The sequence below is a fragment of the Arvicola amphibius genome, chromosome 1 (genome assembly GCF_903992535.2).
Source record: "Arvicola amphibius chromosome 1, mArvAmp1.2, whole genome shotgun sequence".
In the NCBI taxonomy this organism is placed as follows: Eukaryota; Metazoa; Chordata; class Mammalia; order Rodentia; family Cricetidae; genus Arvicola; species Arvicola amphibius.
In genome coordinates this window covers 99552114-99682862 of record NC_052047.1, presented here as the reverse complement: position 1 = coordinate 99682862, position 130749 = coordinate 99552114, and the positions used below count along the sequence as shown (strand labels likewise).

Here is a 130749-nt window from a genome sequence, read left to right as displayed (position 1 = left end):
CCTCCATGGCAACATGACTCCTGGCCCTTCTGTTGGTTTCTGAGCCTCCCTCCTCTGGTTTCTCTTCCAGTTTACTCCTCCTTCCTCCCTCCCTCCCTCAGGCAGGAATGTCTCAGTAGGGACAACATAGCCACACACACAGATTAATCACCCCCATCCCATCATAGACTTAGGGCCAAGTCTGTTCCCTCCTCTCTCTCCCCACAAGCAGGTGAGAGGACAGCTGTGGCCACACCTGACACTTGTGCCTCGGGAGGTGGAGCGCTGGGCTGTGCACATGGGACCAGTGTGGGACTGGCCAGGTCCATATGCACCCTGCAGACAGCCGGGTCACAGATTTTATTTTTCATAGTCCTCAGATGGAATCCAGGGATTCTGAATATTGGACCACTACTCCATCTTTGGCCACGCCCCCAGCCCCTCGCTGGGGATTCTAGGTGGGGCTCCACCCTGACCACGCCTCAAGCCCCTCATTTCCGCTGGCCTATCCACCCCTAGCTCTTCAATTGAAATATTCAGTAGAAATCACAGTGGGATCAGCCATAAACCCTAATGTATTTGCACACAATGCTGTCACCAAGTTTTTTCTGGGGGTGACTTTGTCTTGTGTAACCCAAGCTCTCCCAAGGCTCTGCTAGGGATGTGTGGCCTCTATGCCTCCAGCACAATTTCCAGAAAATGGAACATCTTAGAGCAGTCAATAGTTGGCCCCATCTTGGTGCATTCAAATGGAGGGGGTAGAAAGAAACTTGAGATATTGGGCTCAGTGCACTTAGTTCAAGATCATCTTCTGCTACATTGGGAATTTGAGACTCGCCTGGGCTACATGAGACTTTTTCAGACGTATTGGGCTGGGTGTAGTATCACAAGTCTTTAATCCCAGAACTCAGGAGGCATAGGCAAGAGGACCTCTTTGAGTCTGAGCCAGCCTCATCTACATAGCAATTCCAGTCCAGCCAGGGCTAACTATTTGGTGAGTTCCAGGCTAGCCTGATGTGCATATTAAGATCTAAAAAAAAGTAATAAAAATAAATTTCAGTAAATCATTGTAGAAGTAAGATCAAGAAGACTGCTGTTAGCCGGGCGGTGGTGGCGCACGCCTTTAATCCCAGCACTCGGGAGGCAGAGGCAGGCGGATCTCTGAGTTCGAGGCCAGCCTGGTCTACAAGAGCTAGTTCCAGGACAGGCTCTAGAAACTACAGGGAAACCCTGTCTCGAAAAACCAAAAAAAAAAAAAAAAAAAGACTGCTGTTTGCCAGGGGTAATAGGAGCTGGTGTCCAAAGGTCCCAGGACAGAGGTGCAAAGCCCTGGGGCAGGGTGGGGGAGGGAGGACGGGGCCTGGCAAGTTTGAGGAGCAGTGAAAATGAAAAGCCCTTGTCCCTGGAGCAGAGGGAGCAAAGTGGGGGGGCAGGAGGACCTACGGTGATTTGAGATCTTGGGGAGGACTTTAGCTTTTGCTCTGGGTTCTTCCAGGGTAGTCATTGATTAACCTCCCCCAGCCCCAGGTGACTGTTCTCTTGGGCTGCAGCAGCTGGTTTGAAAATGTGATCTGACTACAGATATGGCCTGGGTGGGTAGGGGCCAGTAGAGGTGTGGGGGGAATCCAGCTTGTTCAGAGTTGGGGATGGGGGGCTGCAAAAGGGAACTGGCAATTGCTCCTCCCCTCTGAGGTGGGCCCCACCCACCCAGGTCAGCTAATGATAAGGCAGTGGAAAGGAGGAGCCCTCCTGTCAAGGCCAGAAGCTCCATGGCTCCTCAACCTGGCTGGTTACTTCAAACCACAGAGGAGCCAGGTATGGATCAGGGGACACCAGGATCAGCCTCAGCTGCATAGACTTAGGGTCTAGCCTAGGCTAGGTGAGACCTTACTGACTCTTACTGAACTAGGGAGCCATGGGTCTGGCTAAGCCGGCCATCAGCCCCAGGGTCCTCTGCACAGCTTTTACAGCTCCTGGGGTTCAAACGCAGGTTCTCACGCTTGCCAGGCAATCTATCTACCATCTGAGCCACAATGGCAGGCCCTCTGTCTACTTTTATTATTTATTTGTTTGTTTGTTTATTTATTTATTTATTTTTCAAGATGTGGTTTCTCTATAGCTTTAGAGCCTGTCCTAGAACTCACTCTGTAGACCAGGCTGACCTCCAACTCACAGAGATCCGCCTGCCTCTGCCTTCCCAGAGCTGGGATTAAAGGCATGCACCACTGCTGCCTGACTGTCTACTCTTTATTTTGAGACGGTCTCCTTAAGCTTCCTAGGTGACCCTGATGATCCCCTGCCTCCCCGCTGGGATCACAGGCCTGGGTCAGCAAAGGCATCTTCCTGCGGTCTTCATTTTTGTTTACTGATGACTCTCAGTGTTTTCAAATTAAAACGTCCCCCTTTATTGATTACCACAAGGAGCCAAATTTGAGGTGAACGGCGTTTTGGGGGATAGTTCCCTGTCTGTCATCGGAAGCATCGGTCTGGGCGATACTGCAGTACCCAGGGGAGCAACCGGGCCTCACTCTCCTGGTAGGCGCCAGCAATACCAGCCACCTATGCCTTTGCACTACTCCTGAGTTACCCGTGGTGTCATGTGTACCGGGCTCAGCGCCAGGACCCGACCAGAGATGACCCTGCCCTGGACTCTAGTGTCACATTGGGCAGCTGTTATAGGTGGGTGTGAGGTCCCCAAGGCCTGCTGGAACTGGCCCCTGCAGACCATCTTCCCGCCTGGGAATTCATGGTCCCGCCACCAGGGGGAGCTAGGATCCAACAGATCCCTGTAGACCTCAGCTGCTTGCTGTGTGGGATTTGGGAGAGGTTCTAGGTGCTCTCTGCACCCCGGTGCCATAAAAAAGACTATCACATAGCCATTAAACAAAGTGACCCATTGCTTTTTCCCACAACAGCACTGCGCCTCCCCAGGACTTGTCGGGTCTCCCGTATACAGTCAGTGCTCATCGGAGAGCCAGGTGTCCACAGAGAGCTAATAGATGGGAAAACTGAGGACTTGGGATAGAGGACAGAGGTGCTCTTGCGGAGGAGCAAGGGTAAAGCTGACAGTCTGCTGACCTCTGGATCCCAGCCAGACCTGGATGGTCACCGAAGACAGGTTAGACCATATGACAGAGACAGGACCCAGAGGGGACAGCCTAAAGGGACACCCCACTAGGTTTGTTGAGCGACTGTAGGGTAGACACTCATGATGTACAGAAGGCTGGAGAGGGACGGGATTGGAGATTCATCAATTCTCTTGTGTGCTCCCAGTCTCTCACACGTCCTGTGCTGGTCTCATAGTGGGTCCAGTGCACTGGTAGGGAGTGCCAGGAAAAGATGGGAATGGGTGTGTCTGAGCACAGTGATGGCCACTTTACTGGGGTGTCCCCGAGCCTGTACAGCTGGTAAGTGACAGGGAAGGGATTTGTTTTTTTTTTCCTAAGTTCTTGTAAAAGTTAAATAGTAATTTTAGAAGGAATGGACCAAACTCGTTTGATGGAAGTAGCCAGGATCTTGGAGGTCCTTAAAGTTCTTAGATATGACGCAGGCAGGCCTTTAATCCTAGCACTGGGGAGGCAGAGGCAGGTGGACCTCTGTGAGTTCGAGGCCGGCCTGGTCTATGCAGCCAAGGTTATATACACAGTGAGAACCTGTCTCGAAATAATCCTGTCGGGAGATTTTCCTGAGTCACTGAGTCGCAGGGACACCTGGTGAGGCTCCGACCTCGGGGGGGTTTATACTGGACAGCGCCGGGCAGCCAGGCGAACTCGGCTCTCCTCTGCAGGACTCCAGAGCCGAGCATAGCCAGAGTGGGGCAGCAGTAGCCGGTCCTGTGTGCCATCAGGGCTGACCAGTCGCCTGGCAGCCAACAGGTACTCTCGATGGGGAGCCAGTGATGGGCAAGGACAGTGGCCTGGCGCCCACACATACTCTCGAGTGCGCAGCGGCGAGCGGTTTTTGTAGATGAGCAGAATACGCACCTCATAGCGGGTCTCTTGGGCCTGGCGGTGGCGGCCCAGCACGCGGGCCTGGAATACTGCACGAAGGTGACACCGAGGGTCAGGTGGACCCTCAAGGCTTTTGGGTCAGCTGAGTTCAATGGAGAGGGTTAGGGCAACTATCTGGGAGGAGTTAAGGGTCATTGGGGTCAGTAGAAGGAGCCAAAGGTCAGGGGTCTCACCAAAGTCGCTGCCGCAGTAGTGGAGAAGCCGGTGTGCTCGACCCCGGCTGTTAGGGCAAGGCCCGCAGGGGTCTACGGTGGAGGGGAGAGGGAGGGTGTTGTGCGTGACACAGGCCTGATTTGATTCCTGCCTGACCCCGCCCCCGCTGTCCCCACCTCACCTGGTGCCAGGGATGCAACGCGGGCAGGGGTGGCCTCGGGGACCACAGGAATCTCGGCAGGTTGAGGCTCCACCTCCCGGAGCTGAGGCTGTCGCAGGGGCCAGCCCAGGGCCTGCGCCTGAGCCTGGAAGGGACCATAGCGCTCCCGGGGCAGCCAGAACTCGAAGTGCACTCCGGGGTTGGGCTCCCGCAGCAGCACCTGGAGCGGGAGGGCGCGCGGGAGCTGGGGGCCCGCTCTCCCCTCGGACCCCTGCGTCCCCAGTTAACCTACCCCAGTGTCCTGCCTCCAACCGTCCACTCCCGCCCACCTGCAACAACAGCTCCTGGGAGGTGGGTCCGGACGCCTGCAGGGTCTCTTCGGTGCCCACGCCGCGGGTGTAGACCACGCGGGTACCCGCGGCCTCGTAGGTGCCGGGTGGGCTGAGCACCCCGTCGCCGTTGATCACGTAGCGGCCATCTCGAGCAACTAACGCTGCAAGGAACCAGTCAGCCTGGGCTCGCGTAAACTGCCTGTCTCCACACCCCAGCCTCAGTTTCCCCTGATGCCCCACCGTACCCAGGTAGTTGTGGCTGCTCTGGGCTACGCGGATGTGCCTGGCGCCCTCGGGTATCAGAGTCACGTTCCAGTAGCCGGCGAAGGCACCTGAGACAGGCGGGAGGTTGGGGGTGTAGCGCGGCAGGATTTTCTGGGATGCTCGGGTGTGCTCAGGGGTGCACAGTAGCGGGATGCACTAGGACGCACTGAGGTGGGTGGGTATACAGGGGAGGGATGCTTTGGGGTGCGCAGGGAGGGATGAGCTGGGCAGCGCAGGGGAAGGATGCGCTGGGGCTTGCATTGGAGAGGTGCACTTCGGGTGACAGAGTCATGTGAGCAGGCATGGATAGTTGCAGCTTAAATGAGAAGCTACAGAGAAGAGGCAGGGAAGGGGTTAAAAGGGCATTTTTTTTCGAGAGGGTGGGGCGCTTTGACAGGAGCCAATCAGGAGAAGGGCTCGAGGAGCGGGGCCTCCGAATGTCCAATCAACGAGAGTCTTGGCGCCTGGGAGCCCGCCTTGTTAAAGGGTCACCCTTCTCAACGCATGCGCTGAGGCGGGACGGGGCAGTCACCCGCGTCGCGAAACACGCGCTGCACGAAGAGGCACGAGTCGTTGGCGCCACCGCAAAGGCCGCAGCGGTCCTCGACGGCGCCGGAGCCCAGTAGCCCGTCACAGCCGGCGCTCTGCGGGGGGGCGAGAGGGCACTGGGTCAGGATGGGCGGGGCTGCGGGAGGGGCGTGGTCAGACGGAGCGGGCGTCGCGAGTGGGCGGGGCTAAGGGCGAAGCAGAGAGGGGCTGGAGAAAGTGCCTGCAGGGGCAGGGACCTAGGGTGAGCTGAGCGAAATGGGTGGGGTCAGGTGGTGGGTGGGGTCGGTGGTGGGCGGAGCCTGAATATCAAGGCGGGATCTGAAAGAAGGACCTAGGCAGAGTCCCGTTAGGAGTGGGTGTGATGGGCTAGGAGCAAAGCCTGTGGGAGGAGCTACGAGCGTGTAACTCGCAGAGTGGGTGGAGCCTCGAGCCAGATGGGCGGGGCTTTGAAGGAGCCTGAGGCTTGGCCCCCTCGCCCCCCCCCACCTGAGCGATGGGAGGAGTATAGTTTGTAGGGGCGGGAACCGATGTAATTGGCTGGAGGCCGTCTGGGCGGGGTCACATATAAAGGCGGAGTCTGCAGGTAAATAGACGTGGTGGGGCGGGGCCAATGGGTCCTCACCAGACAAAGGCCCGCTATGCAGAGGCCCTCGGCCCCCGGGGTGCAAGGGGTGCCATCCAGCACGCGGCCGAAGCTATGATAGAAGGCATGGCCCTCAGCCAGGCAGTTGAGGTCACACAGGTTGGGTGCTGAGGGCGGGAGGGATGAGTGAGCCCAGGGCCTCCAAGTCATCGCCAGTCCCTACCCGCAGTTCATTGCAGCTCCCCAGCCCTCACCTCCAGCTTCCTTCCTCCAGGTTCTGTGCCTTTCATGGCCAACCTCCATCCCCTCCTCTCCAGGCCGTGTACTTTCTTTCTGCCTTTTTTTGGGGGGGAGGCTGGGGGACAGGGTCTTTTTTTTTTTTTTTTTTTGGTTTTTCGAGACAGAGTTTCCCTGTAGTTTCTAGAGCCTGTCCTGGAACTAGCTCTTGTAGACCAGGCTGGCCTCGAACTCAGAGATCCGCCTGCCTCTGCCTCCCGAGTGCTGGGATTAAAGGCGAGCACCACCACCGCCCGGCTTCAGGGTCTCTTTACATAACCCTGGCTGTACTAGAACTCGCTCTGTCGGCCAGGCCGAACTGAGAGATCCACCTGCCTCTGCCTCCCTTGTCCTGGGATTAAGGGCGTGCAGGACCACCTCTCGGCCCATAAATTTCCCTACACCCCTTTGTTCCGTTTCTCCATACTCCAACCCTTTTCCCTCCTGACCCTTCTTCTCTTTCAGGCCCAATAAAACTGCCTTTAGTAGCCCTGGAGCCTGGCTGTACTACCGGCCTGCAGTGTACCTCAGTTTCCCCTCTCAGTCAGATAAACCCCACAGGCTGGCTGGTGGCAGGCCAACCTAGTTGACACCTTGGGCGCGGGATAGGGCCCCAAGGGTTGATGAAAGGTTCTCCGTTTTAGGCTGGTCCTATATCTCTCCACCACTCCGGTGGCTAAAGCTGCCTGTCTCCCTTCAATCTGGAGGCGTGCTGCCCCGGGCACCCAGTTATATAAGCTGCTATTTTCAGCTCCGTGCTACAACATTTCCTGTTAGTGGGATCAGTCTGAAAACTGTTGGCCTCTGGATAAAACTCTAAACCAATCCATAGCCTGGAGTTTGATCCTGTGTAAAAGGGACCATTTTTTTCCTCCACCAGCTCCTACATATGCTTCAAAACCCCATTCTAGTGCCTGCCTCTCTGGGTATTTCTTAACTCCTTTCAAAGTTCTCTGTTTCTTTTCGACCCCAGGAAGTCAGATTACTCACCCCCGTGGAAGGGCACCCACTGGTAGGTCTTCTGGGTGCCCAGGACGGGATGGCCATTGTAGAGAGCACATTGCAGATCTCTGAAGGGTTTGGCCCCTGGCGGGCAGTCCTGAGAGAGGATCCAGACGGGTAGATAAGACCCAAGCGACACCAAGCAGGGTTATTTGGGGTGGGTGTAACAAAGCAAGAGAGATTCAGGGCGGACTCTGGGGTTTACCGGCAGCTGGCACACCCGGTATTCATGGCTGTCACCCCAGCAAGGTTCCTCCCCAGGAAGTCTGCAAGAAAAGCGTGTTCTGAGTGGAGCAGGACTCCCCCATCCTCTCGGGGACCCCTTCCCATCGCCTGCCCCCACCAGCCCCACCCGCATTCCAGCTGGCTTCGTGGGATTAAAGGGCACACAACGTGTGTGGGCAGGCAGAGGGCGCGGCCCGGCGGGCGGCGGCGGAGGGAGGGGCTCCCGACTTACCGGACACAACGGCGGCTGCGCACCGAGATGCCCTGGCCACAAGAGCTGGAACACCTGCTCCAAGACCCCCAGGGCGTCCATTCCCCGGGACCCTACTTGAGGGCAGAGAGGAGGGTCAGCCAGGAGGAGAGCTGGGGGTCCCCCATCCACATTCCTGTGTGCTTCCAGGGCTCCTTCACGCCTTACCTGAGCAGTACCCCTCAAATCACAGCTCAGGAGGGTCCACAGCAGGAGCAGAAGATTCCAGAAGAGGCGGGGTCTGAGGGAGCACAGAAGTCCCAAGAGGCGGTGATCAGCAGGACCAGGGTGGATTGCCATCTCAGCCCTGGCTGGCTGTGTGATCCCCGATGGCAGCTAAACCTCTCTGTGCCCTCTTGTCTCTAAAAAGAAATGAGGTAACAACAGTCCCGCCCCCATTTCCAGAAAGCCTTGAGGGGATTATTGGCTCTGGTCAGGCTCTCAGTGGGAACTAGGAAATTTTATGTGTTGTTACTTGTTTTAAAATCAATCTTGTTTTTAGATGGATGTGACGGCACACCCCTTTAATCCCAGCACTCAGAAGGCCAAGGCAGGCGGATCTCTGTGGTTCAAGGCCAGCCTGGGCTACAGAGCAAGTTCCAGAAGAGCCAGGGCTACACAGAGAAACTGTGTCCTTAAAAAACTAAATAACACCCAGCACTCGGGAGGCAGAGGCAGGCGGATCTCTGTGAGTTCGAGACCAGCCTGGTCTACAAGAGCTAGTTCCAGGACAGGCTCCAAAGCCGCAGAGAAACTCTGTCTCGAAAAACCAAAAAAAAAAAAAAAAAAAAACAACTAAATAACAGAATTTATTTTTACTTCTAGTGTGGTGGCCAGAGATGGCAGAAGCATCGACCCCCTTCAGGTCTTGAGGAGCCTGACAACGCAGGCTAAGGTCCTTAACCCTGAACATCTTTCCAACTCTTTGTTTGAGACAGGGCCTCACTGTGTAGTCCAGGCTAGTCTGGAACTCACTCTGTAGCCGTTAATCCCAGCACTTGGGAGGCAGAAGCAGGCGGATCTCTGTGAGTTCTAGGCCAGCCTGGTCTACAAGAGCGAGTTCCAGGACAATTAGGGCTGTTACACAGAGAAACCCTGTCTCGAAAAACCAAAATAAATAAGTAAATAAAAATAAAAAATAAATAAATGGCGTGCCCCACAACTCTTGGCTGGCGTGTTTTGTTCCAGTGCACACAGCTTGTCCCAGTGCCAACGATGCGAGGAATCTTTTAAGGACAGTGTTTAGGTGTGCGAGTTTCATCTAACTTCCTGGGTGGCTGGAAGCCAACCATTCCCTATCCTCAGGCCTCAGTTTCCCTGTCTGTGCAGTGTCCTAGAGTCTCTGAGACCCTGTAGAGGGGCTCCTTCCTCCCAGCTCTGCCCCTGGGGACCTCTCTGCTCCGGGACACCCACAGCCTAAGGAGACCCCCCTGTGGCGGGCAGAGGAAAGCTGACCTGGCCTCCTTCCAGCATCTTGGTTTCATCTGCCAGGAGTGTGGGCTGCGATGCCCAGAGGGTCTGCAGAGAAGGGGGGCGGGGTAGGGCTGAGTAGAGGCCTCAGTTTCCCCATCTACAGGGACTGGATGAAGTCATTGTCGGCCCACGCCCTCCTCGTGATCCGGGCTTGGCAGGACTAGCCAGGAGGGACGGGAACCAAGGCCCCGTGAGTCCCTTCTGGGGTCCGGGCCAGGCGCTCTGAAGGGCACACGGGATCTCAAAGTTCTCAGCCCCCACGGACCATGTACCTGATCAAGGGGAAGGCGGGGGTCCCCCATCCCGGCTGGAGCCAGGTTCTCCCCGTTTTTCAGCCAGTCTGACGCTGTCATTGCACCCTTTCGGGAGCCTTGGGGACCGAGTGGCTGCTGTAGAAGTTGAAAACCCTGGGGAGTTGCTTCAATACGGCCGCCGGGAGCCCTCCCTCTGCGGCCCTCTGGGTTGGGCTGGCCCGGGAAGGGAGAGGCTGGGGAGGGGATTTGGTCATCCCACAACCTCCTCTTGGGGGGCCGCATATCCACGTCAGTTATGCCCTTCCCGGAACAGTACACCCCTCTCCTGCACTGACGGAGGAGTCACCGGGCAAGCCAGTCCTCAGTCTCAGTTCCACCCCAGAGGAAGTGCTACCCCCAAACTTACCGCCATCCTAGGGATCACAGCTTTCGCCCCAAGTAGGGAAAGGAGCCAATTGCATTGTCGCCACACCAGCCGGGGTATTGGCAGGATGAGAAGAGGAATTTACCAGCTGCTCAGAGCCCAAGGCAAGGCGTCCAGGCTTCCCTGGGACGCCCCAGGGACTGGCGGAAGCAGCGGGGCCCCCGAGGTGCGGGACTGGGAACTCAATCGTCCCTCCCACCAGGCCTCCCAGGCGCGCCCGGGCTAGGGTCACCGAGGGCGCAGGCCTGGGGCGCCCTCGTGCGGTAGGAGCCGGCGTTCGTGTTGGTCCAGGAGCTGCGGCAGGGGACTGACCGACAGAGCCAGGCAGCGTCGTGGCCCAACGTTGGTCCTTGTATCCTGGGTGCCAATGACCTTGGGAAGTCCAGCTGCGGGGCGGTGCGCGGGGGTTACCGGGTTGCTATTCCGGGCGCCGCACTCAGGGCCGGGGAATGTGCGAGGAGCTGGGGCTTTGAGTGGGATAGTATGTACCAGGGCGACCTCCCATCCTGAGTACCCGGTCCTGGTTCGCATCACCCCGCAACCGGAATCATCAACCCCGTCTCCATCACACGCTCAATCCAGGCTCCTCGACTCGTCCCAACCATCTATCCCAGGGACCCCCAACTCGGTCCCCATCACCCGTAATTAGGCCTCCCCACTTTGGTCCCCGTTACCCCCAATTAGACCCCCCGCCCTGGTCTCCATCTCCCCTTTATAACCAGACTCCGCACCCGGGTCCCCAGCATCCCCTCAAGAGGCCCCGCATGCTCGTTGGGGGTGGAGGGACCCTCCCTGTTGCTCATTCCCGTGCGCTGCCGTCACCAATGCTCCACCCTGTCCCGCCCTCCAGGCCCGCCGCCAATGCTGCTTCCCTCGCCTGGTTCTGGCCTCTAGTCCTCCGCCTCAGTTTCCCCAGCCAGCTTCTTTTAGATCCTCCAAGGCTTCCACCAACCCCAGCTCCTCTGTGGCGGCCACTGGCAGCCGGGTGGAAGTCTGCAACACTCCGATGGTCGGTGCTGTGTGGGCTGCGCTGCTCCTGGACGCTGAACTTGCCTCCTCTAGGAAGCCCGCCTGGCTGACCAGGGTCCGGAGCACTTTCCCCTCAGGGTGCAGTGCCTGCTGTATGCACTCCCTAAAACGCAGACTACCTGCAGTATTTGCTCCATGCAGGACACAGAGCCTGCTGTATACACCTGCTTCAGGGCCCAGCAAGGGCCAGCATTGGAAATGCCTCAGAGTATAACCACTTAGTGTCATTTTGCAACCCACTGTGTACACAAAGCTGTGAGCTAAGCATCCAGTCCCAGAGAGAAGAGAAGGCCACCGGGCCATCACTCCAATATCTGACGCCCATTGCCCAGATGAAAAGAGTTAAGGCTTGGCATGGAGTGTCGGGAACAGGGGCTAGAGAGAGGGGTGGCCCAGCTCGGGTCAGCACAAGAATAAGGGACAGTCCTGAATTCCTGATGTGAGAGGAAGGGGCCTCAGTGAAGCAAAGATGAGGATGGCCCGCCTTTGTCGCAGCCGACGCTGATTTACAGAGGACATACGCAATAGGAACTATACTCTCCAGGGAGTGCACAGAGCCGGCCCTGAAGGGGAGATGCACATCAGGCACCATGGCCCATGATACATGAAGACAGAAAGCACTACAGAAAGCATGTCTCGCAGAACATGCGTACAGCAGGTACTGTGCCTGGCATGGCACACACATACAACAGGCATATCCTCTCGCAGGGATAGTATACAGCAAGCACTCTGCCCTGAAGAGTGGCTCTTTCCCCAGAGTCCCTACAGCAGTCGCTAAACGCGGTAAAGCAGGCGCGCAGCAAAAGCGCCGCAAAAACCGAGCCCCGCAAGGCCATGGAGCGGGCACCGGTCCTACCAGAGCCTATGCAGAAAGTGCTGAGCTCTGCAGTGTGTGCACGGAGCAGGCTCTGTGCGGCGCCTCGTGCAGTCCCGGATCCGCCCGGTAGAGGGCGCATCAGGGAGCCAGCGCTCCGTTAGTTTTGCTGCTGGGGACAGCTAGCTCCACAGGCCCCACCCAGCTGGGTCCCCCTCCTCGGAGCTCCTAGGACCCATTTCTGAGGCCCTGCCAGGACGGGGTGTGGACAGGGGACATGATTTAGTGCGGCTCTTGGCTATTCGTATGTTCAGGGCCCTAGGCTTACAAACCGAATGGCATTAGCTTCCTTTATGCACTTTAACATTTATCAAGAGGGTACAAGTGAGTGTGGCTGCACAGGAGGGTCAGGAGTTTAAGGTCATCCTCAGCTATATAAGATGTTTGAACTAACCTGGGCTACATGAAACTCGGTCTCAGCACAAGACAGGGTTCTGGGGTCGGGGCTTATCTAAGCGCTTGCAGAACCTGGAAGGGGGGGATGTCATCCCCAACACAACAGCAGGAACAGTTACACATACACATGCCTAACATCCAAGAACTGCAGAGGGTGAAGACAGGAGGATCAGGGGCTCAAACTCATCGAGTCCCAGCCAGCATAGGCTCCAGAGAGAGACTGCCTCAAAAATCAGGAAGACGGAACCTCATGGCGCGCTGCGGGACCAGAACTCTCCTGAGGCCCCCCTCCCCCAGGACTGATTCCTTACCACCTGGTAACCAGAATGCTCCCTTCTGCCTCCTGAGACACTGGGGTTCCATCACCCGGATCCAGACTAGGGCTCTCTGGGGCTCCCAGTTGCGCCATGCACATGATGGAGCAGAATTAAGAACCACACTGTCTAGGCCATCCTGAGCAAGTGTGGGATGGGAGAGCTCTGGGCTCCTGTCTTCTTTCTTGGGTGCTCACTGATGGAGGAAATGTTTTTGTTTCTTTTGACTTTTCCTAGTGGCTGCCACTGTGCTCTCCCGCCTGGTACCTGCTTTATTGTCAGTCCAAGAACTGCAGGAAGCAGGCAGGCAGAGCCAGGGTCTCAGAAACTGGATCCAGCAGGATCTGAGGTGGGATGTCTAAATTGCTTTCTGTGTTGGCAACATTGTTTTGTGTTCCCTTGTGTGTGTACATTTGTGTGGAGGCTGGACGTGGACTTCAGGCGTCTTCCTCAACTGCTCTTCCCCATGTCTTTCAGACAGGGTATCTCCTTGGAACTCCCTGATTCACCAAGGCTGGCTGGCCAGCAAGCCCGCTCCTCCCCGTCTCCACCTCCCCAGCGCTGGGGTTACAGCTGTGTATCTCATGCAGTGTTTTGAGATAGGGTCTCAAGTTGTCCCGGTTGGGCTTGGACTCTTTCTGTAGTGAAGGATGACCCTGACCCTAAACTAGGAATCTTCATGCTTCCACTTCTACGGACTTGTGCTTCCAAACCCGGCTCACTCCTTCCCCATCATCCCCCTACCCTCGTCTATACTGAAACTCAGCTCTTTCCCTGCCATTAGCAAAAAGACCTGCACAGACAAAAACAGATCGCTCCTGCAGAAACCTGGCTAGTTCCGATATCAGCGAGGGGATCAATGTCCCTGCTTAGAGGTCGATGCCACGTCTGGCAGGAGGAAGGATGTGGGGAGGGGCCGGTGCCGCAAGAGTCCCACTTGCTGGTCAGTGGCACCAAGGGTGCAGTTCCTCTGAGGACACCAACCCTGCCAGCAGGAACATGGATGACTCAGGCCTAGGGGAGCAGCTCAATGACAAATCAGACCTTGAAGCTGCTGGGAGAACCACTCCGGGGCAGTCAGTGAGACCTCAGGGCTGGGCAGTGGTGACTCTGCTCCCTAATCCTAGTGCTTGGAGGGCAGAGGCAGGCAGATCTCTGTGAGTTCCAGGACAGCCAAGGCTGCTACACAGGGAGCTCCTGAAGAGAGAGAGAGAGAGAGAGAGAGAGAGAGAGAGAGAGAGAACAGGTGGGAGAGATGACTCTCAGAGTTTCCTGCTTCTGCAAAGGACTCAAGTTTAGTTCCCAGTACCCATGTTGGGCAGCTGGGCAGCTCTGGGGGAATCCAGGGGAGCGAGTGACCACAAGCTTGTGCAACCCATACCCAGACATATGCAGAACTAAAATAAAATAAAAACTCAATAACTATAAAATTAAAAACAAAGTCTGATTAGACATTTCAGGAATAGAGAATTGAGTTTTTTTTTCAAATTTTGCTTTATTTTTCTTTTATTTTTTCATTTTTTTTTACATGCATTGGTCTTTTGCCTGCATTTATGTCTAAGTGAGGTGTGTCAGATCCTGGATCTGGACTAGCAAACAGAGCTTCCATGGGGGTGCTGGGAACTGAATCTAGGTCCTCTGAAAGAGCAGCCAGTGCTCTTAGCCACTGAGCCATCTCTCCAGCCCGGGGAATTTTGTTCTTGATCCTCCAGCTGTGGCATGTGCCGGAGAGCCTCACTCCCATTTGTGGCTATATGATACTTCAGTGTGGGCGAGGCACAGTGTGTGTCCAGCATCCACCTGTAGCTTCTGAGTTGTCCTGGAAAAACATGAATGCTCTGTGGAAATGCAAGGGTGTGTGCAAAGTCCCAGGGAAGGACAGGCTGGGTGTGTGTATGTGTGTGCAAAGTCCCAGGGAAGGACAGGCTGGGTGTGTGTGCAAAGTCCCAAGGAAGGACAGGCTGGTTGTGTGTGCAAAGGCCCGGGGTAGGACAGGCTGGGTGTGTGTGTGTGTGTGTGCAAAGTCCCAGGGAAGGACAGGCTGGGTGTGTGTGTGTGTGTGCAAAGTCCCAGGGAAGGACAGGCTGGGTGTGTGTATGTGTGTGCAAAGTCCCAGGGAAGGACAGGCTGTGTGTGTGTGTGTGTGTGTGTGCAAAGTCCCAGGGAAAGACAGGCTGGGTGTGTGTGCAAAGGCCCAGGGAAGGACAGGCTGGGTGTGTGTGCAAAGGCCCGGGGTAGGACAGGCTGGGTGTGTGTGCAAAGTCCCAGGGAAGGACAGCTGTGAGTGTGTGCAAAGTCCCAGGGAAGGACAGGCTGGGTGTGTGTGTGTGTGTGTGCAAAGTCCCAGGGAAGGACAGGCTGTGTGTGTGTGTGTGTGTGTGTGCAAAGTCCCAGGGAAGGACAGGCTGGGTGTGTGTGTGTGTGCAAAGTCCCAGGGTAGGACTGGCTGGGTGTGTGTGTGCAAAGTCCCAGGGAAGGACAGGCTGGGTGTGTGTGTGTACAAAGTCCCAGGGAAGGACAGGCTGGGTGTGTGTGTGTGCAAAGTCCCAGGGTAGGACAGGCTGGGTGTGTGTGCAAAGGCCCAGGGGTAGGAGAGGTAGTTGTAGGAGGACACAGAAGGCTGACTCTGTCCAACCCTGAGGGTGCCACAGTGTAGAGGCCTTCCTGGTGGTTCTGAACTGGACAGGAAACAGCTGACATCTAGGGCAGAGCCGCTGGCTGGAGGGGATGGGTTCAGAGGTAGGCTATCCTTCTGGTCCTTTCTTGACGTGAAATTTTCCGCAATTTTCAGTCCCCAGTTGGATTCCAAACTCAGTGGCCCTGAGGGTTGAGTGGCTCTGCCCAGAGCCTTGCTTCAGGCTCTGCATATGAGGGGCTCAGAGTGACATATGGGAGGGACATGAGTGGCTCATGCCAGCCTGTCCCCACCGCCACTGCTAAAGTCACCTTCCTGGGCAGTCAGCGCATTGGGTGTCCCTCTAACACATGCTCACGCCGGGTCACTTTGCCCAGATCCTGGGGTTTTTTGAGTGCTCAGGATAGTTGCTTCCCTCCTGCCTCCTTGTGCTTGGGACTCCAAGTCTCTGGGGACTTTTCGTGAGTGACTGAGAGCTCACGGGTGCAGCCACGTGGAACCCAGATAGGAACAGCGCACCGTTCCTCAGTCATGCGGTTGGGAGGCCTGGGCCACCTCAGGGGCCCACACACAAGCCCTCAGAGTCTCTGGAGAGATGCAGTGGCAGGCAGGGCAGCAGTCACCCGCTCCACCTGCAGCAGGCGGTTTGAGCAAAGCTTCCCAAAGTTTCTCCAGAGAGATCTGCTGAGTCTGAAGGGTTGTCTCAGGTCAGCAAAAGCACAGAGACAGGAAGGAACCAGGACCGGGCCTGGGGCGCTGCAAGCTCAGGGCAGTCAGGCCTAAGATGTGGGCTGTGGGGGCTCGGTGACAATGTCTAATGTAAAGGCGGCCAGTTTTTACTAGGTGTGATAGTGTGTGTCTGTCATCTAGAACTCAGGAGGGCTGGGAGTTCAAGGCCACCCTGGACTACACGGGCATTTCTCTTCTTAGTGCATGGCTCATTCACGGGTCTGTGCAACTCTCCCTGCCATTCATATCCAGAACATTCTTGTTGCCATGCAATAGGAACTCTCCAGCACCCACAAACCCACTTCCTGTCCTGGGCACTTCCTGCCCTGGGCACTTCTTGTCCGTCTCTGGGCACTTCCTGTCCTGGAGTGCCATATTGCATCTGGGTCTACCAACCCCTAAGAGCCCTCCGTGCTGTGGGTGTCAGCTCAGTGCTGTTCGTGGCTGCATGGTATTCCTGCGTGGGAATGGGCCTCACCATGTGTCCGTCAATCATTCGTGGACACTGCTGTGTCCTTCTGGCTGCTGTGACATATATGTGTCTCTGTCCATCTTTTTTTTTCCTTTGTGTTTTTTGTTATTACTGGTTTTTAATTTTTGCTTTGTTTTGAGACAGGGTTTCTCTGTGTAGCACTGGCTGTCCTGGAACTCACTCTGTAGACCAGGCTGGCCTTAAACTCAGAGATCCACCTGCCTCTGCCTTCTGAGTGCAGGGATAAAAGGCGTGCCATGCGCCGCCACCACCACCACCCAGCTTCTTTGAGTTTTTGAGTTAGGGTCTTAGTTAGCACAGGTTACTTCTTGAACTCACTCTGTAATCAAAGGTAGCTTGGAATTCACAATCCTCCTGCCTCAACCCTGAGCAGCCGGAACCACAACCCTCATAGTCTTGTAATGAGCATGAAGCTCACACCCGTGTCAAAGTTCACATCTTTTGTGCACCACCGCACAGTGATCCCGGGGTATAATTTCACTTAGACATTTTCACCACCCCCAAAGGAGACCCCAAACTCATCCTACAATTCCTCCATCTCCTAACGTTGTCAGAGACTTTTCAGGAGAACCAAGAGTGTCTTGGACCAGGCGGAGTTGGGGTATCCCTCCTCAGCAGGGCACAGGCTGGCAGGAGGCCACCCACCTCCCAGGTGCAGACTCAGCTAGAGACACCCGGGAGCAGCCAGGGGAGCGGGAAGAGAGCCATCAGCAGATCTGCACGCTCCAGGGACGCTCCAGGGCTCCAGGCCAGGAACTCGGTTCCTTCTACCCCAGGAAGTTTCTGTTATTCTGTGGACTCAGCCATCCACCCAAGCGCTTGTCTCTGCTCCCTGGGGCTGGAAACCGGGAGACAAAAATACAGCTGCCAGATATGGGGTCCGCCCCACCTGAAAGCCACGCTGGGAGACCCTGAGCTTGCAGGAGCCTCCTTGTCTGCCACTTGAGGCATGAATAGCACACAACTTAGGAACCAGATCCCAGCAAGGGAAAAAAAAAACAGGTAACTCTTGTCTTGCACCCCAAACTGCGTTTTAAATTTTGTCATTTTTACTGTCTGTCTGAGTGTGGACATGAGCAGGCTCAGCACGTGTGTGGGGGTCCCAGGAATAGAACTCTGGTTAGCAGTCTTCAGAGGCAAGTGTTTTCACTTGCTGAGCCATCACAAACCTCTGCCCCCAACCCTTTTTTCTTTCTCCATGTGCTTGAACCTTGAACCAACTCCTTATAGCTTTTAAACGTGGTATCATTTTACAGGGGCTAGGCTGAGCTACCTGGGGCACAAAGTAGGTACCCCACCAACCGCAAGATACTCAGCAAATACAGTAGGTGTTCAGCCCACGATGGACTGAGCCGACCTGGGAAGAGGGTGGGCTAGAGAGAGGGAACTGGGTGCCTGGCCACCCCCTCCCCACCCCCACCCGCACCAGCTTCCTGTTGTCTGGGCTTCTGGGCTGGGACCCTCACCCCAGCTGCAAAGGAGACACCAGTAACCTGTATGAGCCACTTTCCACAAGATACAAGGAGCGACTCCTGGATGCTCCCAGGGTGACATTTAGATGTGAGCACTCGAGGGGTGTTTCTTGTCCCCCTCAGTAGCACAAGCCAGGGAGCCAGGCTAGATTCTAAATCCTGGCTCTGGAAAATTCCATAACCTGAATCCAGCCGCTGGGAGTCAAGCTAATCCCTCCCCATTTATTGTGTTATGTAACGTTCGGGGATTAATACTAGAGGCAGATTGCAGGGCTCACAGCCTGCCCTGTGCCTGCCTGGCTTTGGGACTGAGGGGACTCCCAACCAGCAGAAGGTAGCGGGGCCCAGGGACCCACATTCTTGTGGTGCAGAAATGGCTGCTTGCAGCACGAAGGGGGTGTTGGAGGGGAGGGTTGGCTCCGGTGAGGGGTTGCCTGAGGTTTTGAAGAGTCCCCAGGCTAGCTTGCTATCTCCTCTATCAGCCCCATCTAAGCCTCCACCTCCATCTTAAAGGTCAATTCTTACTCGGCTATCGAAGCCAGTGCCCACCTTCGGCCCCTCATCCTGGTTGCCAGTCTTCCGTGGCACCCCACCCCACGGTGCTCCACTAGTGACCGTAGCCTTCCAGTCCTTTGTCTTTGGTCCCTATGTCACCAAACCTCTCTAGGTTGCCCTCCCTCTGAATCCGGCTGTGGCTTCCCAGGGCCCAAGTTGATGAAGTCCCACAGGTCGCTCTCTCCTGTAGGGAGGACCCAGCCAGATGCACTTGGTCCACTAGCCTCAGGTCTTCCATACACCCCAGACAGACTCCTGGGGCGGGCTTCTCTGCAAATAAACCAGCCGAGTCCAGTGGGCCTCAGTTTTCCTGATGGGTGAATCTAGTGCGGTCAACAGGTTCTAGGAGGCACAAGGATGGGAGCGCGGTAGAACTGAGCCTGGCTCCGGATTTGCTTCAGAGCACCTGCTGGTGCTGGCAGGATCCCATGGGCGTCCGCGCCCCGCCCCGCCCCGCCCCGCCCCGCCCCCACTCTCCAATAAGACCCGCTTGGGCGGCTCCCGGGCCCAGAGCAGCAGTTTTGCCAGCGGCAGTGGGTTGCGCAGTCCCCGCGCCCGCTGTGCACCCAGGCCACCCCAGCAAATGGAGCCCCGGTCACAGCGGCGGCGGCGGAGCCGCCAGCTGGTGGCCGCCTTCCTGCGCGACCCGGGCTCGGGGCGCGTGTACCGGCGCGGGAAACTGATTGGCAAGGTGGGGGTTCCCGCGCACGCTCGCACACACCCGAGTTCAAAACGCGGGAAGGGGGAGAGCTGGAAGGGTCGAGGGCTGGGCAGGAACGCACGCGCGATGATTGGCGCCTCCAGTTCCCTGAGTTTGGGGTCCGGGCAGCAGGGCGGATGGCGAGGTGGGAACCGCACTTGGCGCGCTGTATGCGGGCTTGTGCGGGGCGGGTTGCGTCGCCCGCATTAACCGGGCACAGAGTGTCCCATGGGTGCACAACTGGTGCTCCACACGCAATGACGAGGCTATCACTTCCCCCGCGGTGGGTGCTGAGCAGCGCGTGGGATCCGTGCCCTGCACCTACTTGCCTACCTGGCTGCGACTGGGGATTGCTCCCTTGGTGGCCGAGGGCGCTGGAGGGTGTTGAGCTCTGAGTCTGGGTGTTGTGCCCTGTGTCCAGGGGTTGTTTATCAGGGTGTGCCTGGGGGTTGTGTTGTGTGTCTGCATGCTGTGTTTGAAGGCCTTCATGCGTTAAAGGATGCAGTGTGTGTCTGGGTGAAGCTGTGTGTTGCATGTGGTGTGTCTGGGTGTTGTTTGTATATCTGTTACGTGTTGTGATGAGTTTGTTTCTGAACCTTGTGTATGTGGGTATTTAGAGTCTGGTTGTTGTGTGTGCAGATAGTCTGAGTGTGTGTTGTGTGTGCATGTGTCTGGGTGTTGTCAGTCTGGGTGCTGTGCGTGTAGTTGTGTGTGGATGTGCTGTGGGGGTGTCTGACTGGGTGTGTGTAGGCGGTTTGTATATGGGTGCTGTGTGTGGATGATCCAAGTGGGGTATGCTGTTTGTAGGTGTGTGTGGAAGTTCTGTTTGTGGATGTTTGTCAAGGTGGTAGGAGGGCACTGTGTGTGTGGATGCTGTGTGTGTGTGTGGGGGGGGGTACTGTGTGTGTGTGTGTGGATGCTGTGTGTGTGTGGATGCTGTGTGTGTGTGGGGGGGTACTGTGTGTGTGTGTGTGGATGCTGTGTGTGTGTGGATGCTGTGTGTGTGTGGATGCTGTGTGGTGTGTGGATGCTGTGTGTGTGTGTGTGGATGCTGTGTGTGTGTGTGTGTGTGGATGCTGTGTGTGTGTGGATGCTGTGTGTGTGTGTGGATGCTGTGTGTGTGTGGATGCTGTGTGTGTGTGTGGATGCTGTGTGTGTGTGTGGATGCTGTGTGTGTGTGGATGCTGTGTGGTGTGTGTGGATGCTGTGTGTGTGTGTGTGGATGCTGTGTGTGTGTGGATGCTGTGTGTGTGTGGATGCTGTGTGTGTGTGGATGCTGTGTGTGTGGATGCTGTGTGTGTGTGTGTGGATGCTGTGTGTGTGTGTGTGTGTGGATGCTGTGTGTGTGTGGATGCTGTGTGTGTGTGTGGATGCTGTGTGTGTGTGTGGATGCTGTGTGTGTGTGGATGCTGTGTGTGTGTGTGGATGCTGTGTGTGTGTGTGGATGCTGTGTGTGTGTGTGGATGCTGTGTGTGTGGATGCTGTGTGTGTGTGTGGATGCTGTGTGTGTGTGGATGCTGTGTGTGTGTGGATGCTGTGTGTGTGTGGATGCTGTGTGTGTGTGTGGATGCTGTGTGTGTGTGGTGTGTGTGGATGCTGTGTGTGTGTGTGGATGCTGTGTGTGTGTGGATGCTGTGTGTGTGTGTGGATGCTGTGTGTGTGTGTGGATGCTGTGTGTGTGTGGATGCTGTGTGTGTGTGGATGCTGTGTGTGTGTGGATGCTGTGTGTGTGTGTGTGGATGCTGTGTGTGTGTGTGTGTGTGGATGCTGTGTGTGTGTGGATGCTGTGTGTGTGTGTGTGTGGATGCTGTGTGTGTGTGTGGATGCTGTGTGTGTGTGGATGCTGTGTGTGTGTGGATGCTGTGTGTGTGTGTGGATGCTGTGTGTGTGTGTGGTGTGTGGATGCTGTGTGTGTGTGTGGATGCTGTGTGTGTGTGGATGCTGTGTGTGTGTGTGGATGCTGTGTGTGTGTGGATGCTGTGTGTGTGTGGATGCTGTGTGTGTGTGGATGCTGTGTGTGTGTGTGGATGCTGTGTGTGTGTGTGTGTGGATGCTGTGTGTGTGTGGATGCTGTGTGTGTGTGTGGATGCTGTGTGTGTGTGGATGCTGTGTGTGTGTGCTGTGTTTTCTGGGTGTCGTGGGTCCATCACTGTCCTGTGCAGCAGAGCTCATAGGCCTCCTGCTTTGACAAAGTCCGTGGGTCTCATGTCTTTGGCAGGGACTGTAGTGTGGGGTGTCCGGGTGTGACAGCTGCGGAGCCTTGGCTGAGTCTGTAACAGGACTGTGTCTCTTTTATCTCTGGGTGTGGCCCACTGTCTGCATCTTGTCTCCTGTCCTCTGCAGGGAGCCTTCAGTCGTTGCTACAAGCTCACAGACATGTCCACCAGCACGGTGTTCGCCCTTAAGGTGGTGCCAAGGGGCGGGGCGGGGCGGCTGCGCCTGCGCGGGAAGGTGAGCCAACCATCACACACACACACACACACACCTGCCCAAAACCTGCCCCAGGGCTGCCCTGCTTCCCTCCTTGCGAAGGAGTCAGGCCTGGGGCCTGCCGCCTGCACCGCACTCAGGGACCTTCATGGGGACACAGGTGGAGCGTGAGATCGCCCTGCACAGCCGTCTGCGCCATCGCAACATCGTGGCCTTCCACGGACACTTCGCAGACCGCGACCACGTGTACATGGTGTTGGAGTACTGCAGCCGCCAGGTAGCTGTGGGCTTGGTGGGTGGGGCGGGTCTTCGTGTGTTGACTCTGGGTTCGCTAAACCGGGCAGTGTTGAGCTGTGTTGAGATCCCCGTTGCTTGAGGGGGTGACTGAAGTGAGGCCTGGGTCAGGCCACTGAGAGCCAGACAGGCCTGTCGTCTGTCCTGTCTGTGTCTCTAGGTCCCCGTAACTACCGGTGTCTCCCTGTTCCCATGCCATATCCATTTCCTGCCCTCTGTGCAGTCACTAGCGTTCCCTGTCCCCACCTGGGCCCACAGCCTCAGCTGTGCTCGCCCTGGCCTAGCGGGGTCCCTGGGCCCTGGCGGGAGCACAGTCCACAGCCCGTCTACTGAGTGCCCGTCTGCCCGCCCGCAGTCCCTGGCTCACGTGCTGAAGGCGCGGAGGACGCTGACGGAGTCTGAGGTGCGCTATTACCTTCTGGGACTGGTCAGCGGCCTGCGCTACCTTCACCAGCATCGCATCGTGCACAGGGACCTGAAGCCCAGTGAGCACGAGCAAGGGACTTTTGGGGTGTTGCAAGGGTGGTGAAGGGCTGGGGGGCTACAGTGCTCCCATGCCACGCTCCCCCCACCCACAGGTAACTTTTTCCTTAACAAGAACATGGAGGTGAAGATCGGAGACCTAGGGCTGGCTGCCCGGGTGGGGCCCACCGGTCACTGCCACAGGTAAAGGTGGGAGGTCTTGGGGGTCCTGAGTGAGGCCAGAAGGTCCTGGTCTTCCTGAACCTCCCATGGTTCCCCTCCCAGGGTGCTCTGCGGAACCCCAAACTTCCAGGCTCCTGAGGTGGTGTCCCGCAATGGACACTCCTGCAAGTCTGATATCTGGGCTCTGGGCTGCGTCATGTAAGAGGGAGCCTGACCGGGTCTGGGGGAGGTGGTGGGGGCCGGGGAGACCCGGTGTGGGCAAGGAGAGCGAGCACGGGGGTGGGTGTTTATGCACACAACAAAAGATCACGTGTTAGCTGGAGCAGGCACTCCCTCTGTAGACCAGACTGGCTCTGAGCTCACAGAGATCCCCCTGCCTCTGCTTTCCCAGGGCTGAGAGTAAAGATGCATGCCTCTTCGCCCAGTGAGCGCCTGGCCCTGAATGTCCAGGCTTGGATTTCTTGTCCCATCCTGGGTGCCAATTAAATTCAAGTGTGGCTGCATCATGAAAGCCCTGGATGCCATCCCCAGACCACGCAAGCCAGGCATGGCAGTGCACACTTGTCATTGTCAGCCCTGGGGAGGTGACGCAGGTGGGGGGCAGCCAGGTGGAGTGTGTCTTGGGCAGGGATGGAGCGGGGCAGCGGAGTCAGGGGTGAGCTGGGCGTGGCCAGGTGTGTAGACAAAGGTGTGAACTCACTTTGGCCCCGCCCACCCTGGGGCAGGTACACCGTGCTGACGGGCACGCCCCCCTTCGCTGCGGCGCCCCTGTCGGAGATGTACTGCCATATCCGGGAAGGCCACTACCCCGAGCCCGCTCACTTGTCTCCCAGCGCCCGCAGCCTCATCGCGCGGCTCCTGGCACCGGACCCTGCTGAGCGGCCCAGTCTGGACCTCTTACTCCAGGACGATTTCTTTACTCAGGTGAGAGGGTGTCCCCCGGGGGAGCCCCTGGGGACCAGAGACCGTCTAGATCCAGGGCTGACCCCAGCTCACTAACTCCCAAGGGCTTCACTCCAGAGCGGCTGCCTCCACATTGCTGCCACAGCCCTCCCGGCTTTGCCTTCCCACCGCCGCTGGGCAGATTGTTCCGCAAAGTGGGCCAGCTCCTGCTGACCCAGTGCCGGTCACCTTGTGAGTAGCTGTCCTCTAGCCTGTCGCAGCCTCTCACCTGCCTCAGGCCTTGTATCACACTCTCTCCCTTCCACGGGCTTGACCAAGGTGGGAGAGGATGGCAGGAACGGTTGTCATCATTGTTCTCCAAACCTGTGCTTCCCTCAGGTCCCTTTACCTCAAAAGAGCCTTCAGGCCCTGCAGAAGAAGGGACGGAACCTGACCACGCCGAGTCCAGCAATGAGGTGAGCAGTTCAGTGAGGGCTACGGGGAAGAACTCCTTGAATTTCCTGAAGCCCTGGACTGAAGCAACTTGCATCCTTCCACCTAGAGACCCCAGACCTTGAACCCTGCTAGCTCTGAGTCATACCTCAGCCCCTCACTGGGGATTCTAGGCTGGGCTCCACCCTGACCCCGCCCCAAGTCCCTCACTGGGGATTCTAGACAAGACAGCTACAGCTCCAGTCCCAGCTGTCCCTCACCTTTTGGAGACCACGGGACCCTGCTCGCTTCAGTTTTCACTGCATTTGTTGAGTGCTTGCTACATGACTTTGTGCAGCAGGCAAGTTTTGTCTGAAGAGGAAACCTGTTCTCTGTGTAAAGTGGGGTGCTGGGCTCTGGGGGCTCCCTCAGGAATGGGTGGTACATTAACCTCTGCTCTCTCCAAACACTTCTGTCTCAGGACAGGGCTCCTCTCTGTGCTGAGAGTCCGGTCCTCCTCACACTCGGGACCCTGCAGACCAACCTAGCAGGTGAGCAGCAGAGAGCCTCGCCTGGGGCAGATGCCGAGGACTGGACTCGGAATAGGGACTTCCTGTGTCCTGACGAGGGCCACAGCCGCGGCTGGCCTCAGTGTGTCCACCTGTCAAACGTAACAAACGCCTGGGATAATCAGGGATTGATTTAACACCTTTCGGGAGGGCGGGTGTGGGACGCGGCTGATGGGAGGGGGAGGAGAACCCCTCTTTGGTGGATGTCCAGTGCTGTCTGGGCACCTATGTGTCTCTGCCTTAACAGACTCAAAGGGGAGCTTGGCTCTTCAGGTGGAGGCGGCAACCAGGAAAATAAACCTATGCTTGGATGCAGGACCTGTGGGTAGGACAGCCAGAAGAGAGTGGAGGCTGAGGGGGCAGAGAAGGGCCGAGACCAGGCCCTCTGCATCCTCACCCCAACTCAGCTCCCTCCTCAGCCACAGCCACAACCCCACCCCAACACAGCCCAGCAAAACCCCACCCAAGCCCTCCCTCCCCAGCCCAGCCCCTCCTCATCCTACCCCTCCCCTCCCCAGCCCCTCCTCATCCTACCCCTCCTCATCCTACCCCTCCCAGCCCAGACCCTCCTCATCCTACCCCTCCCCTCCCCAGCCCCTCCTCATGCTACCCCTCCCAGCCCAGCCCCTCCTCATCCTACCCCTCCCCTCCTCAGCCCCTCCTCATGCTACCCCTCCCCAGCCCAGCACCTCCTCATGCTACCCCTCCCCAGCCCAGCACCTCCTCATGCTACCCCTCCCCAGCCCAGCACCTCCTCATGCTACCCCTCCCCTCCCCAGCCCAGCACCTCCTCAGCCCAGCCCCTCCTCATGCTACCCCTCCCCTCCCCAGCCCAGCACCTCCCCAGCCCAGCCCCTCCTCATCCTACCCCTCCCCAGCCCAGCCCCTCCTCATCCTACCCCTCCCAGCCCAGACCCTCCTCATCCTACCCCTCCCCTCCCCAGCCCCTCCTCATGCTACCCCTCCCAGCCCAGCCCCTCCTCATCCTACCCCTCCCCTCCTCAGCCCAGCCCCTCCTCATGCTACCCCTCCCCAGCCCAGCACCTCCTCATGCTACCCCTCCCCAGCCCAGCACCTCCTCATGCTACCCCTCCCCTCCCCAGCCCAGCACCTCCTCAGCCCAGCCCCTCCTCATGCTACCCCTCCCCTCCCCAGCCCAGCACCTCCCCAGCCCAGCCCCTCCTCATCCTACCCCTCCCCAGCCCAGCCCCTCCTCATCCTACCCCTCCCAGACCAGAACCTGACCCTGGCTCTTTTTTCTCCCCTTCTGCTCAGCTGCCCAGGAACCCCCAGGGGAGCAGCGGCCTGTCCTCTGGGCTCCCAAGTGGGTGGATTATTCCCTCAAGTACGGCTTTGGCTACCAACTGTCCGACGGGGGCAGTGGCGTGCTGTTTCGGGATGGCTCCCACATGGCCCTGCGCCCCCAAGGAGGGTAATTGCTGGGACTCCTATCCCCAGGGACCCAGTTCTACCCCACCTCTCTTGATTCTCTCATCGCCTGTTTATGGGGTGTCTGCCAGGAGGAGAGCTCAGTAACACAAATGACAGAGTTGGTTTCCTGTTCTTTACCACATGACGAAAACCAGTTGAGGTGAGAGAGGGGACCGTTAGGTCACTGGGGAAGCCATGTTCCTGGAGGTCGGATGGTGGCTCAGGAGACAGGAGCGCTCACCTGGAACAGGCCCAGGGTGTGAACAGGCAGTGGCCCACGCCTGTCACCCCATCGAGGTAGGGGCAGGAGGATCAGGAGTTCAATGCCACCCTCAGCTACAAAGCAAGTTCAAGGCCAGCCTGGGGTATGTGAGGCAGGGAAACACAACGTCTCCAAACACAAAGGAGCTGACGTCAGACCGCGTCAGGCTGAGTTCAGCAATGTGGAACCGACTCACACTGTGTGTGACAAGAACACGATAGTGTGCCTGCCTGACCTTGCGTGCACGAAGAAGCCCGCACCCACATTCCTCAATGGCTCCTCCTATTCCTGACATAGGGGTCCTCATTTCCACTAGGCTGGCTGGCCAGTGAGTCCCAGGGATCCTCCTGCCTCTGCTGGGGTTACAGACCTGTGCCACCACACCTGGCTTTTACCTGGGTGCTGGGATCCCAATTCAGGTTCTCATGCTGAGCTATCTTCCTGGCCCTATGACTCATTTCTATTTTTCTTTTCATTGGGGATGGAACTGGGAACTTTGGGGGTGTCCAATGCCCACCTTCCAAGCACTGGTATTTTACCATAGTGTTCTTGGTGTGAGAGAGGCGGCTGGGCCGGCCAGGGGGGTAGTGGCTATTTCTATGGAGACAGACAAGGAACCTGAACCTGATGTAGTTGGCCTATGAGAGGTGCCTCTGGGGTGGTCAGTGCCCTGACTGACCACCGGCCAGAGTTCTATGCAGCACAGTGATTCTTGGGTAGCAATGAGGTACAGCTACGAGGGAGGACCCCCCCCAAGCATGGGTCATCCAGAACAGAGTCTCATTCAGGTCCCTGGTCCCCAGCCATGTCTCCTACCAACCTGATCAAGGGACTCTGTGGACCTTTGCCCTGAGGGACGTTCCCAGCCCGCTGCGTGCCAAGCTGGCTGTCCTGCGGCTCTTTGTCTGCTATATGCAGAGGCGTCTGAGGAAGGTGAGGGCCTGGAGTGTGGGGAGGAGCAGGCGAGGGAGGTGTCCATCCAGAAGATCCTGACCAGCATGTCCCCACAGGAGGGGACTGTGTCCATGGCTGTGGCACCCGCTTCTCCTGACTTCTCTCTGCTGAATTACATTGCCGATTCCCAGGCACTGGTCATGTTGTTTAGCAATGGGACCGTGCAGGTAAGTGACCAGGACACCGGGCTTTGACAGCATTCAGGACACCTCTGGAAGAATATGGAATCCAGAGGTCACATCCTGTGTCCAGAGGTCACGTCCTGAGTCCAGAGGTCATGTCCTGTGTCCTCAGCCCAGTCAGAGCCAGAGAGCAGCCCCCTGCCCTAGGGAATCCTGGGTCTCTGGGCACAGTGAAGAGAGGGGGCAGAGAACCCCAGAGGATGTGGGGTGGAGCCGAGTGACCTGAAGAGTCACTGCTGAGGCTCTGCCGGAACCTGCAGTGGCTCCGGGCATAGGGAAATGTGAGTGACCATGAAGACAGGAGATGTTTGTGACTTGAGAGGTCATCATCATCCTTGGCTACATAGAAACTCTGAAACCAGCCTTTTACCGGGTCAAAGGAAAACAAAAGGAAAGAAAGAAACTAAAGGATGGGCAGGCGAGATGGCTCATTGCTAAAGGCGCTCGCCTCCAAGCCTGATGACCCGAGTTCAAACCCCAGGACCCACATGGCAGACAGAGCCGACTGCAGCATGTTGTTCTCTGATGGCTCCGTGTGTGCTGTGACAAACGCATGCACAAATACACACAAATAGTAAATTAAAACATAAGGAGAGAGAATGAAGGGAACGTGTGTGGTGCCGCGTTGAGGGGGTGGGGGTGGGGAACCCACACTTGAGAACATTTCTGTTGATTTCACGGAACCCTTGGCCGCCAATCTTGACTCTCACAGGTGCAGATCCTATACCAGTGTTTGTGCCCATCCCCAGGGTCAGAACCGGGGCCAGCATGGTCGACTCTGGTCACCTTGATCTCAATGTCACTCTCTCCCAGGTCAGCCTCAGGACATCCCAAACCCAGCTGGTACTGAGTGAGGAAGGTGAAGGCTTTCTGCTTACCCTCTGGGAGCTGGGAAGGCCCGGTACGGGCAGCTCCTTCTCATTGGACGTCCTACGGAGTCATGGCTGCACTCCCACCATCCACCAGCACCTGTGCCATGCACTGCGCCTGCTCCACAGTGTCTAATGAGTCTGACTGAACCTCTGCATGTTGGTGCTGGAGACCTGGGCTCTATCTGCTTCTGTCTGTTTCTGCTCCACAGCTGGCGTCCATGGAGGATGGACACTTTGGGGTCTTTGATTTATGGTATGAGCTGGGTGGTGGTGGCGCATGCCTTTAATCCCAGCACTCGGGAGGCAGAGGCAGGAGAATCTCTGTGAGTTCGAGGCCAGCCTGGTCTACAAGAGCTAGTTCCAGGACAGGCTCCAAAGCCACAGAGAAACCCTGTCTTCAAAACCAAAAATAAAATAAAATAAGATTTATGGTATGACTATTTAAGATAGAATTTTGTTGGGCTCTGTTGGATTTTCATTAAAAAATAAAAATAACAACATTAAAAAAACATGTCCCTGTAAGTTGGCGTCTATCTCTTTTTGATTATTTTAGATTTATTTATGTTCTGTGCATGAATGTTCTTGCATGCAACTCTGGGCATCACATGAGTGTCTAGTGTCTGTAGAGACCAGGAGAGGGTGTTAGGACCCCACACCACACCTCTGGAACTGGAATTACAGATGGCTGTGAGTCACCATGTGGGTGCTGAGAATCAAATCTGGCTCCTCTGCCAGAGCAAGAAGTGCCCTCAACTACTGAGCCGTCTCTCCAGCTTTTCGCTGCTGTTGTTTATAAATCTGAGTGATCTGCAGCCCAGGCTGGCCTGGAACTTGTTGTGGAATATTTGCTTAATGATGCAGAGATGTTTTGTCTTTAACTATGCAAAGATACGTTGCATTTGTTTAATTATGTAAAGATGTGTTGCTGTTTTACCTTGTCTGCCTAAGGCCCCTGATTGGTCTAATAAAAAGCTGAACAGCCAATAGCAAGGGAGGAGGTACAGGCAGGACTTCCATGCAGGCAGAGTAGGGGGAGGAGGAGGAACTTGGGCTCAGGAAGAAAAAAAGAGACACCAGGGGCCAGTCAGACAGACAGACTGGGTGTAAGCAGGAAAGTGGGACACAGAATGAAGAAAAGGATAAAGCCCTGAGGCAAACGTAGACGAAGAGAAACAGGTTAGATTGAGTTAAAAGAACTGACAGGCTAGCCGGGCGGTGGTGGCGCACGCCTTTAATCCCAGCACTCGGGAGGCAGAGGCAGGCGGCCTTGTCAAGCAAAGGCAGTGGGTGCTCTGGATATGAAGGTCATGTGACCACATGCCTTCCTTGGCATAGATTGGAGGGGGAAAGGGATCTGCATGGAGCAGGGTGGGGGCCCTGGGGGTGGGAGAGAGAGGAGGAGAGAGAAAGGAGGTGTGGAAGAGGAGCAGTAAAAGCAGAAGGAAAGTGGAGCTCAGGGAGGTGTTTCGCTGTTGAGCTACAGTTTGCCCTTTGGTTGACGATTCTTCTCTGTGTAGACACTGTTGCCAGCTTCCTCCTCCTCTACCCCAGCACCCATAGTCCCCACCAACTCTGGAGGCTCCTCTCCCATCATTTCCCATCATGGGGTCCCACACTGTGCAGGCTACTGCGTCTGGTCCTCTCACTAAGCACAGTGTCCGGGAGGTCCCTCCATGCAGTGCTCAGAGCCTCAGTCCTGCGCAGGACCACGTGGTCCTCGGCATGTGGATATGATGGGATAATCCACTGTTGGAAAGGTCTGGAAACAAAGGCAAGGATTCTCTCGCTGTACGCCTCTCTCTCTCTCTCTCTCTCTCTCTCTCTCTCTGTCCCTGCCTGTCTTACTTAAGGTTCCTATTGCTGTGAAGAAACGCAATGGCCATGGCAACACTTATAAAGGAAAACCTTTAATTGGGATGTCTTGCTTACAGTTTCAGAGGTTCGGTTCATCATCATCGTGGCGGGACATGGCGGTGTGCAGGCAGATGTGGTGCTGGTGACATCTTGATCAGAAAGCAACGGAAGTAGACTGTTTCACTGGATTGTCTTGATCATATATGAGACCTCAAAGCTCGCCTCCACAGTGACACACTTCCTCCAAAAAGACCCTACCTCCTAATAGTGCCACTCAGTTTGGTACCCCTTTTCTTTTGATCCACCACAGTCACCCCATCTGTTAATCCAGCACTTCCTGTTATGCCCAGATCTACAGAGCTTCCCGCAAACCAACAAGGAGACCAAGTCCCGTATGTAAAAGCAAAGAGCCTCGACTCTACTCAAGTTCAAACTCTCTGTGTCCGACACATGGGCGTGATCTGAGGATCCCAAGCTCAGTTAGGGTGAGGGGTTTCTAAGGTTTAGGACCCCTGATTGGCTGACATTTGTCTGGGGTGCCCTACTGAAAAGGGGATGGCTGTGTGCTGGGCTAAGGGACATGAGGGACATCAGGCGATCCTATCTGCAGTGGTTGGAACGTTAGTTTCCTTTGGATGTTCTGTTCCTGGGTGGTCTCCGTTGAGCCTGTCATGATCCCCGGGCTGGAGGGACAGCTCAGAGGCCCCGGCTGCTCTTGTGGAGGATGTGGATTCAATTCCCAGCACCTAGCACCCACGTGGTGGCTCACAACCACCTAATAAGTCCAGTTCTAGAGATCTGATTTCACCTTCCAGCCTCCACTGCACTGGCACACGTAACTGTTACACAGACTTACACGCAGGCGATACACTTATGCCCATAAAATAAGAATGAACACAGGCAGTGGTGGCACATGCTTTTCATCCCAGCACTCAGGAGGCTGAGGCAGGGGGATCTCTGTGAGTTCAAGCCAACCTGGTCTACAGAGGGAGTTCTAGGACAGCAGGGCTACACAGAGAAACCCTGTCTAGAAAAGTCTAAAACCAAAAAACAACAAGATCTCTCGCCTCGCCCCGTGAAGGCCCTGGGTTCCTTCGCCAGCTGGGGCCATATCTCTGCCATGCCTGCCGACTCGGTGCCCTAGAGGTGGGGGAGGGAGGATCAGGAGTCCAAGGCCAGCTTCAGGTGCCATAGTGATTTCTAGGACAGTCTATCTCAGGAGAGTGGGGAGAGCGAGGGAGAGAGGAAGCCGGGTCTAGAATGTGCTGAAATCCCAACAGCTCAGTGCCTAGGAGAATAAAAACCATGCCTTCTATTTTTGTGTGCCCACCACCAAGGCCCCGGTGTAGAGCTCATTGGCCAGGCCTAGATCACATGACCTTACCCTCCACACCCTCCTGAAGTGAACTAGGTGGTAAACTGAGAGTGGAATTGATGTCATACCCTCCCTATTGTCCCTCCCTCCCTCACTCCGTCCATCCTCCCTCACTCTCTCCTTCCCTCCCAATCTCTCTCCCTCCCTCTCTCTCTCTCTCTCTCTCTCTCTCTCTCTCTCTCTCTCTCTCTCTCTCTCTCTCTCTCTGTCTCTCTCTCGTCCTGGAACTCACTCTGTAGACCAGGCTGGCTTGAACTCGCAGAGATCCTCCTGGCTCTGTGTTCCGCATGCTGGGATTAAAAAGGTGCACCACCATGCCCGCAAAAATCCGTTTCTTTTTATTCTTATGTTTGTTTATGTGTCAGCGTGTACGCTATCAGCGTGCAGTACCTGCAAAGGCCAGGAAGGGGCTCTGCTGCCCTGGAGCTGGATTTACAGGAGTTGTGAGCCACTAGGTGGGTCCTGGCTAGGGAGCCCAGGTCCCCAAAACTAGCAGACCTGCAGCCCCAGCCCTCCACCCAGCTACGCCTGTGGTCCCACCCCTCCACCTCAGCCACACCTGTAGCCCCACCCCTTTACCCCAGCCACGCCTACGGCCTCTACCTCTTTGAAGATCTCACCTAGTACCACGGTCCCGGCTGTAAACTCAGAGCACTGTTCCCGAGGGCTGGGCTGAGCAAGGAGCCGTCATATCTGACTTTGTGGCTGTAAGTCAAGTCACCCTAAGGTGACTTGGAGACTTTTGTGTCTACCCAGAATGCTCGTCTCAGGGTAAGAACAGGACAGAACAGGGTGAGCATCCCCGAAGGACTGTCTTGCTAAATGACCTACCTACCGTGCATATTCCATCTGCCCGTGGGCGTCCGCTTGGTAGCGATCTGTGAGAATCTCCTACGCCCCGAGCCCACAATGCTGGTTTAGTAAAAATAAACTACAGAATACATCAATTCCTAACCTCCCAGGACGATTTGTTTCTAGGCAGAAAGAACTTCAACAAATGGACTCTTGCCCACTCTGCCGCCCACTGAAACTCTGGAATTGTCTTTGGAGGGGTTAGCGGGGAGATCAAGAAACAAAATTATTGACCCAGGTGCGCTGACGCTTGCCTGTCGTCCCAGCTTCGGTGAGGTCTGATGGGAAGATCAGAAGTTCAAGGTCATACCCAACCACGTACTGAGTTCCAGGCTGGTCTGGGCTACATAAGACCCTGTCTCAAAAACACAAACAAACAAACAAAAACAATAAAAAAACAACCCTAGGCTTGCAAGATGGTTCAGTGAGTAAGGGGAGACTGAAGCCCTGAGTTTGACAGGCGTGATAGAAAATGCCCACGAATTGTCTTCTGCCGCCACACTCACAAGCAATAATAAATGATGAGCAAGCGAGAATGAGAGCGGCAGAAGAAAAGAGAAAGCGGCGCTGTTAAACTGCACCTGGTAACGAATGCTCGGAATGACAACTCCTAGGAACCCGAGGCAGGAGAATTGCTATGAGTGCTCGTGTTATAGTTTTGGTCCCTGTCCCTTTAAGAGACAAGCCACGCCCACTCCCTCCCCCATCCGCAGAGACAGGCTGATCTTCAGCTTCCTCTGCCTCTCTCCCCACTTCTCTGCTTCCCCTTGTCTCTCTCTCTCCCTTTCTCTCCCTCTCTCCCTTCCCCCTTCATAACTCCCCTGTATAGATATTCAACCTCACCATGTGTCTCCCTGCCTGGGACCAGCCACTGCTCTGGGACTGGCAGCCATCTCTGCCTGGGACTGGCTGCCCTGCCCTCTGTCTGCCGCCACATGGCCTGCTAGCACCATTTGAGACTTCATAGCATTTGCTGCCGCCTGGGACTCCGTAGCATTTTTTTTATAGAAACACAACAGCTCGACCAGCCTAGGAGACAAAATGTGACTCTGTCTCAAAAACAAACAAAAAAGGCCTTCTTTAGTCCAGCAGTAGGGAGGCAGAGGCAGGGGGATCTCTGCGACTTTGAGGCCAGCCTGGTCTACACAGCTAGAGAGTTCTAGGCCAGCCGGGGCTACACAGAGAAACCCTGTCTCAAAAACAAACGAGCTGGGCGGTGGTGGCGCACGCCTTTAATCCCAGCACTTGCGAGGCAGAGGCAGGCGGATCTCTGTGAGTTCGAGACCAGCCTGGTCCACAAGAGCTGGTTCCAGGACAGGCTCCAAAGTTACAGAGTAAACCCTGTCTTGAAAAACAAACAAACCAAAAACTTGAAAAGCAAATAAAACCTTCATTAAATCTCACCTAACATTGCTTAGATTTGTGTGTTTGAAGAAAATCCTGAGTCTACTTAACATAAGGAACCAGAAGGTTGTTTCCAACACGCAGGTCTCCCTTCTTCTAATCTGGAAGCAACAGGTGACCCTGGACCACCTCATTGGTGCTTTCAAACACGTGACACCTCCAATCAGGAGCAAGGAAGGGGCCTGCAGCTGCAGGTGGAAGCTGCCATGGCAACTGAGTGCCAGTGGCTGTGTGAAATCCCTAAACGCTGGGATTCCTCATTATGTAAACTGTAGGGAAAATGGGGGTGAATTTGGGACGCTTGGCACAGACTAGTCATCCTACTACTAGAAAAGCAGAGACAGGAGGCCAGCCTGGATAGCCTAGACTCCTCTGGGAAAGCAAAGAAATCTGTGGTCAGGGTGGAGCCCCGCCTAGAATCCCCCAGTGAGGGGCTGGGGGCGTGGTCAGGGTGGAGCCCCGCCTAGAATCCCCCAGTGAGGGGACTGGGGGCGTGGTCAGGGTGGAGCCCCGCCTAGAATCCCCCAGTGAGGGGCTGGGGGCGTGGTCAGGGTGGAGCCCCGCCTAGAATCCCCAGTGAGGGGCTGGGGGCGTGGTCAGGGTGGAGCCCCCTAGAATCCCCAGTGAGGGCTGGGGTGGGGCCCACGCTGTGTTTTTGCTGGCTGAGCTCCAGCATTCTGGGTTGTCTTCCTGTAGGTAATCTATACGGGTCTGTCTCCTCTCCCCTTCGTATCACGGAGTCTCAATGAGGACATAAATCTATCTTAGTCTGCTTAGAATAAACCAGAATTGAATTTTCTATGTAGCAGGGTGGAACCTGGCATAGGTGTGGAAGGACACAGGGGTAGGGTACTAAGGGACATTTTGACTCAAACTGGTTTCACCTGGTGTTTCGCTGCTCCAATCACCCGCCACTGCGGTGCTTGCGAAATGACTGCCACAAGTTTAGGACCAGTCAGGGGATCGATCACAGGTCTGTACCCCGAGACGCTGCCTCAGTGAGTCAGTCAGACCAAGGTGTGGGGGCGCACACCTGCCACACCAGTGCTCAGGCCGCTGAGGCAGGAGGATCACTAGGTACAGGCTTGGGCTACCTACCAAGGCTCTGTCAGAAAGTAAAAAGAGGCAAGGGAGCTGAGGGTGGAGCTGAGTCCGGAGAGCGATCGCCTAAGGTGCGCTGGGCCTTGGGTCCCTTCGCCAGCACTGCACAGACCGCATGCCATAGCTTAAGCTGCCATCCCCACACTCAAAGTGGAGGCCGAAGAATCAGGAGCACAGGGTCATTCTGGCGTAGGTTGTGAGTTCAAGGCCAGCCTGGGCTTCAAAAGGTGCCTCCTTTGTTCAGGAGCCCAGGGTTTCTCCTGGTGAATCCTCCCCACCTGAGGGGCCGAGACAGCTGGAATCCAGGGCAGCCCGTGTAGCTTGTTCTCCACGCGAGCGTGTGCATAGCAACACACGCGGAGACCACTCAGGAGGCGTGAAAAGCAATGGCTGTTCTGCAAGACCTGGGTTCCATTCCCGGCGCCCACACGGAGGCTCACAACAATCCCTCTGGTCTCCACAAGCACCCGGCATGCATGTGGGCAAGGCGCCCATACACATAAAATAAGTAAATCTTCAAAAGAAGAAACATCCGGGCGGTGGTGGCGCACTCCTCCAATCCCAGCACTGGGAAACAGAGGCAGGTGGATCTCTCTGAGTTCAAGGCCAGCCTGGTCTACTGATGAATTCCGTGACAGCCGGGGCTACACAGGGAGACCTTGTCTCGAGGAAAAAAAAAAAGGAAAAAAGGAAAAAAAAGAAAAAAAAGAAAGAAAAAGAAAAAAGATAAAAGAAAAGAAAAAAGAAACAAGAAATAAAGGGGCAAACAGCCCCTGGAAGCCCAGTGGCCCAGGTAGAGGGGTTCTCCACACCTAAGAACGCTTTGGGGACATCAACTCTGTCACAGCTCAGGGACACGGCTTAGCCCTGTGTAGGCCCGGGATGCCCCAAGGGAACAACCCAGACTAGTGTCCCTTAGGTCAGGGGCAGGAGACTCTGTATTATTAATTATTAAAAGCAAAATAATCCCGGGCCAGCAGGAAGCCTCAGAGGGTGACAAGAGCTCCCGCCAAGGTTGAGTATGTGAAGTCACTCTCCCTGCCACACGGTAGGAGGCGAGGCGAGACTTGACGCCTATGAGTTGCCCTCTGACCTCCAGCACCATGGCATAGGCGCCCCTCCCCCATAGCACACAATAAAGTAAACAGGATTGGAAGAGAATGTTTTTCCCTGACCATGTTAGACCCCAAAGCCAGCAAGCTGTTTCCTGGGTGGCCCCAGCCTTTCCCTTGTCACCTCACTCAGTATGGGGTTTCCATATAGACAGCACCCACAGACCATGGGGTGCAGAGGCATCACTTGGGGGGGTCACGGTGGTGCCCCCAGGAGATCCTGTGTAGCCGAGGGATCACCTGGCATAGAGTGGAGGCCCAGGGTTCCTCCTGCTCAGCACCCGATAGGTCCCAGGGTAACCTGAAAGGAGACCTTGCCCAACCCAGTTAGCTCAAAAATCAAATCCATGAGTCAAGAACATCCCTTCCGTGTAAATGATGGACTGGGACTGTGGGGACAGACCTGCACATGGATGAAGTGCCCGGGGGGCATGGTGAGATGGCTCAGATGACCCAGGTTCAAGTCCCAGCACCCACACAGCTAGCTCACAGCTGTAAATCCAGTTCCTGATGGAGGAGCTGATGCCTCCTTCTGGCCTCTGCCGGTACTGCAGGCAGGTAGCACACGGAAGCACGCACTACATGTGTGGAAAGCACTCATACATGTAAAGTCAAAGTAAACTTATAACACTGTAAATGGCCAAGCAAGCTGATTCTTTGCTATGGGAGATTTAAAAACTGACAGTTTTGCTGGGTGTGACACACACCTTTAATCCCAGCACTCAGGAGGCAGATTTCTGTCAGCCTGGTCTACAACCTAAGTTCCAGGACATCTAGGGATACACAGAGAAACCCTGTCTCGAAAAACACACACACACACACACACACACACACACACACACACACACACACACATATACACACACACACAGTTTTTTTTTTAAAGATTTATTTATTATGTATACAACATTCTGTCTGTGTGTATGCCTGCAGGCAGAAGAGGGCACCAGACACCATTATAGATGGTTGTGAGCCACCATGTGGTTGCTGGGAATCGAACTCAGGACCTCTGGAAGAGCAGCCAGTGCTCTTAACCTCTGAGCCACCTCTCCAGCCCACACACACAGTTTTAAAGACATCTGGTGGCTGTGGGGGACAGAGGTGGATTAGATGCCTCTGTTTTCCCTCTGTAAATTGAGGTTGATGATTTCCAGAATCCCTCTGATAAGGAAGGACATCCTATGTCCCCACACACAGTTGGGGTGGGACCAAGGCTTGCTTTGTGCATGCTAGGCAAGTGCCCTCCCGCTGAGCTTCAGCCCTGGCCCTTTGACAATTAAAAAATATTCATTAATGCCAGGCGGTAGTGGTGCATGCCTTTAATCCCAGCACTCGGGAGGCAGAGGCAGGCGGATCTTCTGTGAGTTCGAGACCAGCCTGGTCTACAAGAGCTAGCTCCAGGACAGGCTCTAAAGCTGCAGAGAAACCCTGTCTCGAAAAACCAAAAAAAAAAAAAAATATATTCATTAAGGGGCTGGAGCGATGGCTCAGAGGTTAAGAGCACTGGCTGCTCTTTCAGAGGTCCTGAGTTCAATTCCCAGCACCCACATGCTGGCTCACACCCATCTGAAATGAGATATGGTGCCCTCTTCTGGCGTGTAGGCATATGTGCAGAGGAACACTGAATACATAATAAATAAATAAATAAATAAATAAATAAAAATATTTTTTAAAAATTCATTAATTTTACTGCTGTTTTCAGGATGGTGCCCCGGGGTGCACGGAGGGGAAGGGCAACTTTATCCCATCATGTCGGACGGTTCTGAGAACCTGCCAGCTGCCCCCAGATCCATCAAGATCTTTTTTACGTGTTTGTTTTTTAGATCACGTAGCAGAAGCTAGTCTGGAATTGCCAGAGATCCTCCTGCCTCAGCTTCCCGAGGGCCAGAATAAGAGTGGTACCCCATCACATCACCATTATCCTCCACCTGTAATCCAGCACACAAAACCACAGGCGTTCCTACTGAAAACTACAACTGAAATCGGACATAGCGGCACACACCTTTTGTTTTGTTTTGTTTTGTTTCTTGAGACAGGATTTCTCTGTGTAGCCCTGACTGTCCTGGAACTCTCAGTGTAGACCAGGCTGGCCTCAAACTCACAGAGATCCGACTGCCTCTGCCTCCAGAGTGCTGGGATTAAAGGTGTGTGCCACCAGTGCCGGGTGGGGCACATATTTTTAATCCCACCACTCAGAGGCAGAGGCAGGTGGATGGATGCCTCTGAGTTCAAGGACAGCCTGTTCTACACTGAGAGTTCCAGGACAACCAGACCTACATAGTGAGATGCTGCCTAAAGAAAAAACTTATTAAAGTTTCTTTTCTTTTGTTTTGGTTTTTTGTTTGTTTGTTTTTTGTTTATTGCTTTTTGAGACAGGGTTTTCCTAGCTGCCCTGGAGCTAGCTCTTGTAGAATAAGCTGGCCTTGAGCTCGCAGGGATTCACCTGCCTCTGCCTCCCGAGTGCTGGGATTAAAGGTGTGCGCCACTACCGCCTGCCTGGCCTTAATTAAAGTTTTAAAATCCCATTCAGGTTACTACTGTCAGAGTCTGAAGCAAGAGAACCCCTGAGGACCTGGCTGCTTGGTGGGACCAGCGCGGCGACGCCGCCACCTCGCGGCAGGTTCTGGAAGTGCAATCAGTGTTTGTGGACAGGTTGTTATGTCCGGCTCGAGCCACACGGGGACGAAAGAAGACAGCCACCTGGTCCAGGGACAGGGTTTCTCTGTGTAGCCCTGGCTGTCTTAAAACTTGCTCTTACACCAGGCTGGCCCCTGGGCGGTGAGCTTTTAAACACAGAATTCATAAATAAGTTGTTATGTGTATGCGCATGAGCCCGTGGGGCGGTCACAAATCAGTTGTGTCCTGGGGACTGAACTCAGGCTGCCTGGCTGAGCCATCTCACAGGCCAGGAGAAATATTTGTATATCCTAAGGCTTCCTCTCTCTCTCTCTCTCTCTCTCTCTCTCTCTCTCTCTCTCTCTCTCTCTCTCTCTCTCCACCATTCATCGTGAAATTATTATACTGAGCGAGTAAAAGGCTTCCCCCACTACATTTGAGCCCTAGTGGATGGAACAGCCTTAGTGGGTTTAAGAATATTGCATGACATTTGGGAACTTCACCAGGAAACGGTATTACTAGATCCAAATGTCAAATATATCTAGAGATGAAGAAAAATGAAAATAGCCCGGCAATGATGGCGCACGCCTGTAATCCCAGCACTCAGGGGGCAGAGGCAGGAGGATCTCTGTGAGTTGGAGGCCAGCCTGGTCTACAGAGGGAGTTCCAGGACAACCAGGGCTACATTGAGGAACCCCGTCCCGAAAGGAAGAAAGAAAACAATAAAGAAGAAATAAAGGACTCGTTGTTGGCGCAGAGATTTGGTGGGGAGAGAGAAATTCAAATATTCTCATCCCCAATGTCCCCATGTCATAAGACTGGGTCTCATGGAACCCAAGTCAACCTGCCAACTCATTATATAGCCCAGGCTGGACCTGAACTCCTGATCCTCCACCTCTCTGGTGTCTGGATCCTGTAACTGACCAGGGTGGTTTACCGACTTTATTACAACTTAACCACTGAGAGCAATTTGAGGCAGGGTTTCCCTGTGTAACAATCCTAGCTGTCCTGGAACTAGCTCTTGTAGACCAGGCTGGCTTCAAACTCACAGGGATTCATTCACCTGCCTCTGCCTCCCGAGTGCTGGGATTAAAGGCGTGCGCCACCACCGCCCGACCCACTGAGAACAATTTCATGTGGGGGCTCCTGTTCCCTTGTGGTCAAGGATGATCCCATGCAGGGTGTCCTTGCCTCTGTTTAGGTGACATGACCCTGGGTCCTAAGACCGGGTACGTTTCTGAAGTTGTTTAAGTGTTTTAAGTTATTGGTTTTGCTTATTTGTGTGTGTGTGTGGGGGGGGGGTTCTGTGACACTGTGGAACACAGAGGACAAATCTGTAGAAGCAGCTTTCCTCCTACCATGTGGGTCCTGGGTATCCAACGCCAGTCCTTGGATTTGGCATCGAGTATCCCAACCCACCGAGTCTTTCCTTGGCTCCGTTTGTTTTTATAGGGTGTCACTGTATCACCCCGATTAACCTGGAATGCACAGAGAGTCATTTGCTTCCCAAGTGTTAGGGTTAAGATTGATTGATTTTATTTAATGTGTGTGGTTTTGTTTACATGAATGCCCAATGCCCACTGAGATCAGAACAGGGTGTTGGATGCCCTGGAACTATAATCACAGACGGTGCTGGGGAATTGAATCCTGGTCCTCCGCAAGAGCGGCCAGTGCTCTAACTACTGGGCTGTCTCCCCAGACGACTTGTGTGGTGTGTGCAGCGTCAAAGGAGGAGCACTCAGGAGGTCGGGGACCTTAGGGAGAGCCCGGCTGCCACACAGCTCGAACCCACATGAAGCTGGATGCAGGAGCGTAATCTCAGAAGCCTACAGTGGGATGGCAGTGGAGACAGGAGACTTCCTGGGAGCAGCAAACAAGACTGACGGTGAAGACGGCAGCTGAGCTGTGACCTCCGCAGGCACAGTGGCTTTCATGCACTCATACACAAAAAGGCTTTGTGGAAACGTGAAAGGGGGGCTGGAGAGATGGCTCAGAGGTTAAGAGCACTGGCTGCTCTTCCTAAGGTCCTTAGTTCAGTTCCCAGCACTGATGGTGGCTCACAGCCATCTGTAATGAGATCCTGCAGACAGAACACTGTATACATAGTGAAGAAATAAATCTTTAAAAAAAATGAAATTAATAAACCGGATGTCGGTGGCACACGCCTCTAATCCCAGCACTTGGGAGGCAGAGGCAGGTGGATCTCTGTGAGTTCAAGGCCAGCCTGGTCTACAAGAGTTAGTTCCAGGACAGGCTCTAAAAATACAGCGAAACCCTGTCTCGAAAAACCAAAATAAAGAAAGAAAGAAGGAAAGAAAGAAAGAAAGAAAGAAAGAAAGAAAGAAAGAAAGGGGGCTGGAGAGATGGCTCAGAGGTTAAGAGCATTGCCTGCTCTTCCAAAGGTCCTGAGTTCAATTCCCAGCAACCACATGGTGGCTCACAACCATCTGTAATGGGGTCTGGTGCCCTCTTCTGGCCTTGCAGGCATACACACAGAATATTGTATACATAATACATAAATATTTAAAAAAAAAGAAAGAAAGAAAGAATATAACAGATTAAAGTGCTGGCTCAGCAGGTAAGTGATCTCTGACCTCTGACCTCAGCAGGAGTGCCATGGCACCCCCACCACGACCACTATGAGCCACACATCCATGTGCATATGTCAGTCCTTAAACTTAAGTGAAAAGAAGATGAGATTAGTGGTAGAGCCACCCAACACCCAAACTCTGTCTGGGTCATCTGGAACTCTCTCTAAGGCCCCATCCAGGCTGCCCCTGTGTCCTCTCCTGATTCTTACCCTTGGCCTCTTGCAGGTCACTTTCCAAACGGTGGCGATTCTAGCTACTGTCACCCACTCGCCCTCCCCATGCACCCCCTCTGCAGTTTAAGCAGGTCATGTGCCTGCAGGTCCTGTGCCTGTGACCCTGCAGCTGCAGCCATGCTCCCCACTGCCCCCTGCATGGCCTTTGGTGTCTTCTGGGCTGTGGGGACAGAGAGCCTCAGGGGAGTCACCGAAACACCAGGGAAGAACAGACTGATTCTGCTATCTCAAAGGCTGAGGTCTGAGTGGCCTTGGGCGCATCCCCATCCCTGTGGCCTCCAGTGTCTATCTGACTCTCACTCCTCCTGAGTGCTGGGATGACAGGATAGTACGGGCCAGCCTGGGCAAGCCAGCCAGCCTGGGCAAGCCGGCCAGCCTGGGCACAGCTCCAATCCATATCCAGCCTCAGCCTCCTGAGTAGCAAGGGGCACAACAGACACCGATCTTCCTGTCCCAGGATCAAGGATCCTAAGCCAGGATGGCCGCTAGGTTCTTTAATTTTTGAGACAGGGTTTCTCTGTGTGGCCCCGGCTGTCCTGGAACTGGCTTTGTAGACCAGGCTGGCCCCAAACTCAGAGATTTGTTTGCCTCTGCCTCCTGCTGAGACAGGAGAAGCCAACAGTGAGAGTCAGAAAGTCTGAAGCCACAGGGATGGGGGATGTACCCAAGGACACTCAGACCCGAGACCTCGCCATGCCCGCCCAGGGAACCCCAGGTTCTTCACTGCTTCTGGGAAGCACCTCTAGGACATAGGGTCCTAGTGGGAGGTCTTGGGATTTATCTTTGTGTGTGTGGCAGAGCCAAGGATAGCCTTCATCCAAATACCTCAGTCTCCTCACTCCCAGGGTGGAATGTGGGCCTTAGGAGTGACTCCCTTTCGGATGCGGGCACGGGGTGGGGTGGTGGTGTCAGGTGCAGTGTCTCTGATGCCACGTATGTGGTATGTGACCTCCTCTGCATGCCTAGCTTCCCTGTGGGCCCTGCCTCCTGCTGTGTATCAGTTACTAAAAGTTGGAATACAGCCAGGAAGAAGGCAGAAGTTTGGACGCTTTGGGGTCCCGAAGCTGTAAACAATTGAGGTTGGGGAGAGGGCGTTTGACTTGATCAGGTGCAGGCAGCTCTGCAGGCTGTGCAGTGTGTTCCGGCTCCCACCATGACGGAATGGGTTTTGTGAAAAGCTTTTTTGTTTTTTGGTTTTTCGAGACAGGGTTTCTCTGTAGCTTTGGAGCCTGTCCTGGAACTAGCTCTTGTAGACCAGGCTGACCTCGAACTCACAGAGATCTGCCTGCCTCTGCCTCCTGAGTGCTGGGATTAAAGGCGTGCCCAGCTAGAAGCAGCTGTCTTTAAGCCAGTTAGGGACCCCAATAAAACTCATTGGCTCACCAAGCTGCACGCTGCTGTCCTCAACTGTCACGAGCTCCGTGTCTGGGGTAAACAGAAGTATGTGTGTCTCCCTCGCCCACTTCCCACGGCCCCTCTCTGGCCCTTGCCTGGTGTCAGAATTGCATGATACCCATCCCACACATCACACATCCCAGGTTCTTTGTAGATAAATGGGTGGGGTCCACTGACCAGCACCATCCAACTCTCTGGTCACTCCCCACATCCTGCTGGGCTGTCCTGGTGGGCAGGGCAGTTCCAGGGGTGGACGGTGGGCCCCAGGGGCAGCTTGCCTTCAAGAGGGACGTGTTGTTATGGAGGGGACCAAAGAACCAGGTATGCACCAGTGCTACTTGCAGCTCAAAACCAGAGTTGTTGTAGTGGTTTTCTGAGACAAGGTTTCTTTGCGTAGCCCTGGCTGTCCTGGAACACTCTGTGGGCCAGATTGGCCTTGAACTCCGAGATCCACCTGCCTCTGCCTCTGGAGTGCTGGGATTAGAGGTGTGCCCACCACTGCCTGGTCAACTCCATTTCTTCATTCCGGACCGCCAGGAATGAGAGCCAGGATTTCACAGCTGCGGGGCAATGCAGCCAAGCACAGATCGACACCCTATCCTCAGGGGCTCTGTCTCCCACACCACGTGAACGCCAGCGCTTACATATAGGAAAACAACTTTATTAAGAAGGCTGTCAAGTCCAAAAATAAAACTCTTGATACAATTTTTTAAACCCTTAAATCAGTTCAGCAAATATATAATCAGTGATTTAGCTGTCAAAGATTAAAGGTTCGTTGCTTTATTTAAAATAAAATATATTTTAGTTCTTAAAATTTATTCCATAAAGTACGTGTATCTAATATAAATTCCCTACATATACACAGGAAATATGAAGTAAAAATAACAATAAAAAAAACCTTAAAAACTTTTTTTAAAAAAAACAACAAAAAACCGCAACACTGAGTCTTAATTTAAAAAACAAAAACAAAAAAAGACAATAAAACAAGTTACAAATTTGTTGATGGGACACCCCTTGATACCCTCCCCTTACCCTCTTCTGGCCACCCCGTGGCTGATGTACAAAATGGTATATATTTGCCCCCCAAAAAAGGGAGTGTGTGTTGGGGGGAAAAAGCCACCTGCCTTTTTCTGGAAGTTTCTACAAGAATCCACACTGTTAAATCCAGTGAGAGTTGTAAATATCGTGTTATTTTTTTTGTTTTGTTTTAAGATCACCCCGGAAACAAGGAGGGATGTCTTAATTAAAAAGTGCAAACAGGATTCTCCGGTTGTACTATCACCGGCTCACTCAATACTGTTACTCGTCAAGAACGGAGGCGCTGCTGCTGGGCCGCAAGCCAATGGCCTCGGCGACTGCTGCTGGAGTTAAAGCTGGTTTGTGACACGCGTGGGCCCCTCTCCCTCCCCACCTCTCCCCCCTCCCGCTCGGGGAAGCCAGGGCCGCCCCGTCGAATAGGGCTGCACTAGGAAAAGATATGAATGGCTTGGGTGGCCGGCGTGCGGCAGGCGGGGCACTCTGGCTCACTCTTCCCGCAGATGCGAACAGCACAATCCATGCAGAAGAGGTTGTGGCCGCAGGGGACCAAGGCGGCCATGGCCTCACCCTCTGCGCACACCACACATTCGCGAGCCAAGGCTGCGGCGGGTGGACCCGGGGCCGCTGCGGACGCGGAGGAGTTGGCCGCTGTGGTAGATGGCTTGTGGTTGCCCTCTGAGGCTCCGGCGTCCAGGGTGGAGGACACCGGGGCGGGGCTGGGCAGAGAGGGGGCCGTGGAGAAGGTGGTGCTGCCTGAGAAGGGTGGCAGCGCGCTCTGCGGGGGTCGCCACGGCACAGCACCTACTGGATCCGGGACGCCTCGACGTGCCAGCGGCAGCTCCAGGCTGAGTCCTCCGGGGTCGGGCAGCGTGGGCGAGTGGCGCGGCGTGCTGGCGGCCCCGCTGCTGCTGCGCCGCGCGCCTGTGTTGGGTTGCGAGGGTGCCCCGTTCACCGCGGGGCAGCTGCTGAAGGCTGGCAGGGGCGCAGCTCGCTCGAAGGGCGCCCAAATGGTAGCTGTGGCAGGCACAGTCAGGTCCAGCGCCAGGAAGTCAAAACCAAAGTCACAATCTTCAGGGGTGGCTGTCCCCGTGGGGGCTCCGGGCCCATCCCCACCAAACGTGAAGCCCCCATTGCCCGAGCCCCCATAGGGGCTGCTGGGACTCGGGTCCGGCAGGGGCGGCCCTCCACGGCTGCCCACGTAGAAGGGCTCCGGGGTGCTGACTGCGCCCAGGGCACTGTCCCCACGCAGGCTGCTGGTGGCGGCGGGGGGCCTCCGTCCCGGGTGAGGTGCCTTGGCCCAGAGACTAGCTGCAGCTCCCAGAAGGTCCAGACACACGTCGGTACCATTGGCGTGGAAGTCGCTGTCAGGCCCCGCGTCCGTGAAGGCGCCGGTGCGCAGCGTGATGTGTGCCTCGATCTCCTCCCGAGCTCGGTCTACGTTCTCGGGCATCCCGGTCACTGCAAACACTGGCTCCTTGTCGCGACCAGGGGTCACGATGTACGTGTGCGTCCTTTGCTGGATCCGTTTAATGGTGGCACCCTTGGGCCCCACCACCAGCCCCACCACGCGGTAGGGCACGCGCACCTGGATGGTGGTCTGGCCGGGCAGGTTGGGGGGACCTGGGGTGGCCCCCGACAGCCCGCCTGCCTTGCTGCGCGTGGCTCGGATGAGCGAGAAGTGCTCAGCGGCTGACAGGATCTCCCTCTTGGCCATCTCCACATCCTCCTTGCGCCCCGTCACGATGAAGACTGGCTCCTCCCCGCGCACTGGCGTCTTGATGTAAGTGTTGGTCTTGGCGCGCAAGGCCTTGATCTTGCATCCTAGGAAGATGAGACACGTGACCCAGGACGCCCAAGTGGATACACTGCCCATGGTATAGACACTACACACACCTCCTACCCTGAGCCTCATTTCCATCTCTGGGCACAGTGAATTGGCCAGAAGAGGAAGCAGGGTTAGAGCCGAGCAGGCTACCATGCCTGAAGGCTGGAACCCCAATCACCAAGACCAATACGGTGGAAGGAGAGAACTAACTCCCACCGTCTAGCCTTTGACTGCCACACTGTTTTGAATCTGCTCCCCAGGAATGAATGAATGAAGAGCACAATTTTAAAATGAAGGAAACCTAGTCTAGCCTCCTCAGAATCCACACCAGCTGTGCCCTGACTGTGTTCCTCCCCGGCCTTAGTGGAAAAGCAATAATCAGGATAACAGGACTCAGAAGTAATGTCAGGAGCCTGCTGCCATCCTCACTGGGCTAATGGCAATGCGGTGGCACACTTCTGCCGTCCCAGCACCTGAGAGGTTGAGGCAGAAGGACTGCCAGGAGTTCAAGGCCAGCTCAGGCTGCCTGGTGACACTCAGTCTCATCTCTGGCATTGTTAAAGTGGAGGAGGGCAGGGGTTCATGGCGGGGGCTTTACAGTGAGTCTGAGGCCAGCCTGAGCTAACCTGAGAACGCCAGTGTGGGGGTGGGGGGCTGAGGTGCAGAGGATGGGAGTGGACCAGGGGACACCTGGGTCTCAGTCCGATGGCAGACTCCTGAGCCATAACTCTGGGACACTCCAGAAGGTTCAGGTCTTTGTCTCCAGCTCTGGGGACTCCCCTGGGGGCAGCACACCTGGGAGGTGGAGCAGGAACACAGTGGGTGGCGCTCCTCAGGGGGTGCCAGAAGGCAGCAGTGAGCCCAGCAAGTCCTGGCAAGTGTGCACCATGGCCACCAGAGCAGGGTCCCAGCTATGGAAGTCATACCTCTCTCACAACAAGTGTGGCCAGAGTTTCCTGCCATCCCCAGTGCCAGGGGTTGAGGGCCTCTTTCCCCTATTTGGCTAACATGTCTTCTTCCATGGGACCCCTAAAGTGCCCCAGGCTTGCCCCTGATCTGGCTGCCATGGCTTCAACTCTTATACACTGGGTGTGGTGGTGGAGCCCCACTACCTAGGGTCTTCTGTCCCCGACTTCAGGTGTTTGAACACCAGGGGCTTACGGGACAACAGCCTGGCTCATATACTGTTCCAAATAAAGAGCTGAGATTTAACTGAGGGAGACAGTGGCAGCTAGGGACAGGCATGTGAACCTGGAGGAGGAGGAGGCAGGAAATGAGGAAAGGACCCCACCCACGTGCTTGCACACACACACACACTCCAGTCAGCAGCTACTCCTTGGCTGTGCCCACATGCCTTGGCCCTAAGGACCAAGAGGGTATAAGGAGCAGGACATGTTGGCACACAACAATCTGAGGCTGAGAAAGGACTGCCCCAAGATGGAGGTCAGCCTGAACTACAAACACACAAACAGCTGGGACTGCAGTGACAACTGCCTGGGGACCTGGTTCAGGGGGACACCCCCCCCCCCCGTGAGTGACTGGGGGTGTGGCCCCAAATACCCTCCAACCCATTCAACATCTGAAAAGACTGAGGCTATAGACAGCATGGTGCCAGGTGACACCTTGGGTCCCTGTTGCTCTGGTCAGGTGTGGGGGCCAAGTATGGGAACATCTTTTGTGCCCAGGGGAGAGCGTGCAGGGAGAACACTGTGGGTGGGCACGGGGACACCATGGAACAGGAACCGGGCAGGGGACGGCAATAGGGGACCTGTTAACTCAAGCTAAGCCCACCTGGGAAGTGGGATCTCAACCGACAACCACAATGATCAGATTGGTCTGTGGGGCATTTTCATGAATGATTGATGGGGAGGACCCAGCCCACGGTGGGTGGAGCCACCCCTAGGGTGGTAGTCCTGGGAGCAATAAGAAAGCAAGGTGAGCGAGCCCTGGGGGGCATCTCCCCTGTGGTCACTGCCCCAGGCCCTGCCTGACTTCCCTCGCTGGAAGATCAAAGCAAACCTTTTTCTCTCAGGCTGCTGTTGGTAAATGTTTCACAACAATGAGGATGGAGCACTGGGAAGGAGTGGGGCTGGCATCGGCCTCCCCATCCAGGTGTTCAGGGTGCCTTCCCGGGGTCTGAGCCCATTTACTCAGTACACACTAGTGTACCACACATTAGTGTCAGGGGGAGGGGCACCCCAGCGCATAGTGAACTCAGGGCCAGCCTTGCAGTTGGCCACTAATGACATCCCAAAATCTGGGTACCAGTTACAGGTAGGGATTGAGCACAGAGCCCCTGGAATTGATTCCCCAGCTCAGCTGTGTAGGTAGGACCCACCTCCAGGAAGAGGCGGTAGCCAGGTCTGGGACAAAAGACTATAGGCCTTGGTTTCTACACAAGTCTACAGACACTGGACGAATCTGGGAAGCTAGTCCCGGTACAGTTAGGGAGACGCACCAGGAGGAAGACTATGTGGGATAACAGCCCAGGGTGGCAGAGACTGCCTACACAAAGGGACAGCTGGCTTCCCGGTTGACTAGTCCCCACCCCTGCCTTTGTCATGAGCCCCCGGGCCCAGCACGGTCCATTCTCAGCAGGCACGGAAAGGATGACCAAAAGGGCAGGAGACACTGGCTCTGTCCCACCCACCTGTAACTAGGGAACCTGGTCATGAGGTGTTCCCACCTGCTGGAGGGGGACAGCTGACCTTGCAATTCAAACCACACACATCCTCCATGGGCTACAGAGGGTCCAGGGATGCCTGAGCCCCACCCTAAAGTTCTTACAACCAGGTGGAGCCCCGCTCTCAGTGGGGGCTGCCCAGAGCAGGCTACTGTGGGTGTGTGAAGGGCCAGGCACTGCCCACCACCCTCCTGCCCGCCCCAGTAGCTCAAGGGCCAATGAGCAAAGGCTGGCCTGATGTCACCATGCGAATCTCAGCCTGGCTTTGGAACAAAGAGAACAATGGGGAGGACAACAGAGACACTCCCCAGCTCCTCAGTGCTGCAACAGGGACCCCTATACCCTGGGTAGCTAGGATTCCTATACCCTAGGCCTGCTGGGGGGCAGTATGTCAAGATGGGCTCCGAGGGGCTACACCCCACTGGAGAGCTGCAGCCAGGAGATCCTATAAACCCCAGTTTCTCGAGCTCAGGGTACCGCCTAGGGCTAGAGTTCTTTTCTCAGGCTATGGCACCCTAGTCTGAACCCCTAGGGAGATGAGGGATGCACCTTCTAAGCTACTTACTACACATCCCTCCTCACCCTCCGGAGCTACCTTCCCTGGGCTACCAAATCTGAACTGGCCCCGCCCCACGTCTATGGTGGTGGTGGTGGTGGGGTGGAGCACCCACCGCCCAGCCCTGGCTGCCACTTCTGAGGGGCCTGTTTCTTAGAGTGTCCCCAGCTATGGGACATCGACTGTGATTGCCCCCAGAAACCCAGACAATGGCGGCGGCAGTGTCCACAGCTTGGGCTGTGCCCAACTTCTGCAGTAGCCGGCGGCTTTGAACAAAGGCGCCAAGGAATCCACCGAGGCCCACCCAGAAGCCACGCGGGGCGTGTCCCGGGGTCTCCTGGTCACATCCACTTAGGATTAGAATGAGTAGGAACTCGTTCCTTCCTCTCCCCCCCGTAAAACACACCCCCTTGACATCTATCAACCACAATAAGCTACCCCCCCCCTCCGACGCAGCCACTCACCCTGACGACCCACGATCTCCGCGACATGCTCCGAGCTGGGCACAGGCACACACTCGGTCATGTTCACGCTCTTCTTGCGACTGCCGATCACGTTCAACTGCTCAGCCAGCAGCGTCGAGGGACCCAGCGCGACCGGGTGTGGCGCGAAGCTGGCGAACACGTCTGGGGGAGATGGCCGGGGGCTCACGTCGGGGTCCAGAAGAGGTAGCCCGCCGGGGGCTACCGAGGAAGCCACGGCCATCGTGGGTGCCAGGGCCACCGAGTGTCCCACAGTCACTGAGGGTGCTACGGTCACCGAGGGTGTCAGTGCCATCGAAGGTGCCACGGTCACCGAGGGTGCCACAGCCATGCAGGGCGCACAGGTCACAGAGGATCCAACGGCCATCGAGGGTGCACTGGTCACCGACGGTGCCAGGGCCATCGAGGGTGCACCAGTCACCGAGGGTGCCAGGACCATCGAGGGTGCACTGGTCATCGAGGGACCCACGCCCATCGAGGGCTCACCAGTCACCGGGGGCGCCACGGCCGTCTCGAGCTCGTCGGGGGGCGCGGACCCGTCCTCCCCGCGCTCCGCCGCCCCGTCCGCGCTGCGCGTCGCCGTCCCCTCCTCATCTCCGGGGCGCGCGCCCCCCAGCCCGAGCGCGGACAGCTGGTCCAGCGCCAGGCGCAGCGCAGCGGCCGCGTCGTCGGGCTCGGGTGGCGGCCGGGGCGCGGCATCCTCGGCTCCCGCGAGTGCAGGGTGTGGATGCCCAGGGTCGCCGGCGGTGGTCCCGGTTCCCGCCCCGCCCGCGTCGGGCTGCCCACTGGAGCCCGGCATAGCTTTAGCGCTCGGGCCCGCGCCGCCGCCGCCGCCCGCGCCGCCCTCCGCGTCTGCGAGCTCGACCGCCGGCCGCCGGCATCCAGCGGCGGGGCGGGGACGGCGGCGCGGGGATGCTGCGGGGACGCGGGACTGCGGGGCGGTGGCGCTGTGGCGGGGCTGACGGCGGCTCCTGGGCGGCCGAGGCGGCGGCGGCGGCGGCGGCTGCGGCGGCGCGGCGGCGGCGGCGGTGGCACGGGACGCTCGTGCCTCCCTCCCTCCGCCCTCCCGCCGCCCCGCCCCGGCCCCGCCCCGCGACGTCACCGCGGCCAACAATGGGCACCGCCGTTGCGCATGCGCGGGCCGGGCCGGAGGTCACGTGTTCGACCCCCCCACCCCTCAGCTCGCTCACACGTGCGGGTGGCGCGGCAGGTGTGTCGCCGGACCCGGGAATACTCTGAGCCTGGTCTTTGCGTCCCGAGGCGTCTGGGGAGGGTGGTGTGCGCCAGGGGCCCTCCCCATCACCCTGGCTTCCCATCCCCATCAACCCTGGCTTCACTATCCTCCTCCCATGCGCGCCAGGGCACTCTTGGCACCTCTGTCCGGGATCACGTCACAGTCACTGTTTCCCCCTGCCCATCCCACACTAAGATACATATGGACTTTCCTCTGCACGCAAAAGTGTGGTGTTCCTCTCCCGTGTCTAGCTTCCCAAGTCGGTCCCCGCCCTTCGAAATCAGAGAATTCCTCCCGCTGTGCCTGGGGACTCTAGGGACCCTCTGGCAGTGAGCACCTCGCGGACACAAGGTGTTTTCCCTCTCGCACCTCACACTATCAGCGCAAAGGTCCTTCTTCCGTCTCTGGCTTGCCCTCCAGAACCCAGAGATTTCTCTCGTTTAGGGTACCATAGCGCTTCCCGTCCCCCATATCACCCCTAAAGTCATGACACCTTTCTCTAAGCCACAGGGTGGCCGTCCCATTCCCGTGCCTGCCAGGCACTTCTCCCAGCTGGTCTTCCCTGAGCCGGCGCCTCTACTCCAAGTATATCTAATGAACTGGGGATCCCTGAGATGACCCTGCATTCGCAGGCCCCTGGTCGGACACCTCTTAGCATGGTGCCTGGGCAGCCCTTCACCTGTCCTAACACCTCATCCTCCTTGGGGATGTAGGTGGAGGGGACTGTATACCCCCAGACTTATACATCATCCCCTGGATGGGGGGGGGCTTCTGGGGTGAGTAGCTTCCCACCAGCCACTGCCCGCAGGCATCGAGACCCACTCTTACCCGAGGTGCCTGGATTCTGCAGGATGGGAATCCTGTCTCCAGCTGGTGCACACACCTCGGCGTTCCTGTGTGATTTCTCATGATGAACTGAAGGAACAGGATGGACCTTGCTTGGGTCCCTGCCTATGGCTGATTGTAACTCAGGCCAGTTGCGTGGTGTCTCTGGGTATCGGCTGTCCCTGCTCCTCAGCTCCCTTAGGCACAACAGGGCCTCCTCTGTGCGTGTGTCATCCCGCCTGTGGCTTTTGGTTACTAGTATAATCATCATGAACACAGTGCAGGTTGCAGCCCTGAGGAGTGTCCTGGTACCTCCAGAGTGTTGTCTCTTGCCCAGATGTCACCTCGCTCTTGGTCAAGAGCTGGCAGGGTGAAAAAAAAGCTGGCACCTTTAAATGCCAGGCCAGCCAGGGCTACACAGTGACATCCTATTTAAAAACAATAATGTTAAGAAATCAAAGTTGGGCTGCAGTGGTGGTGCATGCCTCTAATCCCAGCACTCACACTCGAGAAGCAGGAGGCAGAGGGAGGCGGGTCTCTGTGAGGTCCAGGACAGCCTGGGCTACACAGAGAAACCCTGCCTTGGAGGGGGTGAAGCACTAATTTTTTTCCTAACCCTGATGTGTATCCCCACCCCCGCCCAGGGCTCAGCTACTGGCCTTGTAGCTTCTTCATTTGGCAGAAACTTCCAGCAGCTTTGGCAGGTGTTCAAAGCCAGAGGCTGCGCTGGGATGCTGGCAGTCAGGAGGGTCACCTCTGCCCTCCCCCCAGGGCTTTGGATCTGGGCTGATGGAGCACAGAGGAAAGAAAGTTCTGGGAAGGGAGGTGAGCAGCGGGGGAGAGCCTGTCAGGGTGTCATAGTTTGTTCTGAGGACACAATGCCAGAAGTCCAGGGATGCCTCAACCAAGAGATTAGGGGAGAGGGACTGAGGAGACACCCAGCACCCGGAGGGAGGCGGATCCCTGGTCAGCAGCTTCAGCCTAAACCCTCAGCAAGAGAGCAAGGGTGTGAGGGGTTGGAGAGGAGACTCGCTGCGAGTGTTTACTACTCTTGCAGAGGACTGGGGTTCAGTTCCCAGCACCCACACAGCAGCCCACAGCTGCATGTAATTCCATTTCCAGTGATCCAACGCCCTTGTCAGACCTCCATCAGACCTCTATGGACTCCTGTTTGCTTATGATGCAAAGACATAAATTCAGGCAAGTACACATTTTTTTTTTTTTTTTTGGTTTTTCGAGACAGGGTTTCTCTGTGGCTTTGGAGCCTGTCCTGGAACTAGCTCTTGTAGACCAGGCTGGTCTCGAACTCACAGAGATCCGCCTGCCTCTGCCTCCCGAGTGCTGGGATTAAAGGCGTGCGCCACCACCGCCCGGCTAAGTACACATTTTTTTAAGTTAAAAAATTGAAGCGTGAACTGAGTGTGTGGTGGCACACCTTTAGTCCCAGGACTTGGGAGGGCAGGGGGTGTCTCCCCCTAGACTGCCTGGTCTAGAGTGAGACTGTGTCTACAAACATCACAGCGAGACACTAGCTGGGCTCTCGCCAGGTGTGCAGGGAGCCCTGGCATCCCAGCGCTGGCAAAAAGGGACATGTGGGGACTGAAGTGTGGGTTTGTCTGAAGGAGTGTGAATGACTCCAGGAGTGGGATTGTGTTCACGGAGTCTGAAGTGCTTGAGGATGCGACACCCCCAAGACACAGGTATGTAGAAGCTTGTGGGGCCTGCCCCTGAGAGTGATCTGATGGACGGTACCTGAGGAATGACACCAGAATGGTCCTGCTAGCCACCTGCATGCAGGTGCACACCAGTGTATGTGTGTGTGTGTGTGTGAGAGAGAGAGAGTGAGAGAGAGAGAGAGAGAGAGAGAGAGAGCACACGAACAACATACAAACAAACCAATAAAGTAAAATAACACAAACTGACTAAACTGGGCACTTCTGGCTTGGGCACTTGGCAGGGGTGGGGGGTCTGGTGATATCTCAGCAGGAGAGCACATCCCACAATGCCCTTAGGCAGTTGGGGGGCTGGTGGTATCTCAGCAGGAGAGCATATCCCCTCAGGCCCTTAACCCTAGGTTCACTGCCGCATCTCCAAATTAGGAACTAAATATGGAGGGCTGGAGAGATGACGGTTCTTAACTGAACAATGGCTGCTTTCCCAGTAGACTCCAGTTCAATTCCCTGCACCCACACAGGTGCTCACAACCATCTTAACTCCAGTCCTAGGGTTCTGGCGCCCTCTTCTGGCCTCTGTGTGCACAGCACATATACAGTGCCCTGGGGTTAAAGGGGTGTGCTACTGCGGATAGGGACACCATGCTGAAGCCAGCCTTGGCACACAGGGCTCCTAGCGTGTGCTTTGGCACTTCAGGCTTCACATACTAATAGTAAAGCTAAGGTTGGAGAGTCCTTTGATTCATTTGAAAATGGCTGCAGGAATCAGTGTTGAGGATCCCACTCCTCTGATCAGCATGGTGCCATGGGTTCCAACCCAGGACCAGATACTGAACTACCTCCACGTAGTTCCACAATATTCCATCAGCACAAGAGGCCATATCATCATGACCCTTCCCCCACAGCTCCCAGCACTTCTGTCCCTGTGTTCTCCAGTCCCACCATGAGCTTTTGACCTGGAGGAACTGAACAAATCTGTGGTGGCCGCAGGACAGCAGGGCATGTGGGACTGATCTGTGGGCTGGGTGGTAGACGTAATGGGAAGCTGTCAGAAAGCATGGCTTGTACAGTTGGGAAGGACTGGAGGGAGCCCCATGCACCTGCTTGGGTGCAGAGACTCCATCCCCACCTCCTGGGACAGTTAGGTGCCCTTGAACCACCTAGTCACCAGGCTGAGCCCTCAACCACCATGTTGCAGATTAGGAGCAGGGAGCCATTCCTGCTCTCGTGGGACCTGAGGGCCTTAAGCCCAAAACCCACGATAGGGTGTTCCACCAGAGGCTGTACTGTCTCTTGGCCTGTTGGGGCCACCAGTAACTTAGAGCCTCGACACAGGGTGCCTTTCTTTGGGCAGGCTGTGTGGAAGGAAGGTCCTGTGGGGAATAGTGTCACCAGGGCAGGACTGGGTCCTATTTGAAGGATGCAGACCTGTCCAAGGAAAGCAGGTCTCACAGTGGAGGGAATCGGGGACAGAGAACAGAGATGGGAGTCCTCTCATTGGTGGGGCAGCAGGGTGACGGTATTCCAGAGTTGTCTATCCCCAGTTCAGTGGGCTCTATGGGATGCAGCCTCGGGGAGGCCTCATCTTATTGGAAGCCCATGCCACACCTTCATCCCACCCACAGATGGTGGGGTCACTGTCCTGGAGGAAACTTACAAACCCCGGGTCCTCTGGGATGGCACAGGTCACTACAGTCAGCTCAGGAGAACCCAGAGCTGTGTGCAGTGTGACCCACATGAGAGGAGGCTGCCCTGGTACAGCCCAGTGATTGACAGGAAGGGCGGTCCCTGTGGGTGAGGGCAACCAAGGCCCCAACTCTAGCCGTGGGCGCTGTCCAGCCCGAGGAGACTCTGTGTGCCAGGTGCACCCACTGGGCTCTGCAGAACTGCTGAAGGGTCTGATGGGTGACCCCACAGGCTCAGAAGCAGGTGAGTCCCATGGCTTCAGCAGCGGGCACTGTGGGTTCACGGAGCGAGAGGTCAGAGGCTGAGAAGTTCCTACCATAGCTTTATTGAAGGAAACCGAGTTCCTGGCTGCTTGCTGGCCCTCAGCTTGGGGAGGCTGAGCAACCCGAGACTGGCAGCAGCCTAGACCCTGGCCCGACACTAAAAGGCAGGAACCAAAACCTCCCTCCAGTGCCCAACAAAGCTTGTAGCTCCTTGGTGTCCTTGGTGCCAAGCAGGGCCTGTTCCTATGGTGAGGAGGCAGGAAGGTAACGATGAGGCCACCTCCCAAGTGGGACTCCGACCTTCAGTTTTCAGTGTGGGGTTTATCACCAGGAAGCGCAGGGGCAAATGAGTCCAAGGCCCACAGTGGGCTCCCTGCACTGAGACCCGGCAGCTGGAAAAGGCCCTGGGAAGAAGATGGAGGCTTGCCGCCTGCTGGCTTGGCCTCCACCAAGTCCAGGCAAGGCTGACGGAAGTCTGCAGGTGGCCATGCGAGGCAGTCTGCAACCGGAACTTGGCCAGGACATCTGGAAAAGACAGAAGGGAAGCCATTAGCAGCCTGACTAGGGAATGGGGCCGGCACCCCATCACCCTGTACTGCACCACCTGCGCTAGACACGCTCAGGCTCTGGTTCGTCATCTTCCTCATCTTCATCTTCGTCGTCCTCGGTGCAGGCCTTGTCCAGCGGTACGTCCCCGTCACGGGCCAGCTCCTCCACGTGGGCCAGCATGTCGGCCATCAGCGCCTCCTCCAGGCGTTTGCGTACCTGCTGCACCAGCTCCTCCTGCTTCCTGGGAACACACACTCTGACAGGGCACACAGACTGGGAACCTGCCACTACCAACCCTTCTAGAAACTCCACACAGCTTCCCCATCAGGTCAGGCCACGGCTGGTCTAACATTTTCAGCTTCTCACATCCAAGCTATGTGGAAGCCACAGGCTACAGTCAGCTGCAGGCCCACGTCCACACAGTCCTGCTCTTGTCCCTGTCTGTCCTGACCCACCCTGGTGTGAGGCAGGAAACCCAGGCCAGCTCTTCAAGGTCCAGGGTCTCTTGTCCTGCAGTCCTGTCCTAGGACCCTTCCTGAGGGTTGTACTCAGGCCCAGCCCCACCCCACCCCGCCCAGCTTGTCAGTTTCTTGATTCTCCCAGGCCTGTAGTAGTCACGGTTACTGAGCCAAGATTAAACCTCACTGTCTTACCCCGTTCCACCTGACCCCAGCCATTCTAGCACATTCCTGAGAACCCAGGAAGCTACTGGTCTGCCCTGCATCCCCGCCATGACTAACTGTGAAAATGGGGTGTGTGTGTGTGTGAGGGCCACCAGTTACCTGATGTCGTCATCAGTCACCATGAAAGCTTTGCACAGTGGCTGCGCAGTGTTCAGCCACACACCAGGATTCTTCTCCACGGCTGCAGAGAGCTGGCCTGTGATGGGCAGAGTGCTGGTGTGCAGGGCACTGGCGATGGCAGACAGCAGCGTTTCATCTGTGCATCCTGGGCCCACCCCTGCGGAAGGACAGTGTGGGCAGGATCACCTCACAGGCTAGCCTCTGTGAGAAGACAAGAAGGCAATCCAGAGCCCCACCAAAGCCTGGTATGGTGGCACAAGCCTGTATCCCCAGGCAAAGGCTTCTGAGCCTGAGGCATGCCAGGGTCTAGAGGGATGGCTAGCACTCAGTGCTTACTATTATTCCAGAGGGCCTGGAGTACTTCCCAGCACCCACATCAGGGCTCACAACACACTAACTCTAGTGCAGGCTATCCGATGCCTTCAGGCCTCCGTTATTACGTGCACGCATGTGGTACAAATAAACCCGCATAGGTGCGCGCTCACAACAAAATCTTTAAAACAAAACAAAACAAAAAACCTCACCAGGGCACCCACCCATTTCATCAACGTCCAGAGGGCAGCAGCTACCCGCCCCAGCTCACCCTGCAGGCCCTTGGGCAGGTCCATGGTTCGGACAAGCTCCTCGGCGATGTCGAAGGCGCTCAAGCCACTCAGTTTCTTCTCCCAGAACAGCTTTAAGGGAGAGAGGCAAGGTTACGGGAAGCAGAGGTAGGCGGAGCCCTGCCTGTGACCCCACCCATCCAGAATAGCCTTCAGGGGCCCCAGGGATGTTTACAAACAGGCCTGAAAAACACAGGGAGGAGCCTTGGCTTTTGTTATGCTTTTTTTTTTTTTTTTTTTTTAAAGGAGGCTTTCTGGCCTGACCTAAAATCTACAGACTCTCAAGCGTTGGGCTAAGGGTGTGGGCCACCAGGCTTACCCCGTCGTTCTCTCTAAAGAGTAAATACAATGATCTAGAAGCCGGGGTTGCAGCTCTGGGGCAGGGCGCTTGCCTATCTAGCTCAGGCATTGGCTCCCTCCACCCCTAAAGGAGGAGCTTTAGTACGAAAACTCGAGGTTTCGTACAAGGGTGAGCCTCACCTGCCTCGGCTGGTCCACCGCCTTCTGTGGGTCGCTCTTCACCTTGTTGCTGGGGTGGTTGGTGATCTTTGTCACCGGTTGCTTGAAGATGGATGCAGTCTGCCGTACAGGCAGTGCGGTGTTCAGGTCAGGCTTGCCCTGGGGGGAGAAGACTCTGCAGCGGGCCGCTCCGACCAGGGTCCATGGAGGGTTGGAGGGGGCAGGGAGGCGTTTAGCCAGAGCCTGAATGGTGTTAGGTGGGCGATCAGGCGGGGAGATCTCCCACCCACCAAACCAAATACGCGCCATGCTTCTGCCAGTGGAGGTACTGACTCGATGGCGATGGTGGCTAACCCGGAGGGCCCGCCCCCTGCCGTGACGTCACCGCCCTCACCTTGACCTGGTTGGAGGAGTCATAGCGCACGCGCTGGCGGCTCTTATTCATCTTATTCATCAGCATTTTCCCCGTGCGGAAGTCGAAGGTGCTGAGGTCCATAGAGCCGCCCAGGTAACGTGCCAGCTGTGGCTTGCTGCGGAACTTCTTCCCGCTGGGGCTGCGGGAGGGAGGCTGATCAGCCTGAGCAGGACCCACCCTCTACCCACCACCCTTGGGAGGGAGTGTTCACCATGTTTCAGGGTTTCAAGAGGTCTTGAGGAAAGTAAGCAGTAAGAACAGCCCTAAGAAGTCGGGCCTTGGGCTAATTAATACAAGTGATAAAGCCCAAAGGGGCCTATGAGGGATTGGAGCTGCCTAGGCCAGAAACCAGTTCTTGCTCCCCAGAAATCTCCAATACAGGGTTGTACTTATTTATTTATTTTGGGGACAGGTCTCATGTAGCCCAGGCTGGTCTCAAAACTCGCTATATAGCCAAGAATTGCTGATCCTGCTGCTTCCAGCTCCTGAGTGGCCATCACCTGTTGCTGAAGGTAGGACTCACGACCTCAGGACTGCTAGGCAGCTTTTTTGATTGGTTTTAAGACAGGGTCTTATGTACTTCAGACTAGCCTTGAACTTGCTGCCTTCAACTCCCAAGTGTGGGGATGGCACGTGTGTACCGGCATGTTCTCTTGAGCTCATGCACACAGGACAGGGATAGGTCTGACAACCCCTAACTGCCCCAGCTAAGTTCTATGTCTTCTGGAAATTGGATCGCACCCAGCCCCGTGCTGAACACTCACAGAGTCAGAAGGTGGGGGCAGCCCGTGTAGTCCCAGATGCATAGCTCACCACACGCTGGAGCATTACTCAGCCACCAAAAGGAGCAAAGCTTTGACATATTACAACATGGAGGAGCCCTGAGGACATCATACTTAGGCATTAAAGAAAACACCATGTGGGGACCCCATGGATAGGAACGTTCCAGAACAAGTAGATTTGTTAGGGCTGGAAATGTTCTGGGATTGGTCTTACAGTTGCATAATCTTTGTTATCAGTAAAGTCAGAAATGGTGACAGGCTGGTTGTGGTGCAGTGGTGAGCACGCACTAGTGCACTAGTGTGTGAGCGCTGCTCTGGGTCCAACCAGTCTCAGCCCCGCAGGCGCAGGGAGCCTCTGGTAGGATGTGCCTGGTACTCGGGCAGTTGTTACACTTCTCTGGCAATCACTGTAACTCTTTATAGCTCAGACAGTGTTGTCTGCTGGGAACCTCCCGCACGTGACTGCCCTGCTCAGACAGACAATGCCCCGGTATACTCAGGATCCTAGAGCCCTCAGAATCCTCTGCCAGGAGATTCCCCAGTGTGAAGAAATCGCAGCAACAGCTGGCCTGCGGCTTGGAAAGTCACAAGTCTGCAAATCCCAGCATGAGGCATCCTAGCCCATACTGCCTGGAATCCCAAAACCACTGGGCTAGCTAGCACTGAGCCCACAGGATGTCCCAAGCTTCAGATCCAAGCTTGTGGACCCTAGCCTGGCACAGGACTTTGATTGGCAGCTGTTTCAGGGGTGGGAGGGAGCACAGGGTAGTGTAAGGCGATGGCTTTCCCAGACTGTAGCTCAGGTTGACTGGACTCCTGATCCTCCTGACTACACTCATTTTAAAATGATAAATGTCCCAAAATCATATTTGATGGTGATCCCACCTGTCTGAGCACGCTAAAAGCCTACTGCCTCTTAATGAATTTGGCATACAGGTTGAAACATATCAACAAACCTGTGTTAATCTAGAAAACAACAAAACCAGGCAGGGTGGCCCATGCCTCTCGTTTGAGAATGAGGAAGGAGGGGCCCCAAGTTCCAGGCCAGTCTGAGCTACACAGCAAGATCCCGTCTCAAAAATACAAAAAACCTCAAGTCAGACGGCTGTAGCGGGACCTCCCATGTGGGTACGCCCTGGTTAACTGTTGCTTTCTGAGCGTGGCTCTGCAGATCTCAACACAGAAGTCTACTGACAGCTTACCGAGGGAAGATGTACTGAACCCACAGACCGGGCAGCTCCAGCTTGCCCTCAGCAGGCAGTGTGGACCTGCAGTAACACCAGGGCAGGCTCCAGGCCTAAGAGTTCACATGGTGTCTGGCTATGTGTGAGGTACCTGACAGAGTCGTGAAAGTGGCGATGTTCGCACCAATGAGTTGGATGACATTTGTAACTATCCTGGGGCAATGGAGGACGAGACTAGGAGGGTAACTACAGCCTGGGGACAAGGTGGCTCTGGACCAACTCCCAAAAGGAGGGCCACAGGCCCCAACAGGCACCAGTTATGTTTCTCACCACTCTGTGCTTTAGACAGAGGTGGTTACAGCTCAGCTTTCTAGCGGCAGGGCCGGCTGCAGGCTGAGCAGAATCTTTTTTTTTAAAATATTTATTTATTATGGATACAATATTCTGTCTGTGTGTATGCCTGCTGGCCAGAAGAGGGTACCAGACCTCATTACAGATGGTTGTGAGCCACCATGTGGTTGCTGGAAATTGAACTCAGGACCTTTGGAAGAGCAGGCAATGCTCTTAACCTCTGAGCCATTTCTCCAGCCCCGCTGAGCAGAATCTTGAGTGCGCCAGGAAGAAGGTAGGAGATTTGAGATCATGGCTTAAGGACTCCAGAAGACAGAACCCGCCCCCCCCCACCCACCCGGGGGTTAACAAGATTTAGAAAGCTCCAACAAGGCTGGGGAAGTCAGGGAGAAGGGGGCGGAGCCACATGCACACGTGACCTGGAGACACCGTTTGCTGAGCCTCCTCAGACCTTTGTGAACCAAGGGCCGCCTTCATTTCAACCCAAAGGGAACCTGAGTTGGTTCTGGCTCCAACTTTTTCTATTACCTAAACCTGAGCCCGTACAAGAGCAGGGGGCCAGCCGAGTCTCTGCACAAAGCACCCATGCAATCCTGACTGAAATGGGGGAAGGGGCTAGTTGCATTCCCGAGGCCCAGGGTTCTATGCCCACTACCGCAAAAAAAGAAAAAAAAAAAGAAAAGCCGAGGGAATACAACAGGTGCAGGCTGCCCGGCTGCAACTGGGACAACTGTCATTGCCCTCCCTGAGGGTTGCAAGGCAGCCTGGTTTCCGTAGACTTCTACCTAGACACTGCATCAAAAACAAAACAAAACAAAAAAGTCTTGGACACAAAAGCAACAAAGACTAAATGTTCACAGTACTCAGAAGACGCTATGGCAGATGTCACTTCTGGGGGTACGAGTAAGAGACAGGGCTTTAGAAGAACCACAAAAATGGCAGTTAGAAAGAAAACAAAGCAAAAAGGCAAAAATACATAGCTGAGGGAAATCAGGCCACCTGGAGCAGTTCGCCCTGCTCCCCGGAACCCCGCTATGGTCCCCGCGAATTCCCCTCGAGGGTCAAAGGGTCAGCCCAGCCCCCTCCCACCCCTGCTTCCCAGCGGCGTCTGGCCAAGGCCGGGCGCCCCTAGCCCGGCGTGCACGGTCCCCGACTCCGCAGAGGACAAAAGCTCGCGCGCAGTTACGGGCGGCGCGCACGCGTACTGGGCCAGCGAAAGCCCCGCGTGGCGCTCACGCGCTGAGTGACAGCAGCGCGGAGAGGCCTTCACGAGCGTAGGGCAGGCGCTGGGTCGGGCGCACGCGCACTGAGCGGCGAGCCCAGGCTGGCGCGTGCGCACTGGCCACATCTAGCACGTAGGACGCACTCTCGCACGCACGTCGCCTGGCCCAGACCGCGGCCCGCAGAAGGGGCGCCCGGGCCGCCGCAGAGGCCGCTGGGAGGCGCCCGTTGGGGCCCTGCGCGGCCGGCGCGCTCATTCACCTATAGTAAAAGACATCCCTGTGGCCGGCCGACAGCCCCGACCTCCTGGGCACTTCTTCCCTTTCCCAGCCCTGCGGGAGCGCCGGGCACTCCCACCTCTTCCGCTCCATCGCGCCCCGGCTCTCCGCCCGCCTCCGGGCCCGCCGTCGCCGATGCCGCCGCCGCTGCAAGTCGCGACCCCCAGGCTCGTCGCCGCCTCGGTTCCCTCCGCCGCCGCTCGCCGCGGCTGTTCCGACCCGCGGGCCTCCGCCCTCCGCCCCCAGCCGGGCGCGCGCCGGCTTTGCCACCCGCTCGGCCCCCTCCCCGCGCTTCCCAGCCCCCGTTAGGGGGGCCGCTCCGCCCACCCGCCCGCGCGTGGGGCGCGTCTGCGCAGCCGCAGCCTCGGCCCCGCCCCGCCCTGGCGCATTGGAAGGACACGCCCCGCGGCGGCGAGACCAATCGGCGGGGGCAGCCAATCAGCGTGACGGAGGCGGGCCGCGACCGCGCTTGCGCTCTGAACGCCTTAAGCGTCCTGCACCTGGTCCCTACCACGCTGCAACCATTTCCGCTAGGCAGGCTGTCCTGGGGTCGCGCTCGCCTGCACCTGCGCAGTGTGCAGAACCTCCCATCTCTGCCCATTGTGGCTGAGACCTGGTACAACTCCTGCCCCAGCCTCTACACTGTTTGGTTGACAGGCGAGCACCACCACACCCGCCTCCAAAAACTGTTTTTTAAGTTTATTCTTGCCGGGCGGTGCTGGCGAACACCTTTTAATCCCAGCCCTTGTGAAGCAGAGTCAGGCCGATCTGTGCGAGTCTGAGGCTAGCCTGGCCTACATAGTGAGTTCCAGGACAGATAGAGAGACCCTGTCTCAAAAAATAATTGTACTTTGCCTGTCCAGAACCATCTGATTTTTCCAGGCGAGTCTCTTGACCTGCAGCTCACCGTTTGCCTAGACTGGCTGGCCAGGGAGGTTCCCTGCTGTGCTTTCTGTGGATGCTGACAACGTTCTCATCTTTGCGTGGCAAGCAGGTTACTGCCCCCTCCATTTTTTTTTAAAAAAACTAATAAGGCCTCTGAAGTAGCGTTTCCAACCATACAGACCTTGGGATGGCAGGTGTGTGCCACCACACTCAGAGCCTTGCACAGGCTAAGGAGCCGCACTGCAGCTTGGTTTGGGACAGGGTCTCACTCCCCCCATCCTACCTCAGCCTTCCAAGCATGGAAGACACAGCTTGATCACCCCTAAAGTCAAAGGTCCCTCAAGCTGGCTTTAACTCCAGTTCCCCTGCTTCAGCAGCCTGCATAGCCCGGATGCCAGGCCTGCATTACCAGGCCTAGGTGGGTTGTTTTTATTAAAGATTTATGTGTATGAGTATTTTGCCTACATGTTTGTCTGTGCATGTGTGTGTCTGGTGCTCAGAGGTCAAAGGGGGCAGGGGGCTGCTGAGCCTGGAGCCACCATGAAGTGCTGGGAATAGGAGCTCTTTACCACGGAGCCACCTCCACCCGCCTTTTTTGAGACCAGGTCTCAAGTAGCACAGGCTGGCCTCTCCATGATGCCCAGAGCGCTGGCTAGACAGGTGGGCGCCACTGTGCTCAGGACCTTCTGAGACAAAGTCACCGCACAGCCCACGCTATCCGGAAGCCCTCGGCTCAGCTCTGGGTCACCATACAGGAAGCCCTGGGGGCCATTCTCCGCCCCACAAATGCAGGCCTGGCGGTCACACCTGTCATTCCGGCACTTGGAAAGTGGAGGTAGTCAGGTAAGTTTAAGGTCAGCCTTGGGTACATATTGAGTTTGGGGCCAGCCTAGGCTACCTAAGACCCTGTCTCAAAAACAAGCTAAACCTGAAGGAAGAAGCCCTGCTATGCTGGGCATGGTGGCTGCAGGGGCCCTGAACACTAATTTAAAAGCCATTAAAATGGAGAGTGACTTGGGCAGCCCCGGAGAACAAACTGTGCTTTTCTGTTCTAGAAGCTACTTAAGTGTGGTAGGATTTCTGCTTGCCAGTGAAGATGCTCCCAGATCTCTAAATGTTGGGTGCTGAAAGGACCCTTGAGGACGAGGGGGAACCAGGCGGAGGGCATGAGAAGACTGAGCATCGGAGGTATGAGAACAAGGTTTAATGTACACTCATCAAGGCAGCCCAAGTGTCCATCAGCGCAGAGTTTCCCCGGGTGCTGCGGGACTTCACCGTGTCCAGCTTCCTCAGCATCCTTCACTAGGCTGAGCTGTTCCTGAGACAGCAGGGTGTAATGCCTGGGGAAGGGGGTGACATCAGGTGAGCTGAGCATACAGGGAGCCAGCCCAGGGGCCCAGAGCTCTGTGAATGACCCCAACAGTGTCACTGAGCTGTAAGATGAGGAAGGACTAGGGATGTAATCAGTAGGTAAGGCATCTGCCATAGAAGGATGTGGACCTGACAGGCCAGAAAACCCAGAAGACTGTGTAGCCAATCTGAGGGAAGTACAGAGGACAGAGGACAGGCATAGGTTCAGTTCCCAGCACCACACAACAGCTCATAACCACCAGGGACGCCAGGCCGGGGGCTCTGGTGTCCTCTTCTGGTCTCTGTGGACACGCAGGCATACACACAAACCTTGTACAAAATGAAGTAGTTAGAGCAGGTGCCGGGACAGGCTCCAAACCGTTTCAGGGGAAAAACAGTTTGAAAAAGTAGAGGGGTAGGGAGATGGCCCAGTGAGAAGAGCCTGCCGTGCGTGCAAGAATGAGGAACTGAGTTCGAGTCTCTGGTACCTCATGAAAGCCAGGCACTGCTGAGCACGCCCGTAGCCCAGCATTGGGAGAGAGGTGGCACCAGACAACCTGGCCAAAGTGGCGGGCTCAGGTTCCGTGGGAGACCTTTATTCAGGCAGTAAAGTGGCGACAGATGAAGTTACCCATCTCGACTCCTGGCCTTCATACCAGTGCGCGCACATGTAAATGCACACGCACACACAGATGGTCTACACATGTAAATGCACACGCACACACAGATGGTCTACACATGTAAATGCACACGCACACACAGATGGTCTACACATGTAAATGCACACGCACACACAGATGGTCTACACATGTAAATGCACACGCACACACAGATGGTCTACACATGTAAATGCACACGCACACACAGATGGTCTACACAGGACTGGCTTGTGGGCATCAAACTTTCCACATAAGCACAACAGCCAGCTTGCCGTGGCTCGATGAAGACAGTGTTGCATACCCTCAGCCTATCCCAAGAGGACTGCGGTGTGGGAAGGTCTAAGGGATCCCCTCTCTACCTCCTGGCCACCCCAGAACCCCCAACCAACAGCAATCAGGCCCAACACTCAGACTCACCAGGGAGATCCTGAGAGTGACGGAGTTTTCTTAATCATTCTTCTTAAACTTGCCGTTGATGTAAGGCACCCAGTCCAGGATCAAACGCCAGTCTGTGGCCCACACCAGCCCCACGGCACCCACGGCACCCCACATGCTGGCAGTGGGGATCCTGGAGGGACAGAGGCAGTTAGACGCTCGCTGCTGGTGACTCAGACTTTGAGAACCCTTCTCCCATGACACCCCACGCTGCTGTCAGTCAAGCACTTTCCCAGTGCTCGACTACAGGGCATTTGGGAGGCTGAGGCAGGAAGGCTGCTTTGAGTTCAAAACCAGCCTAACAGGCTGGGCCTGGAGTCGTACTTTGAGAACCCTTCTCCCATGACACCCCACGCTGCTGTCAGTCAAGCACTTTCCCAGTGCTCGACTACAGGGCATTTGGGAGGCTGAGGCAGGAAGGCTGCTTTGAGTTCAAAACCAGCCTAACAGGCTGGGCCTGGAGTCGTACACCTTTAATCCCAGCACTCCGAGGCAGAGGCAGGTGGATCTCTGAGTTCAAGGACGCCCTGGTCTTCTAGGGCAGGCTCCAAAACTCTAAAAGTCATAGCTATACAGAGAAACCATAAAAACAAAACAAACAAAACTAATTAAAAAGAAATTGGGTTCCAAGCACTAGACGGCTATGGAACCCTTGCTGGGTCGGGTGGATATTTGGGGCCGGTTCATCACATCAGGTTCATCAGAAGACCCTTCTGTACTGGACAACAGACCCGGGCTGCTGGGAGTCCAGTTCACACACAGGTCCAGTTGCTTATGCCCAATGGGACCACGTGGAGTTTGGAGATCACCTATGAAGCTGAACTGTGCAGATCACCAAGACACACTGTTAAAACCTCCCCTCCCCTGTCCCCTAAGACACCTAGGTCTCACCTCCAAGCTTCACATACAAACAGTACCTCCTGTTAAGTTGGGAGCATAGCCCCCAGCCCCCAGGCCTGAGAGCTGTATTGGTCTGGACTCCAAATCCCAGCACGCAAGGTCCTGACCCTGAGTATTTATCCCACCGACTATGTGAGCTCCCAGAGGAGAAACACATGTTCTCTTTCCCTTCCTCCTGGTGGTCGCAGCCTCCCAGTTCCCCCTCGGGGCCACCTGAGAGGGCTGGACTCCCATTAAACCTGGATATTTCTAAATCTGGCTTGTTTTGATTTGGCTTGATTGGGAATTTGTATCGGCAGAGAGCTCACGTTAGGAAAAATTCCTAACATCTGCCTGTAGCAGTCACAAAATCTGTGCTGCATTCCACTGAAGTCACCAATACTATACAGTCAGATGTGGTGTAGCTGTAGGCATTAGCACACCAATTATCTATCTGTCATCTATCTATCTAATCCCTGGCCTGGAGTACACGTGTATCTGAGGACAGCCATGAATTCCTGGTTCTCCTGCCTGCGGAGCCCCAGTGCTGGGAGGACAGGCCTGTGGTACTGGGGTTGGCCCCCGAGACCTCAGAATTGCGTGAGACATTGGAAGGCTGACTTTGAGACTGTAGTATTAACTTGATAACTTTTATAATGCATACACTTTGTTGCTGTGAATAGGATCTTTTGTATCCAAGGTTGGCCTTGAATTCGTCATCCCCCTGCCTCCATCTCCTATGTGTGCAGTATGGGACTGGAACACAGAGCTTCGCGCTTGCTGGACGACTGACCCAACTACTCAGCCTCAGCTGTGGGCCCAACACTCTTGGATGACAGTCGTTTCAGGGGGCTGGGGTGTGAGCTTGACAACAGCACTATGGTCCTGAATCTCACTGCCATAGTTGCAAAATTTAAAAAATTAAAAGCCAAGAGGTGGGGGCTGGGAGGTTCAGTGGTTGGGTGGGCTCACTGCCTTGCAGAAGAACCATGTCTCCAGCTGCAGGCGATCTGAAACTCACGCGTATACATATAAGTGTAAATAAACTAAAATTTAAAAAAGAAAAAAGGGACCGAAAGATGACTCTTCCTCCAGAGGACTCAGGTTCGATTCCCAGCACCCGCACGGTGCTCACAACTATGGCTAGCTCTGGGTCCAGGGATCGATGCCCTTTTCTCGCCAGCGCGGCTACACAGACATGCATGCAAACCGAACACTCAGGGGGTGTTGAGTGGCTGGGAGTTCGAGGCCAACTTGGGTTACAGTAACACTGTTTCAAAAATAAGTAAATAAACGAAAGAAAGAATGAAAGGAGGCCAAAATCAGCAAAAGGCTGCAAGGTGCTAGGTTGAAAATCGAGTCCCGAGCCGTCGGAGCGAAGGGTACTAACCCGTACCGCACAGGGGTCCCCAGGTCGGGCTGGGGAAACTGAGGCTCGAAGCAACTCAGGCGGACCTCAGATCCTCCACCTGCATTGTGTCCTGGAGTCTTCAGCTGCCCCAGCTCAGTTTCCCTCCACATCCCCAGGGAACACGGGTGGGATGGCGGGCAACCTCCTCACCAGTTCTTGGCCAATTCCCGGTAGCGTGGGCCCAGAAACTTGCTCAGCATCGCTGCAGGGTCTCAGCACTCAGGGTCACCCTGTTCCTGCTGTCCTGGAGCGCTGCGCATGTGCGGACCTAACTCTTCCGGCGGCGGCGCAAGTCGGTTCAGAGACATTGATATCTACTTCCGGGGAGGGCTTCAGACACCGGCAGATCCCGCCTCTGTGGGCGGGGTGTCTAGCAAACTGCTGGGGATTCCTTGGTTCTGAGCCTGGATGGGTGAGTTCGGGCCGGAGTACTAATTTGATAACTTTAATAATACACACCGGTGGTGGCGCAAGCTTCTAATCCCGGCTCTGGGGAGGCAGAGGCAGGAGGATATCTGTGAGTTCGGAGGCCAGCCATGGCTACATAGAGAAACGTCTCAAAAGACAACACTCTCAAAAATCCCACTCTTTACTATTTTTCAGATGGGGGCCTCCTACATCCAGGGCTGGCCTTGAACTTCTTATCCTCCTGCCTCCACCTCCTAAGTGTTGGGCCTGCGCCACCCGGGCCCGGTACAGGAAGGCAGTGCTGGAGGTGGAACCCAGGGCCTTCTTCCTTAGAAGAGCAGGCTAACCACTGAGCCACAGCCCTGCCCTTCACCAGTTTATACCGAAGGAAACAGGCCACGCAGGTAAGGGACTTGTGCAGAGGCGCCAAGGGGAAAGGCTTAGACTGGCCTGTGCCTTCGAAGACTCTGAGGTAGTACCCTCCACTTGCTCGGGCATTTGTTACAGGCCACCCTGGGTTCCCGTGGTTGGCGCACAGGCAGGCCCTCGTTGGTCACCCTTTCCTCCTAAGTCCCTGTCCTGGCTGACCTCGGTAAGCTCCCTGTCCACACGCCAGACTGGCAGGAAGGTGGGAACACCCTCAGATACACATCCCCCAGGAAGCGTTTTGAGACTGCCCCACCTAGATGGAGGGACACAGAAGCCCATAGGAAGGTCAGTCCCTTGTCCCTTGGGGCCCACTTTTGAAGTTAGCGACTGGCTCGTGGGTGCCTGGCCTGCTCTGGACTCCCTCCTGGATCCCACAGCTCCCATGGCTCTCCCTGGGGGCTGCAGATTGTATTCTGCCACTGTCCCTAGCCCACAGTGCTGGGATCTCAGGGGTGGGCCTCGCTACAGCTATGCTTTAAACTAGGAGGACAGAGACACAGGAGGGAAAGGCTCACCGCGGAGCTGCTCCTGCAGAGGACCCAGGTTTGGGTCCCAGTGCCCAAGTGCCTGCTGACAACCACTCAGAACTCCAGTGCTGTCCGCACACACATGGTGCACCATGCAGTGACAAGCAAAAAAACTATGCACTAAAACTAAACTAAAAACTAAAACAAAAATTAAGTTAGGTAGCCATGCCTTTAATCCGGAGTTGAGTTCAAGGCTACCATTGATTACACAGCAGTCCAAAGACGGTGGGGGGGGGGGGGGGGGGGGGACACGACACACAGGACAGACAGACACTGGGGCTGGTTGTTGGTGGTGCATGCCCTTAATCACAGCAGCAGAGAGTCAGAGGCAGTCGATCTCTTGAGTTCAGACCAGCCTGGTCTACAGAGGGAGTTCCAGGACAGCCTGGGCTGTTATACAGAGGAACCAGGTTCAAAAACAAAAACCCCAAAACTAAACCCAGTAAGGCAGAGGGAGGGGCTCAGTGGTAAGGTGCCTGGCAGGCAGTCATGGGAATTTGACTCTCCTAACACTCAGCGCCTGTGTAAAGTGACAGCCCTGAAAAATGCAGTTCAGGGAGTGCATGCACTAGCCGATTACTCTATCAACTGAGCCACAACCTCAGTCCCTCTTCTGCTATCTTGCAGTTGGGCAACAGTGTGCAGGTCTGTGACCCCTTCTGGGACACAAGGACTCGTGGGTGTTTGGGCTGAAGACAGGTTGATTGCCTGCATACAGCAGAGGGGAACCTGGATGAGCCCTGTCTGTCAGTGACCCAGGCTGTGTTCCCTCCAATCTAGCTGTTCCAGAGGTAGAGTCTGCAGGCCAAAGTGGTGGTAAGGTCTACCATAACAAGGTGTTACCATGGTTCCCAAAGGGACCAAAGTCAGCATGGAGCAGCTGTGAACTGCTATAGGTCCCAACATCCCCCACCCCAGAGGCTAGGCTAGGAAGAAATGACGATGCCGGGGTCTGAAAAATGGGTGAAGATACTTTGAGGGCTGCGACCACTGTACCGAGATAGGGAAGCCAAAGCCTGCACCACCACTGAAGAGCCAGCTGTGGCTGTGTGCATGGCAGCTAAGTACAGGTAGCTTTGTATCTCAACTAACCCGAGTAGCTGGGCCCACCTGTAGAACACTCTCTTGACTGGACCCTAACCTGGCCACACCTTCTGGTGGCAGTCTGCATAAAAGGGCACAGGAGGAATTGTTTGCTCTCTGCCTGCTGCCCTCTCTCGCTGACGGGTTTGTCTACCCTGCGGCTGAGGCACTCCTTCACAGTGAGAGCCCACTCCTTCAGGATTCCAGTGCAGACCGAGGACCAGCAGTTCCCTAGGGTTCCTCCAGGACTCCAGAGCTGGACTGGGACTGCTGAGACACCTGCTTCTGGACCAGGACAACCCAGGCCACAGCCCGCAAGCCACACTAATACTCGATCGATTCTGTCCCTTTAGAGACCCCACAACTCGTCACCCACACACTCAGGGCAGTGAGGAAGGAGTATGAGCCTTTCAGAAGAGAGGCAGATACCACGGTTCTGCTGCTGAGCACATGCCGGGCACACTTAGGCCCTGGGCTCATGTGCAGTGGGAACGGGGTGACCCTCTGATCAACACTGGGTCTTTTGAATGCTACTTTAATAACCCTGCAGACTATGAAACATGACACTGAGTTCTAGAAACAGCAATAGACAGGAGACTTTTATACAAAAATTTGTTGCTTACAAAACATACGCAAAAGAAAGCTAAAAAAAAAGTAATAAGACACGGAAGGCCTCGTTCTTACTAAGTTTTGTCTACATTAAAAAAAATCTGATAACTAATCTTCTTTTATTCTCCTTAAAAAAAAAAAATACGCTTAGGCACGATGTGCTGGTTGGTGGCTCTGAACTAGAACCAGTCCCCGGCCGCCCCTCACTAGGGTGCGGTCCAATTCTTCCTTCGGCCACAGTTAAGGCATCTTTTTTCTTTTCTGAAAAGTGAGCATGCTGCTTTTGTTTCCAGTTTCGGATAATCGATGGGGGAGAGCCCCCCCAGCTTGGTTCCTGGGGCCAGGACACAGGGCTGCCATGGAGCCCGAGGCCCTGCAGTGTCTGTGGAGCCTTGCTGGAGACCTGCCTCATCCAGGACCGTCTGGTGCACCTCGGGCAGAGTGTGGTGGTCCCTGGTCCCACGGAGATCCATGCAATGGCTCACAGGTGCCCGGGTGGGTTGTGAGCCTCACCCAAGCCAGGGTGGGCAGTGGACAGTGCCAGCTGGGGATCCCCGACCACGCCAGACACCTTCTCCTCCTCCCGCCGCTTCAAGCAGGCTGCTTTGGGGTTCAGGTTGCGTTCTAGGGGGAGTGGAGGAGAACGCAGTGGGAGACTGTCCACAGTTGGGGACAGGGAGGGTTGGGATTGTGCTGTGGCCACCCCTGGCCAGCAACAAGCCAAGGCAGAGCAGGATGGGGCGGGCGCAGCCTACCTCGCACCTGCTGCTCCAGGCCCAGGATAACCTGCACCGCCTGCTGCAGGATCAGCAGCTTGGTCTGCGCCTTATCCGACTTGAGGTGCAGCTGGCACATGCGGCCCAGCTCCCGGAAGGCCTCGTTAATGTCCCGCACACGCACCCGCTCCCGTGCGTTATTGGCCATGCGCCTCTCCCGGTCCCTCAGGTCCTTCTCCTCCAGGGACAGCACCTCGTCCGTACTGCTGGGTCACAGCACCGAGCCTCCGTCAGGGGGGCCGGCCACTGCACGCTGTGTGCTAATGTGTGAGTGACAGGGGTGCAGCCGTGGGGGGGAAATGTGCGTGGTAATGGCCATGGCAGCTCTTCAACATGGACAACCCCAAAGGGCGTCTGTCTGTGTCCTTAAACCCACGTCTCTGGGAGGCCGGGTGGTCACTCTGGGAAGGACAGAGGCCTTACCCTCCCCTAACACATGTGGAGGAAGGTGAGACCTGACAGGGCAGTGGCTTCTTAGCTGTCCCTGTCACCCTGCTCATGGCTCTGGGTGACAGGGTTCAGGGCTGGGCTGAGGCCTAGAAGGCTCATGGAAGCAAACAGCACTCAGGCCTGAGCCCCGCACCCCAGAGCCATGGTCACCTTAGCTGGGCCCGGAGCAGTGCCTGTCTCCTCCACTGTGACGGACACCCATGGCAGTGGCTCCAAATGACGGAGCACAAGGCTGAGACCCAGTCCCTGCTTGTGGCCTGAGCTGAGCCCGCGCCTCAGTCTCCCCCTAGGAGTGCAGACGGCAGTCACCTAGGCTGTGAAGGCCAGCAAATGCCCTTTGCGGCTCACGCCCCTGCTGCCCCCGATGGACCAGATCCCTCTGGGTGGCGGTAGTGGCCCCAGACCTCAGGACAAGCGCACAGACCAAACTGCATGTGGGCACCAGAGGCTGTGTGCCCAATGGACCCTTTTCTTCCCTTGAGGCCATGCAGGGCCTTATGGGACAAAAGGCCCCGGGGTGGCGGTGTGGCCAGCCCTGTCCACAGGGCGGCAGGTGCGAGGTGCGGGGCGGCAGGTGGCAAGCAAAGGCAGGGGACAGCAAGGGCAGAGGGAAGAGCATGAGAGACAGAGAGCAGTGAGGCGGACTTGTGGGACGCAGAGTGGACCGCACGCTCTGCCACCACAGACACAGAGACCTTGGAACAAGGAGAAAGTGGAGACGGCTCAGCAGAGCCCACGCTGCAGGAGAGAAGTGTTAACGGCAGGCAGCCAGGGCAGTGCAGGTTAAGGAAGCGGTAGGGGCCAAGCTGAAGTCTTCCCTCACCAGCTCTGGGGCAGGTGGATGGGGAAACTGAGTCAGGGAGAAGATACTCTCAGGAGGTGGGTTGGGTCCCTGGCAAGGTGAACAGGGATGGCAGCTCTGGGTCCTTGGGGAGTGAGCAGGGAGTGGGGGGGTCACTGGCCCCCTAACAGCCAGGCTCTGGGATAAGGCCGGGCCAGCAAGCGTCTGGGATGGGACAGTCTTGACAGAAGTCCTCAGGACAGTGGGGCCAGGGGGGCAAAGTCAGTCAAGAGGTGACGCACTTTAGGGGAGGAGCATGAGGGACAGGGATGGAGGACGGCCAGTATGGGGTATTAACGCAGGAACAGAATCCTGCAGGGGCAGTCGGGGTGGTGCCAGCGAGGGTGAATGGTGTTGGGGAGTCAGCATGTGAGAAAACCCATGTGAGGAAACAGTCGGCACGGAGGAGGTGTGAGCAGGTCAGGATGAGAACAGTCGGTGTGTAGAGATCAGTCATGTGGGGAACAGCTGGTGTGGAAGAACATAGTGATGTCAGTGAGGGCAGTGGGGGGTCATCAGTGGGGGGGGGTCGGTGAGGATGGAGTCGGGGAGGATGGAGTTGGGGAGGATGGAGGAGTCGGGGAGGATGGAGTCGGGGAGGATGGAGGAGTCAGGGAGGATGGAGTCAGGGAGGATGGAGTCAGGGAGGATGGAGGAGTCGGGGAGGATGGAGTCGGGGAGGATGGAGTCGGTGAGGATGGAGGAGTCGGTGAGGATGGAGGAGTCGGGGAGGATGGAGTCGGGGAGGATGGAGGAGTCGGTGAGGATGGAGGAGTCGGGGAGGATGGAGTCAGGGAGGATGGAGGAGTCAGGGAGGATGGAGGAGTCATGGAGGATGAGTCAGGGAGGATGGAGGAGTCGGTGAGGATGGAGGAGTCAGGGAGGATGGAGTCGGGGAGGATGGAAGTCGGTGTGGATGGGGTCAGTCGGTGAGGATGGGGTCAGTGGGTGTGGATGGCGTCACTGGGTGTGGGGACAGTTGGTGTAAGCTGAGTGCTGGTCACTGGAGCAACAGTGTGGAGAATCGAGCAGGGACAGTCAGCTCTGGAAGTCAGCACAGAGAACAGCCTGCAGAGAACCCTATCCGGGACCAGAGGGTGTGCGGGTTGGTTGTGAGGGACAGTCACTGTACTCTGGCTGGGGCAGCAGGTAGGGGAGCATCGCGGAGGCGCAGGGCGCGGGCCGCCCACTGACCTCGCACCTGCTGCTCCAGGCTGAGGATGACGGCCACGGCCTGGTGCAGGATGAGCAGTTTGGTCTGCGGCTTCTCGCTGCTGAGGTGCAGCTGGCACATGCGGCCCAGCTCCTTAAAGGCCTCATTGATGTCACGGACCCGCAGGCGCTCGCGGGCATTATTGGCCACCCGGCGCTCCTTCTCCCGCTCGGCCTTCTGCTCTGGGGGGAGAAGGTCGTCCTCGTCCTCGTCTGGGCTATGGGGGAGGGGAGCCAGGGGCCAGAGGGAGACAGTGAGGTGACGTGGTGGCCTGCAGGGGCCTCCTGGGGTCTGTGTGCACGTGTGATGTATGTGTGCGTGTGGCATGTGATGTGTGCGAGGCCTGAGGGGAGGGGTTTGGCACCTGGTGCGCGTGCGTGGGGCCTTCAGGTCCTTCTTGTCCTCCTCGGTGTCGGCCACTGATGCATTCTCCTCGTCGTCCTTCTCCTCCCGCTTGATCTCACTGACTCCCGCCGTGGTGCCTGCCCTCCCGAGTCCTGCAACAAGCCTGGGATGAGGGGTGGCGGCAGCCACCAAGCTCACCTGAGGGGCCCTTTGCCAGGGCACAGCTGATTTGTGGGGACATAAATAAAGATGGAAATAAAACAAGCCACCAGGACTGCTGCCTCAGGCCAAGGTTAGAGGGGCTCCCTCCCCACTCAAGATCCAGTCTGATGCTGAAGCCAGACTAGAATCAAGTCCCAAACCACATGCAGCACCAGAGACAGAGACCAGCACTGCACAAAGCACCAGAGACAGAGACCAGCACTGTGAACTCCAGAGTGGGCCATTTCTGCCCTATTCTCCACTGTCCGAATGCTCCCCACAGCCCACAGGGTCCCTTGCATGCTGGCCTGCCATAGTCTTAGCAGCCTCCTCCATCCCCTTGACTCTGCCTACAACCCATCAGGCTCCCTCCTGCCCTGGGGCCTTTGCAGTCTTACTGGAGCCTCCCCGCTCTCTGTCACCTCCTGGACTCAGCAGAAGTGTCACCCTAAGACACCATCCCATTTCCCTTCCACTTGCCCTAAATGCCCTGCTGGCCCTAATATCCCTTAAAACTGCTACAAGGGAACTGTCCCCATGACCCTGCTGACACCCGTCATGGAAATCACATCTGTCCTAGGCCCTCATCTGAGAAGCAGGCACCCTCCCTGCCAAAGGAACCAGCCTGGCCCTGCTGGGATCCTGGGCCCCACCCTGTGCCTCAGTATCCCCAGACAGAACCAGACACAATAGTCCCAACCTTGTGAGCTACGGTGAGGATCTGGACAATCGAGTTAGGCTGATGGCTCTTGGCCCCTTGGTGGGTCTGACAGTCTGTGTGTGCATACATGCATGTGCACACACGAGACACATCTATCAAGTGTCCTCCCTTGTCACTTAACCCCAAGGTTGAGTCTCACTGAACTTGGAACCCCCCCCCCCCATTCCCAGAGATGCTCCTGTCTCCCGCTCCTCAGTGCTGGGTTACAAGGTACACACTCAGGGCAGGCGCTCACACTTGTGTGAAAAGCACCAACTGAACAATGTTCTGAGGCACAGGCTCTCATGGACCTGAGGCTGGCTAACTGTAAGTTGCGGGCCAGTGAGCAGCCCAGGAGGCCCAGGGTCACACCACTGTGCGTCCAGTTCAGGTCTGCAACAGAATGCTTAAGTCGGGCTGAGCCACCCTTCCAGCCTCGAGGGACAGTGATTCTGTCCTTCCCTCTGTGATCAAGCCCGGGACGCTGGGACTTACCACTGTAGGAGTCAGGCGGCCTCTGCGAGAGATCGGGGAGGGAGCTGGGCTGGCTGGGGAGGCTGGCATGATTATGCAAAAGACTGGCACTGCTGTTGAGCCCATCCTCAGGGTGGCCTCCACTGACCAGGCCCGAGTGCCGCCCGCCCAGTGGCATGGGGCCTGCGAAGCTTGTGGTCAGCGCCCCATGGCCAGGCAGAAGTCCATGGAGATCACTAGCGGTGCCCACTGCGTGGCTGCGAAGGACATGGATGGCCTCATCTAAGCGGTCCTCCATCTTGCTCTGCTGTGGGGGTAGAGAAGGAGCTGAGGGACACACACGCTGCACACAGGGTCTCACTCCTGAACGCCTCCACCTCCTGAGTGCAGAGTGGTCACCACTGCAGCCAGGATCTGCAGTGCCAGCGAGGTCTTTGCACACGCCAGGGGAGCCCTTGGTCTACTGAGTCCTTGCCCCTCCTTAAAGTAAAGCCTAGGCTTCCCGAGGCTCAGCCATGGCCTCTCCTGAAGCTGCCCCTGAGGCACACTGAGTGACTTCTCCCTTGGAAGGGCTCCATATTCCAATTCTGTGGTGATGGGATTGACTGGCACTTGATACCTGGCCAGCAGCGAGGGGACACTCACCAGGCCGTGGAGACCCCCGTCGTAGCTGGGAGATAAGGCACTGGGGGCTCCTGCCCGGGGCCACTGTGATGTCCCTGGAGGGGAAGGAAAGCCATGAAGGAACCAGGGCAGTGGGACCCAAGGCTGGATGAACTCAAAGATGCTTGACACAGCCACTCCAGACACTGCTCAATCTTTGAACCCCAACTCCTTCCTGCCTGGGGAGCAGGACCCCTGACCTCAGAGGAGCAGTTTCTGACACAACAGTTCCTCTCGGTCCCTTTACACCTGGATCCACTGCTCTGAACTCACACAAAGGGCAGGTGCTTAGCTCCAGAGGCGACCAGACAGGCCAAGCTGAGGACAGGAGTGGAACTTGCTCTGTAGACCAGGCTGGCCTTGAACTCAGAGATCCACCTGCCTCTGCCTCCTCCCAGGACTTCTAGAGGCTGCCGGCTCCCACTTGCCCTCACCTAGATGATGCCCTGCTGCCGCCACCACCCATCCCAGAGGAGTGGTGTGCCTCACAAGAGCTGAGCCTGAGGTCAACAACTGGACAAACCACAGGTGGAGGCCCACCTTACCCTCATGCCACCTCTCACTACCTGGCCGGGACCCCAGCCTGGGGACAGCCCCGAGGTCACGCATGGTTCCCGTGCCCATCCCATACACACCTGGCAGGCCCTGGGGTGAGCCCACAGGCGTCGAGGGGCTAGGCGAGAAATTATTGCTGGAGTGGTCTGGGGAGTAGATCTGCAGTGATGTGGACAGAGGAAGGGCAGTCAGGACCACCACGAGGCTACCCAAAGTCCCCCGTGCCACCACCAGTCCAGGCCCCTGCTCACCGAGGCCAGTGCCTTCCCAAGGGCGTCCCCTGAGCTGCTGGCTGTAGTCCCTCGGGTGCCTGTTGAGCGAGTCAGGAAAAGTCCTGTTCTGGGACCCTCCCTCTTACTCCACCCGCCACCCCCAGTGTCAGGTCTTGCCTAACACTGACACCTGTTCCTTCTCTGCCTCGGTTTCCCCCAGAGTGAAGTGGAAGAGCCATTTGTCATTGAGGCCTGTTCCCAATATTCCAGGGTCAGTCTGAGGTGGCTCAAGGAGGGACCATGTTTTCTAGCTCTGGGCCGGCAAGTGCCTCGTCTCCATGCAGCCCTGATGTGCGACCTCTTGGCTCCTACCCGGGCCCAGGAAACACTGGGTTTGACCTCACCCATGAGGCTGTCTGCCCCGCTCACAGGAGGCGTATGGCCAGAAGTGCCACCGTAAGTGCCAGGGGCGGCAGAGAAGCTGGACATAGCTGGGAGCGTGCCGTTGACCTCAGATCCATGCAGCTGGTAGCTCTGAAGGGACAATTAGTAGGTGAAGGGCACAGTGATGGTTGAGGGGTGCGCTGAACCAGGCAGATCCCCCGACCACAGCACCTACCATGCGTTCCTGCTGCTGGAGGCCCCCAAAGGCACCGCTGCCCACAGAACCGCTGCCTGGTGCGAGAGGCAGAGGGGACGAGCCCTCTCCTAACATGGGCCCAAAGCCTGCTTGGCTGGGGGGACTCCAGAGCTCTGCCGAGGGGTGCAGGCTGCTGTCTGTGTGGAGGAAGAGGATGAGCCTAGGGACCCAGCCCTGCAGAGCATCCCCCACCCTGGGTAGCCCCACACACCTGCCACATAGAAGGGGGAAGGGTAGGTGCTGCTGGGGGTCTTGGCAGAGGGGTAGGCTACAGCATCCCTGCTGAAGCTGTCACCTGAGCTGGGTGGATACACCTGCAGAAGGAGGACAATATTAGAGGAGGGTGTGGAGCCATCTACCCCAGCCATACTCTCCTAAATGCCCCCGCTGTGTGTTCAGCTAGGCCCAGGCCGAGACCCTAGAATCAGGTACTGACTGAGTCTCGATTCCCTTTACGACCTCTTAGAGACTTCTGTCTCTCTGGAACACCCTGACCTGCCTCCATACAGCAGACTCCCAGTGGACCCTCAAAGCCCTCTAGTGCTCAGCTCGTCTAGCATGAGCCAGTGCTGCAAGTCTCCCTGTTCCTCTGGGAACATAGGACCCCTGCTCTCAGAAGCAAAGTCCCACCCACCATACCAGCATCAACCCTGACCAGCTGGCAACGGCTGGAACTCTGACAGTTTGAAGAAACGGGGTGTGGGTGGGAAAAGCGGGGGTCCTGCCACCAATGTCTGCCCTGGCACAGGACTTGGGAGGGGATTGGTTGCTCATGGCTGCCATGACACAGGACTCGGGAGGCTATCGGTTACTCATGCCTGTCGTGACACAGGACTCAGGAGGGATCAGCTGTTCATGTCTGCCCTGGCATAGGACTCAGGAGGGATCAGCTGTTCATACCTGCCCTGGCAGGGGAGCAGGCAGCAAGTCTAAGCTGGCTGCTGGGTTAACTTCCACCTAGCTTAACTGGGCTCTGTTGGTCATAGTCTCTGGTCTTAGTTCTGCTCCCCCAGTATGTGTGTTTCTAGGGAGCCCTCCACCACTGCTGGCTCCAGTACTGACATCAAAGGAAGCTGCGGGGTTCTGGGGACACAGAGGGAGCAGGGGCCTGAGGCTTTAGTACACAAAGTGCACTGTGCAGCACAGGCCAGCCTAGAACTTGTGACTTCACCTCCCAAGTGCTGGGGGAGGCGGCCAGGCTGGAGAATCCAGCACACTGCCTTTCTTAAGGTGATTAAATCAGAGGCACATGGCACTGTGAACCACCAAGGGCCAGCAGCCATCTGCCAGGGTGGGCAACCAGCCAAACACCAAGCCGGTGGTGGGAACTTCCAGCCTTGGCAGGTGGGTGTGGCTGGGAACAGGCAGGACAAGGCAGGACCTGGCGGGACCTGGCTGCACCAGCTCACAGGGATCCCATCACCTCCCCCGACCCTACTGTTAGAGGTTAACGGCACAAAACCACTCCTAAAGCTAGGGGGAGTGAGGCCTGAGGAAGGACTTCCCTGGGGAACAGACGCTTGCTCAGTCCACACATGCCAACCCTCTGGTGACCCATGGGATGTGGTCACAGATTCTGACATGGAGAATCCACCATACATGGAGACTATAGGCTCCAGGCCTGGCCCATACTCACAGAGGAGGGAAGACCAGGCGGGACCTTCCGGACCTTCTTAGGCTGCGTATCTGCGGGGAGCCAAGAACAGAGGTCAGGACCCAGGAGCGCACACTTCCAACATTTCTTTTATTGTCTGTATTGCACTATATATTTTTCTCCGCTTCCCTCCCTTCCTTTCTTCTCCCCTTCTACCCTCTCCCATGACCCCCACGCTCCTAATTTATACAGATCTTGTCTTTTCTGTTTTCTATGTAGATCCATGTATGTCTCTCTCAGGGTTTGAGGGGACTCATAACACAGCCACAAAAGCCTGGCGGCGGTGGCACACACCTTTAATCCTAGCTCTCTGGGGGCAGAGACAGGAGGATCTGAGTTTGAGGCCAACTTGGTCTACAGAGTGAGTTCCAGGTTAGCCAGGGCTACACCAAGAAACCCTGTCTCAGAAAACAAACCTAAAAACCCAGAGTCCCACCCACTGGGACTCCAGGATACAAGAAAACACAGGGAGGCCCCTGCTCAGAGGCATTTGGGGGTCAGGAGAGCCCAGCAGCCCCTCCCAGGTCATCACACCAAGCAATGCTGGTGCAGAAACCCTGGCACCAGCACGCCCTGTGGGTGCAAATCAAAGCACCCCCTGTGAAGCCCTCTGCGGCCACCAGGGCTCAGCGGCACCCAGCCAGGTGTCAGTCTGTGTCACACTGCCCCTTACACATGCACATCCCCAGCGCCAACTCACCCAGGCCACCGTCTGCAGCTCTCCGCCGAGGGTTGCTGGGGTATGAGGGGTAATACTGGGAGCCGCTCTTGACACCAGATGGGGACAGTGGTCCAGGGTTGCTGAGGCCCAGCTCGCCCGGCAGGAAGGCAGCCTGGGGGGCGATGAGCAACCAGGAAGCTGGGGCTGATGTCTAGACCCTCCCAGCTGTGAAGATCAATGCTACATGGGCAAGGCCAGGCCCAGGTCTCGCCGTACACAGCACCAGGACGTGCCCTCCCCTTAACCATCACACCATCTCATGGCCACCTCTCGCCAGGGGCACAGAGGCCCACGTTGGGGTATGAACCCCGCTGACAGTGGCCCCATGTAAGCAGCCAAGTTGGGGCATGAGAACCGTACCCCGTACAATGCCAACTCTGCTCCTCACATGGGTTAGGGCTACTGAGTGGCTTGGGGACTTGAGAGGTGACGTGAACATGGCCATCATTGGGTGCACAGCCTGGTCCTGCTTAACAACTGCAGCTCCCCCAGCACAGTCTCAGCCCCAAGAGTCCCCCTGGAGGTCGGGCCATCTCTGACCTTCTGCCTTAGTTTACCTGACTCAGTGCCCCAACACTGGCTTCTCTCCCGAAGGTGGCATAGGCACTCCGCTCACTGCCCTTGCCTGTGAGGGACAGAAGGAAGTCACGAGAGACCCCAGGAGGGTCCCCCAGACAGTGGGGAGTTGTCCCCCTAGATACAGGATAGAGGACAAGGGGACCCGAGCCAAGACGGGACTGACTATCTACACACTTCTCTGTTCTTTTCTTCGTGTAGGATGAAGTAACCACTTTCCTTGCTTGAGGCTGTGACTGCGTGCATGTGACTGCGTGCATGTCTGTGCACCATGCGTGTGCCTGGAAGAGGGTTCCCTGGGACTGGAAGATTCCTTGGACTGAGGTTATGGACGCTGTGCGCTACACACGAGGACCTGGACTGAGCCCAGGTCCTCTGCAAGAGCAACAAGCAGTCTTAACTGCTGAGCCGTCTCTCCGGCCCTGAGTGACTTCCTCATCATCCTGCGTCAGCCTCCTGAGCGGCTGGATTAAGAGGGACCCTGCCAGCACTCAGTGCTCCCAGGGTCCACCCTGGGGGGAGGGGAGATGACATAGGACGGGCTGGAACAGACACAGCTGGCCTCTGTGGGAACTGCCCTGTGGCCCTGCCACCCTGTCAGGCATGACACCCGAGGAAGAGGCAGGAGAAGGAAGCCCAAAAGGGAACATGCACCCGACAACTGCAGAGGCCACGTTGGGCCATGGTGGAAGGAGCTGGGGTCAGGGGTCAGCGCTGACCAATTCCGAATTCTAGAACACATCCCACTCTCAAGTTAAAGCTTTACAGTTTTTCAGGCCTCTTGACCCACTGCCCGGTGACTGATCTCTGTAGTCCCCCAGGAAGCAGGCAAGGCTCACTCTCAGGCGAGGCAGAAGCCAGGGCTGGGACCACACCCCACTGTGCACAGAGGCCCTCTCAGGGCCGCCACAGAGTGGCCACACTTACCTCCAAGCCCAGCTCCTAGGAACGTGGAAGAAGGCAGGCTGCTGTGAGATTCACTAAAGTGGGCGCCTTCGCTGTAAGTCTACGGGAGACAGGCAGGGTGGGGGTGCAGGTGAGACAGCTGTCCCAGAGGGAAGGGAAACCCGGGGACCTGGGCCTTGCAAAGGTGTCTCACCCGGCTGGGGTCGAAGGAAGAGCTGTTCTGGTCACTGCTGCCCCAGGAGCCTGAGCTGGGACGGTCCTCAAGCCCTGTAGAAGGCAAAGGGAAGCCTAGCCCAGTTCTCAGGGGACTCAGAATGCTTCGGGGTCCCTCCTCCACCAGATATGCCTTACAGCAATAAGCTCAGACGCCTCCATCCTGTGCAGCCTAAGACTCTGTCACTACAAAGGCTGATGTAGCTCAAAATATGGCTGCGCTGTCTCTCAGGCAAACTTCTACGCATCTGTCAAAACCTCAGCTACTGTGCCTACTCAATCCCATGGCCAGGGCTCTGTGTGATCGTGCAGGACTGGGCATCTGGGTCAGAAAGGTTGGCAAAAGTGCACAGAAGCAGGGTCTCCCTGGCAGGGGCTCCGCTGGGGAGCCGACTAGCTCAGGGGGGAAGGCAGACACTGTCAGACAGGGACAGTGGCACACCTGGCTTGGGCTCCCGCAGCCCCAGAGGAAGGTCAAGGGTTTACGTGGTAAGATAGGGGTTAACGAGCCTGGAGCCCAGAGGACCTTGTCCTGAGGGGCGGAGTAAACCAGGGCTGGGCCCTTATCTCCCCCAACACCTCAGGAGTAGCTAACGGCCTTTCTACCCACAGCAAACTCTCCTTTCTGGCCCCCTAGGAACACAGGGACCACAGGGTCCAGCCTTGATTCCACCCAACTTGGCCACATGGTCATGCAGTGTGCCTCAGTTTCCCAACTGTGAAACTGGATGGACAGGCAGAGGAGAACTGAAGTGTCCACAGCCACATTCTGGACTGGGGGGGGGGGTGGCCTCCTGGTCCCCCCCCCACCGTGCACCCCATGAACCCCCAGTGCCTCCCAGGCTCCGCATCAGTAACTATCAAACCCTAGAGACTTTATTACGAGCCTCTGTGCTCATCATTCCCTCCCTGGAGAATTGTGTTTAATTGTGGTTAATTTGCATAATCGTGCATATTAATCTCCCCGCCTCATGAATATTCACCTCTCCATTATACCTTCTTGTTTCCTGGTAAAGTTCCAGTGTGCAGGGAATGGGGGGCTGGGATACAGCCCTGGGGGCTACAGGAACTACCCCTAGCATCAGGTGCAGTCTGTGGATGTCTACACCCCAAAATTTTTCACTGTCCTGGTGAGGCTGGGGTGGATGGGCAGCCAGCACCCACATTGCTATGATCCCACCAATCCTTATTCAAAATAAACCCCAGGGTCATACAGAATGTTCTGGAAGCCCAGACCCGGCCTGGCTGACCCCTGAACTCAGTATACAATGTCCCATCCCAGAGCCTGGCAATGTTAAGGATCCCCCGAGAACCCAAGACCTTCCAGCACAAGCCTTGTCTCTTCCCTTTGGAAATGACAAAACTCGGGAGCTCTTCCCCCACCCCATTAATAGTTATTAAAATCACCCCAGCTGATGAATTATGCATCTTAATAACCCAGCATGAATATTCATACTAATTAAAACATTCTAACCGAAGATGTTGATGTCAGGTGTGCTCCACAAAGCACCAGAAAACGGCTACCTCCATCCAGAGCCTGGCTCAATGACAGCCAGACAACTTAGAGGAAGGCCCGTATTTAGAGTTCTTTTCTTCTGAAGCATTGGTGGCACTCTGGCTCCCGACTTGCTTTTATGAAGTTTTCTGGCACACGGCTCTCCTGGTCATGTGCTGTCCACAGCTGTATTCATGACAAGGCTTATTCGTTATGAGGCCCATCGTGGAGACGATCACCTGCCCTGGTAAGAAGGGTACGTGGGGCCGAGCACACCAAGAGCAGTCTGCGGTACAATGGCACTCAGTGTGACCCTGCGCCATCCTCACAGGGGTGGGCATCGCTCACAGGGATGATGCCAGCCAAGGCACCCAGTGTTGCGGACACTGTCCAAGCAAGCACGACAAAGGACACAACCTGCCTTCCTCCTACTACCTCCACTCATGGCACCGGAAGACAAAGCCATGAGAGCAGAAGTAAGTTTGAGACAAGCCTGGTCTTTAAGAGAACCAAACGAAGGCTGGAGAGATGGCTCGGTGGTAAAGAGGACTGGCTGCTCTTCCAGAGGTCCTGAGTTCACTTCCCAGCAACCACATGAAAGATCAGCACTGCCTGTCATTCCAGTTTTGAGAATCCCTAGGCCTCTGGCTTCTCACTTCCCAGGGTACTGCACTCGTAAATGCATGTGCACACTCCCACACCATTGAAAAATAGTGAAAGTAAACAAAAAACAAAAAAGAAAATATATGGTCATGATATATACGCAGGAAAAAAAACTCAATAGAGAAAGTCTGAGAATTTTAGGAGGAGTTCCACCCCCATGAATGGCTCCAGCCCATCACTGGGGGATTCTAGGCGGGGCTCCACCCTGACCACGCCCCCAGCCCCTCAGTGGGGATTCTGGGCGGGGCTCCACCCTGACCACGCCCACAGCCCTCTTACTGGGGGATTCTAGGCGGGGTTTCACTCTGACCACATCCACAGGCCCGAAAAGTCAAGAAGGACTCAGGCAGTGGGCAGACTAGGCAGTTTGCATCTGCCTAGCATGTATGTTTGAGGCCCCGGACTCCATCCTAACACACCCTCCCCCATCAAATCGAAATGACTAGTGAACACATGAATCCGAAACTCCTAAACAGCGGCAGAGAAAGATAAGAACTTTTCAAAGAGGAATTAAGATGAAAGTAGAAGGAGCGGATAGCAAATATCGATTCTTCTCCAAGAAGATTCCACAGCAAGATCAATACAACAGACCAGGAGACAGTCAAGGACAAAGGGACAGAGGCGGGAAGGCAACTTTACAGGCAGCTATGGAACATAGAAACAGGGTGGGAACAGATGGCTCCGTTTTGAGGAGTGGGGCTCACACAGCCAAGCTGGTCTGAACTCACAACCTCCCTGCCCCCTTCTGAATGCTGGGATGACAGGCTCCCACTCCCACACTCTTCTCCTGAGTGGGAATGCCTGATCTTTGAGGAACTGGCTGGCCCACTGACCAGGCTGTCTTGGTGAGAGGACAAAGATGGCAGGCTTGGGATACAGCAAAGCTGAGGCACAGGTTTGGCTGGCCAATCAGATTGGGGGATGCCAGAAACTGAGGGGTAGTGAGGGGTAAACAGAAGTTCCTGTGGATGCTGGGGAGATGCGAAGTGCCTTTCACAAACATGAGGACTTGAGTTCGAGTCCCAGAACCCACCAAGAAAGCCAGGCAGGATTGCTTACTAGCACTGCAGAGGTAGAGACAGGAAGATCCCTTGAGCCCAGGGGCCAGCCAGCTTGGCTGGATAGGAGAACATCAGTTGTAGAGTCCCTGTTTCAAAATACACAGTGGAGCTGGGCGGTGGTGGTGCACACCACACCTTTAATCCCAGCATCCAGGGCAGAGGCAGGTGGGTCTCTGAGTTTGAAGTCAGCCTGACTTACAGAGAAACCCTGTCTCAACAACAACAAAAACCCAAGAAGAAAAGCAAGCAGGAAAGCAGGTTGAATAGCCACGGAGAGCTCCCAGCCAACCAGGAAGCTGTGCCCCCTTCACGGCCTCTGCTTCAGCTCCTGCCTCCAGGTTCCTGCCCCTCATGATGTAGAAGTATGAGCCACACAAAACACTGTCCTCCCCACGCTGGTTCTGGTCACCGTATTTGCCATAGTGACAATAAGCGTCCTAGGATTCTCTAAGACCCACTATGACACCGGTCAGCCATTGTGGTTTGAGACAGTGTAGCCCTGGCTGTCCTCAAACTCTGTAGACCAGACTGGTCTTGAACTCAAAGAGATCCTCCTGTCTCTGCCTCTGGAGTGTTGGGATTATAGGCACTGGCCACCACCTTGGCAAATCCAGTCTTATGTGGGACCAACACAGCACAGGACAGCTCTGGAAACAGTCAACACCACAGGTTGAAAGGAGCTGGGAAGGAAGGCTGTTGTGGGAAACTTGTAAGCTGCGGGAAGATGTGCTGTGATTGGTGTCATAAAAAGCTGGACGGCCCATAGCTAAGCAGGAGGTAAAGGAGGGACTTCCGGGGAGAGAAAGCAGAGGCATGTAGGCCACAGAAGACAGGAAGTACAAGATGGAAGAGGGTCACAGCATGTGCTAGGACAAGCCTAAGCCATCAGCCAAGCTTCATAATTAATAAGTCTCCCTGTCATTACTTGAGAGCTGGCTGGCGGGACAGGGACTCATAAGCCTAAGCTGGCCTTCCATTTGTTATCGAGCAGAGAACGACCTGAACTGCTTCTCCCCCTCCCTCCTTCACCTAGTGCTGGGGTTGTCCCACCATGCCTGTCAGCAACTATATTCTAGCCTTCCACTTGAAAACTCCTGATCCCCAGCAGCAAATAAAACAATAAACCCACTGGGCCAGATGGCAACACTGATCTTGCAGAGGCCCCAAGTTCAGCTCCCAGCACCCACATGCAGCCGTCTGCATCTCCAGACCCTGGGGACCTGACACCCTCTTCTGGCCACGAGAGGTACCAGGCACAGACGTGAGGTACAGATACACATGCAGGTAAAGCACCACGTTTCAGCCCTCCTGATCATCACTGCGGGTTAACCACTGCCTCAGTGCTCTGCACCCGGGAGGACCCAGAACTCCAAGAACATCCCCCTGAAGTCACCCTGTACGCACAGTGCTTTAGAATGATGGTAGAAATGGTTTCTAAAGCCTTGGTGGGTTTTTTGTTTTAAGATAGGAACCTCATACATTCCCTGTGCAGACCAGGCTGGCCCTCTGCCTCCTGAGGCTGAGATTAAAGGTGTGTACCTCCAACACCTGGCCAAAGACGTAGCGTTTAAAGTGTTCAGGCAGTGATAAAGGGAGGGAGATATTGACAGAACGGACAGCTGGGGATGTGTCTTGAGGAAACATCTCGAGCACCTCGAGGCACCTTCAAGAGGGACTCCATCCATGCAGCAGCGGTGGGGTCGGGGATGTGAGAGAGAGATGAGATTAGAAGCAGAGCCCCTTCCTATGCACAGAGCATCTGCAAGCCAACACGTGAGAAAGTTACTGCAAGTCAGCATTGGTTGTGAAGTGGGGGCTGGTTCCACGACACAGACGGATATGCAGGGCATCGCACTGGGAGCTGGCACTCAGGGTCTACTCTTATGAATCCCCCTGCCCCCTTTCCTGAGACTTGAAGAGTAATTCCAAAATGAACATTACAACAAAAAAGAAAACTCATCAAACACAGGCAGGCTCAAGCCACGGAAAGGACCTCACAACGAGACCAACAGGTTTGTGATCCTTAGCTACCACCCAGGCTTTCCTCGGTCCTATGTTCTTGGGGGATTGCCTCAGAGTGGCAGATTCCAGCCATCCTGGTACTGACAGTGCTGGGGAACTTGCCATATGCACCCCATCCCTCTATATGTACCTCATCTTCAAGAATAGGGCAACACCCTTCCTGCAGCCCAGACTGATAGAAGTGCTGCCCCCTCAATGGCCCAAGTGCTCTCTATTCCCTGTGGATGTTGGGCTCTAGGCCACACAATAGTGTCCCCAGGACAGAGTTACACAGCCCCAAGGTCACATGCCAGGCTTCTCAGGGCCTGAACATAAGGCCTGGTACCCAAGGGTCCAAGGGCGTGGGCGAGAGCAGGTCTGGAGCTGAGAGGGCTGCACAGCAACCATAGAAACCAGAGGGTGGTTTCTTCAAGGTCCCATCCTGCTGAGCCTGCCTGGCAGTGAGATTCTCGTCAGGCTGTGCCCTCCTCAGGGAGCCACCTCCAGGTCCCGGAGCAGGCTGGGCAACAAGGAAAAAGGGTCTGGAGAGCTGTGCTGCAAAAGGGGCAGCCCATCCCACCACTCACAATAGCTCCCAACCTGACCTTACCCCTATCGTGGCAGGAAGCCTGGGCACTGAGGACTGGGGGCTGCTTCCGGGGTGACGGGAGCCTGTGGGGATTTCCAGGCCTTCAGGAGTGCCCAGATGGCCTTCCATCCACTTCCTCAGGCCAAGGGGAAGACCAGCAGGGTAGTAACTGATGGCCTTGCTTTGGGGAGGGGTAAGCAAGAACCATCCATACCAGCTTCCCAGATGTATCCTCCACATGGCCAGAAGGACCCTTGCTTAGCAAAAGCCAGCCAACTGCAGCCCCATCACTGCCAGATGGGGGGTCTCAGACCAAGTCCTGGGTCCTAGGAAGCCCCCAGCCCCTGCGGTCCCTGTTAACCAGGCTCAACCATGTATATATCAAGCACCTAATACATGTTCAAAATGCAATCACTTGGGGAGGCCAGGCCGCGCTGTGGGCCTAGAGGCCTAGGCTCAAGTCAGCCCAACCCAACGGGCTCTACAACAACCACTCTGGCGAGGCACGTGTGAGAAAATGCCACCGTCCACAGGCCAACCCCCAGATGATCCCCAGTCCTACCTGAGCCTGCAAACTGGGTTCCGGCCAGGGAGGCAGGCCGGCCCTTCCCGTTGGCCACAGGCGTGGAAACATCTGTGTGGACAGAGGAGAACAGTGAGTGGCAGAGCAGACTTGGGGACAGTAGGGTCGGGGTACCCCGGTGGCGGACATGCTTGGAAGGAGACCACAACCAACTGTGAGGCTGAAAGGACACCAGGCTAAAGGGGAGGGACGGGGTCCCACTTGCTAGAGGGTATGACTTACATTTGCTTTTTGTGGAGCCAATCCTGGGTGTCATTTCTCAGGAGGGTTTCTTTGTATAGCCCTGGCTAGCCTGGAAATTGCTGTGTAGCCAAGGCTGGCCTCGAACTCACAGGAATGCCCACCTGCCTCTTGCCTCCTGATTGAGTACTGGGATTACAAAGTGTAGGGCCATCTGTTGTCTTTGTTTTTGATTTTTTTTTTTTTTTTTTTTTTGGTTTTTTAAGACAGGGTTCTCTGTAGCTTTGGAGACTGTCCTGAAATCTCACTCTGTAGACCAGGCTGGCGTTCGAACTCAGAGAGATCTGCCTGCCTCTGCCTCCTGAGTGCTGGGATTAAAGGCGTACACCATCACTGCCCAGTGGTATCTTGTTTCTTGAGACAACCGTCTCTTGCTGTCCCGAAGATTGCCAAGTAGGCTAAACTGGCTGGTCAGAACTCTCCGGCAGTCTCTTGCGTCCACCTCCCCAGCACCAGGTTACAGGTGTGTGCCACCCACTTGCTACCTGGGTGCTGGGTGTGAGCCCTGATCCTGTCTCTTGAGATAGGCTCTCTGTAGTCTGGCTGGCCTTGAGTTGATGATCCCCCTGCTTCAGCCTCAGGAGCGCTGGATGACGGGGTATGCCACGGTGCCTGAAACATCTACTCTAGGTGACATGTTTCTACAACACGCTTCTGTTCAGCAGGATGGCCAAGCAATAATCCTCACCCCTGGCCAGCGGGCCTGGTGCATGTGGAACGTCCCCAAACACCATGGCGGCCCGCCCACTTGAGTAGTCCACTGAAGACACATGGAAGACACACAAGCCAGGAAGCGTGGCCCAGCCCCTACTAAGGGGAAACCGAGGTTGTCCTCCCAGCACTTGGGAAGCAGAGGTCATCCGTGGCTACATAGGGAGTTAGAAGCCACACGAGACCTTGTTTCAAACAAAAAAGGGAGAGGGGGACCGAGGCAGAGGTGGCAGAGCTGGGCATGTGCAGGAGGGTCTTGGAGGGAGCCTCTTACTCGCAGGACCCTGGCCCCTCCCAGCTCTTCCATGCCCAGAGAGCTCAGTCTCTGCATATTAAAGAAGGCTCCAAGGCACAGACAGCCAACCCCCCAACCTGTGTGGGGCCCAAGAGACAGGAGTGGTGAGAAGGTCCACACTACCCACACCATCCATAAACCTTACAACTAGGCACTGACGGTGCAGCCCCACAGCCGGGCGTCCCTACCCCAGTACAGAAGGAGTGCGGCTGTTTGGGGCCAGCACAAGCTGTAGGGTGAGATTCTGTCTCAAAACACCTAAGGGGGCAAGGCCAGAGGGACAGCTCAGCGGTTAACACACTGGCTGCTCTTCCAGAGGACCTGGGTTCGGTTCCCATCACCCACATGGTGGCTCGTAAGCATCTGTTAACTCCAGTTCCAAGATCTTATACCTGCTCTTTTGACCTGAGCGCACCAGGCACAAATGGGGTACTCAGACAACACACGTGAAAAAAGAATGAAAGACAAGGTGGCACATGCCCTGTCTTCCCAACACTTGGCTGCTACATGAAATCCCAGCTCAAAAACAAAGCCTTCCAAACAGGGACCCTACCGCCCAACATGGCCACACGAGGCCCTGCTACAGGAGGTTGACTCCTACCTCCTTCTGTCTGTTTCTCCTCTGTACCTCAGGATGCTCTGTGACCTACCATCAGGGGAAACCCTGGCCCTTTGGACTAAAGAGGAGATGGCCCGGAGGCTCGGGGTGTTCCCTTGGGTCCAACAGAGCTGAGCTGCACCCCCATGCTGGTGTGTTCCGGGCCACTAGGCCGTGACCTGTCAGTTTAACAATAACAAAAAGAAAAAAAGAAAAAAAAAACAAGCAGACCGGACCTCTGCCTACTCAGTCAGGGAGGCAAAAATAAGATTGGACCTTAAAAATTATCGGCAGGGCCTTCCGGAGCCTTGGGGGCTCCGTACCCAGGTCTGCATTTCCGCAGGCCGGCTGCCTGGTGCTGTTTCGGTATGGGCACGCTCGTTTTTGGCATAATTCTGCGGCCTGGGTGCCTTGTGGGGAGGAGCAGGGGAATTCAGGCCGGAAGTCGGCTAGGAGCTTTCAGGGCACAGTGGTGCTCCTGGGGCTGAGAGCAAGACTTCACAAGCTCAGAAAATGATGCTGGGTCCTGAAAGCCCAGGCCTGGTGTCCCACAAGGTGCCTGCCGCACATATGGATGAGCTAGGGGTCTAGTTGTGGGGATGCCCACCAGCTCATTCCTGGTGTCTCTGTGCTCTGACTTCTGCCAGCTGGCAATCTCTCTGGGGCCTTCACAACAACTGGAAAGAAAGGAATTCCAGAAAATGGGCAAGAACTGCCCGGCTCTCCCCAACCACGGCTGATGATGACATGCTAATGGGACAGGGTGTCTGAGAGCCTGGGGGTCTCTCTCTGTGGTTCCCAGCACAGGTCAGCACAGCCTGGGACCTCATTCTCACCATTTCTAACTCTGATGGTTACTTTCCTGACTATAGTCAAGGCCACCAGCCCCCAACAGCCACACTGGGCTTCTGCAGTGAGCAAGGCAGAGGAGAGGCTGGAGACCTCCTCCCTGGGCTCAGTTCCCCCATTTGTGAAGTGGTAGGTAGGGCCATTTCTTTTGTGGGTGTCACCATGCCTGTTGGGGGTTCCCATTCCTTCATTCCCACTTTTGGGAGCTGGGGGCCCCACGCCTACTGGCACACACCCCTCCCCCTTTGTCAGTACTCTCCAGGCTGGGACAGGGGAAGGCATTGGGGGCAGCTCACCATACTGAAGTCCAGGAGGTCACTGAGCTCTTTGTCGGAGCCCACAGGTGCCATTCTTTGAGACTGGTTCATCGTCGGCAGGGCAGCAGGCGTGGGAACTGGGGTGGGTTCCCCAGGCCTAGAGACAGCCCTGTGGTGGTGACACCAGAGACAGGCGGGGAGAGAGGCTGTGAGACCGTGGACAAGAAGGGACCACAGGCAGGGCCAGGGGTGTATGGGGCCCCAGGAGGGAGGCAGGCAGGCAAGCTGGATTTTGGGGGATCCCCTGTAGAACCTTCAACAACAGAGGGGGTACACAAAGAACTACTCTCCACTCCCAGAAGTCCACCAGAGCATGACGTTTCACATCTTAAAACGGTGTTGGGGGGCTGGGAACACTCCACGGGCCCTATCAAGGAGGGGAAAAAGGCCTTGGCTCTGCCTCCTCCATGAATTTGGTGGCGCCTTCTCATTCAGCAGCTGTCACAGCACACTCAAAACCCAGTCACCCCCAAAGTCAAAGCAAAACAAACTCCTAACTTCAACGACTTCACTGGTGGAACAGATGGATGTGTTGCCTGGGACCCACAAATTTTCCTTTGCTCCCAAAACCTAAACTCATTCAGAAAACTTAAAAGACAAAACCAAGCCAAGCAGTCTGTCTCACTGTCGGGGTGCATCTGGGAATTACTCAGAGCAAAGTCTGAAAACACCTTTTACCAACATCAACCAGGGGGTCCTAAGAACTGGGAGTCCCCTTTAGGTACGGGGGGCGGGCTCTGTTCCACCAGCAGGAGTAGGGTATCCCACCTGCCAGGCCACATACCATAACACAGCCCAGGGAGGAGAGGGAAAGCCTAGCTGCCCACCACACACTAAAAAATTAACTTTTTCCCAGGGTTCCCCCAGAAAGGAGAGAAGGTAGGGGTGCCCCGAGAAACCACAAGGTGGAGGAGGTTCTGGGGCTGAGGGGGGACCCCAAGTCCAGAAGTTCAAGGACCCTAACTCTTTTGTTTGCCAACTCAGACAGGGGCACATGAAACAGCCCTGGAGTACCCCTTCCCCCACTGTTTCTTTTCTTTTTCTTCTTTTTTATCCTTTTTGGAGGACTGTGAAACTAACTTTTTTTTTCTTCTAAGTTGTACGAAACCACACTTTTTTTGTGGGGGTACTTGAAAACCGATTTTTCTAGGTAACCCCAGAGGGAGAGGGTCCCACCAAAACACTTTGGGGAAGGGTGGAGTGAGACTACCTGAGACTTCTTGGATTGTTAAAGAGGGAAGAATGGGGGACAACCCTCCCTTCCTCCCTCCCCCACTCCAGCATCGAGGGAGGGAGGGAGAGAGCTGGAAGCTCTCTGAGGCTCGAAGGCAGGCCACACTGTGTTCCAAACCCAAGGCTGTGCCGCGCCCCACATTAACACAGAGCAGATGTTCCCATCTTGGGGTCCCCATGTCTCCCCACCTTCTCTGTACCCAGGGGTCCCTTTCTTGTAGCAGACAAAAGGACCTGTTCCTTTTTTCCTCAGAACTCTAGCTTGAATCAGGGGGCCCATTTCTGAGTGTGTATTGGGGGAGAGGTGTCTCCTAAGGTCCCCAGGAGTTGGGGAACCCCTAGCTAACGAAGGGATTATCCTCGATCTTCCTTCCAAACTTTCAACTCGGATGCACGGTTGGGGGGCCCTCCCTGGCAGAGGGTGGGCGGGGAAAGGGACACCTCCCTCAAACTCCCAAGAGTTAGGGAACCCTAGTTTGTGGAGTAGGGGGATAAACCTCACCCCTCCAAACTCCAGTCAGGATTAAAAGATATGTTTTCAAATGAAGGGGTGGAGGTCGGCGGTAAGGGGATACCTCCCCTAAGATATCCACGAGTTGGGGCACCCCTAGCTTGGAATAGGAGATGGTCCTTTCTCTCCCCCTCCAAACTATAGTTCCGATCGGGGCACCCCTCCCTGAGGGTGGAGGTTGAGGGTAAGTAGTAAGGAAACACCTCTCCCGAAGTCCTCATGAGTTAGCGAACCTCTATCTGATGAAGTTGGGTGACCGTTCGAAGAGAACCGTCACAAAAGAGGCCTGGGCAAAGTTTGCTCCCAAGTACGCGCGTCCCCTCCACGTCGCCCCCTCTCCAGGCGCGCAAAGTTGAAGGCAGAGAACAATGCGCCGCTGGGCCCGGGGCCCTGTGCAAGGGGGGACGCGTGCAACTCTCCCCCGGGGGCTCACCCCATCCCCAGCCTTCCCCGCGGACCCCGAGAGAGACCCGAAGGCAACTTTTTTTTTTTCCATGCATTAAGCAGAGAAGGGGGGGTCCCCACCGTGAGCGCGTCCCCGTGCGCCCCACGCGCGCGCCCGGGGCCCCTCCGCGTGCGCTCACCTGCTGGGCGGGGGCATGCACCGGGCTCCCTGCTGCCCACCGCCCTCGGGGACCCCGGGGACAAAAGGGGTGGCGGGCGCGTCCCCGAGGGTCGCGCGTGGGCGGCGGGAGCGCGCAGGGCTCGGGGGCGCGCGTCCTTCCTCCTCCTCCTTCTCCCCACTCGCGTTCGCGTCGCCTGGCCTCTCTCGAGCTTCTCGCAGAGCAGGCCCCGCGGGAAGGGACCGTAGCAGAGGCGGCGGCGCGCGGCGGAGCCCGCGGTGGCCCGCTACGCCCGCAGCCGCCGGCGCTGCCTCATCTTCCTGCGGCGGGAGACATGTTCCGCCCCCCCAACCCGCCCCGCGGAAGCCGCGCCCCCCTGGAAGCCACGCCCCCACCATCCGAAGGCCACCTCCCCCAGGTCGCCGCAGCCGCGCCCCGACCGGATGCACTCCACGGATCCCTCCACTACCTCTTGAGGCGACACTAATATACACCGCCTCACAACAGTCCACTGTCAAAACACCCACAGAGATTACCATGATACCCAGAATCAAACAGTATCTAATACTAAAGTGCTTCCGGCGGAGGTATTATCTACCAGACCGCGGTAAAGCCTCAGGGACTATCTTCCTACGCGGTGGAATACAGATACTGAGCACAGCGTCATGACGCAAGCGGGAAAACCATGAGCGTGCAAGAGAAGGCCCACCACAGGTAGCCAATGGACAGACGGGAAACTTTGATTGGCAGCGGATTTCACCATTCATCATAAACCGCCGGCTGCATTCCCGCCCCCCACGGCAGAGGCGGGATTCTCAGAGAGAGAGAGAGAGTCCGGTCCGCGAGACGCTCTCTCGAGGGGGAAGGAGGTGGAAGGGCGGAGTTTGGAATTTATTTTCTGGTTGGTATGCCCGCCGGCACCGCCACCTCGAGTGGGTTCTATTTGAGTTTCTAGGGTCGACCCTGGGTCTTATGTGTCGCGAGCGGGTATATCAAAGTCGGGAGGGGGTATCAGATCCTTAATGAGAGGTTAGGAAACTATGGGTCATTCTGTTTCTTGCTGAGGGACCCCCACGTGGATCAGCTTTTCCTTCTCTTGAAAACAGATGTTCCGGGATAGGGATAATAAAAAATGCTGGCCCTGGTGGCGTAAGCATTTAATCCCAGCACTTGGGAGGCTGAGTAAGGCGGATCTCTGAATTTGAGGCTTCCGGGACAGCCAGGGCTACGCAGAGAAACCCTCTCTCGGAAAGCAAAACAAAAAAATTTAAATGAAAATAAAATAAAAAATAATGAGGCCAGGGGTTGTGGTGCACGCCTTTTATCCCAGCTCTCGGGAGGGGAGGCTTAGGCAGGAGGGTCTCTGAGTCTGAGGCTAGTGGGTAACTATAGTTGCAGGCCAGTTGGAGCTATACAAGAAGCAATGAGTGAATAAACACTTTCCACCTCCCCTACCGGCTCTAGAGAGAAATGTCCCTCTGTCCCTCCTCCCTAGCCTCTGCCCTGGCTGTGTCCCATGAATACAGCTCAAAGGAAGCCAGAGAGTGGCGTCTGGGCGGCAGCGGTGGGGACTCCACGCTGGTCAGATACCGAGGACGTGCCCCAGCACCACACGGGTCTAGGGGCTGCTGTGAATCAGAACTCTAGGTTTCAATCCTTTCGGGGCTGGCAGGGGTAAAGTCGAGAAAGGATCTCATGAAAGCCAGGCTGGCCTTCAACATCCTACGCAGCCAAGGATGACCTTAAAATGTTTGTTGTTGTTTTCCAGACTGTTTCTCTGCAGCTTTGGAACCTATCCTGGAACTAGCTCTTGTAGACCAGGCTGGCCTCGAACTCACAGAGATCCTTCTGCCTCTGCCTCCCGAGTGCTGGGATTAAAGGTGTGCACCACCACCGCCCTGGGACTCTGATCTTGTCGCCCCACAAATGCCCCGACCTAGTGCTACAAACTGAGGCACACCTGGCTGTGCGGAGCTGGGATGAAACCCGGACTTCATATACCCTGAAAAAGCTCTTTGCCTTCTTAGCCCTAGCCTGATGCCCCAGCTCCAATCCTTTTTCTTTCTGCCATATCTCAGAATCCTTGGGCAGGTTCTTGGTACTTGCTGGGACACGGTTTACCCATAAGGAAAATGGGTGGGTACAATCACGGGCTCACAGAAGGTGTCACTCCGCTAGCTAGTTCCTACCCGGTCCTTCATGTCCCTGCTGAGGGACTTGGGTCTCTGATTGAATCGTCCTTGCAGCCTTAAGTTCTTCCTTCCCGTGGCTCAACCCTGCTTCCATGAATTTGAGGGCATGCAGCATGCTTTGTGCGGGCCTCATCGGGTGCGGGGCGGGGGGAGGGGGGGAGCTGTAGTCCCTCTAGTCCCTGTCATTCAAAGCACAACTCACGGAGCCCCCTACTTCGACTGCTCCAGACGCGCTTTCCAATCACAAGCCGTCAAGTCCTTCAGAGAGTGAATCCATTGTCCTTAGAGAGAGACTGAGGTTCCGAGAGTCCCCACTCCACCCCCAGGGCCACACACCTGTAGGGAAGCTCTCCAGACACCCACAAGCCACCATTGTCTTCCCCCGGGAGGCCCATCTTGGGGCTAAGTCACCGGGTGGAACAGCCCATGGCTGGGAGCCCTCTCTCGGCTGTCACCTCAGCCCAGTCCTGAGGCTTGGGTGTGCCCTGGCAGGACGACAAGCTGCCAGGGGCTGGAGCCAGGGCCCCTGCAGGGCGGCTCATGGCCTGCTGGCCCCCGCACTCCTGACTGTGTCTTTTGTTCTGCTGTGGATGCTGGGGAACCTGTCCACCTACCTCGGAACCCTTCCCATTCAGCCGTAGGAACTGTGTGTCCAACCTGGAATCTAAAGTCATTTTCGAAGGCGTTTGGAGTGCCCCACTGGCACCAAGGACAAATTCCAGTCAGCGAAGAGGGCAGACAGTCTAGGAGATTGGGCAGCTGGGACTCTGTGCAGGCCCTTCAGCTCCGCTGCTTGGGAGACTGAGGAAGAAGCCCAAGTTCAAGGGCAACCTGGAGAACTGGGTGATGGTAGTCTGAAAAGCTAAAAAGAAGGCTGGGGGTGTTGCTCAGCGGGAGAGCTCCTGCTTAGAGGACCCCAGTGAAGATCGGGGGCGTGGTCAGGGTGGAGCCCCGCCCAGAATCCCCCCAATGCGGGGACTGGGGGTGTGGTCAGGGTGGAGCCCCCTCTAGAACTTCCCCGTCGAGGTGGTGAGGGCGTGGTCTCCTAAATCCCCCAGCTAGGCCCTGAGGGCTTCTGTGAGCTGGGGCCGTGGGCTCCATCCCCAGAAGTGGGTTCTGAGCAGCAGACACAGTGATGTAAGAAAGCCAGGCATCTGGTCGCAGAATCCAGCAGCCGATTCTGCGGATTAGTGTAGGGTGAAGGACAGCTGGACTCCGTACTTCCCCCGCCCATGACTTGGGCAGGGTCTGAGAAAGTCCCGAATCAAGACAGGAAAAGTGGGAGGGCGGCAAAGTGGATCTGAAGGAGAGTTGAACCCTCCGCCTGGACAGGGAGGTCGGCCCTCGGTGGGAGAGAGATTCCCTGCGTGAGCTTGGCTTAGGGTCCTGGGGAAGGAAGGACAGGAAGGAGGGCTTTGTGGTGCTGAGGTGGAGCCAGGGGTCAGCCAGGAGGGCTGCATGAGGAGCGGGTTTCAGTGGGTCCCCAACGCTGCACCAGCCTCGCACCAGGTTGAGCCCCAGTTTTTCTTTTGTTTAGAGACAGCCTCAGTAGCACAGCCTGGCCTTGATTGCTTTTTTTTTTTTTTTTAAAAAAATGGGTAAAAGGGAGGAAAGAGAGACACAGAGAGAGGCCTCTTCGGAAGAACGGCAGGGAGAACGGGCTTGATTTCTCCTTTTATTTTAGACAGTCATTTGTGAAGTAACCAAGGGTGACTTTGAGCTCCTGATCCCACAGTCCCCACCTCCTCGGTGTTGATGGCTGGTGTGCCACCACATGTGACTTCCGTGGCACTGGGAATGGAACCCCGAGCTTCACGAGTCCTCCCTGTGTTCGACCTCTACCCACTCAGCACAGCCCCGCCCTGAGCCTGGTCTTTTATTCTTCTTCTTCTTTTAGTATTTATTTATTTTTATGGAGATATGTGTGCTGTAGTGTATGTATGTATGTACACCAGGTGTGTCTAGGAGTCCTCAGAGGCCCAAAAAGGGCATCGGATCTCCCAGAACTAGCGTTGCAGATGGTCGTGAGCCTTCATACCTATGGAGCTGGGAATTAAATCTGGGTCCTCTGTAAACGCTATGAATGCGCTTAACTGTGGAGCCATCTCTGTAGTCCTGCCCTTTGACCCTGCCCTGGCCTCAGTATGAACCCCAACCCCAACACAGTTTGTGAATTTGAGCCCCAGTTCATCTTGATGGTGGGCTAAGGAGACCCCACCATGGTCCCCAAGTGCCTCCTGATGCACCTCAGAATGGTGTCACCTGCCTAGGAAGACAACAGCTGCCTAGCTCCTGGCCAGGCACCTCAGGCCCTGACTCAGGTCCCCTGGGGCCTGGTCTGCCACATTCCAGGACGGCATGTACAAACACCAGGCGCCTCCCTGTCAGCCCCCACGGCACCATCTGGCCTAGTGACCCCAGGGGAAGCACAGCAGGGGACGAGAAACTCACTAACCCACGGGACATCTGTGCTGACCGCTACTTGCCGAAGCTGTGGGTATCTGCTTTAGGACAATATCAGGGTGCCCATCTTCTTCTCAGGACTTATTCTGGGGGACTAAGCAAACCATCCCCATTCATGGGGGGATGCTGAGCAGCACAGTCAGGTCCCTCACTTGAGGGTGGGCTGGGCTCCTATGTCAAATTCTCTTTGTCTCCGCTCCTCCGCCTACACAGAGGAGGGAAAAGGTGTCTGGGCTATGGGTCCTATGGGACAAAGAGCAAAAGGTCAGAAGTCATTGATGGCCACCTCCTAATGCTTAGGACTTGTGGGGGTTACTCAAAGATCCTGGGGACACAAAGGCACAAGGGACCGCATGTCAACAGAACTGTGGCCATGGAAGATATCAGGGTGAAGAATGACAGACGAGAAAGTTCCCGAGACCATGTGGTGGGGTAAATGGGACACAGACACCCCCAAATCTGCAGTGCGAGCTGAATTCAAGATGGAGACTTGGGGCCTGGGAGCCACTGGTAACAGCAGGTGATCACCAATGGCCACCACAATCAGCCAACTGACTGATGTCCCGTTTCAGTGTGGGTCACCCTGTTGTAACCAGCCTCCCAGCCTCCCTCACGACCCGAGTTCAGTTCAGTTCTGAACACCCAGAGGCAGCCATGTGCCCGGGACCTCACATCCTTCTCATCCAAGCCTTTGGTCCCCTGCCAGGCCTTTCCTCAGGCTACGCCTAGAGGCCTCCCAGCCCCCCTCATGGCTCAGTATTAATCTCCTGTGGTTGCTGGCAGACATGATTCCCCCCCCAAGGCAGAGACTCCCGTCTTGCTATTATGATATAAACAAAGAGCATAATCTGAGCTCTGTGATTCCAGGGCTGACAAGATGGCTCAGCTGGTAAGGGTGATTGCTGCCAAACCTGATGACCTGAGTTCAGTCCCAGGATCGGCACAGTGGAAGTAACAGATTCCCGCACATGGTCCCCTGACCTCAACTGATGTGCTGTCTGATGTCGACAAACAGACCTTTAAACGGCTAAAAAATGATTAATAAGGTTGATGGCTCCCTTATAAGGGATGCCACCCAAGGAGCACGTGCATATGCACACGTGCACACACACACATGCACGCACACGCGTGCACACACCCACAGACACACACATACCCATATGCATGCACAGACACGCACACAAATATGTATGCACATAGACACACGCGCATACCCACACCATGCACACACAGACACACCCCATACATGCACACACTTGCAACCCACATACACATGCACACATACACGCACACACCCACACACGCAAACACACATGTAGAGACATACACACGCACACACATGCACACACACACACATGCACACATACAGAACTGGTGGGCTGAAAATGTCTGCTGTCAGATGAGCTCCCTGTATTCTTGGGCTCCTTGCCCTCTTCCCAGGGCAGAAAAAAAAGCTCGAACACAGATCTACCAAGAAGAGGGGGGGGGGGGGGGGGGGGGGGGGAGGAAGAGGGCATGGTAGCTCAGCCTGTGGTTTCAGCTCTCAGGAGGCTGATAGAGGCAATGGGATCCCCAGTCACAGGGTAGCCTGGGCTACCAGCTGGACTCTATCTCAAATAAACAATACAAAGGGCTCTGAATTTGACTAAACATTTAATGTTCCAAACCATAGCTAACCAGGAGCTAGAGAGACATGATAGTTGGGCAGACCTGACCTGGGCACAATGAATCCCGTAGAGGTCAGAAGTTAACATCGGTTGGCTTTCTTTATTGTCACTGACTTATTTATACATTTAAAAAATAGGTCAGGCAGTGGTGGCGCACGCCTTTAATCCAAGCACTCGGGAGACAGAGGCAGGCGGATCTCTGTGAGTTCCTGGACAGCCAGGCCTACACAGAAAAATCCTGTCATAGAAAACAAAACAAAAACAATATAAAATATATATGTATATTTGCCACATGTGGTGATGCCCTCAATACCAGTACTCAAGAGGCAGAGACAGGCAGATCTCCAGGGTGAGAAAGTGAGTTTCTGGGTAGCCTGGGCTACAAGGCTAAATAGTGAGACCTTGTCTCTAAGGAAATAAATGAATGAATAGATAAATAAAAAGTCTTTACTATTCATGTGTGTGCACAGGCATGCTCCACCACGCCAGTGTAGCAGGGAGGGGGATAACCTGTGGGCATCTGTTCTCACCGGCCACCAAATTCAGTTCACCTAGGACCTCCAACTTAGGCTTTTTAGACTGGACCTCCTCCTGAGCCCTGAGCTCCTCAGTGCAGCTAGGCTGAACAGCTAGCAAGTGCCTGTGGGCCTTTCGGCCCTGTCCCCCAAGTGTGCAGCGCCTAATCAGCTTCTCAGTGGAGTTGAGGGCTGAAACTAGGGTTTACTGACTGCACACCGTCTCCCTGTCTTCCTCCCCTCCCCCTTTTTTTGAGACAGGGTCTCACTATGTAGCCCAGGCTGGTCTGGAAGGCAGTACCCTCCTGCCACAGCCTCCCAAGCGCTGAGGACACAGGTGTGGGCCTGTGCTGGTTTTTCATTCAGAGGAAGAAACAGAGTCCAGGACAGCCAGGTCACGGGGCTGTGGGAAGTCACAGGGGTCCTGGTCTCGACTGTGGAGGCTGCAGGTGCCTGGTGACTGAGTCCCTTAAGACGCTTGTGGCCTAGGGAGGGCCCCTCTGGCCACACAAGAGGAGGTGGGCTGTAGGACCCAGGGTTCAGGTCTCTCTGTTGATCGCTTAGGAAGGCTGGGAGGCTGGAGAGATGCTCTGTGGCTAAGAACTCTTGCCGTACTTCCATGGACCTGAGTTCTAATCCCAAGCCCCTGCAGCAGGCAGCCCATAACCAGCTGTAAATCCAGTTTCCAGAGATCCAGCGCCCTCTTCTGGCCTTCAAGAATACTGCACTCAAGTGGCAAACACTTTCATGTACATACAAATAAATAATCTTATGAGAAGGCAATGGAAGGAGAGGCTAACATCAGACCTCTATGCGTCCCTGTGACCTCCTTGACCTCTGGCTGTTGTCACGGGGACATCCTGGACAGATGGCCCCCAGGTAGAACTCCAAGTCCCAGGCTAGCATATAAACTCTGTGACATAGGCTGAGGCAGGAGGATTGCCATGAGCTCTGGGCCAGCCTGAGCTACAAACAGATTGTAACCTTGTCTCAAAATAACAAACTGACAGACAGGAGTGTCGGGAGTTCAAGGTCATTCTCCAAGGGTATGTGATCCTATGTCCTTCCTCTTCCTGATCCTTGGGTATCCTGTTCTCCACCGAGCACGGGACCTTTGCATTTTCTGGCCCCAAAGCAATTCTGCCACTTGTACCCCCTGGCCAGCTTCACCTGCTGGGTTATTAGAGAATAAAAATGTGATTATTAATTTTATCTATATATGTGTGTGGAACATGTGCAAGAATTGTTTTTTTCCTACTGCCAGGTTATTTCTGGGAATCGAACTCAGGTCATCAGACCTGACAGCAAGCACCTCTCCCTGCTGAGCCCCTTTCTCTGGCCCTTATTGCTGATTTTTACTTCTCTACCCAGAGGCTTGAGTACCTTTGCAGCCCCTGCACTCAGTGGGAGACTAGGAGGACAATGGAGGCTTCCATTTCACTGAGGAGGAAATCAAAGCTCCTCAAGAATGAGTCTGGAGGCCACACAGCCCCAGCTTCTGGGTGCAGGGGATCTTTGGGGGTCCCAGGCAGGGAGCGCAGCAGCTTGCAGGGGCTGAGAGCCCTGTGCTGTGTGTGGCCCTCCAGCAGCTGGGCCGCCCGCCCCCACGGGAGGGGGAGGGGGAACTGAAGTGGCAGCTGGTGGCTGGCGCCCAGCCAGATGGAGAGGGCTGCTGCTGCCTAGGCGGGGCTTCTCCCACCCTCTCACGTGAGACAGGTTCAGGCTGGCCTTGAACTCTCCGCGGAGCCAAGGATGACCTTGAACTCCTGCCCCCCTGCCCCCCCCCCCCCCCGTTTGCAGAGAAGTGACGCAGGCGTGCGCCCCCAGCCGGTTGTGTGCGCCTCTGTAGTCTCTGTCCCTGTCTGTATCTGTCCCCCGCTGGCACCTGTATTCATCTTCATCCATCACACACTCGTTCTCGTCCTGTCCTCTCTCTGTGTGTGCTGCCCTGTGTGGGTGACCAAGCTGGCCCAGCCTCAGTTGACCGTGAAGGTCTCTTTCCTGGCTGTGGGCCGGGACCTTGTGCAGTCTGAGTCTGGTGTCTGCAGGATGTTCTCTGCGCTGAGGGAAGGGGTTGTTCCTACTTTACGGTTCATGACTTTTTCTTTTTTCTTTTCTTTTCTTTTCTTTTCTCCTCCTCCTCCTCCTCCCTCCTCCTCCTCCTCCTCCTCCTCCTCCTCCTCCTCCTCCTCCTTCTTTTGTGACAGTGTTTCTCTGTATAACAGTTCTAGCTGTCCTGGAACTCACTCTGTAGACCAGGCTGGCCTCGAACTCACAGAGATCCGCCTGCCTCTGCCTCCTGAGTGCTGGATTAGAGGCGTGCGCTGTCACCACTGTCCGGCTGGTTCTTGGCTTTTGGAGAAGCATGGGGACACTCATAGGTCACCTCACAGACGTTGGAAGCTGTGTCTAGGTGAGGCTGAGCCTGGGTGGGGCTGATGCCAGGCAATGTTAGGGAGGACCCTTGGCCGAGTTCCCTTTCCCACCTCAGCTCCCACAGTGGGGCGGGGGCTGGGGTGCGGTGCTGCCCCCACTAAAGTCCTTAAAGGGAGCCACATCCTTCATCCCAGTACAGCAACACCCTAAACTCTTACAGACCCAATCCCTGGGGAGGGGGGTAGCATAATTAGCATAATTACTCCTCATTTGCAGGTTTGCAGACTGCTCAGCAGCTGAGACTTTTGCTGCCCAAAGCTGGAATTTGCAAGTGGAGTTCTGGGGTCTCTGGCCCTGCCAGGAGTACAATCACACTTTTCTGAGGCTCTCAGGGGCCAGCCTCCCCACCTTGGTTCTGGGATCTCCACCTCTGCTCCCACCGGGGAACTGGAGTTCTGAAGGTTTTTCAAGCTGTCTCTTCTGAAAACTCCAACTTTGGGGAAGCTAAGAAGCAGAATTCAGAACCCATCTGAGACACCTTGGGGGTCCTACTTCCAAGGAGACCCCACGTCCCACAAATGTCCCCACCTTCTGCATTCAGGACGGAAGTCTGGGGCTCCTCACCAGCCCAGCCTCGAGATCTTGAAATCCACCCAAGCCTCGGAGGGGAAGTCACACAGCAGAGCCTTTGTCCCTGCCTCCACACCTACTCTTTCTGGAAAGGCCCCCCTGGTCGTTTTAGACCAGGTTGGTCCATACCCACTGAGGCCACAAACTCTAATCCAGTCCCCTGGACTCTCAGTAGACCGAGGCTACGGAGCGGGATCCAGGCCCTCCTGTCTGCTTCCGGACCCAAGACACCTCCTGGTGTCTGCATACATGGCTATTGGCTCCCTGAGAATGGGATCCTGTCTTAGGGTTTCTGTTGCTGTGATAAACGCCACGACCAAAGTGGCTTGGGAGGAAAGGGTTCACTTCAGCTCACAGCTCCAGCCCATCATGAGGGAAGGCGGGCAGAGCCTCAAGGCAGAGCTGAGGCAGAGGCCCCGGAGGACACTGCTTATGGACCTGTTCCTGGGCTTGTTGAGCCTGCTGCCCTGCACAGCCCAGAGCCACAGTGGGCGGCCGGGGCGGGGACCCGTGGGACCCTCCCACATCAGTCATCCATCAAGATAAAGACATGCCCGTGGGCCAATAGGATGGGTGTTTTTTTTTTTTTTTTTTGCTTTTTTTTTTTGTTGGTTTTTTTTTTTTTGTTTTTGTTTTTGTTTTTTGTTTTTCAGCTGAGAGTCCGTCCTCCCAAATGACTTTGGCTTGTGTCAGGGTGACAAAAACTAACCAGGTCACAGCCCTACCACCCCTCCAGGGGAGAGGCGGGCCAGGAAAGCCTCGGGGATTACGAAGCTGACTCCCCCCCCCAAACCAGAGCCCACCCAGACCCAGGCGGAAGCGAGGGATGGGAGTGTCCGTCCTGACTGCCCTGCCTTTGACTCCTGAAGACCCTCGTCTTGACTCCGTTCCTTCCCGCTCTTATTCCAGTGAAACCTTGCCACACACTGGTCTCCAGGAGGGAGGTGGAGGTCGCACTGGGACCGCCTCCCTCCCCTTGCTTCCCCGGATGGAACTGACTACAGTTCAGCTCCTGTCCACTAGATGGCGCAAGACACTCAGAAACGCACGCGCAGTGCCTCCGTGTGCCCAAGGCACCCGTGCAGCCTATGGGCTCGGATCTCTCGTGTTCAGATAGTGAACGCGTGCTTCGTGCATGCCGAGAGCGACGCTCACATGGGGATTCACCACGCTCGAGGGTATCTTAACAGGCGTGCGCACACCCACACGAGCTTGTGTTTACACAGTGTGTTGGTGCCCGCACACGCATGTTGTGCAGCATTCGTGTCCTGATGTCAAGTAGTACTCACAGTCCATGCATAAGCCCGCGTGTCCTCTGTGCTGGGCGATCTTTGTTCTGGGAACGTCGCCATGTGTGTGGTGGGCCTTCAGGGACTCCCCAGCTGCAGCGGGCACATTCATTACCTCAGCTCATGTGCCCCAAGATTCCCCCACAGATTCACATGTCCCTTGTCTTGGCTCACCATAATCTCGATTGTGAGCATAGCCCATGGCTCAGGTTACCTCTGTCATTCCGATTTCCTCCACGTGAATCCTGACACTTCCGAGAAGCCAGATTCAGCGCTCCAGTGCACCCTTGCACCCAGTAACCCTGAGGATGGTTGGCTAAGGGATGCGGTCAGCAGCTGAGGTGATAATGGAAATCCGCTTGACGCAGCTCCACAGCATGGTTTTCAGCAGGGAACCAGACTTGGGCCAGCGGAGGGATCTGCTCCTTCTGCAGGGTCCTGGGACACTAGCCTTCCATCTAGAGTGCCTTGTGTGGATTTCTGGGCTGAATGCAGGCTATCGGAGAAAATCAGGCAGCATGTCATCTCCTGGGTGCCTCTGGGTAGCTGCTAGTTGACTGAGCCTGCAGGCTGGAATACATTTCTATCTGGTCAGTAGACCACCAGAGGTGCATGGGTGCCCATTCCCAGAGTCCTCAGCGATGGTCGTCACACAGAGAGGAAGCTGTCTGGGCACTCTGATATGGGCCCGCCTGTTCTGGCAACATTCTCTTCCTTCCATGTCCGCTGTCACCACCCGTAGCCATAGGCCATCTCCTTGGTAACGGCAGCCACCGGGTCAGCTGTGCCATCGACCGCAGCTCATCCTTACAACCCCAACACTGGACCTGGAAGATGATGAGGTGGGTGGTCAGCCGGGGTGTCAGGGGTCAGCAGGGCCAGAGGGCTCCTGCATCTCAGTGGCTCCCCGGGGCCTCAGTTTCCCCATACATTCAGCCTCTCGTCCAGGCCTGATCACTTGCTGTGGTCTGGCTGGAGGGAGGCTCAGTCTTAATCCCAGTTGCTGTCGGGTGAGCAGGGTCACAGGGTCACTGGAAACCAGCTGAACACCATAGCTCCTGAGCCGTCAACAGAGCTGCTGCTTCAGGCAGATTCCATCACTGTTATCTCTCAAGCAGACGACTGTGGGTACTTCTAGAACAATCCAACAAGATTGTTCCCAGTAGGCTACCATTGCTATTTCTAGAAGATTCTATCGGCCCAACTCTAGAGCAACTTTGCATCTCAGCTTCCAGAACTTTCCACAGTTGCTGGTCCTGGAAGCTTCTATTCTTGTCTCTCTGCACAGCGGGTCCCTCCAGAGACCAAGACAGGGATGCAGGTGTGGGGGTTTGTGTGGTCCCTTTTGGGAGCTGGCAGGTGTCTGGACTGTCCTGGTCCAGGTGGAGGGAGCTGAAAAGCACAAGGCCTGATCTTGTATAGACCCTGGGATGAGGGGTGGGGACAAAAGTAATGCCCACCCTCTTTCCTCAGTTTCCCCCTTTGTGCAGACCCATAGACAGAGTATGAGTCCCACAGGCCCTGACATTTCTAATAGGCCAGGCCACTTGCCTGGGACCGCATAGCCAGAGGGTGGAGCCATGAAGGACAATTTTTGTTGGCTGAGGCTAAGGGACCCATCCCCAATGGCCAGGCAGACTGCTGGCCCTTTAAGAACCTCGGTTTGGCGCTGCCCAGGGGTTATTGATCGGAGCCTTGGAAACGAGATTAGATTATTGGGCTGAGAACTGCAGCCTAGGGGCCTGGGAAAGAGGATGGCTTCTTGTAAAAGGCTCCCCTGGGTACTAGGGGCTCACTTCTGGGGGCCTCCCCAGATCCCATGTTCCCCAGGACCCTTAGTTTGGAAACTGAGGCACAGAGGGGCTGCATCTTTCTCCAAAGTAGCCTGGCCAGAAAGTGGCGTCAATGCGTGCCTTATGGGGTGTTTAGTGTACAGTGAGCCTGGGGTATTAGAACAATCCTCCAATTGTTTGATTCTCCGGTCTCCTTGGACTGTGTGTGCCTGGGATGGTGGGAACTGATGTCCCAATGGGAGGTGGCTCTGTGTGTCTCCTATACTGTCCGAGCCAGACGGTTGGAAGGCCCTTTATGCAGCTGGACTATAAGCCCTGGCCCAGCCTTGGATGCCCCCCCACTCTAGATTTGAAGGGGACCCTGCATTCTTCGACAACTTTCTAAAGTTCCTAGACTACCCAAAGGCTGAACTGTGTGCCAGTCCCTCATAGACTCCCTTGCTGCGGGCCCTGGTGGACTGTTACCATCCAGGAAGAGCCTCCTAGAGGCAGCCACCAGTGTCTGGAGAGAGCCGAGGATCGGAGCTGTAAAGGCATGTGTGCCTCTTGTGCGTTCCTATACCCATCGCTGTGTCCCCTTCAGACTCAGGGATCGACAGAGAAGGCTCGGGAGACACCAGGGCTCCTGCCAGCAGTCAGCAGCCTCTACACTGTCCTCTACCCACCCGGGGGACTCTAAGGAAAAGCACCTCCCAGCACAGTGATGGCAGAGACAGGCCTCAGCACGTGGTTTCTATGGAACTGGCGTGGAACTTAGGCCTTTGTTCATTCCAAGCAAACATATGCTCTATCACTGAGCCCAAACCCCCTGCCACAGCCCCCTCCCCTGGCTGTCCTGAAGTTGCTCTGTAGACCAGGCTGGCCTCGAACTCACAGAGATCCACCTGCCTCTGTCTCCCGAGTGCTGGGATTAAAGGTGTGCACCACCGCTGCCAGGCCTTATCTGTTTTTAAAGCATCCAGAAGACCAAGGTCCTAGTGGACTCCCAGCAACTGATCAAAGAGGGAGTCATTTAAACACCGGAAGAGACAGGCTGCAGAAGAGAAGACCAGGAACCTCCAAGGCGGTTGGGGTCTGGGAGGGCTTCCTGGAAGAGGAAGTATAAAACACTGTGTCTGGGTGTTTTCCAGTATGTATGTAAGTGAATCACAGCTACACCTGGTGCCCAGGGTGGCGTCTAGAAAGGGGCATTAGATTCCTTGGGATTGGAGTTACAGATGGTTCTGTGAGCCATGGCGCTAGCCCCTGAAAGAGGAGTCTTATGTTGTTGCATGAGAAGAGCTGAGTTCTTGGCAGCAGGACAGAGAATTTGAGAGAAGAGGGTCCTGCTGTCTGCGATCTTGTGCAGGATTCCGAGGAGGCTCTTCCTCTGGCTTGTACTGAAGAGAGAGATTGTAGACTTGAGGAAGTACCCAGGGCTTGCACAAGCTTGCAGGGGCTCCAACTCCTGGCCACGCCCCCAGCCTCTAACTGGGGATTCTAGGCAGGGATCCACCCTGACCACGCCCCCAGCCCCTCACTGGGGGATTCTAGGCGGGGATCCACCCCGACCACGTCCCCAGCCCCTCACTGAGGTTTTTAGGCAGGGTTTTCACCTGTAAACCAGATCCTATCAGTCCCTCAGAAGGTGGCTAAGCTGAGGGGTTATGATGACAACACATGGGTCCTGAACTTGGCGCAGATGTATCCAAGGGATAGTAGTGTGGACTTCCTATCCACGCCCTAAGAGCCTCCCCAGGGGCACTCCTTTGTGGATTCTGGGGTACCCTGACTGCTGAGCAGTAGCAGGGCTGCTAGCCCCACCGCAGCAGTAATTAAGGTCTCTGGGCATCCCCACGGTGTGATGTATGTGTGCCTTAACTAATCATTTATTAGGTCACTGATGGCTCGTCAATATTAATTCATTTATTTAAACAACTCAGTCCTGTAATGAAGATGTTGTCTGAGAGAGGGGAGGCAGGCGGGTGGTGGGGATGCGATGCAGGTGAGGGGTGTTTTCAGAGATAACCAAGCAGGTTGGGTGGCGGGAATACACCACCTGAATGTCCCACTTGTGTGGGAATGAGGTCAAAACCACAGCAGGAGCAGCGCCCTGGGCACTGTATGTGGCTGGAGAGGACTGGGGCACCCGTCTTGACCCATCTGACTCAGTGGTCTCTGAGACCATTCTTCTGTCCTGCCCCAGAAAGGCATACTTCTGCCTGCACGCTGCAGGAGATCGCATCTGAGCCACTGCCTAGTGGGTTTGTCACCAGGAGACATGTAAGAACAGCAGCTGAGCTGGAGAGACAACTTGGCAGTTAAGAGCACTGGCTTCGCTCCCAGAAGACCCAGGTTTGGTTCCCAGCACCCACATGGCAGCTTACAACCATCTGTGACCCTGGTTCTGCTGCATCCAATGCCCTTTTCATGAACCCTTCACGCATGCGCGTGACAGAAAGCTCAGAGGGTAAAGGCCTGGCAACCCGAGCTCAAGTCCTGGAACTCACATAAAAGTGGCAACAGTCAAGACGTCCTCTGGCCTTCATGTGTGGGTCGTGGCCCACACAGAAGCACGCACACACACAAGAATTAGACACGCCAGGTGCGGTGCAAATACCAGGCATGCCACTTAGGAGGCCGAGTCATACATAGGTTTGAGGCCTGCCTAGGTAACATGGTTCTATTAAAAAAAAAATCCGATTTTATCCCTCCCCTGTTCCAGAGCCACCTTGGCTTCCTAGTGCCCTCATTGGCTAAGCTGGCTTCTGCCTCCCTTATCCTCCCTTGTCTCACCCTAACCTCAGGGTCTTCTTTGCCGTGGGCCACAGCACTCCACAACACCTGCGGGTGTGCCCGCGTTTCCCGGAAGATCAGATCCCATGCCATCTCTTTATCCATTTGATGCTTTGGATTCTGTGAACCTGGGTCTCACTCTGTGGCTAAGGTTAAACCAGGCTCTGGAGGGCTCTGAAGATGACAGGACAGGTGTGTGCCATGCCACCAGGCTGTCTTTGCTTCTGATGACACAGGGTAAGGAACACAGAGGCCAGGGACACACCTGTGAGGCTGAAGGAGGAGCTAGCCTGGGCTACATAGGCGAGGAGAAAGAGCAATTGGGTCAGGGCAGCAGAACAGAGAAGTCTTCTCATCTGCCTGTCGTACACCTAGAACTGTGGTCTCCTCTCAGAACATGGCTCCATGGGTTTCTCTCTTTCTTTCTTTCTTTCTTCCTTTCTTCCTTCCTTCCTTTCTTGCTTTCTTTCTTGTTTCAAGAGAGGGCTTCTCTGTGTAGCCCTGACTGTCCTGGAACTCAGAGATTTGCCTGCCTCTGCCTCTTGAGTATTGAGATTAAAGGTGTCAGAAACCACGCTCTACTGTTATTTATTTATTTTTCAAAAAAATATTTATTTTAACCAGGCGGTGGTGGTGCACACCTTTAATCTCAGCACCTAGGAGGCAGAGGCAGGCGGATCTCTGTCAGTTTGAGACCAGCCTGGTCTACGGAGTGAGTTCCAGGGACAGCCAAGGATACACAGAGAACAAAAACTTATAAAGACAGTGATAGTAATGGTAACAGTAACAGTAAGGCCCCAGTGTCTCCAACACAGCAGGCTCAGGCAGCTCTCACCCCATCAGACAGCCCACGGGGCTTCGGGAATCCTCCCTGGGTGGTCTCAGGAAGCAGGGTAAGGTCAGACAGAGCCACGAAGTGTCTCAGGCAGCAGGATGGAGGTGTCCGGTTTGTTCTCAAGCAATGTCGCACCATTGAGCAAGTAGTTGTAGGAGCTACTTAGAAACCTGTGGCATGGGCCGTGGTGAGGCACACCTTTAATCCCAGTACTCACGAGGCAGAGGCAGGGGATCTCTGAGTTCGAGGCCAGCCTGGTCTACAGAGCGAGTTCCAGGACAGCTAGGGCTACGCAGGGAAACCCTGCCTCAAAAAACAAAAGGAAGGAAGGGAAAACAAAAGAGCGGCCTTTGTCTCAGCTCACATTGGTTAAGCGCCTACTGTAAATGTTGTTCAGATGCCCACGGGGTGGAGATGGAGTGACTGGCTTGGTGTGTGTCCTTGTCCTGTGTCTGCCAGGCAGATCTCAGGTTGTCTGCACTGCGTACGCACAGGGCAGGCAGCTCAGCGTGGCCAGATCCCATGTGTGCAGGCGACAGAGGTTGGTAGTGGGTCTGGGTGGCCTTCTTTTTTCTGAGGAAATAAGCTGGGTCTTCCTCTGAAGTACCTGGCGGTCAGGGCATTAAAGTTAACTTCCTGTAAACAGTCTTGATTAGCGTTCTGCAGCCCTACATAAATTAACCGTGGCCAGCCACGGAGGCCCGAACTCGATCGATGGTGTTGCTCGGCGATTCCCGGACAGTCCGGCTCATCCATCCGTCACCACAGGCCAGATGCTAACGGCTTTATCTTTTCCAGCCAGGCAGTGAGGGAGGGTGGACAGAGGGGTCTGGACATAAGACAGTCCTCAGACACTCTGGCCATATCTGTAAACATGATAACATGGTGTTCCTCCGAGTTTGGGAGGTTGGTCTAGAGCCTGCAAGTTCCGGGCCAGCCTGAGCTATAGGATGGGTTCGAGGTCAGCTTGGGCTACACAGGGAGGGTTTGTTTTTAATTGTTTGTTTGTTTTTTGAGGCAGGGCTTCTCTGTGTAGCTCTGACTGTCCTGGAACTCACTCTGTAGCCCAGGCTGGCCTTGAACTCAGAGATCTGCCTGCCTCTGTTTCCAGAGTGCTGGGATTAAAGGTGTACCCCACCATCACCTGGCTATTTTATTCATTTATTTAGTGAGTTGTTATAGGGGACTGAGTCTCACTATGTAGCCTTGGCAGGCTTGGACCTTTGTACTATGTGGACTCCCAGGTCCGCTTGTCTCTGCCACTTAATGCTAGGATATGTGCCACCATATCTGGGGTGTGGTGTCTGTGTAGGTGGGGGTCAGGGCACAACTTTCAGAACTGGCTCTGTGTTTTCATCTTGTTGAAGAAAGTTTTCTCTGGATTCTTCTGTGCTGTATGCTCCAGGCTTGCTGCTAGGTGGCCATGGTCAATTCTGTCCCCCATCTCCCTGGAGAAGATCTGAGGTTACAGACCTGCACGGTTTGTGTGGATTCTGGGAATCTAGTACAGGAAGTCAGACCTAGTCAGTGAATGCTCTCACCCACTGAGCCATGTCCCCGGTTCTGCACAGATAATCTGATCGCAGCCTGTAGAGAAAGTTCAAGGCTGGGGGCCAGTCTGGTAGCACAGTGAGTTCAAGGCCATTCTTTAAAACACACTGAGTTGGAGGCCAGTCTGGGCTACGTAGTGAGTTTGAGGCTTGCCTTGGCTAAAGCTTGGGTTTGGGGCCAGTTTAGGCTCCATGAGACCCTGTCTCAGAAAAAGTGCTAGTGCAGGATCATCATCTAGGGTCAGTGGGAACACAACCAAGCCTGACCCAAGTCCTAGCAGCTGACCCCGGTCAGGCGTCACCAGGACACTGGCCACCACAGGGCTTCAGGTAGGTCATTCATGAAAGGTTTCTCCGGACTCCGGGGCTGGGCTGCTGGGTGTGAGCCGTGTGTAAAGCTGGAGGGCAGCAGACAGTGTTCATCCAGCGTGCACAAGGCCCTAGGCTCCATCCACAGCATCGCGTAAACCAGGCATGGTGGCGCACCCTATACCACAAGCAGGAGGCTGAGGCAGGAGGATAAGGAGTTCAAGGTCAGGGTGAGTTTGTGGTTGGCCTGGGTTAGATGAAACCCTATCTCAAAACAAAAACTGAATGTATTTGGAAACTGTTTCAAATCAAATAAACAAAGTGACCAGTACCAGAGGAATGAGACCTAGGGTTGATTTCTGGCCACTGCATGCATACACATACAAGCATGAACACCACACATGTGCACATACCCCCATACACATGCACACACGTGGTAATGAAGCATGTTCACTGCACAGATCCCAGCGTCCCTGTGGGCCCCCGAGCAGCTGAAGCAGAACCCAGGCCCCACCCTTCCTGACCTATGGTCACCTCCCCCGCGTCACTCAAATTCTTTGTCAGCCATGGTCCATGTATGTGGTGCATGGTGCCCCCTGTGCCAAGCTCGGCTCGATGGCCGCCTGTGCATCAAGGCTGTTACTGGGGACCCTAATGGGTGCTCACGTGCTTCTGGGAAGTTGAGTGTCAGCCATCAGTGTCTCCAGCAGCCACCCGAGCTCCTGCTCACACTAGTGAGGTTCCACAGAGGGCTCCATCTCAGTGAGCATCCCACAGCTGAGCCCGTCTCCTCTCCTTCCCTGCCTCCTACTTTAGCTGTTTTCAACATTCCCATCTCTGTCTCCCTTCCCACTGTCCTCACATTCTGGCTCCTTGGAAGGCCTCCCTACTCTATGTCTGGCAAGCTTTATGCTTTCAGGCTGGAGGGTCTCTGCTGGTACATCAGAACCACTGTAAATGTCATGTAAGTGAATGCAACCATGGAACAATAAAACTTTATTCAAAACAAACCAACCAACCAGGGGTCAGATGTGGAGCTTGGCCCATAGTTTGCATCTTCTAGACTTCTTTCCCCAACATTCATTTTGGGTAACCTTTTATTACATACAGCATCTATACCTGCTCTGTTTTAGGCCTTTCCCAGATTGGCATGGCGTAGACAAAGCTCCCACCCACTTTTCTGAGGTGGAATGAATTTTTTTCAAAGAAAAACACTTCCAAGTGTGGGTATGTGTGCCCACGCATGCGAAGGAGACAAAGGCTCTGGGGACCCTGCTGTCAATCTTCACCCTGTTCCTTGAGACAGGGTCTCTCACTGAACCTGGGGTGACAAGACTGGTGGCCAGCAAGTGCCAGGGACCCCCTGCTGTCCCCGGTGCCCAGCACTGGGCTTACAGGTGTGCCAGGCCATGTCAGCCAGCCTTTCACCTCTTGCTCTGGGCTCCCTCACACTTGGGCAGTGTGCACATTCGCCGTGGCCCTACCCCTACAGTCCTCAGTGGCACCTTTGAAATCCTGCCCAGGAGCAAAACCACAGAAATTCCCACAGTCCATGCCCGGAGAATCCACATGGGACTCAGAGAACTGAGTCCCGAGCTGGGGCCCTTCAGGCTCCAGTCTCTCGGGCCTCCCCCGTGCCTTTGCCTAGCTCTTCCTGGTACAGACAGTGATGCTCCAAGGATGGCAGGAAGATGGGCCGAGCCGGGGCCAGCCGATCAATAACTCCATCAGCACAGGCCCAGCGGAAGTCAGGCCCATCCCCACCCTCCAGGGAACGGATAAGGCCCAGGAAAACTCTTGAGGGACGCTGGGCACCCTATCTCCAGTGGAAGTGGCCGGTCCCTAAATTGCCCCACGGGCCGCGCCGCAGGTCCACATCGAGGCCTTTAATAGCTGGGACTTAATGTTTTATTGTTGGTTTTAAAAGCGTAATTAGTTGGAGTGTAAACAGAAAGAAAATACCCTGCTTAATTAAGAATTTTTAAACGGGGTGTATAACTGCCGGAAACACCGGCGAACCCGCAGCTACCTTCATTAAATCGATCGGGGATGAGGCTGGGAGTGGAGGGATGGGCAGGACACTGGGGACACAGCTGAAGGAGGCGATGTGAGGGGCGCAGCTCATCCCTCCGCTGGACCCCAGGGGATTGGTTCTTTACGACCAGGGCCTGGGAAGTGGGGCCTGATAACTTTTACGCATTGATGGAGGTGACAGTTGGCCAGATAGTCACCGAGAAGAGCCTGCGGGTGGCTGGGAGCCAAGTCCTGTGGTCCTGGACGTGGCTGGGAGTGGAGAAGCTTAGGCCACTTTGGGTCAGCACTGGACACAGATCCTGAGGTGGGGCTCTGGCACACAGCAGTGTAGATGATATCTGCAGTCCCTCTGGGTCGCCTCTCCGATGCTCCCGCTTGTCTCTGAGCTGGGGTTTAAACCTCAACAATGAGAACATGCTGTCTATTTTTTTTAATTATTTGTTTATACATGTATGTGTTCACGCCTGTGTGCACATGTGTGTATGTGCATGTGGGTGGTGGGGGCCAACGTCATGTGTCTTCCTCCATCTCTGCTCTCCTTGTTCTCTCAGCCAGCCTGGAACTCACGGATTCAGTTAAGCTGACCAGTGAGCTCCAGGGATGCTCCCCAGTGCTGGGATTAAAGGCGTGTGCCACCAGCTTCCTTCAGGTATCTTGTATTTAAAACATATATTCCTGTCATTGTTTGAAACAGGATCACTCTCTCTAGCTCAGGCTGGCCCCAGTATCTTGTTCCGCTCCCCTGACAGCGTATACCCCACCACGGCACCAGGCACGGTTGGGGAGGAAGGGTGTGGAGTTGCACATGCCCAGACATGTCATTTACAAGAGAATCCAGACTCCCCGCAGGCCAGATGATCCACGTGTTTCATGCTGGGTTCTCTCCTAAGCTGGGTGCCATGCATGGAATACCTTGGTACAGGTACAAATGGACTCAACTCGCTGACCTAGAGCCTGGGAATTGTAGATGTCAAGGGTCTTGTTCCCCAACCCCAGGGACACTTCTCCAGGTCATGGATCTGTTAGAAAAGACAAAGGACATGAATAGTCTGGACAATGACCACCGCAGACAAATTCAATCTGCGTGGGCACGCTCCCCTCGCACAGGAATGAACAGGAAGCTGGTCTGCCACCCGCAGGCATGCTAAGTAGTCTTGGGATCCAGTTCTGCCTTATTCTGAGGGCTGAGCTGGGACTAGGGAGACTCAGGGTAAGTCCCCAGACTTTCAGTTCCCAGGACTTTAGATACCCAAAGCTCCTGTAAGGCTTCTTTAGGGTGATTGATCAGAGAAGTTGAAGCCGAGGTTGTGAGCAGCCCAGCATGTTGACAGGGTTGTGGCCTCTGATGAGGAAGCTGAGGCAAATGTCCTGATGTAGCCAGATCAACTGCAGCTCTGCAGGCTCCCCCTGGGGCTCTCTGGCTTTCTGAGAGTTCTGGAAGGTTCTCCTTATCCCTCCCCTCCCCTCTCTCCACCCTCCACTGCGTATCTTTCCTGTTCACGTTCTCTCTCCCTCTCTGTTGTTTTGGTTCCCTGAGTCACGGAGTTACTCTGTAGTCCAGACTGGAACTCACAGCAATCCTCCTGCATCAGCTTCCCGGGCACTGAGATAACAGGCACACACATCACTGTGCACGGCTTATCTAAATGTCTTCTTTGTGCCTCTTGGACCTGAAGGACAAGCTGAGATCTGGAGAAAATTCAGAGGACTGGGGCTCAGATCACCTGACGCGGGAAGCCCTGGGCTGTGAAGATAGATGGCAGGAGGACCGCAAGCCGAGGGAATGACCCTCTCGAGCTGTCCCTGGGGTCCTCATCCACCGAGGCCAATCCATCTGTTGTCTCACTGGTTTAGGCTGTTCCCAGAGTCTGTGGTCTGAGGAACCCACAGTGAGGTAGATGCAGTCCAGAGGGACTAGGGATGGACACAAGGCTCTGCTTGGAGTGAGAGGTGAGGCCCCATGTGTCTGGTGATAGAACTCAGTGTGTGAGTCCAGCCAAAGCCCCACGGGGCACACTTATGAATAAACCCTGTCTCCACTTTATGAGTACGCACACGTGTGGGAGCCCGTGGCTGGCATCACGTGTCTCCTGTTTCTCACTTTTGTTTTTATTGTAAAATAATTTATTTATTGTGTTTTTTATGTGTTTCTGAGACACACACACAGGGACAGGAGGGAAATATCAAAGGACAGTTTGCCATAGTCCACTCTCTTCTTCCTGGAGGTCTTAGAGACTGAACTCAGGTCATCAGGACTGGCCATGCCCCAGCTTCCACACTCCCCTGGAGACAGGGTCTCTCTGTGTAGCCCTGGCTGTCCTGGAAGTCAGTCTGTAGACCAGGCTGACCTCCAACTCAGAGATCCGCCTACCTCCACCTCCCAGGAGGTGGGACTAAAGGCCTGTGCCACCACCCCCCGGCTCAGAGTCAGTTTTGATGATGGACTGTTTCCTTGTTCCCGAAAGAGTACTTAAGACCTACGGGGTGTGCAGTCGGTGGCACACCCTTTAATCCAAAACTACACAGAGAAACTCTGCTTCAAAAAAACAAAAAAAGTGCCAGGCGGGTGGTGGCGCACACCTTTAATCCTAGCACTCAAGAGGCAGAGGCAGGTGGATCTCTGTGAGTTCGAGGCCAGCCTGGTCTACAAGAGCTAGTTCCAGGACAGGTTCCAAAGCTACAGAGAAACCCTGTCTCAAAAAACAGAAAACAGACAAAAAGACCTATAGGATTTGAGTGTGTGTGCTTGGTGTACAGTGCTCTGCATTGAAAACGTTAGCAAGATTTGGTTACACACATGGGTCATCTCAAAATGTGGGAAGCTAAAGCAGGAGAATTGCTGTGAGTTCCAGGCCAGCCTGGGCTACAGCGTGAGTTTCAGCACAGCCAAGGCTACACAAAGAAACCCTGTCTTGAAAAGACAAAACAAAAATAAATCTCCAATAAATTAGAAATTAACACAAAGTATGAAAAAGAACTGTCATGGGGTTAGCACCGCAGAATGGTTAGCAGTAGCTGGGGCAGGAGCTTGCCCGATGGAGACATGGTGTTGACTCTGTCCATAAATCAATCCCCCAAGTGCTGATGCTGCTCCATGGAAAGCCGGGCACAGCGAACAGCTCCAGGAAATCAGGGAGAGAAGGACTCATGAGCCAGGGCGAGCAGAGGACGCCTGAACTGAGGTAAAGGGCTAGACGAACAGCATAGGACAGAAAAGCAGCACAACTCATGAATAAGTCTGTTTTGCGGTGCTTTACTTTAAAAAATGCCTGAAGCAGAAAAGGTCAGGGGAGATCTCAGTGGGTGAAACGCTTGTCCTGAGTGTGACCTCCAAGAACTCATGAAAAGTCAGGGTAGGGGGGTTCCGAACTTGTGACAGTAATAATCTGATCGTACGCTGTCAACTCGACACATTTAGAATTTCCTGGGAAGAAAGTCTCTCCAGGGACTGCCACCGGCCTGTGTGTGTGTCTGAGTGGGATTATTAATTGATGTGGGGGTAAAGTGGTGGCCACACCTTTAATCCCAGAGCTCTGGAGGCAGAGGCAGGCGGGTCTCTGAGTTCGAGGCCAGCCTGGGCTACAGAGCGAGTTCTAGGACAACAAGGGCTACACAGAGAAACTCTGTCCTGAGAAACAAATCAAAACAACATCAACAAAATTGGTGTGGGCCCTGCCAGGTTCTCGCACCAGGCCCCTCGTCTCTGTGACTCAGCTGCGTTGGATACACAGGCCAGTCAGAGACCAGTGTCTCACTTGTCTCTCAGACAAGAGGTTGTCCTCTGACTCACAGGGCCACGCACACGTGTGGACACTCACACCTGTGGACACACACAAAGGAAGGGAATCTGAGGGAATCTGAGGGAATCTGAGAATGAGGTGAGCAGAGCTCTTGCCGCTGTGGGGCCCCACGCTGGGCGAGACCCGAGGAAGCACCCAAAATCTAACGTTCCATATCCAAATAGCACCAAATTGTTTGCACGGATGTTCACAGTCACCCTGTCCACAGCTGATGACGTGTGACCCACCGGCACCTGGAGTGTCACTGGGCCATGAACAGGAGCGAGGCTCCTAACGCTGCCCACAGGGTGGAAGGAACTTGAGGACGGGGTGCTGTGGAAGAGACCCAGACACAAAGTGTGACACTCCGTGACAGGGATCCAGACGTTAAGGATGGATGGGTTCTGAGGAGGTGAGGGGGAAGGGCTGGGACCAAAGCCCAACCATCAGAAGGAAGGTCCCCCCAGCAGCATCGTCTTTAACTGCCATGCACCTGGCTTGAAGGTGGGAGAGCCCCCTGACCTCGGCATGGAAGACCTTGTGGGCTGTGCTCCTCTGGTGCCCAGGATATGCACAGTGGTTTGATTGTCTGCAGAATTCTGCACCTTCAGGAAGGCAAACCTACACAGGAGGCAGGAGGAGGAAACTGTGGAAGGCTGGGAACAAAAGAGGCGCAGGGACTTCGTCCCCAGACAATTGGGGTGTCTGCCAGAGAGACTGACAACTGCATTCAGACATGCACTCAACTGTCACTCATTCCAGGGAGTGCCCAGCATCACGGAACCCGGCACCTTGCCACCAGAAGAGAGCCCAGTTCCAGACAATTTCCGTGGCAGGGTGTGGAGGCGAGTGCCTACCATCCCAGAACTTAGGAGGCAGATGCAGGGGGCATGTCGAAATCCTACCTCAGGAAACAAAGCAAATCAAGGGACTGGAGAAGTGGTCCAGTGGTTAGTGCAAGCAGAGAGCCTGGGCTGGGTTCCCAGCACCCACATGACAGCTCACTAAGCATAGGTAACTCTAGTTTCAGAGGATCTGACGTCCTCTTCTGACCTCTGTGGGCACTGTGCACACGCATTGTATACTCGCACACGTGCGTGCGCACACACCACACACACACACACACACACACACGCACACACACAAATGAATAAAATTTAAAACCAGAAGAAAACCCTTTAAATATAGTTTTGTTGGTTAGAGGCCAAAAATGACGCAGTGGAAAGACTTCTGAGAAGCCAGAGACAAACATGGAGCGGGCGTGCGAGGTGAAAGGAGATCACAGACGCAGGAATGTCACCCCCCTCGCTACAAATCCACACATTTCTATTTCTCACTGTCAGTCAGAGATCCACCTCCATGTCCCCTGTGTTGGCCTCTCTGTGCAGTCTTGTTCTTTTTTCTTTTCTATAGAGGGGGAAACAATAAAATTATGCTAAAATTCACATGTGTGTTGGGCATAAGGTCATATTTGTGAGCCCAAACCCGGGGGAGACCAAGGAAGACAATTGCAAGCCCCAGGCCAGCCGTGTCCAATGAGACGGCTTGGACCCCCACTTTCACCCCAGTTCAGAAACGACCACACACACACAGGTGAAAACTATATACTTGAAGCCTCCAAATGTTTTGTTTGGTTTTTGAGACAGGGTTTCTGTGTGTAGTCCTGGCTGTCCTGGAACTTGCTCTGTAGACCAGGCTGGCCTCAAACTCACAGAGATCCTCCTGCCTCTGCCTCCCGAATGCTGGAATTAAAGGCATGCACCATCATGCCCAGCTAATTTAATTTTTTAATGTATTGTATGTCTATGTAGGTGTCTCTGGAGGCCAGGAGAGGATGTCGAATCCCTTGACGCTGGTGTCACAGGTGGTCATGGATGGCCAGATGTGTGCTGGGACCAAAGTTGGGTCCTCTCCAAGAACAGCCAGTGCTCTAACCACTGAGCAATCTCTCCAGCCCTCAGTTCTAGACAGGTATAGATTACAATCCTGTTGGTCTGAAAGCTAACCAAAGTGTGGACTAGCTGAAGAGACAGTGAGATCTCTTGTTTCTGGTAGGAAGACATTTGCTGAGACAATACAACAACAGGGATTCTCAACCTCCCCTGCCCCACGTGGCAGATCGGCAGTGTCCACCACGAAAACTGCTATTTGTCTTGTTTTGAGAGAGTCTCGTGGAGCCATGGGTCCCGAACTCCATCTGTGGCAGAATAACCTTGCCCACCTGGTCCTCCTGCCTGGGAACCTCACTGGGACATTGTAGACAAGGGCTCAGTCAGAGTTTGGGATGGAGTGTGTGCTGGGGAGGTTGCAGTGGTCAGAGCGGCGCCTGCCCTCGCAAAGGTTCCCAGCACCCACATGTCGGCTCCAGTGCCCTCTTCTGGCCTCTGTGGGGCACCAGGCACACAGGTGGTGCCCAGACATACTTGCAGACAAAGCAACATGCACATAATATAAAGATGTGAATAAGTGTTAAGAATTTGGCCGTGCAGTCACCAGCATGAGTGTCACCTTGTACTCTGTGGCTCATGCCTGTTTTCCTAGCACCCAGGAAGCTAAGGCAGGGAGAAAGTCCAGAAAGAGGGACTGAGAAGACATTCACAAGCATGAGGACCCGAGTTCAAATCCCCAGCACCCACAGAAGAGTCAGCTGTGGTAGCACTCCCTGCATCCTCAACTCCGAGGAGGCAAAGAAAGGAGGGGCCTTTGGGCTGGTTGAGAGGCCCGGCTGACTCAGGGAGCTCTAGCCTCTGTCCCCACTTCCCATACCACAGGTGTGTACGTGAACATGAAAACACACAGGCATGCACACAGACACACACACACATAGACATGGACACAGACACACACAGGCACACACAAGCCGGAACAAAGCCACAAACAACCCAGGTGGAAGCCAGGCATGGTGTACATCTTTATTCCCATTCTGGAGGCAGAGGCAGGTGGTCTATAGAGTGAGCTCCAGGATAGCCAGGGCTACACACAAAGACCCGGTCTTAAAACATAGTCAAGGAAAACATTCAAAAAAGAATGGGAGGGGGCTGGACAAATGGCTCAGTAGTTAAGAGCACTGACTGCTCTTCCAGAGGACCTGGGTTCAGTTCCCAGCACCCACATGGCAGCTTACAACTGTCTGAAGATCCAGTTGCAGGGGATCTGACACCTTCACACCAATGCACATGAAAATAAAGTTAAATAAACCATTAAAAATATTCAAAAAAAGAATGGGAGGAGTGCACTGATTCGTGGTATCATTTTCTTTAAAATTAAAAACTTGCCTGTGTGTGTGCCACAAGTCTGTTGGCACCGGTGGGGGCCACGAGAAGACTGGAGTGGCAGACACTTATGAGCTGCCTGACGTGGGTACTGAGAACCGAACCCTGTGTCCTCTGCAAGAGCATCAAACGTTCTCAGCCTTGGAGCCTGTAAGCTTTCCATGCAGGTTCGCATGTAGCCCAGGCTACCTCTGGCTTGTGATGTAGTTCAGGGCTGGGACTCCTTCTTTTTCTGTGCCCCTCCCTGGGTCTGGACCGGGCTTCAGCGCATCTTCCAAAAATAGTGCTAGCATCCTCCTGCTTCACATGGCTCTACTCCCCTTCCCTTCCCTCCCCGTGGTGTGTGTCTCTTCCATCAGAAGGAAAGAGCAGCCAGGCATGGTGACGGGGATGCTGGTTTCATCTCTGGCTGTTTTCGTGAACTCCCTTTCCCCACACAATCCACATGCCCTTGACACCTCAAAACACTCTTGGAGATCGGGGCCTGGTACATTTCTGTGGGTTTGTGCTCATCAATCAAGTTTATTTTACCATAGTGCACACCATTCACCATGCACTGTGGGTGGAATAAAAAAAATAAAAACCACAGCACTGTTTCCCACCCCTAAGCCTCCCCCATGGCCTGGTGGGAGCTGCCCAGTGAACTTTCTCCACTCAGCCAATAATTGATCCTCAATCAGATATTCAAATACGCTCTGCGAGGCCGGCAGCCTCAGCACCAGCAACTTCCACAATAAATGAGACTTTCTTGCCTCTTTTGCCTCCCGATCCCATCTCTACCCATCTCCCCATTTTTTTCATAGCCCATAGCTGATGTTGCTCCCCACTCCCACCCTGCTAGGTCTTGCAAGTATCTTTTGGTTTTAAAACTCCTCAGGGAAGCCTGCTTCCAAATGAGGTGTAAAAAACTAAACCACACACACACACACACACACACACACACACAAGCCCAGCACTGGGTTAAAAATCAATATTCTCTTCACAGCTCCGTCGATGAACAAGCGTCTTCATTTATTAATTATGAAGGGGGATCTCAGAGCTGCTGGCTCCTGCCTGTGCCAGGACACAGCGGTCTAGATACCCCATTGCCTGCTTCCTGGTGGCTAGGACTGTGGTACCCAAAGTCTGCACCCCCACCAGGAGGAGGCTGAGGGACGCTCAGCCTTGCCCGTCCACCAGGAGCTGGAGACTGCCCCACAGCGAGTAACTTGCTCTTATGTCTGCTTTTCAGTCTTGCTTAGTGGCACTCGGCACAGCCTGCTCTTCTCCACATCCGCGGAAGGCACTGGGCCAACCTGAGGTAAAAATGCCAGGAGCATGAGGAACAGCGCCACTCACCACCGTCCACCATCTAACCCCACACACATCTGTCCACCCCTGCAGGGCTCCCTCCACCATCCACCATCTACCCCTCATCTCTCATCTATCTACCCCTCCACCCCCTCCACCCACCCATCCACAAACAGTTACAACAACTACCTAGGCATCTCTTTGTCCACCTGTTCTCTCCACTCATTCTCCGTCCATCTGTCCATCTGTCCACCTGTCTGCCCATCCCGCAGACTGTCATCCACCCATCTGTCTTTCATGTCTCTCATCCATCAGTCCTCTCACAAATATTCATGGTTTTTTCTTTTGTTTTGTTTTGTTTTTTGAGACAGGGTTTCTCTGTAGCTTAGGAGCCTGTCCTGGAACTAGCTCTTGTAGACCAGGCTGACCTCGAACTCACAGAGATCCGCCTGCCTCTGCCTCCCGAGTGCTGGGATTAAAGGTGTGCACCACACCCAGCTTCACAAACATGGCGCAGAATTGGAGACACAGACGAGACTGTCCTGTCTCCTGTCCTGTGTTCTATGAAAGAGAGGAAGAGGAAAATAGCCATATTCACCATAGCATTGCCTTCAGCTGGAAGTAACTTTAGGCTACAGTGTGAAATTTTTCTAAAATACAAGAATAAAAAAACCAGGGGGCTGGAGAGATGGCTCAGAGGTTAAGAGCATTGCCTGCTCTTCCAAAGGTCCTGAGTTCAATTCCCAGCAACCACATGGTGGCTCACAACCATCTGTAATGGGGTCTGGTGCCCTCTTCTGGCCTGAAGGAATACACACAGACAGAATATTGTATACATAATAAATAAATAAATATTTAAAAAAAAGAATAAAAAAACCATATTCCTTACAGAACACAGTCAGATTCATCCCAGACAAGGGTGACATGGAGTAACATCTCCTCAAGAGGTGGATGGTACATTCATAGATGGATGGGCAGGGAGATAGATGAATGGATGTGTGAATGGACAGATGGACAGGTGGGTGGACAGATGGGTGGATGGGTGGATGGGTGGATGGGTGGATGGGTGGGTGGATGGGTGGACAGATGGGTGGATGGGTGGATGGGTGGGTGGATGGGTGGATGGGTGGGTGGATGGGTGGGTGGATGGGTGGGTGGGTGGATGGGTGGGTGGGTGGGTGGGTGGGTGGATGGGTGGATGGGTGGGTGGGTGGGTGGGTGGATGGGTGGGTGGGTGGGTGAAGGGATGGAGTGTTGGTGGGGTGGGGGGGTTGAGGAATAGATGGATGCATGAGGACAGGGAGCCTGAAGTGGTGTTTGAGGGAAGTTTGGGGAGAAGTGGGCAGCATGGATGTATGAAGTTATGGCTAATCTGCTCCCGTGACTGGTGTGGCCCTTAGCTTCCTCCACTCTTTCCAAGCATGTCTTATGTCTCTGGCATTGAACCCACATGGGCAGCTCTGACGAGGCCTGCGCAGGAATGGGACAGCAACCTGAGGCCTGTCATACTGGCTGAGTCACAAGATTGGGTCAGGTGGGTGCAGAAGACATTTTAGGTAGGAAGTGATGGTTGCTGAGGAAGGCAGTTGTGTGCCCCAGCCTCTGCACCTCCCTAGCGAGAGGCTTCCCTCTCTGTGTACCATCCTCCAGGGCTGTCACGTTCCCGGCATGCACACTGCCCTGTCCCCTGGTGCAGCCCCTCCATCTCTTCCCAGCCTATCCAGGGTCTGGGAGGATTGGGGCGCCCTGCAAGGGGTGCGGAGCTGTCAGTGCGGTAGCAAGGAGGGGGCTCCCTCGCCCAGGTCGATGAGAGCAGGGAGGAGTGGGGGGGTCCAGCCTGCGGTTTACACTGAATCCGCAAAACTCACCCGAGCTTGAAAAGTGCTCAATACCATCGATTGGCGCTGCTGATCGGCGCCTCTGCAGTGGGCTGGGGGAGGTGGGGCAGAGGCCCGGGCAGGGAGGGGGGAGAGCAGGGGAGCGCAGCCCCCGCCCTGAGATCCCCGGGCCTCACACAGCATCCCAGGCTGCAACAGCAGGATCTGGGACCTATGCTAGTGGGAGCTGAGGTTCAAGCAAGATTGTCCCTAGCTTCCACCTGTACGGGGGGGGGGGGGGGGGGGGCGGGGGCTGTAGGCATTTCAGATTTCTTCCCCAGGACCAGGGTTGTTCTCCGAGAATGAACCAGAACCTAGACTCTATTCCCAGCACCAGATAAACCAGAGCTGGGGAAGGGGAGGCAGGAGGATCAGGAATCCAAGGTCATCCTTGGCTGTGTAAGGACTGGGAAAAGGTTGGTTTAAGACTCAGGTGGGTCCCGACTAAATAAATAACCACATTGCCCACCCCGGGTCGTTTTGGGTGGCACAGAGGAGAAAGAGGTAGGGCTAGGGACTGGCTCGGTGCTTGCCACAGGAGCCTAAGGGCTTGCATTCTGAGCCCCTCGACCCACTAAATGCCAGGGCTGGCTAACCAGCATTTAGCCAAAGCTATGTACTCCAGGTTCAGTCAGGGACCGTCTGAAAAAAAGTAGGGGGGCTGTCGTGGTGGAACACACTTTAATCTCAACTCTCTGGAGGTAGAGGCAGGAGGATTGCTATGACTTCGAAGCCATTCTGGGCTACATAGTGGAGTCCTGTCTCAAAACAAAAGAAAATCTTAGGTTGGAGGAAGAAGCCTGACGTTGACCTTTGACCCTCACATGCATGTGGCTGTGTGACTTTGATGGGTTCCTTAACCTCTCTGTGCCTCGGATGTCGAGTGAGTGCAGGTTCCTTAATGTTTGTGTTCTGCTCCCACCCACAACCCCCATCTTCTGCTCTAGACACCCACAGCGCTCCATGACCAGTCCAAGCCCTTGGACCACAATGCCTGGCAGGGCCCTCCCATTTTCTTGAGGGCAGGTCTCCCCAGATTTTGGGCTACACAGCTCTCTCTCCTCACTCTGGCCAAGTAAGGGAACCCCAGGAGTGTCAGGGTGGGGATGAAGGTCAGCTGTGAATTTGAAGAATAAACCAGATTCAAAAACCAAAAGCTTGCTCCAGCAGCTGTGGGAAATGAGGCACACTTCACGGGGTGTCCTGACCCCTGTGCCCCTCCTGCCTTTGAGCACAGCCAGAGAGAAGGAACAGGAAGTTCATTAGCCCCTGCACACTCCCAGCCCCTTGTCCAGACTCTTTCCCAGCCGGGCTTCCCTCTGACCCCATTTGGAGCCCAGGGCCTCCCTGTCCCCACCTTCATCCTCTCTGCTAGAATCATGGTCACACTCACTCCTGTCTCCTGGACCTGAATGAGTGACAGTTGAAGGAAATGATTATCTTCGGGGTCTGGAACAATTGAGAGAACCCCATGGTCTATGAACACATGGAAGGGACCCTGAGAGGAAGAGGAGGCAGAGCAAGGGTTTGAGGTTCCTTAATCTGTGTGGTGGCGCACACCTTTAATCCCAGCACTCGGGAGGCAGAGGCAGGTGGATCTCTGTGAGTTCTAGGCCAGGCCTGGTCTATGGAGTGAGTTCCAGGACAGCCAGTGCTGTTATACAGGAAAGCCCTTTCTCAAAAAAAAATCTTTATCATGGGCCGTGGTTCTGGTTCAGTGTGTAGAATGCACTCCTGCTACGCCAGGAACCCCGGTGCATCCCCAACACTGCAGAAACCAGGTTTGGGGGAGCAGGAGGGTCAGGAGCTTAGGTTCATCCTGAGGTACATAGTGAGTCTGGGGCCAGCCTGCGCTACCTGAGAGCCTGCCTCCGTAAACAAGGGAAGAGTCCATTAAACTAAGAAATAAGCACGTCCTTTTGTCCAAGCCAGTCCACAGTGGCGCAGGCTGAGGTAGGAGGATTCTGAGCTCTGGACTACAGGAAAGAAGACCTAATCCACAAATCAAACAAACCAAACAACACCCACCCACCTAAGGGCTACTGGTATAGGGACACAGAGCCAAGAATGTCCCTCCCGTCCAAGCTCTGCAGCTGAGCAAGACCTGTCCCAATGTCACCTTCCCTGGGCCTCCAACTTGAAGCTCAGTCTCAGGAGGGTGGGGCGCATTTGTCTCCTGAGCAAGCCTCACGGGAGAGCCCTGTTCCTGGGAGCAGGAAGGGATGTGGTAGACTGCTGTCTCACTGAGATATAACACTGACCAGAGGCCACTTGTGGAGGACAGGCTTCAGCTCAGCTCTCAGGGAAGTCCCATCCCTGAGGGAAGTCAGGCCAGGACCCTGGAGACAGCCGCTCAAGCAGAGGCCGCGGAGAGTTTTGTTCCCTATGGCTTGCTCAGCCTGCTTCCTTACCAGCTCAGGGATGGCACTCTGTGTGTGCTGGGCCCTCCCACATCTATCATCAAGCAAAAAAACTGCCCTCGACCTTACCACTGGTCAATCTGATGGAGGAGTCTCCTCAACTGGTCTTCCCTCTTCCTAGATTTGTCTTAAGTCGGCAAACACTGACCGGCCAAGAGGGACGCAAGTCCATCAATGACAGACATGTAAAGAGTGGTCCATCCATACACCAAGGGCTACTCAGCCATGAACAAGATCAAGGGGTTTTGGGGATATCCTGCTTCAGGAGAGCTTCACACCCAAGAGCCGCAATGCGGCCTCTGCAACGGGAACCATGCAGACAGGGGAAGCAAGGAGTAGATGTGTTGGCTATGGAGGCTGAGAGGGCACAGGATGATGGTTCATCCAGATGGGGCTTCCTCTAGAGGCGGGTGGATATCCTGGAACTATATAATGGTATTGCCATACGACCTCCGCGATTAAGCTAAAATGCCTGCGATTTTTGCTTTTGAAATCATTAACTTTTTGGGCTGGAGATATGGCTCAGAGGTTAAGAGCACTGACTGCTCTTCCAGAGGTCCTGAGTTCAATTCCCAGCAACCGCATGGTGGCTCACAACCATCTGTAATGAGATCTGGTGCCCTCTTCTGGTCAGCAAGTATACACGCAAGCAGAACACTGTATATATAATAAATAAATCTTAAAAAAAAAAAAAAGAAATCTTTAACTTTTCGTTACAAGAATTTCATCTCATTATAGCCCAGGATATCACTGTATATGCATTTTAGGGAGGTGGGAAACAATCTGCCTTTGTACGCGGTCGGGAGTGAGGGGCCTTTACGTTCAACCATCACCACCCCACCCCGATGCAGCTATCTTGCCAAACAAAATTCTCTGTTACTCGCCTGCCGCACAAGCCTCAGGACAATTGTCTCTTCCTGGACGGACAGACAGTAGAGAAATATTAGCAGGGCTCACCGCAAGCTCTGGAGTGGGGCAGGGCAAGTAGGGATCCCAACAGGGCTGCTTATGTCAAAATCACAAATGCTGGGGCTTTAGGCTCTGACAGTAGTTCCTGGGGTCCACATGTATTTAGGAGATGTGACCCAGTCTGGATGCTATCAGAATGCCTGGAGGGGGAGCTTGGGACAATGGCTCACGTCCTTAGAAAAAGAGGCAGAGGTTGCAGAAGGACGCATACAAGTCAAAGAAGGGCTAGCAACCATGAGGAGCAGCAGGAGGACACCCCCAGTCTCAGTCCCACCAGAGTCTCACCTCTCATTATGTGCCCCCCACGCCCCAACTCTGCTCTGTTTGAGGAGGATCAGCAAGGACCTGTTGGGAACTGGAGGGTGTCGCTGTGGGCTCAACGAGGTCTGTGGAGCTCCTCTCCAACGTCCAGAGCCCATGCAGAACAACGTGAGCACCACCAACCCAGGAAACCCACACAGAGAAATACGAAAAGACAGAGGAAGAAGAGGAGTAATGAAAAGGTAGGAAGGGAGGAAGGAGAGAGAACGAGGACGCTGGGGAGAGGGCACCCCGCTGTCCCTGTCCCTAAGTCCTCTTCTGAGACGAACACGCCCCAGCCGGGACGGCGGGATTCGAACCCTCGTCGTCGGCGTCTGCCGAGGGGGCGGCTCGCCCGGCGCCTGCCTACGGGTCGTTCTCCTGGAGCCGCGCGGGGAATCGATGTCCCGCGGGCGCCGAGCTCCCGCCCGCCCCGCCGCGCATGCTCCGCATCGACTGCGCCGGCATCCCCGCCAGCCCCGCCTCTCCGCCAACGCGTTACTAGGCAACCGCGGTGCGCGCACTCCCATTGGCCGACGGCTCCGGGTGCGGTCAGCCGGTCAGCGCGGCCCCGGGCCTGGCTCCGGGCGCAGGTCGATTCCGCCTTCCCCTGACCTTCCCGGGACGAGCGGCGCGGATCGCGGCGGAGAAACTTTATTGACCTGTTTCTTATCTCCGGGATGCAGGGCGGAGAGGGTGCGGGGCGGGAAAGCCGGAGAACCGCGAGCGGGAGAGCGCGGCGGGGACCTGATACTATCCCAGAGGAGGCGGGAGGAGAAGGGTCCCGTGAGGCCACTTGAGTGAAGCCTTCCGTGTTTAAAACCTTCGGACTTCGCCATCATTCCCCTGGGGTCCAGACAGTCTTTGCAGATGCGACCCAGTCAGGATGAGGTCAGAGTGCACGGGGGCGGGGCCATAGGCAGAGGCTCGCGCCCAGGGCCTGGGGCATCTCTGCCCCACCAGGCCCCTCATCCAGCAGCACGGGGACCCACAGCCACAGTCCTCGGCTGTGCACGGGAACAGTCGGGCACCATGGTTCACACTGACTTAATTTGGAAGTTTTGTGGATTGTATTTGTTAATGTGTGTGCTGTTATGTGTGTGGAGGTCAGCTGTCTCCACGATGTGGCATCTGGGAATTGAACCCTGTGGCCAGCTTGTTGGCAAGGCACTTTACCCACTGAACCATCTTACAGGTCCGTGTTGATACTCTCAGTCCTCAGATGCTGAGGCAGGAGGATTAAAGCCAACCTGGATTATGTCTCAAAACAGAAAAACTAAACAACCCGCCAACCGCCCTTGCCAGATATGCAAAATAAAACAGAAATATGTTTTGGGGGTAGGAGCTCAGTGTGTAGTCAGCCGAGAGGACCTAGTTCCATCCCCAGAACCAAAATAATACAACAAAATCTAACACAGATCATCAAAAGCTAGTCCAGACGTTGGTGGCACACGTCTTTAATACTGGAACTCTGGAGACAGAAGCAGATCTCTGTGAGTTCGAGACCAGCCTGATCTACAGAGTGAGTTCCAGGACTGCCAGGGGTACATAGTGAGACCCTGTCTCAAAAAATAGGCCGGGCGGTGGTGGTGCACACCTTCAGTCCCAGCACTCGGGAGGCAGAGGCAGGCGGATCTCTGTGAATTCGAGACCAGCCTGGTCTACAATAGCTAGTTCCAGGACAGGCTCCTAAACTACAGAGAAACCCTGTCTCCGAAACAAAACAAACAAACAAATAAATAAATGAGATAGATAAGGTCAAATCCAGAGCCTAAGCGGCTTCAAACGCGTCACCCCCCACCTCTCCTGAAGTGAAGCTGAGGCAAAGAATTTCACTTCAAGTCCAGCCTGGGCTACAGAGGGAGTTCAACGTCAGCCTGGACCATTTAGTAAAAACCCTGTGTCAAAAATAGTGTTGGCACAGGGCCATCGAGCCTGATGACCTGATTTGATCCCTGGTACATACGTTGGTGGAAGGAGAGAACATGCAGGTTGTCATCTGACCTCCAAGAACACATGCACAGTAAAGGAAAATGTCAAAAGGAAGAAGAAGGAAAAGGACCCAATGTGTGGGTCACCACTCTGTGGGCACCATCTCCATAGTCTCCTGACCCGGCTGAGGTCATCCAGCCGCAGCTCTGCCCTGGTCTAGGTGACACAACATTTTCCTGTTTCCCCTTGACCCCTCTGCTCCCCCTGCTCCCCTCTGCTCCCCCTGCTCCCCTCTGCTCCCCCCTGCTCCCCTCTGCTCCCCCTGCTCCCCTCTGTTCCCCCTGCTCCCCCTGCTCCCCCTGCTCCCCTCTGCTCCCCTCTGTTCCCCCTGCTCCCCTTGCTCCCCTCTGCTCCCCTCTGTTCCCCCTGCTCCCCCTGCTCCCCCCTGCTCCCCTTGCTCCCCTCTGCTCCCCTCTGTTCCCCCTGCTCTCCCTGCTCCCCTCTGTTCCCCCTGCTCCCCCTGCTCCCCTCTGTTCCCCCTGCTCCCCTGCTCCCCCTGCTCCCCTTTGCTCCCCTCTGCTCCCCTGCTCCCCTCTGCTCCCCCTGCTCCCCCTGCTCCCCTCTGTTCCCCCTGCTCCCCTCTGTTCCCCCTGCTCCCCTTGCTCCCCTCTGCTCCCCTCTGCTCCCCTCTGTTCCCCCTGCTCCCCTCTGTTCCCCCTGCTCCCCTGCTTCCCCTGCTCCCCTCTGCTCCCCTCTGCTCCCCCTGCTCCCCCTGCTCTCCTCTGTTCCCCTCTGCTTCTCCTGTTCCCCTCTGCTCCCTCTGCTCCCCCTGCTCCCCTTGGTTTCCTCTGCTCCTCTCTGCTCCCCCTGCCTCCCCTGCTCCCCCTGCTCCTTTTGCTCCCCTCTTCTCCCCCTGCTCCTCTGCTCCCCTCTACTCCCCCCTGCTCCCCCTGATCCCCCTGCTCCCCTCTACTCCCCCATGCTCCCTTCTGCTCCCCTGCTCCCCTGTAAGCTCCTCTGCTCCCCTCTGTTCCGCCCTGCACCCCTCCCTGGCTTCTGGGCTTGGCTTCTCAGGGCTGAAGCATGAGCTGCTGACCGGGCTGTGCAGGGTTATTTCTGAATGCAGACACTGGGATTCAATTTTTATCTTAACCTGGTTATCGAGTGAGGATGGGGAGGGAGGCGGGAGCTGGCAGGGCGTGCTGAAGATAAAAGACAGCTCTCATCAAAGGACTAACTGGTTGGCAACTGGCTGATGTCCCTTCTAATGGAGGTGGTTGGGCTGGAGGAGCGTTGCCTTTGAGAGCTTGGGGAAGCTTAGTGCCAGAGTGTGCATGAGTGTGCGTGAGTGCGTAGGCCCTCTTGGCGGCTCCACATTTGTACCTGAACACGCATGGTTGCAGCTGCCCTCCAACACAGCCTCTGTAACCCC

At 55.5% G+C, this 130749-nt stretch overlaps 6 protein-coding genes across 15 annotated transcripts; 1 reads left to right on the top strand and 5 right to left on the bottom strand.

The window, feature by feature from the left end:
• Positions 1-3507: 3507 nt before the first annotated feature.
• Positions 3508-10125, bottom strand: Adamtsl5 (ADAMTS like 5). Of its 6 annotated transcripts, none has more exons than XM_038333204.1 (14): positions 9917-10125; positions 9529-9645; positions 9239-9301; positions 7952-8145; positions 7766-7857; positions 7514-7574; positions 7297-7405; positions 6070-6197; positions 5431-5542; positions 4880-4966; positions 4632-4795; positions 4324-4522; positions 4163-4234; positions 3508-4018 (listed from the first exon to the last, which is right to left on the bottom strand). In XM_038333204.1, the coding sequence occupies exons 4-14, from the start codon at positions 8081-8083 to the stop codon at positions 3717-3719; spliced, it is 1458 nt and encodes a 485-aa protein (XP_038189132.1). In that variant the 5' UTR covers positions 8084-8145; positions 9239-9301; positions 9529-9645; positions 9917-10125; the 3' UTR covers positions 3508-3716. The 6 variants fall into 6 exon arrangements, with proteins under 6 accessions (XP_038189132.1, XP_038189166.1, XP_038189148.1 ...); XM_038333238.1 differs by having other exon boundaries at positions 7952-8024; XM_038333220.1 differs by lacking the exon at positions 9239-9301.
• Positions 10126-19014: 8889 nt separating this feature from the next.
• Positions 19015-28353, top strand: Plk5 (polo like kinase 5 (inactive)). 2 transcript variants are annotated; one of them, XM_038311578.1, is made up of 15 exons: positions 19015-19122; positions 21475-21582; positions 21722-21838; positions 22211-22340; positions 22434-22521; positions 22603-22698; positions 23226-23424; positions 23508-23634; positions 23782-23858; positions 24296-24365; positions 24631-24708; positions 25659-25815; positions 26880-27009; positions 27087-27197; positions 28026-28353. In XM_038311578.1, exons 1-15 carry the CDS (start codon positions 19015-19017, stop codon positions 28215-28217), a joined length of 1788 nt encoding a protein of 595 aa, XP_038167506.1. In that variant the 3' UTR covers positions 28218-28353. The 2 variants fall into 2 exon arrangements, with proteins under 2 accessions (XP_038167506.1, XP_038167496.1); XM_038311568.1 differs by having other exon boundaries at positions 22190-22340.
• A 15023-nt stretch (positions 28354-43376) lies between these two features.
• Positions 43377-50000, bottom strand: Mex3d (mex-3 RNA binding family member D). Its single transcript, XM_038343297.1, has 2 exons — positions 49184-50000; positions 43377-45476 (listed from the first exon to the last, which is right to left on the bottom strand). The coding sequence occupies exons 1-2, from the start codon at positions 49998-50000 to the stop codon at positions 44083-44085; spliced, it is 2211 nt and encodes a 736-aa protein (XP_038199225.1). The 3' UTR covers positions 43377-44082.
• A 4921-nt stretch (positions 50001-54921) lies between these two features.
• Mbd3 (methyl-CpG binding domain protein 3) lies at positions 54922-61783 on the bottom strand. Of its 4 annotated transcripts, none has more exons than XM_038329305.1 (7): positions 61510-61783; positions 57690-57849; positions 57317-57538; positions 56818-56908; positions 56214-56391; positions 55487-55672; positions 54922-55407 (listed from the first exon to the last, which is right to left on the bottom strand). In XM_038329305.1, the coding sequence occupies exons 1-6, from the start codon at positions 61617-61619 to the stop codon at positions 55492-55494; spliced, it is 942 nt and encodes a 313-aa protein (XP_038185233.1). In that variant the 5' UTR covers positions 61620-61783; the 3' UTR covers positions 54922-55407; positions 55487-55491. The 4 variants fall into 4 exon arrangements, with proteins under 4 accessions (XP_038185233.1, XP_038185245.1, XP_038185218.1 ...); XM_038329317.1 differs by having other exon boundaries at positions 57317-57454; positions 61606-61777; XM_038329290.1 differs by having other exon boundaries at positions 57317-57454; positions 61510-61767.
• Positions 61784-63602: 1819 nt separating this feature from the next.
• LOC119822943 (cytochrome b-c1 complex subunit 10) lies at positions 63603-67360 on the bottom strand. The gene is made up of 3 exons (XM_038342620.2): positions 67296-67360; positions 64838-64988; positions 63603-63751 (listed from the first exon to the last, which is right to left on the bottom strand). The coding sequence occupies exons 1-2, from the start codon at positions 67343-67345 to the stop codon at positions 64868-64870; spliced, it is 171 nt and encodes a 56-aa protein (XP_038198548.1). The 5' UTR covers positions 67346-67360; the 3' UTR covers positions 63603-63751; positions 64838-64867.
• A 2803-nt stretch (positions 67361-70163) lies between these two features.
• Tcf3 (transcription factor 3) lies at positions 70164-93385 on the bottom strand. The gene is given in 19 exon segments (XM_042055073.1): positions 70164-70825; positions 70957-71183; positions 73846-73978; positions 75223-75508; positions 75847-75920; positions 76500-76578; positions 76671-76729; positions 77036-77165; positions 77251-77408; positions 77483-77585; positions 78908-78957; positions 79626-79758; positions 80204-80271; positions 81150-81228; positions 81322-81395; positions 87713-87775; positions 87778-87784; positions 90723-90852; positions 93072-93385. Coding segments are annotated over 19 exon segments (2013 nt in total). The 5' UTR covers positions 93089-93385; the 3' UTR covers positions 70164-70682.
• Between the last annotated feature and the right edge of the window lie 37364 nt (positions 93386-130749).

Coding starts and splice junctions, on each gene's coding strand:
- Mbd3 (XM_038329305.1), bottom strand. CDS start 61,619: ATGGAGCGGAAGAGGTGGGAGTGCCCGGCGCTCCCGCAGGGCTGGGAA. Junction 57,850..61,509: donor AGGGATGTCTTTTACTATAG/GTGAATGAGCGC, acceptor TCCCTCCCGCAG/CCCCAGCGGGAAGAAGTTCC. Junction 57,539..57,689: donor ACTCCTCCAACCAGGTCAAG/GTGAGGGCGGTG, acceptor AACACCATTCAG/GCTCTGGCTAAACGCCTCCC.
- Mex3d (XM_038343297.1), bottom strand. CDS start 50,000: ATGCCGGGCTCCAGTGGGCAGCCCGACGCGGGCGGGGCGGGAACCGGG. Junction 45,477..49,183: donor GGAGATCGTGGGTCGTCAGG/GTGAGTGGCTGC, acceptor TCATCTTCCTAG/GATGCAAGATCAAGGCCTTG.
- Plk5 (XM_038311568.1), top strand. CDS start 19,015: ATGGAGCCCCGGTCACAGCGGCGGCGGCGGAGCCGCCAGCTGGTGGCC. Junction 22,341..22,433: donor GCACAGGGACCTGAAGCCCA/GTGAGCACGAGC, acceptor CCCCACCCACAG/GTAACTTTTTCCTTAACAAG. Junction 25,816..26,879: donor GCCCTGCGCCCCCAAGGAGG/GTAATTGCTGGG, acceptor CCTGGTCCCCAG/CCATGTCTCCTACCAACCTG.
- Adamtsl5 (XM_038333204.1), bottom strand. CDS start 8,083: ATGGCAATCCACCCTGGTCCTGCTGATCACCGCCTCTTGGGACTTCTG. Junction 7,406..7,513: donor ACCGGGTGTGCCAGCTGCCG/GTAAACCCCAGA, acceptor ATCCTCTCTCAG/GACTGCCCGCCAGGGGCCAA. Junction 4,523..4,631: donor CCCAGGAGCTGTTGTTGCAG/GTGGGCGGGAGT, acceptor CTCCCGCTCCAG/GTGCTGCTGCGGGAGCCCAA.
- LOC119822943 (XM_038342620.2), bottom strand. CDS start 67,345: ATGCTGAGCAAGTTTCTGGGCCCACGCTACCGGGAATTGGCCAAGAAC. Junction 64,989..67,295: donor CGGGAATTGGCCAAGAACTG/GTGAGGAGGTTG, acceptor CTGTCCCTCCAG/GATCCCCACTGCCAGCATGT.